Source organism: Phodopus roborovskii, unplaced genomic scaffold, assembly GCF_943737965.1.
Source record: "Phodopus roborovskii unplaced genomic scaffold, PHOROB, whole genome shotgun sequence".
NCBI lineage: Eukaryota > Metazoa > Chordata > Mammalia > Rodentia > Cricetidae > Phodopus > Phodopus roborovskii.
The window spans coordinates 804,453-932,403 of NW_026126483.1; the positions used below are offsets into that span (position 1 = coordinate 804,453).

Here is a 127,951-nt window from a genome sequence, read left to right on the forward strand (position 1 = left end):
GTTCTCCATGTCCACAAATGTTAAACTGTTTACCGTCCTTGGTTGCATCTTAATCTGGTATCCCTACTAACCTTCGATAGTATTGCCTGACCATGCCCTGTTTGTAGATCCTCCCACTCCAGCTGACTTCACAATCAAGACACACGACAAAGAAAACAACATCCATGCCCACGGCCTGCACTATATAGGTATACCTATATAGGTAGGCCTATATAGTTACCTGCTAAGAGGACCTATCTCTCTCTTGAGATAGCACTAAAGAGTCTCTAACATAATTTTATAATCCATTTAATTTCCCAACATTCTTAATAAGAATACAGAGTGAAATCAGATACATAATTGTATCATCTACCCCCAACAACTACTATACTCGGTGTGTATGTGACTTAATGGTCTGAAACATTTGATAGTAAAATTCAGACATGAAACTTTATCCCTGGATATTTCAACATGTAACTCCCAAGAATAAGGGAATTTTTCTTATAATTTCCATTCATAACAAAACAAAATAAGGTTAAAAAAATAATATACTATCCAATTCACATGTTTTCTGTTAAAATATGACTACCGTTAACTCGAACTATACCTCATATACCATTTTTTTTTTTTAAAGACAATGTCTTATAAAGCTAGGGCTGCGAATGAGGTAGCCATTTTGTTAAAATTCACTTTGAACAGCTGATCCTCCCGCCTTCACCTCCCAAATTCTAGAATTATAGACATACAACTCCATGACCCCAATAGACATTGCTTGAGATGTATGCTAGCCTAGTGCTCTCAGACTCTACCCCCACTTCTTTTAATGACAAAACAATTTTTAGAAGCAAACAATTGTCAAATAGAACATTCCCACATTCTCATGGATACCAGTGTCTGCTCCTGGATCTTTAACGGGATAGTCAACAAAATAATTGAAGAAATCTTTCCCAATCTGAAGAAGGACATGCCACTGAAAGTACTAGAAATAGTACACCAAACAGACCGGACCTAAAAAAAAGTTCCCTAGCTACTTAATTCTCAAAACAACTAACATACAGAATAAAGAAAAAATATTATTTACTGTAAACAACGGATTGAGAAAGGTGAGGATCTGTATTGTGTTTGATTGCTGCAGGGTTTTCTGTGTAGCTCTGGCTTGGCTTGTCTCCCAAATACTGCACTTAAAGGCTTGTGTCACCACTCCCAACGAGGATCTCTAGTTCTAGTGATTTAGGTTAGTGTTTAGTGCTGCTAAATTACATCAGGACGAAAATCAACAAAAGTTACATTCGATTGTCTTAGTGACATGTGTAGAGTTGCTCTACATGCCCAGTATACTGTCCTAAAGATTTATTCTAGCAGGGCGTTGATGACACACGCCACTAATCACAGCAGTGGGGAGGAAGAATCAGGAAGATCAGAGTTCAAGGACAGCATGGTCTAAAAAGTTCCAGGACAGGATCAAAGAGAGACTGTATCTAAATTAGAAAACTTATTTTAGAACTGCCATGGGATGAGAAAGTAAGGGTTAGCATTATAGATTTTATAAAGGATGGAGAATGGTGTTACTAAAGAAAAAAACATTTTAAAAAATAAGAAAATGTTATAGCTAAAAGGTTAAGCATTTTTGACTCCTTTGTTAATAAAGAAGTGCAGTAGTGCCTACTGTGAAGGATTTAATGCATAGCACTGAGATTAAGATTAAAACTTTATGGAACTAACTAACAAAGATGAAAACACTGAAAACTTATCTCCAAAACGTAACAATTATGTTTACCAGCCCTTTACATAGAATCGTGGATGTGGCTCTGAAAAGAGCCTTTGTATTTCTTCACAACTTTACAATCGACAGACATAAATTATGCTCTCTCTCCACGAATGCGGCGGGCAAGCTGGATGTCCTTGGGCATGATGGTGACTCGCTTGGCGTGGATAGCGCATAGGTTGGTGTCCTCAAACAGACCAACCAGGTAGGCCTCGCTGGCCTCCTGCAGAGCCATGACGGCAGAGCTCTGGAAGCGCAGGTCGGTCTTAAAGTCCTGTGCGATTTCGCGCACCAGCCGCTGGAACGGCAGCTTGCGGATCAGCAGCTCGGTGGATTTCTGGTAGCGCCGGATCTCGCGCAGCGCCACGGTGCCGGGCCGGTAGCGGTGGGGCTTCTTCACGCCGCCGGTGGCCGGGGCGCTCTTGCGAGCAGCCTTGGTGGCCAGCTGTTTGCGCGGAGCCTTGCCGCCGGTGGACTTGCGAGCTGTCTGCTTCGTACGAGCCATACCTGCAGTTGACAAAAGCGAGACAGAAGCTTGTGGGTTCCAATTTATAACAGCAAGGTCTTCCTGATTGGTGGGAATCTTCAAACGCCGCGCCATGACTGATGTATGCGGAAGTAATAGGTCATTGGATAACAGACCTCAATTTCAAAATACGTAGCCTCTGGTTCTTTGTTCTTTGTTATTCCCTTAGATACATTGTTGATTCTTTGTTCCCTGTTATTTTCTTAGATACATTGTTGCCACTAAGTAGCTAAATTGTTAATTTTGCTTACTAACAAATTGGAGACTATTGAGATTTTGACGACCCGTGAGTAATTCTGGTTGAACTTATTAGCCAAGCTGGGTTTTGTACTATGCTTTATATTGTATTTGCAGGAAGGAAAGGAGGCATGGTCCTCTCAGAACCAAATATTGCCTAACAGACATGCACCAACACACTCAATTTTGTTCATCTTTTAAGGAATTCACCAGTTTTATGATTACCATAGCCTCAAAAGCTAATTAAGAATGCATCGTCAAAAAAATCTAATTTCCAGAAACTTTGTCGGAGGTTCATTAAAATTGCACTATTGTTGCAAAATGGAAGTTTCTTTGTTTCTTGAGAAGAAAAAACACCTGCCTACTTAAAACGGAATTTCCAATAATTAGGAATTCTAGAAGCATTAGAGGAATAATTTTTGATATCTCCCCTCGGGGGTCTTCATAGACTTCGAAACAGGAACCAAACTATGTGAAGCTAGAATTTCTATCCAGCTTTTTGCCTAGGGGACAGAATTCATGGATACTACTGGCAAAATCATTTTCTTTAACATTTAAAAAGAAAAAGACTTTGCCTTTACTGTGATGTCAACGAGGTTTTCTACAAGCTTTGTTTAATTTGGGTATAAAGCGTCTGTTGTTACCCTTAGCCAATCAGAAACAAAAGAGGTTCATACTTCATTTGCATAGACAGCCTGGGACAATAGTCCTCTTGTCTTTCCAAGCGTACGTCACTCTAATCGCTAGATAAAATGCTTGCTTTGATTGGACAGTTAGTGAATGACGTTTGCAGACGCTCCAGGAAAGACTGACACAGACAGCAGAGACAGCAGAAAACGTTGTCAGAACTCTTTCTCTGATGTTTTTCTAATCTTTCTCTTTAGTTATTATGCCTGAACCCGCGAAGTCTGCTCCTGCCCCAAAGAAGGGCTCCAAGAAAGCCGTGACTAAGGCGCAGAAGAAGGACGGCAAGAAGCGCAAGCGCAGCCGCAAGGAGAGCTACTCGGTGTACGTGTACAAGGTGCTGAAGCAGGTGCACCCCGACACGGGCATCTCCTCCAAGGCCATGGGCATCATGAACTCGTTCGTCAACGACATCTTCGAGCGCATCGCGGGCGAGGCTTCCCGCCTGGCGCATTACAACAAGCGCTCGACCATCACGTCCCGGGAGATCCAGACGGCCGTGCGCCTGCTGCTGCCCGGGGAGCTGGCCAAGCACGCCGTGTCCGAGGGCACCAAGGCCGTCACTAAGTACACCAGCTCCAAGTGAGTGCGATGGCCTCACTCTTAACTCAAAGGCTCTTTTCATAGCCATCATGTCTTCATTTAAGAGTTGTAATGTTATGTTCTTTAAACAAAGCAATGAAATAGCATAGGTTCTTGGCTGTTTTTTCAGCTTCCATACAGCAAAGTTTTCCTTCAGAGTCACTGGTTTAGACTTAAAAGCAAACCTTCAAAACTAAAACATGGTTGTGAACATAACAAGCCCAGTGACCACGTGGATGGCTTCTATGAAGTTTCAGCACCTCAAATAATGAAAAGCACGGAGGAGGGTTGGGCACATAGGTGTACACACTCTTTTTAGTCCCAGCATTTTGCAGAGGTGGGCTGGCTGACAGCAAGGTATTTCAATCGCAGACCATTCTGTGACATTGCTACTTCCAGGCTAGCCTAGAATGCCTAAGTCAATACCTTGGGTGAATACATTGCGGGGGAGGGGAGCGCCTAAGGATTTCTTGGTGGGTAAAATTGGAGAAACTGAATTGGTAAACAGATACCACACATAAAGTCTGGGGGGGGGGGGGAAAGTTGCAGTTACAAGCCATAAAAGCCAGGCTTACCCGAAAGAAATATTTGCACGCTTGTAACTAATTCCGTGACAAGGGACAGAGCCTTAGTACATTTGGCAAAGATAGTGTGGTATTTTAAAACCTATCGAAATGGGAAGAAATTACAGCTTTTTTCTGTAAAGGTGGGTGGCTCTAAGAAGAGCCTTTAAAACGTGGTTCAGACAGAATGCCTTATGCCCTCTCTCCACGGATGCGGCGGGCAAGCTGGATGTCCTTGGGCATGATGGTGACTCGCTTGGCGTGGATAGCGCATAGGTTGGTGTCCTCAAACAAACCAACCAGGTAGGCCTCGCAGGCCTCCTGCAGAGCCATGACGGCAGAGCTCTGGAAGCGCAGGTCGGTCTTGAAGTCCTGTGCGATTTCGCGCACCAGCCGCTGGAACGGCAGCTTGCGGATCAGCAGCTCGGTGGATTTCTGGTAGCGCCGGATCTCGCGCAGCGCCACGGTGCCGGGCCGGTAGCGGTGGGGCTTCTTCACGCCGCCGGTGGCCGGGGCGCTCTTGCGAGCAGCCTTGGTGGCCAGTTGTTTGCGCGGGGCCTTGCCGCCGGTGGACTTGCGAGCCGTCTGCTTGGTACGAGCCATAACAGCAATGGAACTATGAAATCCAACAAGTTTGCTCAAGGGACGCCTTTATGTAGGTTTGAGGCGTGGACGCGCAAACACACGTACCAGCTTGGATTCCCCGCCTCCCCCCAGAGACACAGCCTGATAGGGTTATGCACTTTACAAAACTCCCGCGCAATAGTACTATTGGCTGAAGATTTCAGGCGTTGATTGGTTAACTCATGCATACTGATGGGATGAATTGCTATGCAAGACATTTCTTTTAGCCTGGCATACCAGAGCTTTTTTGAATTTATGACTCCATGCTTGACTTATGTACAACCTCTTGCAAAACTAGAGTACAAAAGATTCCGAGTGTAAAATGTCATGACACTCTAGATATCAAAAATCATTATGGAGAACATATTCTTCACCCTGCCTGGGTTTTATTTTTCCCTTCTAGTCCCCGGAATGCGGTGTTCTAGCACCATGCATAAGGGTTCCTGGAGAGTTTGTGATGGGATATCTATCACCAGTAAACAGTGTAGCAAGGAAGTAATGTGAACAACACATGTCAACTAGCCTCTGAATTCTGCCTTGTCACTTTGGGTAAAGCTTTAAACTAACAAATACCATAATACCCTATGGGTGGGTATTAACGTTTGCCATGCTGGCCGTTGTTCAGCCACCTTCTTTTCCTATTTTTTAAGACGCTAAATTGGATAAAGCACTAAATGAGCGAAAATATGTGACGTATACTAGCATGTATATATATATATATACATATATATATACATATATATATATATATGGCTTGTCTTTCACACGAGACACTTAAAAACCAAAATCAATCCCTCCAGTGAGTTATGAGATCTTCTCTTTGTCCTCTTAATTTGATTAACAGAATCAATCTATTCTGCCTGGAGTCAATTCATAAGTATATGCACACCTTATTTGTTCTTACTACCTTGCCTTATTTTCAAATTCCAAAGTCTCTTAAAATAATTCCTTCCCTAAAATTCTTAAGAATTGCAGCTCACGGTACTTTTACTCATGTATGCACACATCAGACTAAAACTGCAGATTTTGCAACTGATGCGGGTAAAGTCACAATTTCATTGAGGAAGTTAGAACAATTTTGGGACTTGATTGTTAAAACACTCGACATTTTTAGTTCCTAGTCCTAGAATCTAACCAAACAGATTTGACTGTGACTCCCCTGTAGCATGCAGCACTTTACGGAAATGAGTGGGTGGCTCTGAAAAGAGCCTTTGTTTTTATAGTGAAGGCAGAGTAGCCTTATTTCCCCTTGGCCTTGTGGTGGCTCTCGGTCTTCTTGGGCAGCAGCACGGCCTGGATGTTGGGCAGGACGCCGCCCTGCGCGATCGTCACGCGGCCAAGCAGCTTGTTAAGCTCCTCGTCGTTACGGATGGCCAGCTGCAGGTGGCGCGGTATGATGCGCGTCTTCTTGTTGTCGCGGGCAGCGTTGCCGGCCAGCTCCAGGATTTCGGCAGTCAGGTACTCCAGCACGGCCGCAAGGTACACCGGGGCGCCAGCGCCTACCCGCTCCGAGTAATTACCCTTGCGGAGGAGGCGGTGAACGCGGCCCACGGGGAACTGCAGGCCGGCACGGGAGGATCGGGTCTTGGCCTTGGCGCGAGCCTTGCCACCCTGCTTGCCACGTCCAGACATATTGTGAAAGTATCTGAGACACAGCTAAGGGTAGACTAAAAGGATCACAGAAGCGAATTTATAAGCATCTTCTGGCGCGAAAACAGAGGGAGTTCATTGGCTATACGTACTGCTTCACCTAAACCAATGGTAACGTGGATTTGAAATATTCTTGCTTTGATTGGACAGTTACTGCATGACGTTTGCAGACTCTCTAGCGAGGACAGCCACAGCTTTGTTTAAAAGCAGAGAGCGCACAAGACCTTAAAGCCTCTCTGTCTTGTTCTTTTGCATTTTGTTTGTGCCTTTGTCTATCATGCCTGAACCCGCGAAGTCTGCTCCTGCCCCAAAGAAGGGCTCCAAGAAAGCCGTGACTAAGGCGCAGAAGAAGGACGGCAAGAAGCGCAAGCGCAGCCGCAAGGAGAGCTACTCGGTGTACGTGTACAAGGTGCTGAAGCAGGTGCACCCCGACACGGGCATCTCCTCCAAGGCCATGGGTATCATGAATTCGTTTGTCAACGACATCTTCGAACGCATCGCGGGCGAGGCTTCCCGCCTGGCGCATTACAACAAGCGCTCGACCATCACGTCCCGGGAGATCCAGACTGCCGTGCGCCTGCTGCTGCCCGGGGAGCTGGCCAAGCACGCCGTGTCCGAAGGCACCAAGGCCGTCACTAAGTACACCAGCTCCAAGTGAGTCGCTGACATCACTCTTGACCCAAAGGCTCTTTTCAGAGCCACTCATTTATTCGTTAAAAGGAACTGTAATTCCAGATGTGTGTTCTATGAGTGCATTTTGTTGGTGTAAGCAGAATGCAGTGTTTGGCTAGAACATGCTTTTCATTTGGTCACTAGTGGCTTATTCAAGTTTAAATCCATTCTTGCAGTTTCTATCCATACCTTGCACTTTAAACAAACATCTGGTATATTTATATTGTATTAAGCTTCCTAAAGCGGTGGTTACTTTCATGTGCAATCAGGTAATTGTTTTCATATAAACTAAAATTAATCACAAGTCTCCTTGTGTACATGAGCCACCATTGCCTGGCCTTATTTTTTTTTTTTTTTTTTTCCCGGTCTATGGTTTTGTTTGAGACAATCTCACTATAGCTCTCCTGGATTTCACTGTAGATCAGGCTGGCCTCTTCTACCTCTCGATTGCTGGGTTTTTGAAGATGTATGCCGACATGCCCAGCCCCCAAATTTGAAATCTAAATAAAGGAGAACTGAGGCAGTCCATCTGAAGTCAGTATTTCTTATTACTTTCGTGATTTATCAGCAAGTGCCTACTAAATAAATTAATATGAATATTAAGTGGCACAATAACGTAGAGACTTGTAATCAAAATTTACCAGTTTTCAATCTTGTTACCTAACTTTAAGGACTCTTTAGAAACAATTTATTCAGAAATACTCAAACATTTAATACATTCCTCTAGACAAAGTAAGAGTTGTAAATGCTTAAAATTGTGTACTGAAGCAATTAAACCTCCTTGGAGTATTTCCTAACCCTAAATAGGAGATACATAATTGCTGTGTGGTATTCCTGAAATTAATAAAAGCAGTTGAGACTGGACAGTGAGTGCACCAAGGTAGTGGTCTATTGTGCTTCAAGCCTTGGATCTCACAGAGGAGACCTCTAACCTGTGGCTTTAATGAGGCTGTGGCCTAGCAGCTTTGCTAAACTTTGGTGGCAAAGTTCTTCAACTTGCCCTATAAAGGATGCTTTTCTAATAGTACAACTCTCTCTAGTGTTATTGGGACATCCAAGATCCTTTGTCCCTAAATATTGTCACCCCTCAACCGCCATCTCAAGCAATGTAAAGCCTTTACAGGACTCTTCCACAAACTCACTAGAGCTAACAAGAATTAATTAGGGAAAGACTAAACAAAAGGAGAAACTTGCTAGGAATAATGTCTCACCTGAACAGACTGAGGAAGATGTTAATGAATATACAAAGCACTGCTGATTTTAGCTTCAACACTCAAGCGGGTTATTTTACTTTTTATTATATGCATGTGTCCCTCAACAGAAGATTCCTCCTGGAACTGGAGATGCATGTGGTTGTTATGAGCCAGCCAACACAGGTAGAAGGCACTGATCCTCCGTGTCAGAGCCTGCTCCCAGTCAGTTGGGATACCTGAGACAGGGTACAAAGACAACAAGACAGAGTTGGTGTGAACTGTACATTCGGTGCCAAACAGCACACTGAACAACCCTGAGTTTAATTTAGAACCTGCTTATATACAGACTAGAAGCAAAGGGCAGAACAATGAGCAGCAGAGTCAGTAAGTCAGCCCTCTGCTCTGCCCTTCAATTAAAGGAGCAGACAGGCTTGCTTTCTATCTCATGAGTGGGGCTAGCAGCAATCAGCTTCATTATTTAAAATATGTTCTTTCCCATGGGCTTAATAAGAACATTATCACGGCTCTCAAGGAACATAAAATAAGCAAGCTTGAGTATAAATGATTTATAAGTCAGAATAGACTCCAGATGGAAACTGAGACACTTAGGGGATCCCACATCTCTGCAAGAGCAGTATACGCTCTTCATTACCACTGACATATCTCTAGCCCCAACCTTCAATACTTTTTATATTGACATTTTTTCCACTTTTGAAAAAAAAAAAATCAAAGCTAGAAATATACACGTGTAAGGGTAGGCCTTAAACCTGCAAAACCGTACATAGGAAAGTGGTTACTTTTCATAACCTTGGCCACTGACCAAACCAATGTCCTCCACAAACTAAGTCGTTGTACTAGCCTTACTAGTTTCCTTATCACTGTTTTTTCCATCTATATTCATTGTATTAAAATATAAATTACATATTGCCTGTTCTCAGCTCAAACCCCAGCCACCTCCCCCACCTCAATGAGAGTAAAACCCAAAGTAGTTCCAATATCCCACAAAAGCACCCAAGAACCACTCACCACTCACTTGCATGTGGGCTGCAGACTGACTGCTGCCCAGGCTTTCCTAGATGATGTAGCAAGAAGCCTCCTTCACTTCCACATTGTCATCCCCCCCCCCACCCCCAGGTCATCACCTTATTACTAAAGCTTTCTATAACCATGTCACCTAAATAAGTATTACCTCCTGCTGACACTAACCATGCCTTTTCCTGCTTCAGTAATGAGCATTACACTTAGCACTGAACTACTTGATTTGTCTACATTCCCACACTCAATGGACACAAAGTCAAGGAATACTTAAGAATATTTTGTCCTGGGCTAGAGAAAATGCTCAGATGTTGAGAGCACTGGCTGCTCTTGCAGAGGACTGAGGATCCATTCCCAACACCACATGGTGATTCACAACTGTCTTGAACCTCAGTGTCCCAGAGAGATCTGAAACCTTCTGGCCTCCTTGTGCCCATGGTGCACAAACATACATTTAAATTATTCATACCTATAATCCCCAGAGCACAGAACAGTGGCTGACTCCTAGTGTGCTCAAATTTAAAAAAAAAAAAAAAAGCCTCGAATACTTTTCTTCTTCCTCAAACACGTTTGTTTGTTTTTCATTTACCCACAGAAACCTTTGAGAGCTGGGCCGTGGTGGCACAGGCCTTTTATCCCAGCACTCAGGATTAAAGGCAAAGGCAGGCGGTAGAGGTAGGCTGATCTCTGAACTCGAGGCCAGTCTAGTCTAGTGATTCCCGGGACAACCAGGGTTACACAAAGAAACTGACCCAAAAAAGAAAAACCAAAAATATAATAACTAATAAAAATTAAACTGAGAAACAAAGAGACAGCCAGAAGGTTCAGCGAGTAAAATAACGATTGCTACAGAAGCCAAAGCCTGTTAAACTGAGTTGCATCATGAGGGGCGGGGGAGTGTTAAAAATCAAATTCCATTGTTGTGTTTATTTCAGGGGTTACAAGTTACTTCCTGGCACCTTTCCTGTTGTTTTAAAACAAGGTGTCAGGACAAATTGTTCGGTGTACAGTACTCTCAAATCTTAGCACTCCAAGCTAAAAGCAGATTCCTGAAGTTACAAACATGGGCAACATTGAAAATAGCAATGTGCTTATAGCCCCTTAGGTTGTTTATTCATAAGTCCAAAGTTGAGATGTTTGCATAAACAGTATGAAACCACCCAGTTTCATATTGTATCTAATGCCCAACTTTAAAATCCTTCCTGTAAACTAACACCAACCCTCCACCTTAGATGTGCCAAAAGCAGCCAAAAGCCGCCTCCTGCAGACTCCGAGCATAAAACTAGAGCCATCTACAAACAGGACGCTTAATACCAGGTAATGCGCATTACCGTTTCTGTGTATGTACACTTCTTGAGCCTTCAAGGTAGCAAACCTTATAAAAAAGGGTTAACATATAGATGTAGGTCGCATTACAAGGTTTTTTTTTTTTTAAACACTGGTAAAACGAGAGTTGAGGAAAGGGGATAAAGAAATGGCAGCCCTCTTACTGAAAAACGTGGGCGGCCCTGAAAAGGGCCTTTGGGTTTTCTTGCAAGCCGGGACACCAAGAACTCAGCCGCCGAAGCCGTAGAGCGTGCGGCCCTGGCGCTTGAGCGCGTAGACCACGTCCATGGCAGTGACGGTCTTGCGCTTGGCGTGCTCCGTGTAGGTGACCGCGTCGCGGATCACGTTCTCCAGGAACACCTTCAGCACCCCGCGGGTCTCCTCGTAGATGAGGCCGGAGATGCGCTTGACTCCGCCACGGCGAGCCAGGCGGCGGATGGCGGGCTTGGTGATGCCCTGGATGTTGTCGCGGAGGACCTTGCGGTGGCGCTTGGCGCCTCCCTTACCAAGGCCTTTGCCTCCTTTGCCGCGACCAGACATGGCTAAGCAGTACGATGACTACACCTCAATAGCGGGAGAGGTGCAAGCACTTCCCTTATATGCAGAGTGTTCGGACCTAATTGAAGACTGAAAGCTCGAGAGCATCCGCCCCGCCCCTACTAGGGCCCTGGCTGGTGACGTCACCAACGCTTGTGGCTCCTGTGCTGGGTCCTTTGTCCCAAAATAGGATTTCCCGGCCATTTTAAGTAGTTCAGACTAAAGAATCTCTTTAATGATTCACATTCGCCACTTGCTACGTATTAGGGCGACAGCAGACTTTTGGTCATTCAGACTATCAGAACTGCTGATACGGGTTGCGTGTGAGTCCACTTCCCATAGTTTTATCCTGCAGTTAATGACCAATCACTGGAGAGAACATAGCACCATTCCCTCCACGATCTCGACCTCAAGACAAACCTGACCCCAAGGTCTTGCTTCCCGCAGGTAAATGCGTGGCTGGTCACTAAGACTGTTACTACGTGCCGTGCTGAGGACCGTGTCTGTATTGTCTTGTTTCTCCATTATCTAAAATTCGTGATTCTCGTTTAGTTACCTGTCTTTCTCATCGTCGACTCACTATTATGTTAATGTTTGCTGCTATAGTCCGAATCTTGCTTTCTCTTTGGTTAGGGAGCGATATTATTCCCAACAAGTAGCTTCCTTTGGGTAGACAAAGTTACAAAATGACTTCCTACCATGTATAAAATGGACATAGGACAGCAACTACAATCCACGTTAAGAATATTATTAGCTCTACTGGTCTTGTCGAGCAGAGTGGCGCAGCGGAAGCGTGCTGGGCCCATAACCCAGAGGTCGATGGATCGAAACCATCCTCTGCTATCCAAGTTTTACTATTTTTCCACTCCGAGTACTTTAGGTTCTTTTCACAATAGTCAAATGACACCTGCGAAAATAAACCGGAATTTTTTTCACAGACGCTCAAGTGGTAACTAATGTGTTTTCTTAATAACAAACCAGATTTATTCTGATTGTTTTGCCTTATAACGCCTAAAATCGCTAATCAAAAGCATATATACAAGGGGGAGAACAGTTCAATTTCTTTCATTACATAGTTTATAAGACCTTACTTGCCAATATTCTTTGCGATTACTACAGTGTTAATCTTGACACCAATGGGTAGTGTTTTGAGAAGTGTGGAGTTAGGGAAGTGTGTCGGGGGTGGGGGTCTTTTATTTGAAGTCTGACTGAGAAAACCATATCTGCTGCCAGCCCTGTGTCTTTAATCACCTCCTTCCTGACAAGTCCTTTGCGAAGCTATAGCTATTTTCTACGCTTATTTCCCAAGCTATGAATTCACTGTCTCATATTTCTCTCCCAGGAAGGATTCCTGCCTAAATTTTTTATGTCCGATGCCGTCATGGCCTCTCTTTCATTACACTGTGAGTGATGGGGATTTTTATTTCTTCTCAGTGGGGGATAACGGTCAAAATCAGCCCTTGAGAATAATTGACAAAGCCACCAAGCACCTAGTAGCCTTTTTTTCTTGCAACAGACATTAAAAATAATAATTTAAAAAAAAAAAAAAGAAGAGGACTACTTAGGCGATATTGACATACATCTTTAATCCCAGCACTCAGGAGGCACAGGCAGGTGGATGTCTGAGTTCCCAGGCCAGCCCCATTTACAGAGCCGGTACACAGAGAAACGCTGTCTCAAAGTCTTGTACTAGCTCAGTGTACACTCTTAAAGATTATAGCAAAGATTACAAAGACTGCCACAAAGGTGACCAACCAGAGAAGGCTTTCTTGTCCTCTCCTCCTTGGTGGCAGACACTCTTGTCTCCAGCTGAGAGCTACATTAGTATCCGTCTTTGCTATCTAGTAAATAAAGCCACTTGAACAGGAGTCAGTTTTGTTACCTTGAGCTGGTTCCCTGGTGACCACATGTTCACAGGTCATATCTGTGTTAAATGTGCTACCAGCATGGGTCATAGTTACTCCCTGCTTCAGGAATGTAGCCAGGAGCCATGTACACATTCTGGGATTTCACTTTTCAGGGTGTGATCAAGGATCACCACCATAGCAATTATCCACAGCACCAAGTAGAAATCGCACAGAGCAGTTCGGCACTGGTAGCTTTGCCTTAGAATTACAGAGTTTGTGCCCCCTCCCTGGGAATAGGCCATAGACTCAATCCAGTTATAATGAAAAGATTAATTGATCAGCTACTAAGCAGGATGGACAATCTCTGAGCCAAATTTGAGATTACCATAAAGGAGGGTCCTGGGGAAGAGTTTTAAATGGGGAAAACCACAAGAAGACCTTCCATATCTATGCAACCAACTAAAAACTGTTCAGTTTTACTAAGTGAAGTGGTTAAGGAAACACTATTTGGGTATCTGTGTACACAAGTTACAGAACGAAAACAAGCAGTCATATAATTAAAAAAAAAAATAGATCATCACAGCTGTACGTCTTTTGGGTAGGATTCATTGAGTCGTGGTTACTGGAAACTTATCTTCCAGGGACTGGAGTCAGAGACAAATGGTGAGTGAGTACCAAGATGGATACCTAGCATAAAATGGAGTTTCTGTAGTCACCACACCGACATTATAGACCAGAAAAGAAAAGGATGGATTTTGATGAGAAACTTGAGTAAGTGCTTGCAAGACAGAAAAATAAATAAATAAATAAATACATAAATAACATTCTGGGCAAAGAAATAAACAGAAGGACACATGAGAGTGAAACCTTTCTACCTATAATAATTCAGTGTGGAAGAATATGGAGATGAGGGAGGGGGTTCTGAAAAGAGAAGTAGCTCTCAGCTCAGTTCTTCAGCCACTGGAAATGGGATGAAATATTAGAACAGAGGACACCTAGTACAGGCTGAATGGTATTGCTTCCACATGTATGTCTGGTGCTGTCTATATTCAACTAAGTAAGACTGACCCTCTTAAATTAGTCATCTCTACTTTAACATTCCGTACACAAACTTAGCAAACCAGATCTTCAACACAAGCACACAAACACACACACACACCATCCTCCCAAATGTTCCTCCAACCTACTCAACACAAATTTGGAGGGTGGTTGTTTGTTTGTTTTGCAGGTTTTTTCTTAATTAAAATGTACTTATATCATTTCCCCCCTCCCTCTCCACCCAACTCCTCCCATATACATCCTGTCGATCCCTACGAAATTCATGACCTCTTTCATTATTATTGTTATTATCATTACATATATAAACATGTACATAAATACCTGATAAGTCCGTTTAGTTAACACAAACTTTGTTGTAACCTCAGATATAAAAGTCTTGAAGAGGGATAAGACTTCCATCAACCATTCTCACCATTTCAAGCACCCATTTCCCATGGTAGTTAAGGCACAGACTGCACTTGCCATTTGAACACCTAAGCAGTTTTTCAAGCAATCTCCAACTCCAGGAAGAAACAAAACAACATTCTGTTGTGGGGTCCACCAGAGAAGACTGCTCATGTGTGAGTTTAAACCAATAGGAAGTTCGTTTGTTTTTGTTTTTGTTTTTGTTTTTGTTTTTAAGACAGCCAGGGAATACAGTGTGGGTTCTGGATCCCAGTGTCGCCCCAAGCCTCCTCAAGATGGGTTTTTAAGCACAAAAACTCATGTCCTGGGTTGACATACTCCGGTTAACTAGAACAGTTAGCCAGAAGCAGAACTATAAAGACTTTCCCAGAACTAAGGACTTTGATAGGTTAGATCTTTTTTTTTTTTTTTTTCATTTTGGCAGGTGGTGCTGTCTCCCTGCTGAATTTTACAGACTGAATGGCCCTTCAACCTTGAAGTAGTCAGCTGTGCTAAGGTCTCGGGCCCTGTTACAATTCCACAGTCAGCTTTTACAGAACTGAAGAAAGTGTCTGTGTGAACTAAGCTCACCTGAAAAATGATTGTGAGACTCCAGAACAAATATGTGTGTAGAGAATTCATATTTCTATTTCATTCTTGTTGTTTTCCAGATGTTATTCTACTGACAGGAAAGAAAGGCTACATAAAAGGCCTCATTTCTGCACTCCAGTAACTGTGTAGCAATCATGAAAGTATCATAAACTCTATGAATGGTTCTTCTCTAAAATGATTTTAATGCCTTTTTTGAGTCATGACTTAACTGTAAAAAATGCTAATAGTCGATTTTTTTTTTCTACTTCTCTTCTTAGTGAAAGCTAACTTAAAAAAATAATGGCGTTGTACCTCTCATGACACCAGAGGCTTCCAATAAAACTATTAATTTTTTTCTTTTTTAAGTGAACAAGTATGTATCTTGAAAAGTGCTGTAACAAAAGTGATAATAAATAAATAAATAAATAAATAAATAAATAAATAAATAAGCAAAAATACCAGAAGGTGGGGGAGGGTAGCAGACGCGTGGTGTGAGTTTGTACATGGTGGGTGAGTGCAAAGGAGAGCGAGCAGTGAAGCGGTTTTGAGTACACGCAAACGACTTTTCTCTCCGTAAACCAGCCATGTATTGCTGGTCTCATCATTTCCTGAATCCGACCCTGAGAGCCCAAAAAATCCACAGAAATCCGCGGTGTGGACCGAATTGCCTTGCATGATGCGCCTCCAGAGCTCAGCAGAAAGTTGATTTTACTTCCTAAGTCTTATGGGAACAACTCAGGGCCGTGACCACGTGGCCTAATGGATAAGGCGTCTGACTTCGGATCAGAAGATTGAGGGTTCGAATCCCTTCGTGGTTAGTGAGGCGCTTCGTTTTCTTTCTGAATTCTACAAATTGTAATATCTGGTCAAAACAAAATTTAAAAAAAAAATCCTCCCCGCCCCCTGCATTCTGTTTTCGAAACTTCCTTCCTCCTGTCGAAGTGGAAAAGAAAGACGTTTTTTATGACCTTAAAACAGTGCTTCTCAACCTTCCTAATGCTGTGTTGACGCCACCACCCCATATAATTATTTCGTTGCTACTTCATAACTGTAATGTCGCTACTGTTATGAATCGTAACGTAGATATCTGATATAAACCCTGTCAACGCAGTTGACCACCTATGGGGGTCGTGACACACAAGCTGAGAACAGCTGCAAAGAACTGGGCTCTACACGGACAAAATCTGAAATGAATCAAGTATCTTGGGCTGTCAGATTCTCCCAGTTTTACGTTGTGGGCCTCTGGGCCTCACTTTTGCAGTGTTAAATTATCCTGAATAATCCCCACCCCTGCTTTTTTTGTTGTCTCAGAAATAGGGAGAGTTTCAAGCAGACATTCAGGCCTGCCGCATCATGCCTAGCAGTGAAAGACCCCCACTATGCATATTTCCTGTTTAAGCTGCTCTTGCTAACTTGCCAAGGTCAAGTTATGGGAAAGTACAGGAGGCAACCAGATGTTCCTCTCATCTGACGCCAACCAGATATATGTGGTCTGCAGCTTGGACCAAAAGCAAGGTCAGCAGGACGATATCTGGGAACAGAAGGTCCTGGGAGCATTCTATCCAGACCACCAGAATGCTGAGATAGTCATAACTGAATTCTTTGTGCCCAACCCGAATAAACAACTCTGTCCTTGGTTAACCACAATCGCTTTATTTAGATGGACCAATGAAATCCCTATAACCATGCTTCTGCTTCTGTAAGCCTGCTTCTTGCCACCCCAACCCTATATAAACTGCAAATGCTTTAACCAGGCAAGCTCTTTCAGTCTCCCGAAAGACTGAAGCGTCCACAGGTACCTGTGTGAGCAATAAACAGCCTCTTGCGCTTGCATCCAGTGGTCTGGTCTCGTCTCTTAGGGCAAGGGCCTCTCCCTGACAGACTCCGAACTCTTGGAGCCTTTCAGCAGAAATGGGGATTCTGATCCAAGAATATAAAAACATGCCTGAATCAAATTATTTCCCATTTCTTTCCTTTCTAACGCATAGGCATCAAAGAATACAGAAAAAAAAAAAAAAAAAATGCCTGTTCCACCCAGGAAGGCTGAAAAAGTAGAGCGATCTTGGACACCTGAGCCTTCAGTGGTCACTAGACATTAGAAATGTGTCACAAATTTAGAAAGTAAACTATTTACACCCTTTGATAAACATGTAAGATGTGCTGCTTTAAAGTGGGGGTAAAAACAAACAAACAAAGAGCCTGGAGCTCTTTAGAGGTGGATGGTAGAAAGGGGAAGGGGGAAAGAAGGGAGGGCAGCAAGAGGGAAGGAGGGATGTGAGAAAACAAAGTGAGGGGTTGAAAAGGAAGGAGGAACAACAGCATGGCAGTCAAGCCATGATAATACCCAAGTAAAATGGGAACACTAATAAATAGTTAAATATCCTGAACAACCTCCGGCCCCTGTCTGCATGGGGACCACTCCTTCCCCCACCAACAGCCTCAATCGTACTTTATCTGCTCACCTATGTAAATGTGACTAGGGTATCCAAGAATAGCTACTGAATTGACTGACTCCCCATGACATTCTGCCTTCTTCGTGGTAATCAACCAGTAAATTCCCATGTGCCTGCTGGGGGCACGTCTCTGTTGGCCTTCTGCCAGAGACAATCAATAGTTTCATTTTTATATGTATTTTATTGCTAAGAGGAAAATGATTAGATCAGGTCAAGTTGACTAAAAAGTCAGAGAACAGGTAACTCAGTGGTATTAATTAGCCCCTACTTAGATAAACAGGCCCTGGCTTCCATCCGCCGCACCACATGCCTTGCTGTTTATCCAAGAGAGTTGAAAACTGCTGCTCACAGAAACTTGCACATGAATATCCAAACTGTAAATCTGCTGCCAGGTGTTTGCGGGCCCTGGGCGTCATTCTCACCATTCCCAAAGCCAATCAATACTTCAGCGCAGCCACTTGAGGACACTAGAGAGCCACCAAATCCATATCCACAACCAACAATTTTGAACTTTTTTCTTTCTTTCTTTCTTCCTTCCTTCCTTCCTCCCTTTCTTTCTTTTTCCTTGCCACTTCAGGGTCTTGTCCTCGCTAAGCAAGTGCTCTTGAACATTGAAACAGGGGGCTGCCTTCCATGTAACACTTTCCTTTGATCCACTACTACACCAAACCAAGCACGGGTGGGTTAAACATTGGAACAATTTTCACAAAACTCAGCTGTAAGAGTTTTTTTTTTTTTTCAATTTACCATCTTTTAACATTGTTGTATTTTCTTTTATTTGGGGAACATACTGAACTAAAAGACAATCTTCTTTAAAGATAAATGGGAAAATATATAAAATATTTACTGACTAGCTTTATCAGCCTTTTTGTTTTAGTTTTCTATTAAGTTTGTATGCCTGTACATTTTTCTACCATAAATTTTAATGGCCTGATAGTTTTCTACTTGTGGATAGAATTGTGTGAGAGAGAAAGACCAATCTCTTATCCATTATGTTACTAATAGTTATGGTTATAAGCAGTACTGCATTACATATTCCTACAGCCAATAAATATTTGCATATTGCAATGACCAGCACATTTTAGGGATTGACCTAACTGGATCCATTATGGGGAGAAAAAACAATGGACATGCATACAGAAAAGCTACACTCCGATGAAGACGCACCAACAGCAATCAGGAAGTTCCATGGATTTGTTGTATTCAACTGAACAAGGAGTCAGGTTTATCTGGTTAAGAGCTCTCTATAGGGAAGCAGTCTTAGTCTATAAACATCCAGGAGAAGGAAGGGGTAGTTGTTAGTTCCTTCAGTGCAGTGGTACTAGCTAAAGGGCAGTCCTTTGTTAACACTAGTATTTGGACCAGGAAAAGGTTTTGCCATTCCTATGGATCTGTGGTGTTGGGGTCTTTAACACAGCCATATACTTGTCAATGACACATTCACTCAGAATTTCATCTGATCTACACCACTTGTCCTGTATCCTTTATAGACAAACCATAGAAGCAGGCCCCTGAGTATGCTTTACTTCATGTGTCCCGCTGTCACTCTTGATAGGTTTTTTGGTTTGGTTTTTGTTTTGTTTTGTTTTGAGACAGGGTTTCTCTGTGTAGACCTGTCTGCCTTGGGACTTGTATTATCTCTGTGAGTTTTAAGGCCAGGCTGGTCTATAATGTGAGTTCCAGGACCAGGCTGGCCTTGGAACTCACAGAGATTCACCTGCCTTTGCCACCCAAATGCTGGGATTTAAGGCGTGAGCTGCCACCAGTGTGGAATAATTTATTTCTAATCTTTATTATGGCTTTGCTTTTGTATAAAGTCTCCTTTAGTCTAAAGAGTGAAACCTTCTAAATAAAATGAAATAAGCAGTGCAATCTCTATATTTAAAAGGATATGTAATGTCAAGGCTAGCTTGGGACTCAAGGTGATCCTCCTGCCTCACCCTCCCCAGTGCTGGGATTATGAGGGCTAGCTATGAAGCCAAGTGCTAAACTTCTGAGGAAAATTGACAATGGCCTTGTGGAAAAAAACATTTCTAGTTTATATTCACTCCAAGAGTTAAATTCACTTTTGAGCAGGCAAATGCCAAACTCATATCTACTTTCAGAAATAATTTAGGATTTTGGCATTTCTCTCAGTAGTAAAGCACTTACCCATCATTGAATGAAGCACAGAGCCCAATACCCAGCAATACCAAAAGAAAGAAAATGAGAAACAAATGATTCAGACATGGTTCGTTGTATATATTGAATGCTATGTCCTGACTCTGTAAGCACTCAAAAGTGTCCACTTAGGAGCAGAAGTGCTTGTGTGGATCTTCAGAGCCCAAATTCAGATATTCAGTCCTCTACTGAAAGGCTAATGGCTGCTGCTATTGCTCAGGCTATATTCGGTTATTGCTTTAAGAATCCAAGCACAAACATGGAGTTGTAGCAAGCAAGGTTTATTAGAAATGAAAGCAGGTACAGTCCTAAAGGCACAAATGGACCATCACAAAGGGATGGGGGAGTGGTGGCCTACAGGGCCTGAGGTCTAAGGGTTTTACCTACCTCGTCCACTCTATTCTCTAAATCAACCCTTCTTAGATAAGTTGAAACATCTTCTACTTGTTTCCTCAAAATCAGTTTGTTCCTGTTCCTTCCTTTCTTTCCCCTTCCCCCCACCTCCCTTCCTCTCCCTCTCTCTCTCTCTCTTACATAGCCTGGGCTGGCCTGGAATTGCTTATGTAGCCAAGAATGCTCTTGTACTTCGAACCACCCATCAGTACTGGGATAACAGGTATTCACTACTGTGCCTGGCTTTTCTCTTTGATTTTTTTCAATCATGATGAAAGGCTCCATGCTTTCTAACATTACAACACACTTAGGTGCCATTAAAACAAGCCATCACTCAGGTATTGCTATAAGAGTGACAACACTGGATATATTCCACCTAGAGAAAGTTTTAATCCCTTCAGTCCCCCCAATAACACATGAATGCACACACACCCACATGCAATGACTATAAGCGTTTATTTCATAAATATCCGTTGTATGTTTGATTTGTGTAAAAGGTAAAGAGAAAAGAGGCATGTTCCATCATGCCTCATTCTCTATGTAAAGTGCAGGTAGAGGCCAGGATGTAACTGCTCAGGTGTTCCTGACATCGAACTGCCTCTAGACTTGCCCCCAATCAGAACAGTCACCCCTTACGCATTCATTTCCAAAATCAACCAGGACAAAGAGAGCTCTGAAAGCCCCTGGGAACCTGACCAGTCCATTGGAACTTGTTGGAAAGACGTGTGCACTTCAGCTGATGGCTCTAAAGCAACTCTGCCTCAATGTCCGTATCTGCAAAAGAGACAAATGACAAAGAGAAAACTTTCAGAGACCATCTTGGTTAGTGGCCCCATCAATTTCGTGTTTCTATTATGGGTGGGCAATCTTTTGCTGGTAAGTGGTGGTTTTTCTGGAATGGTGTACTAAAATTAAGATGTAAGTGTAGCAAGATGGGGAGAGACTGGCTGGAATGCCTGAGAAGATCTCCAATTAAAATACTACAATGCTTTCTGTCTGAGTAAATTCAAGGCAGGGGACTATCACTGGTCAGAATCTCACAAGTTTTTGTTGTTGGTGGTGGTTGCTTGGCTTTTTTTTCTTTTTGTTTTTGCCAGAGGAGATCAGAAGCTGCCAGTAGAAGAAACCTCATGCCCAGAAACAGGGTGGGAAGGAAACCGCTCCTGAAAGGCAAAGTCAATCAGGAAACAATTGATGGTCGAGGGAGCATACATTAGCTGGTACAAACATACCTGAAGTCTCAAAAACGTGAACTTGAGCAAGACAGAATTACATGGAGACGACGGGAGAAGAGAGAAATGCGAAGAACAAGAGTTCCAGTGTCGTTTTTGAAAGAAAAACTTGCAGATTCAAAATGGACTTCTGATCTTCAGTACTAAAATCTCTAGCCCACAAATCAGCGAGAGACCTAAACGACGAGGATGGGATTCGAACCCACGCGTGCAGAGCACAATGGATTAGCAGTCCATCGCCTTAACCACTCGGCCACCTCGTCACGCCTGTTGTGAGGTACTTAAGATAGATAGTATGGTGTGTCTTCTTTTTTGATTGAGGGATGTGTTGGCGTTGTTTGGTTTGGGGGTTTGGGGTGATCTATTAGTTTTATTTGGCTTCTTAATTAGATTGTTTCAATTTCCAATCTTTATCATATCGCATATATCATTAATGAAACCAGAGCGTTTGCTGACTGTAAATAGACCCCCTTAGTTTGATAAAAGGAAAACAAGAAATAAATTTCTGTGAAGAAGTGGATCTGAACGAAGCCACAGACTATGGTGACTCTCCGTTTAATACTCAACTCCGAGGAGCCCAGGTGGGGTAGGATATGAGTGAAGAGCTGGGGTATTCAGCTAAATGATGATTGGTTCTTAATATCAGACAGTAGACTGTAGTCTTTGAAACACAGAATTGCAAGTGTGTGTGTGACAGGACTATGTTTTGTTCATTTTATAGAGAAAACGGACAAAAGTGGCCATTTGGTACTGCCATTTGTCATTTTATAGAGAAAACGGACAAAACTGGCCATTTGGTACTGCCATTTGATATGTTTCGTATTGTTATTTATTTCTACACTAAACCAAATCAGGCAAAAATCACCAGGAGCACAATTTCAGTCGGATACATTGGATTTGTTGCTCTGCAAGTAGGAAGAACACATATCATGGGGAACCTTGGAAGACTAGGCAACATGGTGGCGTAAAGGGCTCTTTATCATTTGTGTGTGGGATTTGTGATAAGGGGGAAGATACAAGAAAGGTGCTTCATTCTTCATTGAAAGTGTTCAGATACCTAATCACTAAAATTTTGTAACTGATACGCTAAGAGAAGAAATTGCTTCATTTAAAAAATAATGGTGCTTATGTATCTAAATACATTTGATTTAGAAGGTAAAATGGAGAAGTATGTAAAACCTGTGATCTCTCTTTATTAGTTGTCAAGAAATATTCCGTGACTGTTTAATCATCCATGCTTAGTCAAGAAATGAAGTTTTGGTGTTGTTTGGCCAAGTTTCTACCTCACTTCATTGAAATCAGAAAGGTCAGTGTGCTGCGAAGACAACTGTGAAGTTACATAGGTTCTCACAGCTGGGGCCTAAGGCTTGTCTTTGAACCTATGTAACTAGGCCCCAGCTGTGAGTGTCAGGCTAGGTCCTGACATCCAGGACCAATGAACAGTCAGTCACACCTGTCTCTGGACACCAGAGAATACGTTTTTTGTTTTTTGGTTTTTTTTTTTTTTTTTTATCTATACCTAAAATCATTATTCAAAAAAAAAAAAAATGTGTGTGTTTAACATGACCTAATGCAGAATAAATAGAGATGGGACTAGGGCTTCCTTTGCCCAGGAGGAAGAGGAAGTATAACGTCTTAGGCCCTATCTATTTATGCACAACAGGTATATTCCTGGTTTCGGTGAAAATTAAAAGCAAGAACACCAAAACAGACATATCCACTGAGGCTGAAAGTCCAGATGCTAGACATTATATCCTGAGTCCCTTGAATTGGATAATTACTAAAAGACGGGCAAGCACCCTTAATAGACAGCCAATCTTCTAAATAAAGTCAGCCCATGAGTATAGGTGCTTGGATGGTGTCCCAACAAGAAAAGCTCTAAGAGGCACACTGTGAAGGCCAAACCTTCCCAAGACAGAGTAAATGACACATTCACTTTGGGCAACCTCGAGGAAATGGAGAAACTGAAACTTAAAAGACGGAAGCACTTGCACCTAGGTGTGTAGATTCTGAAGGTGAACTAATGGATGATTCCGGATGTGGGACACAGGTAGGAAAGATGTGACATAGACGGGTCACATTTCAAAATCTAGCCTAATAACCGCTGTACCATATAATCCTCACACGCAGAAGCTTGTTGCTACAATTTCTTTTTTCATTCGAAAATATATTTTGAAGAGGTTCCAAACAAAATATTGGTTGTAAGAAAATACAGTTCCCTAAACAAACATATGGTTTGCATATAGTCCAGAAAGAGTGTAAGGAAATTATAGTCCAGAAGGAGTGTAAGGAAAGCAGACTCACTCATTGGAAGAAATAGGAAAATCCAGGAAGTAACTCAAAATGTGAGAGAGGTCCCACCGAGATTTGAACTCGGATCGCTGGATTCAAAGTCCAGAGTGCTAACCATTACACCATGGGGCCACACATAACACAGGAAATCCTTAATGAACTACCTAAGGTATATATAAAAATATTTTAATCACAATGAAAATTTAAATTGCATTTTTATCCATAACAAGCTTACCTCAGACAGGTTCACGTATAAAATCAAATGAAGTTCAAACAGTATTGAGTCATTTACATAGAAATTCAGTCAACTCCCAAATAAACAAGGCGTATCCCTAATCCTCATGTTTTCACAAAATTTTGCCTGATTAGGGTAACCAGAGTTTCCAAGAAGGGGGGGGATGGGGAGACATGTGGATTCTTAGTTTATCTCACATGATAAAATAGACCAGTTGTAGAAAAACAGCATTTGTTTTTGCAGCTTGGACGGGACTTTGGATGAGCTGAGAAAACATACTGAAGTTTTAACTTACGGAGGTGTGGGGTCGGTCTAAATTTGATAAGAATGTGTTGCACAGTCATTAAATTGTGAGAGAAACCGCACTAAAATTACAATCAGGTCCCACCGAGATTTGAACTCGGATCGCTGGATTCAAAGTCCAGAGTGCTAACCATTACACCATGGGGCCTAGAACGTCCCATACTGTGGCAGATTTACTCTGAGAGTGTGGAGACTGGTTTCATCTTTTCATGGTTTGAATTTGTAGTTTGTTCCTGTACTGCTAGAAAATAATTTATGAGTATAGCTGCTCCTTGGGAAATGAGAACTGTATATTTGCCAGACTTGAAACTTGCTGCACTGTAATTTATTTTTTTCTACGACAGCAATATCTGTATGCATTAGAAAGCCTGGGCATTTTCAATAGCAATAGAGTTTGGTGATTTTTGTTTGTTTTTGTTTGTTGCTGCTGTTGTTGTTTTAAATAAAATTTAGGCCAAAAAAAAAAGTTTTGAAAATTGTCTGGTATTTTGATTCAGAAGAGTGTCCTCTGAAACAATCTAGAGTCCCGCCAAACTGGCAATTTGTTTGAAATATTAATTTCAAAACTTTAAATACACTCTGGAGTAGAATAGCAGCATTGAGCGGCGTGTGCCCAAGGTCTTCTACGACCAAGGGTAAGTTAGGTGAATGAAGAAGAGGTTTTGGAGTTCAGACGAGAATCTGATTTCAAAATCAAATTTATACTAGCTTTGCGTCTTGTTAAATTCAAGAGAAGAAAATGGAATTGGAGGAGAACGCTGTTTCCAGCCACAGAAAACTGAGATAGTTCCAGTGTTTACAGAATTGGTAGGAACAGATTTTTAATACTCGTAAAGAAAACTAACGCTCGTAGTCGGCAGGATTCGAACCTGCGCGGGGAGTCCCCAATGGATTTCAAGTCCATCGCCTTAACCACTCGGCCACGACTACAAGAACATAACAGCCAGTGGGATATATTCCCAAAAGAAGTAATTCTCCTGTTGTATCAATTCTTTTGAAACAATTTTAAGTCAAAGAAATAACAGGACTAGAAGACTTTACATTGTGCTAAAAGAGACTGCGATTGAAGAGCGGCACGCAGGAATTGTAGCCTTCTGATGTGTACGGGGCGTCCTCAGGACCTACCGTGCTGAGGTTAAGGCCAAGGTGACCCTGAATCTAGGAAGCTGAACCGCAGACTCTGCCAGACGCAAAGAAATTTGTTATTTACATTTACCTGTATGACTCTTTTATCTCCAGTTCGGTGCTCAAAAGTCTATTCGGATAATGACCTGTTTTTTTTTTTCAAAACGTCTAGCAGAGGATGGTTTCGATCCATCGACCTCTGGGTTATGGGCCCAGCACGCTTCCGCTGCGCCACTCTGCTCACCGAAGGAAAGTGGGGGTGTCGTCTTTCAAGGCTTTACTGAAGACAAAAAAAATGTTATTTCCGTTTTGTTTTTTGACCATTTGTTAACTGTGGAACAAGACAACAAACGTCAGATATCTCTACACGATTGTGCTTCCCAGTTAAGAGTTCTTCCCACTGTAGTCAGAAGGAGCTCAGGAGCTCGTTAACATTTGTTTCCAGTTAGAAAACCAAAAGCATACTGAGTGTCAAATTTTTAAATATCTAGCTTTCAAAAGATTTGAGCTCGCTAAACTCAAGTTTTGGACTGTGTGTCTGTGTTCGTGTGATGACAGTTTTAACGAAACTGTCAAAAAGTCTGCACTTGCATTGGCCGGGAATCGAACCCGGGCCTCCCGCGTGGCAGGCGAGAATTCTACCACTGAACCACCAATGCAACTATACAAACTCCTCTAACTTTTATTCTTTTATATATATATCTATTCTGTCGTGTCAACCTTTAAGTACGAAATTTTTTATTACTTGAAAGAAATGGACTCTGAAAGTCTGTATGAAATTGAACGAAAGCCGACTTCGTCTGGCCCATCTGGTCTTAATCAAGTCTTCAGAATAGAGTTGTGGTGCCTTGCAAGGGTGGAAGGATATTTCTAGAAGCTGTGGTAGATTGCTTTGGAGGGGGAAAAAAAAAGAAAGAAAAGAAAAAGCAAGAAACCCAAACAACAAACTAAGAGTTTCTTACAGGCTTTCTGAAAAGGAACAGCTGGAGCTGTAACCATGTTTCTCTAAGTCCTAGATGTAATACGAGAAACATCTCGAATTTAATCAAATTACCTAACTTGTTCTTAATTAATTATCTCTGACATTTGGAATACAGAGCTGATTTCAAAGGGAGTTTAAATGGTGCTCGATTAAAAACAATTTAAAATAAAAACATTTTAAAGAAAAAAAGCATTTAAAATCAACCTGAATGAGGTGACTTACCTGCGATCCCAGCACCGAGGAGGCAGAGACAGACAAATCTCTATGAATTCCATTCCATATCCACCCCAGACCCCTGAGTCCCACACCTTAATCCACCCCTGGTTAACATAGCAGTTTTAGACTGGCCAGAGTTACGTAGTAAGAGACTGTCTGTAAATCTGGAAATCTCTGGGGAGGCGGGGCGGGGGGAATTACGGACCACGGACAAAAGAGACAGAGACAGGAGAGTCAGTTAATTTATCATTTGACTCTTGGATAGAAACCTGTTACCGGACACGTTAAACAAAATATTTTTTATAACCAGTCCCCCCAAAGGCTGAATGCAAAGCCGTCTTTCAGAGCCTTCCACCGAGATTCTGGCGGGCATTTCCAAGGGAATCTTAGAATAGAAAAGCACTTATTTGCAACATCTTGGTTCTTGAGCAAATATCTGGATAATGGAATGCTAGATTGGGAAGTAAACTCATGTTAATATGGAAAAGAAACCACCTGGGTATTTTCAATCCTCACATTCAATACCGGCTACCACAAAATGTAAAGAAAAACTTAGAAATTAAATTTATGAGAAAACCGGTAGCTAGATACTCATAGCTGTCTTACAATGAAATTAAAATACATGTAGCTGAATGTGTTTGGGGCAATCCTATAATCACATCACCTGGGGGGGTGAAGGCAGCAAATGAGGAGTTCTAGGTAAGTCTTAGCTATCAAGAAGCCCTCAGTTCAAAACTGGCCTAAATTGTATGTACAGACCCTGCCTCAAATCCTCTGTGATTAAAAATGACTACCAAGCTGGCAGGACCTGTAATCACCGAATAGGCAGGCTTCTAGGAATGTCTGCGAGAGATTATCTAGATTAGAAAGGCCTGCCCTTACTGAGGATGGAAACATTCCTTGGTTTTGGGTTCTGGACTGAATAAGGAGAAAGAAAGCTAAACGCATGAATTCACCACTTTCTGCTCTTTTATCAGCTGCTTCACCTGCCAATCATGTCTTCTTCAGCATGACGGAATGATCACTGACATCTCTGGGCTAGAATGAAGCCTTCCTCCTTGACTGCTTTTTTTCTGATGATCTATCCCAGCAATAGTTTTTGTTTGTTTGTTTTTGTTTTTAATTAAAACAAAATCTCACCTTGACTCTAAAAGACCCTCCTTCACCTTCTGGAAACTAAAACCTATTTTCTGGTCTGAATTTTTGTCTCAAACTCAAAGATCTGGCTCTTTCTGGGATTAAAGGCATGCACCACCACTGCCCAGAAACATTTTGATTTTTTTAAACACCTGAAAACTGTTTGTAATTTTTAACTGAAACATCTGTCCCTGGAGCCTAGTTACTTCAAGTAACAATGTTACTGGCTTTGCTCTGCTGATTAGTTGAGGCCTAAACCCTAGAAAAGGAGTTCATATTTGTGAATGGAAAAAAAGAAAAGAAATAAAAGGAAAGAAAGGCAAGGCTAACCAAGAGCAGGGAACAAGGTGCAGAAGCCAGGAGGCCCATATTGGACAGGGTAACCAAAATGGTTGGATTGCATAGACAAGGGCTGGTGGGGGAAGGGCAGCCCAGGCCCTGGGTTGGAGAAGTTTAGGTTATGAAACCTGTATGCAGGTCATGAGGGCCCTGTGACTGAGGGATGCAAGGAGAACTTGGCAGCCAGGCCAGAGTCAGCCTGGATATGTTAAGTAGTCACCTCAGCCATTTGTCCCAGGGTTTGAGACTTAACAGTTTGGAGATTGGACACTTCTGTAAATGTCACTTTAATTTTCCCTCAATGTGACTCACCAGTGTAAATTTGTTGTGTGTGCAATTCTGCTTTGTTTAAACTCAGTTTGGGAGGGCAGGTTTTGGGGAGGGTTGATTTTTTTTGTTAATTTTTGATTTGTTTGGTTTGTTTTTGAGTTCAGCATTTGAGTTTCATTTCCCATTCTAACTCGATTGTGAATCCAGCCTGGTCTACAGAGTGCTCTGGGACTGCCAAGGTGACACAGAGAAACCCTGTCTCAAAGACAAACAAAAAAGCCAATAAGTAAATAATGTCATGTCTTAGTTTGCAGGGGAATATATAAAATGAAAATGCTGCTTATGGTAGTCAATGCTCAATGCCTGTTACCCTGAGGCAAAAGAGTCAGAGGTTCAAATTCATCCTTCACTATACTTCAAGCTTAGTCTAGCTGGGTCCATGATACCATGTCTCAGCTTTGCCTGCCCACCTCCAAATCTAGAATCTTCATAGCCATAGGTCATGCCACCTTGATCCTCTGGCCATGAACTTCTCCAGAATGAGGAACCAATGCAAAGAGGTTCCAGCAGCTCAGCAGACGCAGGGTTCCCTCACTGACCACACCAGTCAGCCTTCCTGAGTTCTCTGGCATGGTGGCCTCAACCTTGCCTTGCCCAGCCCACTTTTAGTTAAGAATTCTGCCAAACCATGCCAACTAGTGAGGACCATCCCATCCCTATGACCCTCCTCTCTGTACTTTCCACCTTTGTCCTCCCTGCCCTCACCCAGCCACTGTCTATAAACCCTCAGCTGTCCTTGCCATATGGAGTTGAGGTCAGCTGTATGCTGCCACCTCTTTCTCTACTACAGTCACCCGAATAGAATCTATCCTGCCAGGTTTTTAAAGGTTAATTATTTGCTTGTGTGTAAGGGCACACAAATGGTCAGAAGTGTCAGGTGCTCTGGAACTGAGGTTACAGGCAGTTGTGAACTGACTGATAAGGGTGTTGGAAACTTAACTCCAGTCTTCCTAAGTGAGCACTGAGCAACAGCCACCCTCAACTGCTGAGCCATCTCTCTGGACCCCTGTCCTCCCATTTTTAACAAACGTCCAAAACAACTGCACCTTAACAACATCAGAGGAAAACAACATATGGTGGAGAGAAATTGCATTCAAGTTACAGTGAAGCCTAAGGAACTGCCAAGTTTGTTTGTTTGTTTTTAATTGTTAATCCTTAGGTGTTCTTCTGCACTGTGCTTCAAAATACAACAGCAGCAACTGAAATTCTCACTGCTCCTTTCTGAGTTAGAGAACCATTCTTTTCTGTAGTGCCATTTGCCATATACAAACCTTTATCTAGACTGCAATCTGTATGTACATCCTTCAGCCTTTCCACTCACCCCCTTGTTCTGAAATCAAGTATGTCTGATTGTTTATACCAAGCCTTGTTTTGGTGCACATTCCCTGAACCCGGGCCTGACTCCAGCATTCTGATACTCCCTTTGTCAGCCAGAGGCTGTCATCACTCTTACAGCGCTGGGTTATACCTGGGTGGAATATGGACTTATTCTTGTAAACACCATATTTTATCCTAATCACCAAGTGGATAGTGGCTCCCCCCCCACACTGTACAGCTGAAACCCTGGGTGTAATAGATTTTTCTAGGAAAATAGCATAAATTATCTGCTCAGCATTTATTTTTTTAACATAAATTATATTTTCTACTATTCAAGAAAAGACTTTATCTCACATATCTGAAAAATATAGGTAATAATTCACACAAAAAAACAGACAACTTAAAATATTGCTTAATCTCCTACCAACAGGTATATGCTGTTAGTATTAGGTAGAGTCATTAGTTGTTCACAAGAAACATTCTATGTAATCTGATTGATGGACAATGGTACCTATAAAATAATGACTTCTCACATCTTCCAAGTTTCTTTTTTAGTCTTTGTTTATTTGTTTTGTTGTTGGTTTTGATTTGAGACAGGATTTTGCAGTATAGCCATGGCTGCTCTGGAACTCACAAGTAGACAGACTGGCCAAGACCTCACAAAGATTTGCCTGCTTCTGCTTCATGTAACAACTCAGCCATTCTAAGGGTCTCAAACATGTTCTCTTAGATAGTTTTGGGTATCTCTGCAATGGCTACTGTAATGAGATATACACATCACCAACACTTGTTGCACTGACCACACCCATCGGGATGGGGACAGGTGTGGACATGACCTGGGGGAACGAGGTCTGGGGTCTGGACCCCAGCAGAATCTCTCTTGCTTCCTGGTTAGAGACAGAGAGCATCCAGAGGCATCCTTGGGACAGAACCTGCTGGCGGTCATCTGTTACTGTTGTGATTTCTCCCTGGTTTACAGAGTGAGTTCCAGGACAGCCAGGGCTACACAGAGACACTCTGTCTTTAAAAACAAAACAAAACAAATAAACAAACAAAAAAACAAGTTCATTTTATATTTGTAAAAAAGTCATGATTGTGGATAGACTACCTCAAAAAGCATAACGCAGCTGAGTAGTGGCACACACTCAAGAGACAGAGGCAGGCTCTCTGTGAGTTCAAGGCCATCCTGGTCTGCAGAGTCCCGGGACAAGCTCCAAAGCCACACAAAGAAACCCTGTCTCGAAAAAACAAACAAATACACAAGGAAAGCAAAATATTAAAACACCACAGTGGCTCCACAAATGTTCACAGGATTAACTTGTCTGATAAAACAATCTTAATTTTAAAGCAAGCATAATAGAGATACTGACTTAATTGAGCAAGAGAAAAACTCGGAAGATAACTGATTAGATTCATGTCTATATGCTTATGATTTGAACATCACAGACAGGCAGATTTTCACATGCTCCGTTTATTGTTCACACAAAGGGGGTGGGGCAATATACAGCAAATGAATCGAATAACCTGGCAATCCAGCCCTTGGTGATCTGATAATTGGAGGCAGAGTTTACCCACACCCAGCCTGGCTCCATCCTAAGGATGGAAGCCATTTTGTTATCCGGTCAGAGCAAGTTCATTTCTGTTTGTTGTAAAATTAAAGTTGATGGTGTATTAACCTGTTTCTGGGATTTGACGTGATCCCTACCCTCTAAAACATGACTCGCACTTTGAATACACCCTGAGAAGATGTTCTGCCAAATAATTTTAAACTGTTCAGCTAAGTTCCTATGAAATCAAAATTCCTCTGGAAATTCCCCCAACACCTGTAAAACCCTAGTCTTTTAGAGCTTTTTTGGTTTTGATTTTTTTTTTTTTTGCATTTTTATTTTGTTTTGTTTTGGCTATATAAACCCAAATCCCAAATCCAATAGCCCAGGGCACAGCAGGCCACCACCTCTACATCCACTGGTAGGAGAGGCAGTTAATAGAGAGGGCGCTGGTTCTACAGTTGTCTTTTCTTGGGCGCGATGAAAGCGACTAACCAGAAGCAGAGATCCTGGCGTGAGGCGCAGTCTACAGAAAGCTCTGGCGTTGCTAGTATCCTTGAATCTTGAGTTGAGGCACAGCTGAGGACTACCTCCTGCTCAGCTGCCTGGAACTTGGATTTTTATAACCTTCCAGAGTTGTCTTAGCTAGGGTTTCTATTGTTGCTAATTGGGCATGAAAAAAACATGCCCAAAAAGCTAGTTGAGGAGGAAAGTGTTTATGGGGCTTCTTCCACATTGTAGTCTATCATTGAAGGAAGTCAGGACAGGAACTCACAGAGGGCAGGAACATGGAAGCCAATGAGGGTGCTGCTTATCGGCTTGCTCCTCAAGCCTGCTTTTTTATAGACCCAGGATCACCTTTCTAGGGATGACACCACCCACAATGGGCTCAGCCTTCCCTCATGGATCAAAATGAAATGCCCTGCAGCCAGATCTTACGGAAACATTTTCTCAGTTGAGGGTCCCTCCTTTCAGATAACTCTAGCTCGTGTCAAGCTGACATATTAGCCAGCATAGAGGTTTATTCCGCCCTTGGAGACTTTTGGGTTCCCACTCCTGATTGCTGCTGCAGCCGGCTCCCAGGCCTAACTGATTACCCAGTTGCTAGCTAGCGGTCAATTCGTTCTCATGTCAGGACATTGAGCACGTGTGCTCCATCTTGTGAATCGCTACATTTACTTTTATTTTGTTCTCTACAAACAGAATAAGTAGCAAAAGCTGGAACTCGGTAAGACCAGGCAAGACAGAAGAAATCTCACCTTTTTTTTTTTTTTTTTTTTTTTTTTTTGTTTTTTTTGTTTTTGTTTTGTTTTGTTTTGTTTGCACAACCCTCATGCAACAGGTAGCTAATTAAACATGGACTCTTTTAGCCGCCCTACCTACCCTGACCAAAACACTTGACCCCGACGTGATTTGAACACGCAACCTTCTGATCTGGAGTCAGACGCGCTACCGTTGCGCCACGAGGTCACAGCTACCTGTCTTTTTTCAGGCTAATGTAAGGATCTTGAATTGACCACCTTTCCTGTGCTAAAATAATTCTTTGTTATTTTTCAAGTTTGATCCATTGTGTCTTTACAGTGCACAACTTCATTAAGGCTTCGAGTGAAAAATAACTTACGTGATTTAACCTTAACCCCCAAACGCGCTCGCTCCTTACATATGGTCTTCTCATTTGCTGAAACTTCCTACTTTTCAGGAAAATATTGGTTGTGTGAAGCTTAGATTCGCAGCAAACAGGACCAAGAAACGTCTCTTCCTCCCCTAGACCAGACTTTTAGATTTGCACTGCTCCAAAGCTTTGCAATGCCCCACGCGAAGGCAGGCCTCAAAGTAGTGGCCCCAAAACCTCGCCTCCGGATCAGAGTCCACCGACTTCCTGGCACTCATAGTGCCTACACGGCTCGTTCAGTTCACATCCATAACTCCAAGCAAAATAGCCTACTGAGACAGCCCTCAATTCCGTGGGTCTTAGAAATCAGGATCCGCAACACGGATCTATTATTGTTGCTGTTCCTGGGATTGGTGTGTGTGTGTGTGTGTGTGTGTGTGTGTGTGTGTGTGTGTGTGTGTCTTGACTTTTATGCAAGGAGCACAGGAGTGTATCCCGCAGCAAAGTAGCCGGCTGCTTGAGCTTGAGTGCCCGAGAGCCTATTACTAGGGATTTTAAGATAGGGTCTTGCCTCGAATTGGGCAGCCATCTTCCTGCCTTAGCCTACCAGATGCTGGAGTTACAAGCTGGAACCCTCCTGCAGCTGGAAATTAAGAAAAATGAAAATTTCCTGCTGCTGAATCTGAAAATGAGCCAGAAATATGTGTTTTAATCAAACCTTCAGATGAGCCACCGGGAAAAGTTTGAGGATCCCCATTGTTAATATGGATGTGTTTTTTAGTTATTTCTTTCTCTGTTTTTCATTAGTTTTCGGGAAGGGTCTTGGCTGGTCCACCCTTGCCTCAAGTTTACCAAGTACCTGAAAACTCCTGGCCTCCCCCTGCAGATCCAGTGTTGGAACTCCAGGCCTCTGACATCATGACTAATATTTTACTCCTGAAAAGCAAGAAGAAGAAAAAAAAATCTGAACAATCCCTTTGTTCCTTATTCTCAAATAAACCTCTCCATGGCAACTGTTCTTAGTTGCTTTTAGTTGCGTACACGCAGCTCTGAAAGGGCAACGATAACTGCTGATATAGTTTGACCCATTCACTTTTCCTTGCTCCTCAGCCCTCTAATATCTTCAAAGCCAATCCCCGAAGTTAGATCTGAGACTTGGTCTTCTCTCTTCACAGCTGGAATAAGTCTTAGAAAGAGTAACCAGCAAGATAGATAGATAGATAGATAAAAACTATTAAGAAGATAAACTTCTAGTTTGAGGCAGGGCTATGTAATTGAAAGACCTAAAAAGTAATGTTAATGATGGACTAACCTAGAAACCAATATCTGTTCCTTGGAATTTGCTAGCTTCCTCTCACAAGGCCCTGAGATAAGAAGAATTCACACTGCCCCTCCTTTCCTGTGAGTCAACAGGTGGTAAATAGGGTCAAGAGATAGCTGTAACTCTGGTTTGCCCAGACAAGATTAATTAACACACCTGAGGCCCTAAGGTCTGCTGACCCTAATAGCAGACCATCCGGCCTCCAAGGGTCACGTACTCAATGGACAGAGGGTCCCACCCCCCCTCCCTAAACTTGTGGGTTTGCCTTTAAAAACACCTGGGCCCAGGGGAGGGGGCTTCTCTCTAGCCTGTGTGCTGGAGGAGCCCGTTTGCGCAAACGTTTCCTGTTCATTAAAGCCTCTTGCGTTTTGCAGCAACTGGACTGGACATTGAGTTCTTGGGGTATCGACCGAACCTGGAAGATTCCTCATTCTGAGGGTCTTACATAATGAATTCTAATTATCCCAGTCTGCAGCGTGAGACCCTGTGGGGAGGATGGGAAAGAAAAAGAGGTAGGGGTGAAGAGAGAGGGGGACATAACGTCTGGGCTTCTAGGACGGATAAAGACAAATTATTAGTCACCTAGGGCTGCCATAATGAATACTGCAGGGTGCAGTATCAAACAAGAGGAATTTCTTTTTGTTTGTTTTGTTTGCGCATTGGGGGGACACGGAGGATCACCCGTAGGCCGCCTCAGCCCAGTCCAGGGTCGACAGGAAGGAAGAGGAGCGGCGAGCTGTACAAATCCCACCGCCTTCACCTGTTTCAGCCTCAAGCTGGAGTGGGGCCTTCTCAGGCCCGACCGACAGACAGTTCGGTGTTGCTGCTCCATCGGCCGTCCGGAGTATAAGATTTCTGATCTCCACTCCTGAATCTCTTCTGTAGCTCTGTTTGAATGTGGTCTGTGGAAAGAACAAGGTGGATTCTTGTCCTGGAAACACCGCTAGGTAACGGTGGGTCCAGGGTCTGAACCGCAGTGTCTCCCCTCCCTCCCTCCTTCACTCCCAGCTGTTATCCTTGCTTCCGATCGAATGATTAAAACAAACAGATAAACAAAACCCACAAAACTATTATCTACGACTGAATCAACAAATTCCTATCCGCAGCAGTTTCTGGGTGGAACGCCACGTTATTAAATGTAAACTTGTTTTACCAAAGAATTTGTGGCAACAATGCCGCAATCCCAAGTCACGAAAGGAACAGATTGTTTCCAGTAAGACTTGAGAAGCAGAGCCCTCATGTGGGACCACGTGGCCTAATGGATAAGGCGTCTGACTTCGGATCAGAAGATTGAGGGTTCGAATCCCTTCGTGGTTGTAAGACACAGTTTCTTTTTTCCATCTAAAATTTCGACACATACTAGGCCAATAGACAACTGCTTCCTGACATAAAGTTAGTACTGGCTAAGCACAAAGAAAATCAAATGCATAATCTGAATCTAAGCACCAAAGTCAAAGAGATCTAGATTTCCAGTTTAAAGAAAGTAAGAATAAAAAAAAAAAAAAAAAAAAAAAAATGCTTCCACAAGGGAAAATGAAATATCGAATGTGACATATTCTGAAATACAATTGAGTTTCACTCTTAGAAAAGTCTTTTGGTTTGTTTATTTTTGTTGTTGTTTTTCGAGACGGGGTTTCTCAGTGTAGTCTGTGTAGTCCTGGTTGTCCTGAAACTCACTCTGCAGACTACGCTGACCTCAAATTTAAGAGATCCACCTACCTCTGCCTCCCAGAGAAAAGTCTATATGAGAACAAAACAACAAAACAAAAATCTGGGAGACTTCGCCAAAGTAAGATACCGAAGTAGCCATTATCAAGCGCAAGGAACCAACTTGGACCACATCCAAACACTCAGGAGCAAGAGGCAGTGGCGTCATTACAAGTTTAAAGATCACGTGGTCTATACAAACAGTTTCAGGCAAGCAAGGACTACTGAGTTTTCACATGATCGCAGAGAGGGAGAGAAATTTAAATAAGAACCAAATATTATTAGATACTTTTAAGAGATTGCTTCATTGTCATCAGCTGGACGAGTGCATAGTGACTGTGTCAATATGTTTATGTGATTCATGTTTATATATTTGATCATATGTCACCTAATTGTTTTAGTGGTATTAAAAAATAGATGAAACTAATAATAAACAGTTACATATTGACTGCAGGTGATGATGAATATGCAGATAAATCCCTCTTTTCATCTTCTTTATATGATGAAAAACATCATAATAAAAATTCGGCTAAGTGTGAAAGACCCCCAAGAGACTCCAAGAGTTTGGAGCCTGTCAGGGGGAAGGCCCTTGCCCCCAAGAGACGAGACCAGACCACTGGATGCAAGTGCAAGAGGTTATTTATTGTTTACACAGGTACCTGTGGACGCTTCAGTCTTTCGGGGGACTGAGCGTGCTGAGGTTAAAACTCAGGCAGTTTATATAGGGTTGGGGTGGCAAGAAGCAGGCTTACAGAAGCAGAAGCATGGTTACAGGGATTTCATTGTTTCATCTAAATGTAGCAGTTGTAGTTAACCAAGGACAGTTGGTTATTCGGGTTGGGCACAAAGAATACAAAGAATTCAGTTATGACTATCTCAGCATACTGGACACTGTCCTTCTGACCTTGCTTTGGTCCAAGCTGCAGACCACAGATATCTGGTTTGCATTGGATGAGAGCAGCACCTGGTTCCCTCCTGTACTTTTCTCATAACTTGACCTTGGCAAATTAGCAAGAGCAATTTAAACAGGCAATAAGCATAGTGGGGGTCTTTCAAGTGTGATTGCCCACACCTGTAATCCCAGCCCTCAGAGGCAGGAAGATTCCAAATTGGAGGCCATTCTGGGATACATAGCAGGATCCTGTCTCAGGGGTTTTTGTTTTGTTCTGTTTGAGGTTTGAAGGTTTTTTGTTGTTTGTTTGTTTTGTTGTTGTTGCTGCTGTTTTGTTGTTGTTTGTTTGTTTGTCGTTTTTAAATGCTACTTACAAACAGGGCCCAAAGGATGAACATGTGGCTGTAAACAGACAGAGCAAGGATCAGGGTAAGGAAATGTTTGCTGCTTGAGGAAGGACAAATCTCTAGTCTCACAAGTGATCTGGGGAGGAGCAGAAAATCTTAGGTGGGGCTAAAGGTTAAAGGTCATAGCCTCCAGGGCTTTCTTTCCAGTCAGCTCTAGATGGAAATACAATCAGCTGTGTGTTTTCCCATCAAGCTGAACTAGTCCTGCAGACATAACGCACAACCCATGGTATCTCCAGTGTGTTTTCTCATTGTTGCTCCCCGCAAAGCAATCTTTCCTCTAGGCAAAGCTTTCTTCCACGGTTGCCATCCATGTTCCGTGGGATTTAACTCTAGGAAACAACTTCATCACTTCCAGGTTGGCTCAGCCTTACACATCATTCAGATCTGAGCTTAAGTATGATTCACTCTACAATTATTTATCAAAACACCACGCATGCTTCAGAGCTTAACAACAACAACAACAACAAAATGTAAATTTATAATTGAAACCTGTCTTCGTGGCATCTTGGGGTCTAGAGTGACCGTAGGGATCACACAAGACCTTTGTAGTTGGGATTTAGCATGTGTTCCTCAGCTACTAGAGACACTGCACTATTCATGTCATTTAATCTTTTAATTAGATTTATGTATTTAGTGGGGGCAGGGCGTGTCCTGCAGTGCCCTTGTGGAGACAGAGGACAACTTTCAGGAGTTGGTTCTGTCTTTCCACCACATGGACCCTAGAGATCACACTCAGGTGCTCAGACTTGATGGCAAGTCTTTATCTGCGGAGCCATCACTGCCCTATAACTGTATATGCTAAAATGTCTTCAAAGTTGTGGCCATCTTTGTTTGCATTTTTAGATGCCTTTGAGATAGGGTATTACTATATAGCTTAGGCTAACCTCTAATGATGTAGCCAAGGTTAGTCCCAAATTCAGTTACCTTACTTTAGCACACACACACACACCCCCGGGGGGGGGGGTTTATAGGTAGGCACACCTGGGAGGACGAAGCATGTGGAGGTAGAGGGTGTTGTTTGGGGGACTGAGAGAAGACAAGCAAAAAGGAATAACTAGGACACCGAAATATTCTGGAGCATAGGAAAGAGGCCGGTCGGTCGGAGAGTACTGATTTTCAATCCAACATGAAAACATGTGCAGTGGTTTTACACCTATGAATGGAACCCAGAAGTCCTTGTTTTCTCACTAATGCATGCAGACACACAGGCCATGGTAGTGAAGTTTGTGGAGTTCTGCCCTGTCACTGGGGATGTTTTTTGTACTTCTAACTGGGGATGGTTTTTGTACTTCTAATTTATTACCTGCAGAATATCAGATACCATCCCACTTCATCCTACGGGAGAAGATCCCTCATAATGAAGAGGATTTGACCATGAGTAATATTTCCTAACTTCATTCAGTATACCTGAAAATATTTCGATGGAATTTTTAAACACTAATTTTAATGGCAGCTAATGGTTATCAAACTTTTATTCTATTATCTAGCACTGAACTAACTGGTTGTAGATGTGAATATCTGGGGGAAAAAAAAAAACACCTGTGTCAGACACAAAATATGTGACATTTAAAGTTTCTGGAATGTGTGAGAAAAAAAATTGCCTACAAGTCAAAACTTGTGAGCAAACAACATTCTTTAACTTCCCATCTAAACACATCCACTTAGTTGAGTGTTCTTCAATCCCAATGATAGGCATCTAATTCAACTAATAAACCTTCAGTAAGGCCAGATGGGTAGTCAATATTTTAAAATGTAGCAAATTGAAACTATAAGACAGTACTTGTAGTCGTGGCCGAGTGGTTAAGGCGATGGACTAGAAATCCATTGGGGTCTCCCCGCGCAGGTTCGAATCCTGCCGACTACGGAAGTGGGCTTTTGTGATATCCACCACTGCTTAAAGAGAATAACTAGTCCTTTCTCTGAGATTTTGTCTGTAATGGGTATATAAATATGCTACTATTTTAAATCAAGAAATTCTTTGTTACATATATACACTCCCTGCTTGGTATTTAACAAGTAACTTTAAAATGCTTTTCTCAAGAAGAAATTTAACAAAAGTAGATTAATTTAAAGTCACCAGTAAGATTTAATTCGTTTAGCTCCGCGCCTTCTTTAGATGAAGTTAAAGAATACATACTTCTCAAGTTAATCTTCAGAGCTTCACGATAAACCCTTTACTTCCTTTTTCTCAAAAGAGAAATGCCCATGGGTGGGCCAGTGGCGCAATGGATAACGCGTCTGACTACGGATCAGAAGATTCCAGGTTCGACTCCTGGCTGGCTCGGTGGTCCCTTAGTTTTAACACAACTTTCTTCATTGGACTTATATACTTGTTTTTATATTTTAGTAACTTCGCTTTACAAAATACAGGCTATAAGTTAACTATGCCACTATTATTTTATACATGTTTTTCCTTAAGATAATGTCACTAACTTGTCTCTACTTGCAGCAGATGGCTATGACTCACACTCCAGCCTTTAAGATCTTCGACCAAATGTCATCTACAGAAATTAGTATTCTCTGTTACACCCAGAGATGTGCTCAGATGAAAAGGAATCTAAATGACTTCTTTACATACTATGTGGGTCCCTACATAACCGGTAAGGCATCTCTATCTCGGGTCTAAAAACTCATAGCAGAGGATGGTTTCGATCCATCGACCTCTGGGTTATGGGCCCAGCACGCTTCCGCTGCGCCACTCTGCTCCCGTGTGACATTCTGTAGCAAGTATTTTGCATTTATCCACTCATGAGGGTTCTGTTTGTTTGGCCTTTTTTTTAATCTTTTGTAAATTGTTACATGATACATGGTCTTTCCCAAATGCCCATGAATCAAGAACACTAAAACAACTATTGCAAATTGAAAAAGTGAGTCTGGTTGAAAGATTTTAGCTTGCAGAGCAAGGATGTAAGAAAGGAGCAGGAGAATAATTCTTGCAAGCAGAACATAGAAAATCATAAAGCATGGACATTGACATGGGAGAAGAAAACAGAAATTATGAAAACAAGAAAGTTACCATGGTGAGGGGGCTAGTGGTCATGCTAGGCTGATTCTGTTAAATAGAGCTGTTAACTGAATCATCAATCTCCTGTGAAATAACTGAAGTCTCTCCCACGTCGTGGCCCGCATCAAGGAAATGGGCACCAACCCTGGAACAGATGGTTCCAGATGAACGGTCCTGGCCGGGTCATGCCTGACCAGCGGACAGACTGGGGTCTCTCCTAGTTATTCCGTTGTTTTTCCTTTAAAGAAGAATAGGTCACACCTGGGTGATCACTCAAACATGACATTATACTTTGTACTTTGTAATTAATCACCTGGTGCCCTATGCATGTATGCCGCTTTGCACTCTTTAAAAAGGGCCTGGACCCTCTGAGGGGTGTTCAGCTTTCCCGAGATTGCTGTCACCTGAGTGCACTCGTCCAATAAACACCTCTTGCTTGTTGCATCTCCTGGTTTTGGTGTTTGTGTCGCGGGGCTCTTCCACCGGCCCATCAGGATCCCGGAATTAGGGTTCAACATAAGTTGAGAGGACTAAGTGTATAATTTCCAGTACCTACATAACTACATCAACTCATAAACATCTGGACTTCAGGTCCAAGGGATTCAACATCTTCACTTGATTTCCGTGGGCACGTGGTATTATACATACATGCAGATATTCATACACAGAAAATAATATATCTTTTTAAAAAAAGAAAGGAAAAAGAGAAGGGGAGGGAGGAAGAGAGGGCGGGAGGGAAAGAAGGAGAGAAGGGAAGAGGGGAAGAGGGAAAGGGAAGGGAAGAGGAGAAGAGGGAGAGGAAGGGAAAGGAAGGGAAGCCTAGTTCGAGGAAAGTTTGGTCTACACAGAGAGTTCCAGGGTAGCCAGGGATACGCGGAGAAATCACACACACACACACACACACACACACACACACACACACACACACACACACAAATCTTTGAGTGTCCTACCTCGTTTATAGTATCTGCTGATAGACCGAATTCCCAGTTTTAAAAGTCATCAATACAAAGTAATTAAAAATCTGAAGAAATAAACGTGCTGGTGCTCTGTTGGAGGCTCTAACGCCTTGGAAGAATAAGTACTGGCACATTTGTATTATTTAAATATGCAGATTTATTTGAGACGGGGCGCGGGGGACATGGAATCTATCGCTTACAAGTTTTAATGGTTCATTCCCAGAACTGGACGGCCTAACTGCGTTCAGGTTACCTGCCTCTAGAAATGAAATAACTCCATCCTACTTTTTGGGGGAGATGGAAAGATCGCAGTGATCCTGTGACATCTTGGTACGGAAAAGGTAACTCGAGGCGACAAGAACTTGATCACACATTCAAAGCACCTAGAAAAGCCAGTGGCTGAGATAGGAGAGGGACGCAAAGAGAGTAGCCATGTGGGGTTAAAACAGTGACACCGCGCGTAGGCGCGTAACGAAGGGACAACCTGCCTCCTTAAGAACTCACTATCGGAATCTAAACTGGGTGAAAGCAAGGAGGGAAGTTTCCTACAGCTCTTTCACATAAAGGTGCCTTGTAAAACAGATGACCCCGACGTGATTTGAACACGCAACCTTCTGATCTGGAGTCAGACGCGCTACCGTTGCGCCACGAGGTCTCCCTAGGACCCCGCATAATTACGATCTAATCAGACCTACGCAATTAGCTTCCAGAATTCTTCAGGAGGCCTTGGGACCAGTAGTAGTTTTGACAAGTTCCTTCCTCTCCTCTCTAAGGGACACTAACAGGGCAGGCTCTGAACTTTATAAAGGAGACTGTGGATTCTCGCCGGCGGCTCAGTGAAAAAGACTTCACGTGGTGTATCAACCGTGCAGCATCCACCATTCCTGCAAAGTAACAACAGCTTCTGTCTGCACGTCTGTTCCTTGTCGGACGTGGAACCTACGGGTATCAGACCCTGACCGCCTTCCAGATCCCACCTCTGTACTGGACCCGGGTAAAACAAACGCGTCTGCCTAAATCAGGCAGGGAGGGATTCCCGCACAGGCCGAGGCTGGTCAAAGGGCCTGCCAAGGAAAGCTGCAGAAGCCGAAAATTTCCTCCTTCTCTACCTCCCCCCGCCCCCCGCCCCTCGACCTCCAACCAGAAATAAATAGCGGTTCTCCGCAACAGTATCAACAAAAGAAACAAATGTTATGAGATACGGTGAAGTTTTGAATATTATTGGGTGTTGGAATACTTGGTTCCGAGTTGGTGGCATTCGTTGGGGAGATGGCGCATCCTTGCTGAAAGATGTCACCTGGAGATTTCATAGCCTTGCCCCCCCCCCCCCTTCGATTTTGCTCCTTCTGTTCTATGTTTGCTTTTTAAAATGTGACCGCTCAGCATCCAGTCCTGGCTGCCTGCTGCCCTGCTGTCCTCACCATTACGGACTCTAATCTCCTGGAACTCTCAACCAAAATAAACTTGTTCTTCTGTAAGTTGCTTTGCTCGTGGGGTTTTATCACAGCAACAGAAAAAAAATGAACAACACGGGTACTATATGTCAAGTGTGTTTCTCTGAATGTTGATGTGTCATCATACAATTACATCAAGTCTTCACAAGTCTGTGAGGTCTGTCGAAACATGAAATTGGCCATAGACAGCTAAAAGTCTCGCACTGTAATCCAGGCTGACCTTGAATTCCAATTTGCAGTAATCCTCCTGCCTCCCAAGTGCTAATATTATGTGTGTGAACCACCACATCCAGCAAAAGTTACATTTGTTTGAAAAAAAAAAAAAAGTATGTATGTGAAATTTTTACGTTGTTTCTAAAAAGGTCTCAGATGTCTACAAACTCTGTGGAAGGGCTGCACATAGCCTCTTTTTGGTTTGTTTGTTTGTTTTTCTAATCATTCATATTTTACGTTTCAAATGGTTGACCATGAATTACAAGAATGCTGCTCCATGACAAATTACATGAAATTTTATTGCCCATATATAAGGGGTTGTTTGTATGAGCATGAGTTTGTTAGAGTTTGTGTGTGTGTGTGAGTGTGTGTGTGTGTGTGTGTGTGTGTGTAGAGGTATGAAGAGGATCTAAGGTGTCATTTGTTCCTCAAGCATGGTTTACCTTATTGTGAGGCAGGGTCTCTCATTGCTGGGAGATCACTAAGTAAGCTGAGGCGGCTGGCCTTTGAACTCCAGCAATCCCCCTTTCTCCATCTCCCCAGCACTGGATTTATAAGCATGTGTCACAGAGCCTGGCTTTTGATTTGGGTTCTAAAGATCTAAATCAGGTCTTCATTCTTGCATGGCAAGAATGGTACTTTACTAACTGAACTAATCTCCCCGGCCCACACAAAAAGTTTTCTTGCCACAGTCATATCCAGGTTCATCTATAGCCACACCATACGGAAGTAGAAAATATTTAATATCTAACTCCTTTAAAAAAGAAGACTCCAGATTCCAGGCTAGAAAAAGGTGTCTTAAAGGCACACCTACCCGCTGTGTCCCAGTATCAGAAGCATCTCTCCAACCTGTTTTAGAAGCAGCAGGGCAAGGGGTTCTGGCTTTTCCAGAACTGCTGCATAGGGAGGTGTGGCAGATGAAGAGTGTGAATGAAAACCATTTGAAAATCAGCAGGACAAGAAGAGAACTCTCAACTTGATGCTTTGCTAAAACCAGTTCCCTGGGAAAGTTGTTCTCACTCTTATTTTCAAGGATGGGAAAGTGGAGGTCCAAAGAATTATGCATGAATAAGTCTTGTTAAACTTATCTCCATAGCTGCCCCTCCCACAGCTACTCTGGCCTAAGTCTCTGCACTTTGTTTTTTTTGTTTGTTTGTTTGTTTGTTTTTGGTTTTGTTTTATCTGCTCCACATATCAGTAATGCCCTCCATCTAAAATGACATTCTGTGCCACCTAAAACTTTTCTTAGTCTAGGTGTGTGTTGCATCCCTTTAATACCAGCACTTGGATGGTAGAGTGAGTCATATCTTGGCAGATTTCTTTGAGTTCAAGGCCATTCTGGTCTACATAAGTGAGTACCAGAAAATTTGGGGCTATGTAGAGTGACCCTGTCTAAACAAAATGAAATAGACAAAAAATTTTGTTAGGGCCATAGAGATTGTCAGTGGGTAGAGATGCAAGGCCTAACTAGCTGAGCTCAATCCCCAGAGCTGACAAGATGGAGGGAGAACATTATTGATGTTTAAGAAGGATCAGGAGAAACAAATAGGCCGAATAGATGTTTATTCAGGGAGAAATAACTAACAACATAGACAGATGAACACCAGCAGGTTCCTGGTCCCAAGGATGCCTCCGGATGTCCTCCTGTTCTCCTGCTGCAAGCAAGAGAGGTCTCCTCACGTCCAGCCCTGTCTCCACCCCCAATGGGCATGGTCTATGCCACAGGTGAGGATAAGGTGAATATCTCACTACAGAATGTTTTCCCACAAGTTGTTCTCTGATTTCCATGTGTTCTGTGGGACACATATATGCGTGTATGCACACAAACACACCCAAAATAAATCAATGTAAGAGAAAAAAGTTAAACTGGCATTAGATTCTTCTTCTGTTAGCCTGTTTTATAGCAGTTTAATTCTCAAGCCACTGCTGCAGCCTCCAGGTGTAGAGTACTAGGGGCTCTCTGCTCTCAGTGCTAGAGCCCTGCCCACTTGTCTGATTTACCTCTAACCCACCCATCCACCCCCCACACACACACCTCACACACACACACACTCACTCACACACACACATTCACACCCTCTCACACACCCTCACACTCACACACACACACTCCACACCCTCACACACACATACACACACTCACACACTCACTCACACACACACATTCACACCCTCTCACACACCCTCACACTCACACACACACACACACACTCCACACCCTCACACACACATACACACACTCACACACACAACCTCACACACACACAACCTCACACACACATACACACACACACACACCACTGACCACCTGTACTAGTTCATAGTCTTGAGGGAAGGTCCCATGGGATCTGTACTCTTGAGCTATGGAAATCACCACTGGACACTTAAAATATGCCCAACTCCCACTCCCAACTTTTTTCCTCCTTAATTTAATTTGAATTGCATTGTTAAAAGTAAAAATGTTTGGACTTGAAAACTGCTTTGGGAATGTCTATTTTTGAAGAAATATTCTCTCCATTTGGGGTAAAAGTAGGCAGCTATGGTCTTCATAACCACCAGCAAGGCAGGTAGCCTTCATCATGGTTTTAGGTCAAGGTCCACTCTCCCATTTAACAAATATGCACCATTAGCCTACTCGATGCCAAGCTAGGTGTACTTCATTAATAAAACAAAAATTGTTTTGTTTTGTTTTGTTTTGAGACACAGTTTCTCTGTATTGCTTTAGAACCTGTCCTGGTACTAGATCTGTAGACCAGGAAGGCCTTGAACTCACAGAGATCTGCCTGCCTCTGCCTCTTGAGTGCTGGGATTAAAGGCATGTGCCACCAATACCCGGCCATAAAACAATTTTTTAAAATAATTATTTTGAGTGTAGACATGTGTTTCTGGGTATGTGCTTGTGCACTATGTGTGTGCAGGAGACTTCAGAGGTCCTTCACTCTTCAGATTCTGATTTCTGTCTCTCACTGGATGACAGTAGGGAATTCTGAATAATATATTTTTGATTTTAATTATTTTTTATTTTTAATTATGCAATACCTTCATTCCTGAGGAGGCCAGAAGGGAGCATCAGATCCTTTGAAGCTAGCATTATGGCCTAATGAGAGCAGCCTGACATGAGTGCTGGGAACTGAACAGGAGTCCTCCAGAAGAGGAGAAAGAGTTCTCAACTGCTAAGTCATCTCTCCAGCACCATGAATAACACTTTTGCTTCTAATAACGCGATTCAAGCTTAATCAAGGAGGATGTTCTGGACTTGACCCTCTTCAAATGCTTCTTGTCTTCAACTATTTTACTCCATTCTGACTCCCCACAGAATGCTTTCCTGTGCTGCTAAATGGAAACTGAGCCGTGCCTGTGGGAATTTTCTGCTGGGATCCAGGGACAGAGTGGAATTTAGATTCTCTGTTGTGTGTTGCTATTTCTGGAAGGGATACTCAGTTCAGAGATACTTGAAGCCATTCAGGAATAAAATAGAAAGAGCCTAGGCCTCTGGGCACACATTTGAAACTTACATGCTAATATTCTAAACCTAGCCAGGCTAGTGGTGCACTGAGAAGGCAGAGGCAAGCACATCTCTTGTGAGTTCAAGGCCAACCTGGTCTACAACTAGAGCTGTCACACAGAGAAACCCTGTCTTAAAAGCAAAACTGAAACAAAAAACTTCTAATCCTAGTGCCTCAGAACAACACTTATTTTGACACAGTTCAGGGGACAGAGGAGTAGGATTCTGAAGTAGGACTATGAAACATTGATGTTCCCCATTCTGCTGGATAGCAATAAGGTTGTGATGCTGGGCCTGAGGGTAAGGACACCACGTGAGGTAAAAAGAACTGAGAATGTGCCCAGTATGACACCAGATACCAGCACACAGGGATGCTGAGGTGTATGCTGTGGTGGGAAGATGACAGTCATGGCTGGCGATTTTGCCCCATATCTTTGTCTCCTAGACGGCTGTATTATTCTGAGGGAAAGTTCTGAGGTGACTAGGCTGATGCCCTTTGACAGTGGTAAAGATTGATATTAAACAGGATGGTGAGTGGAACCAAATTAGTGTACACAATTTTGCTCCTGAGATTTTCCTTATGGAATTTAAACCATTCATAGGGTCTTTTAACTCTGCTATGAGGCTCCTACTAACAAAAAAATTCCCTTTGGGTTCTTATTTGGTGTACTTTGTTATATGGGTTGAGTTGGGTCAGCTTCCCAGACAAAGTTTTTGAACAGAGAGGTAGAAGAGGGGAAGGACATGGGGGAGGGAGGATGAGAGGCAGGGAGGGGACACCGCAGGATCAAAGAGGGAAAGAGATAACCCAATAGGAGAAAGAGAGGGTGAAACCTTGACTCATGAAAAACAACTTCTCCACTACCTCTCTTTGCAAGCCTAGCAACTTGCACAAGATTCTTCTGGCTTGGAGAAGAGGGCCGCTTGTGACTGGCTCCCTACCCCCCTTCTTCATACATATTTCAACACACAAGGACTGGGCCTCTGGACAGCAGCCACAATTCCAGGATCTCTCAAGTGGGAGGAAGAGGCCAAGAGTGGAGAGGATGAGGGAGGATACACTGGGTGAAAAGGGGGTAAAAGGAGGGAGGAAAGGAAGACCCTAGGACGGAAGGGAAGGATTGTCTCTGTGCATTCTGCCTCGTAACGGGTGACAGCTAAACACAAGAATACTATTGGTTGATGACTCATGACAGACCAATCCCGGACTCTAAACCGCTCAATGGAAATTGTGAGACTTGCATGTAGAGTGGGTTGTTGCGAGGGCTCTCACTTCGTGACTAATGGAGAGTGCAAAGTTCTTTCTTCTATAGTAGTTTGTTCTCTGGTGGCTACTGTGCCCACTGGCAGGCTGGAGAGAAGAGGCAAAGCAGGATAATCGGTATCTGAGAGTCAGAGAAGAAGAAACGCGGAGGTTAATTCTAGAAGGTAGGGAAGGGGGTGGGGATCGCTCCGAGTCCCGGCACCGGCCATAGGAGCTTGGGGGTGGAGGTGCGGTGGGCCTGGAGTGAGGGGTCGTGCAGGCTGCTGTGAGGGAAAAGCCAAATCCTTGAGTCAGGAAAGAACACCTGCGGGGAAGGCGGTCTCACCTACCTAGCTACCTGCGGGGAAGGGCGGTCTCACCTACCTACCTTTACAAGGAAGGGGAGGGGGAGAAACGGAAGGAGGCTGGAGGAGAAGAGAGGGAGAAAGGGGGAGGAGGGACTTGATGGATAATTAGGAGAAACAGCGGGAGGAGCACAAAAGGGGGAGGGGGAAGCAGAGAAGAGGAGCAAGGAAGGAAGGGGAGGAGGGGGAGAGAAGGCCAAAGAAGAGAGGAAGAGGAGGAGGGCGGGGGAGGAATATCAAATGACTGCTGAAGAAACTGGACTCTGGAAAGACAACTGAGCCTAAGACATCGGAAAACTGCCTGCATGATGTTTATGTTGTTTGTTTCATAGGATGTGTAGTGAACCCACTCATCAAGGTACAACCCTACCGGTAGGAAGAAGTCTATCCATATAAGGTACAAGTTGGAATGCTTCTGAGACCAGCACAGGGACAAGTGCAACCTACATGAGAACTGTGGGTGATTTCTCCTCTTTACTTCTAGGTTTCCTGTCCACACCTGATCTAGGTGTCTCTGTCCTGAAGACCTATGGAGCCTGCTACTTCCCTGTACTCTTGCCTGCTCGCCTCCCTTCTCTTCCTGGTCCTCAGCCTGTATGTGCTGGTCTCAGGTAAGGCAGTAGGCTTCTTGCTCCTGTCAGCCTTTTAGAAAGTGATACCAACAGTTCTCCTGACAGCCAGCCAGGTGGAGGATTACAGCTGCACTGGCTCATACTTCTATTCTGACTGCATACACTAGATTTATCCCAATTTTGCCCTGCAGAAGTGCAGCAAAAGCCTCAAAGGAGACCTGTAAATATGCCTGTAAAATTTCAAGTGGCAACATTCAAAGGAGTTAAAAGCAGATGGGGTAGATTTTAATGAAATATTTTGTTTAACTCCACATCATCAAATACTAATATTTAAATGCTCACCTTGCCGGCTGTGGTGGTGCACACCTATAAATTTGGGCAACTGAGGCAAGACTGCTAAGAGTTCAAGACCAGCCAGGGGTACATAATAAGACGATGTCTCATGAAAGGAAACAAGGGGGCTAGGAATGTGGCTCAGGTGATAGAGTGCTTGACTAACATGCACACTTATGTTTTCAACCCTGGATCTCTGGCACACTTAGGCACTGGGCTGCAGGACAAATCATTCTGAGCACTGGGTCTATAGTATGTGCTCAAGGTGACCCCAGTGTTCTGTTCATGTGAGTTCTGGTTTGTTGGTTTTATTGTGCTTTTCTCCATAGCAGGCTTGCACTTGCTATGCAACTGAGGATGAATTTGAAGGACTGGTCCTCCAGCCTCCATCTCCTAAATATTGGGATCATGGGTGTGCGTTATGCAGAACTCAGTATTTGTTCCTGAAATATTTGCAGCATCACTGGGTTGTTCCGAGAGATGCTGCTCACCAGACACAGCAACTAGCCCATGTAGGAAGGCCCTGTGGCCTTGGCAGGAACTTGTCTAAACCAGGTTGTCTAACCTTTTCAACTCTCCAGGCCACACTAGATGAGGAATTCCCAGGGCCATGTGTGAGGTGATCAAGAAGAGGTATCTTCTAGTTTCATTTCCGTTTCTGTGACAGATAACCTCACAAAAAGGCAGCACAGGAAAGAAAAGGGTTTAATTGGGTACAGATGCAGGACACAGTCCATCTCAGCAGGGGGTCAGGAAAGGGACGAAGCAGGACTGCTTGCTGGTCCACAAGGCAGTGCCTCCAACCAAGAAACTAACTCACTTCATGGCCAAAGAAGTGCGGGGTGGGCCATGGGAAAGGCTGCTGGCTGGCTGGCATCAGGCTCTTATGTAGATCAGGATCACCTGCCTAGGGAGTGGTGGGGGCACTCCTACATCAATAGACGGTACCCCATAATGTCTACAGACCAGTCTGACCTGAGCGAGTTCCCAGCTGAGGTTCTCTTCCGAGAGAATTCTAGGTTGTGCCCCATTGACAGTTACAGCTAACCAGGCCAGTGTGCAAAGCTCAGCTTGAGTGCTATGAGTGCACACATGTTTGCTTTGTATGGCATTGCGACCCAAAACTGTCACTACAAAGTTTACACTTGAGAACCATGGAATAAAAACAGACAGCAACAGAAACAAACCTCACGTAGTTTTAAGTGAGATTACCATTTTGTGTTGGGTTGAATGTGCAGATGTCCAGGGCCACAGCTTGAATACTCTTGAAACCCACTTGACTGCACTGGATATTTCATGGCTGCCATTCCTGCCTGATTGTTCTCCTTTGTTGAATAGCCCAATTTACTGTCATGGGACCAGCTGAGCCCGTCCTGGCCATGGTAGGAGAAAATACCACACTGCACTGCCACCTATCACCAGAGAGGAATGCAGAGGGCATGGAGGTGCGGTGGTTTCGGTGGCATTTCTCCCCCGCGGTGCTTGTGTACAAAGACCACCAGGAGAGAGACGAGGAGCAGATGGCAGCATATCAAGGAAGAACTACCTTCGTGAGCACAGACATCAGCAAGGGAAGAGTGGCGCTCGTTATCCACAATGTCACAGCCTATGACAATGGCATCTACTGCTGCTACTTCCAGGAAGGCAGGTCCTACGATCAGGCCTTCATGAGGCTCATGGTGGCAAGTGAGTCACCCCACACTCCTCTGTTTACTTTTTCCACTGTGACCTTTGGGGAACATTGCTTTCCTGGATTCAGAGTCATAGCTGAAGCTTTGCTATGTCTAATATTCTCTTCAGCTGAAGCCTTCCAGGATATTCTTCTGATGACATGCACTGAGTAGATGGCACTGTTTTGACTACCTCAGATGCATTCCTATCTGTAGCATGGGGACACACTATACAGATTGCCTACCTGAAGGAGTCCCTAAGAGGTAAACGCTTCTGAAGGTCGAGAGTCAGCTCTGAGGGAATACTATTCGTTATCCAAAGGCAGCAGGCTGTGTGGTTGGCACACAGCTATGGGCCATTGCCTTCTCTGGTTGGCCATGAAGGAGCCCTGAGCCAAAAAGGACAGTGTCTTAAAATAAGAAAGTTATATAAGGTTGTGGCAGCCAAACAAATTCTTGTATTCTAAAATGTCCACAAGACCAAAGCAACTGAGAAATTTTCCCTCAGAGCACAAAGTTCTAAGTTGGCCTTTCTAGGTTGGACAGAACACACCTACTTAGAAGTCAGACCATTGAAGTCTCTGGCAGAGTCAGTGAAACAGCAAGCCTTTACAGAGACAGTATACATATGTGGTCTGTGATGAACCTTGGAGCTGGAGCACAATGTGGAGTGATGGAATCCTTTGCTTCCAGCACATTTGGCACATTGGCCCTTTCTCTAACATCAACACCTTTCTTTCTACCCATCTTTTCTTCCTTCCTGATTCATCTTCCCTCTATCTTTTGGCTGTAGGAACTTGCATATTAATTACCCCTAGGTTGAGCCAGTTTGTACATCCCTTTCCTTGGCTTCTACCATTAAGAGCAGGTCACTAAGATATACTCAATGAAATCCTATTGCTTGTTTTATGATGCTAAGGATCAAACCCAAGCCCTTTCTATGCCATGCAAGCATTATACTACTGAGCTACATCCCTAGCCCAGCCACATTGTTTGTTTGTTTTTGTGACAGGGTCACACTATGTAGCCTTGGCTGTCCTGGAACTTTCTCTGTAGACCAGGCTGGCCTCAAACTCATAGAGATCTTCCTGTTTCTCCATCTCTAGTGCTGGAACTAAAGTAGCCACTCTTAGCTGAGTTCTAGTGTTCCTTCCTAGGCCTGGGCTCTAAGCCCCTCATTAAAATGAAGACCCTTGAGGATGGGAGCATCTTGCTGGAATGCACATCTGAAGGGTGGTACCCAGAGCCCAGAGCTGTGTGGAGAGACCCCTATTATGAAGCTGTGCCTGCCCTGGAGGAAGATTGTACAGCTGACAGAGGAGGTCTCTTCACAGTCACTATGACTGTGATCATTAGGGACTGCTCTGTGAGGAACATGACCTGCTCCATCAACAACAGTCTGCTCAACCAGGAGGTGGAGAGTGTGATTTTTATTCCAGGTTAGTCTTCTGCCCTCTGGAGGTATGTCTAGAAAAGATAGTCTCCTCTGCAAATAGGCTGATGTCTAGAATACTGATGGGAGACTAGAGGATGGTCTGATAAAGGATTTTTGACTCTGCAGAGCTAGAGGCTGAAGCTGAACTGAGGTCACATCCTTTGTCACAAGAAGGAAACCAATTAGTCCCAATCATATGAATGAGTAGTGATAAACAGTAATAGAACAGCGAGGAACAGTGGTTATGTTGGTTCATACCTGTAGCCCCTACACTTGGAATGACAAGACAAAACAGAATGGATCTCACAACTTAAACTTGACTACACTTGAACTTGTGGTAATCCTTCTCCTTCTCCCTCGTAGTGCTGGGGTTAGAGTATAGGCCACAACACCCAGCACATTTCAGGGTTTTAATGTATAATGAAATGGATCTCCATCCCTCAGTTGAGAAGAGACTGTATGCAGCAAGGACAGAGCAAGGAGGAAGGCATTGCAAAATCCTGGACCAGGATGCTGGGGCCTGTGAAAGGTGAAGGCTGTAGAGATTTAGCAGACTGCTTACCTCATTTCATCCATGGCAGCCCTGGGTGACCCTGAGTTTTTATCCACTGAGAAGTCAGAGGTCAACTATTGCGGTTAAATAAGGATCAGGATAAACAAATAGGCCAAATAGATGTTTATTCAGGGAGAAATAACTTACAACCTAGACAGATGAACACCAGGGAATTCCACCCGATGCTCTCCTGTCTGAGTCCCCTGTCTGAGTCCCGCCAGCAAGAGAGCTCCCCCCCCCTCTCTAACCTCCTTCCACAGGTCACTTCCACAGGTCACTTCCGCCCATCGCTCCACCCCCCAATGGGCGTGGTCAGTGCCACAGAAGGACTATCTCACTACAGTCAACCATCATCTTTCTCCCATCCTGAGAGAGAAACCCCAGGGCTGGGACTTGAGGGAGCTCTCCAGATAAACTTCCTCCAAGGAGAGCTCTTAGCCTTGGTGTCCTGTCTCTCACCACACAGCACTTCTCTGGCTCAATTTCCAGAGTTCTTCGTGCCCAGCCTTCCTCTCTGGATGGTGGCCATAGCTGTCACTCTGCCTGTACTAATGCTGATCCTCCTTACATCTGGAAGTATCTGCCTCGTCAAGAACCTCCACAGGAAAAAGTCGATTCTGTCAGCTGAAAAAGAAGTTGAATATGAAGAAAAAGAAACCACACGTAAGGAACTAGGGAAAAGAAAAAGAACTTAGAAGGTAAAAGAATAAAGTATTAAATTTCACTATTCTTCAGTTCAAGGCCAACCTTGGCTACAAGATGAGTTTAAAATCAGCCTAGGCTACATAGGACCATGGTCCCAAAGAAATGAAAAAAAAGGAGGAAAAGAAAAGAGGGGACACCACCTGTTCTGACAGGTAGAAGCTTGCACGAGACAGGGACACATACAGTCAGTGGAAGGGCTCAAAACTCTCATATTATAGTAATTATGACTTTGGATCTTTTGTTCCAATCTGTAAACTTTGCATCACATACTTACAAGCAGGACTGAGTTACTAAACAAAAGCAAACCAAAAAAGTCCCAATATTGTCCCCTCACATGGTATATATCACTTCTGGCTTCTGACAGTTCTCATGTATGGGTATTTTATTAGTTACTTTTTTCATTGTTGTGATAGTTACATCTGATAGGGGCAGACAAAATGATTCAGTTGGTAAAGGGACTTGCTTCCAAGCCTGACATCCTAGATTAAATATCTAGAACCACTCCTACAGGCTGTCCTCTGACCTCCGAACCTGCAACATAGCACACAGACACATGGACACACACACACACACACACACACACACACACACACACACACACACACACATACAAAGTAAGTGAAAATTTTGAAAAATTTTAAATTTGTGAATGAATATTTTGCCTATATGTATTATGTATACCATTGAATGTCTGATGCTCACAGAGGTCAGAAAAAGGCATTGGATGGCCTGATACTAGAGTTATGGATGTTTGTGAACCACTATGTAGGTGCTGGCTAATGGAATCTGTGTCTTCTACAAAAGCAATAAGTGTTCTTAAGCACTAAGCCATCTCTTCAGAGCCTAAGCTTTTTTTTTTTTTTTTTTTTGGATTTTGTTCTATTTTGATTTGTTTTGTTTTCCAAGACCTGGCCTCACTATGTAGCTCTGGCTGTCCTAGAAGTCACTATGTAAAACAGGCTGTAAACAAAGATCCACCTGCCTCTGCCTCTGAAGTGCTGGGATTAAAGGGGTGTGCATCCAGCTTCCTAAGCCTTTTTTTTTTTTTTTTAAGTTACATTTATTTGGAGAAAGGTACCCCACTATTGCCTGCATGTAGAAATCAGAGAACAATTTGTGAGAGTTGGTTCTTTCCTTCATGGGTCTTGGGGATTAGACTCAGACTTGGCAGTAAGTGCCCTTACCCTCTGATCCACCATGATCAAACTCATTAACCTCACTTAGAAAATCTCTCACAGACAAACCTAAGTTTGTTTCCATGGGGATTCTAAATCCTGTCCAGGTCACAATGGAGATTAACCCTGTCAGGTAGGAAAGAAGGGTTTGGTGCTGTAGCAAGAGCATCATTTAAGACAAATCCAAATACCCTCTGCTGCCTACTGAGGACACTGCTTTCTTTTTCAGGGCAACTTCAAGAAGAACTGCGTAAGTTTAAGCTTTCCTGAACTACTCTCTACAGTTTGTGTTCTGCTGGCTTAGCCATGATCTCATGACATTCACCTCTCTGTCACTTGCAGGATGGAGAAGAACCCTCTTACATGCTGGTGAGAGCCTCTGGCATTCCCTTATATCCTGAGATTTCTCTCTACTAAGGGAAGAAATTAACAAAGAACCAGGGTCCCTCGAGTGGGGAAGTAGGGGATTAAGAACGCCATAGCCCCCCCTAATGCTGGACCCTAGCTTTGTCAGCCCGGCAATTTATTTCTCACAGCCCTTCCCTTTTTCAGAAGAAGTTAATCCATGAGTAGCAGAGCTCTCCCATACAGAATAGCTCTCCCAAGAGTACTCTTGCTCTTGGATCCCGAATTAATTCGAAAGAAGACAATTCTGTCTTGGGTATTTATTATCTGGGAGACAGTTAGATCGAACAGTTGGATCCCTTGTGGCAAAAATGCAATACATTTCCTGGTGCTGATCAGGGATGTAATTACTAGGTGTCCAGAAATGCTTCCTGCTTCCAGGACGCTAATACTCTGTGAATCAGGTGAGTGAGAGAGCCCAGAGCCTCGCTACCTATTCTTCATGAGAATTATTAATTTTTTCATGTGTTGCCATCAAGCATGCAAAGGCCTTGGCCCAAGGACTTTTGCTCCTTAAGGGGAAGTTGAAAATTGTCACTATCTAGTTGAGACAATTACAAGTTGTCACAAACCATGCATATCAGGAGGATATAATTCTAACACCGTCAGCAAAGTTGACTGACTAGACAAACCATAGTGCAGACGGTTGGCAAACACTTTCTGTGCCCATAGAAGACACTACTATGAGCTTCAACCCTGCCTGAAAATATCCCCATCTTATGTTTGCTGCACACACCTTTCAGCTTGGCTTTGGGGACATTTGTTCTCCTTCTGTATCCTTCGGTGGGTACCCTATCAGTCATTTAAATCAGTTGTCAGCTGATTGAAGGAATGCCGAGACCAGTGAAGTGATCTTGTACTAGCCAGGACTCACTTAGATTCGTTAACTGGCTCATCATTAGGGAGAGTGAGAGATTAAGCCTCTCTTGTTGGCCAAAGCCAAGTTGGATGGTTTCTATTAGGAGAATCCTAGAGATCTTATATTATGGCAAACACTGGAGCAGATCTGAGAATGCTGAAAGGGGGAAGCATTCCCTTCAGCTCATTTGCTGAACTTGCTGGGTTTCTTAGAGCCCCTGTCTACTTTATAGAAGACAATCCTCCTGTGTAAGGAGTAGGGATTTTTTGCCCGCCACTGGTCTTGTTCCGCCGCTGCACCAGCCCCAATTAACACACTGAGACTATGTATTAGATATAATTCTGTTGGCCCGTTACTTGTTTCTTATCATCTAGCTCTGTCTTAAATATTAACCCATTTCTGATAATCTAATATTTCCACATGGTCTTCTTACCGGGGAGCCAGCCGGCATTCTGTTTTCTCCAGACTCTCCATGTTGACCCCTCCTTCCTCCTTCCTATTTCCTCCTTGTCTCCAGTCCCTCCTATCTTCCCTTCCTATTGGCCAACAGTGCTTTATTCATTAACCAGTATGAGAAACATATATATATATATATATATATATATATATATATATATATAGGCATCTCCCATCATCTCCTCTTTTCTGTCTAAATAAAAAGAAGGGTTTTAAGCTTAACACAGCAAAATATATAACACAACAGTTATCAAGTAAGAATCACAGTTAACAATATTTAGTCCATTAACATTTAGTAAGATTTGAAGAAAATATTCCATCATCTATTTTGTCTTGTGAGTCTAAGGTCCTATATGTACCCTATCATTGAATCCTAACTAAAGAAAACTATAACCATAACTGTCTGTCTTCAACTCCTTCAAAGACCACAGAAGGATAGTATATAAACTCTAGAAATGACAGAGACATCTGGCCTTTTTAGTCACCTGAAGTTCTTCTGTAATCTTCCATCTTTAGCCCATAGGCCATAGTGTGTCTGGCAGACTCTTCAGCAAAGCAGGAAACTTTAAACTGTCTTCTTTTATTGGCAGCTTGTCAGTCATTTTTCTCTGTGTCCTGCAGACTGTCTGGCAGACTCTTCCATGAAGCAGGAACTCTGTAGCAATGTCCATCTTGAATCAGCAGTCACTTTTCTGTGGGTCCTGCATGTCCAGTTTATACAGCATAAAGTCAAACAGTCCAGACAAGAGCAGTATCTTGTCCAAATGGCTAGTCTTGCCATATTGGAAGCAAACTCTATAACGAGTTTCTTCAATGTCCATCTTCCTTTCTGATGCAGGTGGTGTTGCCAGGAACAATTATGTCTCATTGTCAAGAAAAACCCTAAACCAATTTAAATGCCATATTCTGTAGGTCTTTGAAAGGTTTGAAGAATGCCTATCTATCTCAAACATATCTCTGCATATCTAGAAAACCTAACTCACCTAGCTATAAGTTTTGACTATTAGAGGTAACTATGTAAAATCTGTACTAAATTATACATTACATTTTTAAATGAGCTTTATTCATTAACCAGTATGAGAAACATATACAGAATGACATCTCCCATCACTCCTGTCTGCCTAGAACACAAACGAGCTTCATTATGGGCTTCCTTAGATCAACAAACAAACAAACTGCCTTCTTTGAAAAGGAATCCCACATCAGCTCCCAATACCCCATGGGGGGGGGGGGGAACCAGAGGTTGTGCATGTCCAGGAATTTGAGCTCTCAGCACTAAGCCTGAGACTTTTCCTACAGCTGATGTAGTTCTGGACCCAGATACAGCTCATCCTGAACTCTTCCTGTCAGACGACCAGAGAAGTGTAAGACGAGGTGCTTCGAGGCAGAGCGTGCCTGACAACCCTGAGAGGTTTGACTGCCGGCCATGTGTCCTGGGCCGGGAGAGCTTCTCCTCAGGAAAGCATTACTGGGAGGTGGAGGTGGAAAATGTGATGGTGTGGGCCATTGGCGTCTGTAGAGACAGTGTTGAAAGGAAAGGGGAAGCCCTGTTGGTTCCTCAGAATGGCTTCTGGACCCTGGAGATGTTTGGAAGCCAGTACAGAGCCCTGTCCTCCCCAGAGACGATCATACCTCTGAAAGAGCATCTGCACCGAGTAGCCATCTTCCTGGACTGTGAAGCTGGAGATGTTTCTTTCTACAACATGAGAGACAGGTCACACATCTACACATGTCCCCCTGTGGCCTTTGCTGGACCCCTGAGACCCTTCTTTAGGCTTGGCTCTGATGATAGTCCCCTCTTCATCTGCCCAGCATTCACAGGGGCACAGGGAGTAACAATACCTGAGGGTGGGCTGATCCTATATAGGACAAGACCAGTTTCTCAGAGCCATGTAAAGGAGCCATAGCTCTCACCTACCACCTCCACACACAATCAGGTGGAGAGCAGGCCCTATGTCCTTCAGGTCACCTCGTGCATCTTCCAGCTGCCCCCTCCCCACATATTCCAGGTCTGTGCCCCAGTTCACTCCTTCATTAGCTCATTTGCTTCTAACTATGGGCCTAGACCCAGGCTTATTGGACCACTGTCATCACATCGCTCTCTGCTGAGATGAAAGTGTGAGAAGGGAAGAGATAGAAAACTCTGAAACTTCACCATGATGCTCTGCCCATAGTGGCCAAGGCAAGGGCAATAGGGTGCATCAGGATGAAAGAAGGAGAGAACAGCAGAGGAAGGAGACAGGTCAATACAAACTGAGGCCACAGATGGAGGAAATGGAGCAGCGAGCTTGGGGTAGGCCTCATATGACAGCTGTGGAGAGATGGGAGCTAATGGTCCACAAATATCCAAAGCCAAAGGTTTTTCTAGCATGTAATAAAGATGTGTGGAGTATGTATCTGTAAGCCTACACATGGGAGGGAAGAATGAACAGTGACAGTCTGGTTTCCAGCTGGCTCAGAGGTCCCTACAGTAGACACTCAGTTCTGAGTGTTTCCTTCTCCTGAGTCCCAAAGACAGTTCCACAGCTTTTCATCACAGAAGAAATAAGCACAAGCTTCCTGCGCTACTTCCTATCCCAGCGCCTGTAACACCACCAGCACAGTCCTCGAGAATCACTACTGACTGCAGGGGCCACTTGAGCAGGGAAGTTTGACAGAAGCTGGAGAGATGGGGTCCCAGGTGAGTGGAGGGTTTGCACCCCAGCAGAAGGGAGATTTGTGCTGCTCTAAGAAGCATCATTCAGGTAGAGCAGCCTGCTAGTGGTACAGCTCTAGAGGAGGCCGGGAGGTGGGGCTTCTTCACCTCCCCAAGGCATGGGATTAAAGGAAGTATGATGCACCAGTTTGCTTGTTCTGTTGCTGGGATCACTGTGTTCAAAGGCAACTAGAGAAGAAAAGGAGTTCTTTCATCTTACACTTCCCCATTGCAGTTCATCATCATAGAATGAAAGACAGTCTTAAATCTATCCATTTAGCAAACACATGAGTGGGGAGATCAGGGAAGCAGGTTACAGCAGAGGTGGTCTCTGAGATCATGTTCTTTAAAACAAACAAACCAACAAAAGCACCAGTCAGTCAATCAAACAACTACTTGACCAAAGAAAATTCTGTTAGTCTTTCTCAGAGTGTGTGTCACCGACATGTGTTGGCACTTCCCACATCCTTTCTTCCAGATCAACTTGATGTTTGGCCAAAGAAAGACATCTACTGGCTTCTTCCTGTAAGAAACACTGTCTTAAATTAAAAGATCAAATGGTCTGAATCGCAGTCAAGCAGCAGAACTACTATAGCCAATCAAAGGCTGAATGACAAAAAGTAAAGTTAAAGAAACCCCCCTACTTGAAAAAAAGGACAGTCTGACCTGGAATTTGCTAACTTCCCCAAGAATTCACACTGCCTCTCTTTTCTGTGAGTCAGCAGATGGTAAATAGGGTTCTTAAGAAACAAAGAGATAGCTGCACCTCCGGTTTGCCCAGACAAGATTAATTAGCACACCCTGAGGCCCTAAGGTCTGTTGACCCTAACAGCAAGACCATCCAGCCTCAAAGGGTCACATACTCAAGGGACTGAGGGTCAAACCCTCTCCCTAAACTTGTGGGCTTTGCCTTTAAAAACACCTGTGCTTGGGGGATGGGGCTTCTCTCTAGCCTGCATGGTGAGGGAGCCCGTTTGCTCAAATGTTTCCTGTTCATTAAAGCCTCTTGCATGTTGCAGCAACTGGACTGGACATTGAGTTCTTGGGGGTACCGACTGAAACTGGGAGAATCCTCATTCTGAGGGTCTTACAAGGCTTCCTTCAGAACTGGTTCCCAGGCCCAAGCTGATGAAGAGCTCCAATTATGTTCTCTCTCTCTCTCTCTCTCTCTCTCTCTCTCTCTCTCTCTCTCTCTCTGTTTCTCTCTGTGTATGTGTCTGTATACCTCTGTCTCTGACTCTCACACGTGCTGCAGTACTTTCAGCTTATATATATTTAATCCCAGCAGCCACACTAGTTAGCCATAGAAGCAGGGTGATGGTGGTGCATGCCTTTAATCCCAGCACTAGAGAGGAATATAAGGCAGATGGAGACAAGAGTGCAGGGTATTCAGTCTGCGGTCACGCTGAGGACAGGGTCACCCCAGTCTTGGTGGAGGTAAGAACTCTCTAGTGGTTGGCTGCTTTGCTTTTATGATCTTCAACTTAAACCCCAATATCTGTCTCTGGGTTTTTATTGTTCATGCTACACTGAATACACTGAATAGTAGACATATTTATGCACTTTAGGATTTGGTGAAATTTTTCCTGATAGTTAACTCAATCCCCTATGCACAATAAAACTTAAAACATGACTACATCAAAACTCTTTGTAAAGTACATGTGACACCTTCAGTATGGATTGACAAGCTCAGGATAAGGGTCCAGGAAGCATCTTGTGTGGTCTCTTTGGCCACACAGATAGTGCAATGGTGACCCGGCTATTAACCATATCTCTGGATGGAAAACAAGCTATTCACCTCTCTTTGAAGGGACAACCCTGTGTGTTTAACATTCCTGGATCTCCTACGGAGTAGTACATGTGAGCACAAGGACCTCCATACCTCCCACAGGGGGGTGTGCATTCGGGGCTGGGAGGTGAGGGAGGGTATCCAATGACTGTGTGTATATATAAAGTGTATATGTATAAAGGTCTGTAGCTTGTTCCCAAGGTCCATTTCCAGAGTTCACTGTGGGCTTGGCAAAAGCCTCTACTGACTATCATATTTCAGCACCTCTGCCCCTCTTCCTTAACTTCCCCAACTTGTCGATTCCCAGGTAGTCTGCAATAACTGTCTTGCAGTCTTCCTCTGGAACATTAGTGAGAGGGGTTCTTAAAAGTATGTGTCAGTCCAAGACAATTTCAGAGGATCTAGGGAGTCAGAATTCTTCAACACTACTAAAAGCAACATTCGCATCTTTGCACATTACATGTAAGCCCAGGATTTTCTAGATGTTAAGTGACACATGATGGTAGTATCCTACCCACTGAAATATGTGCTAAAAATGCACAGGTTAAGATGCATGGGATGAGGTTATAATATGGATTATATATTTTATTCGGGGAGGAGTCACTTACACGAGAAACTAATGACCCGCAAGTTCCCACTCCAAGGATCCACTTCCAGACTGCTTTCCGTGACTCTACTGGAACCAAGAGAAAGTGAGCTGGGGTCCAGGACCCCAGATGTAGCCTTCCCCCATCACGCCCGCACCAGTGACCACAGGTATAGTCAGTGCAACAGGTGCAGGCAGAGTGGATATCTCACTACAATGTGCTTTTGTGTTCCTATGCTTAAAATCTTCCTGACTTCAATTCCTATTGTATTAAATGTTAATAGATACAACCCATATAAAAAAAAACTGTTCAGGGTCCTCAGTTATTTTCAAGAGTACAAAAAGTTTATAAGATAAAAATATTTGAAATCTTATGCTTGAAGCAACACCGTGTATAACCAGGTCTATGCCAAAAATGAAAGGTGAAGCATGTTTGGGGATTGAACGCAAGGCCTTGAACATGCTAGGCAAGTGCCTACTCCTGAGGTACTAGCCTCAAAGCTAAGGTTTTGATGCATTTCATTAATGTTTGATACTATTTCAGACCTTTATTAAGAGGTGCTTTCAGTTTACTAACTTCTTTGAAAAATAATGTAAACTTTTATTACAAATTAAAAAAAGAAGTTTTAAAAAATCTCAACTTGACTTTAACCCCAGCATTTGGGAGACAGAGGCAGGCAGATCTCAGAGTTAGAGACTAGCCTGGTCTACACAGCAAGTTCCAGTGCGAAGCCTGTACAGAGAGAATGATCTCTATCTTTAAAAAAAAAAAAAAAATTTAAAGGTGTAATTGAGAAAAACCAGGATTGAAAAATATTATTACCAGAAAGAGACATCTTTAGGTAAAAATAACAAAACCCATAATGAATAAACAATGTTGATAGTTGTAGTGCATCTGATCAACAGGCAAAAAGCAAGCACTTAAGGTCTTTGCTCCAATCTTCATTCATATCTTACTGCTGGAATTTTGTATTCATTTCTTCTGGTTGGGTGACCAAACCAGATGATGGTGGAGATGTGAATCCTGTTTACACAGGCCCACTATCCTCAGCCTCTGGATTTTTCAGCTGGTGGATTGGCTACTTTTGTCTCTTATGATTTGGGGTTCTCTGGCCTTTGCAATGGTCATTGAAAGTTTATCAACACCAACACTGAAATGGCTGCTTGACCTTGGGTCTCATCTTGATTTTCCTTGTTCTCTTAATTGCAGCCCTGGCTAGGCTGACTTTGGCCAAGAGGACCCACCCCTATAGAATCATCTTCCATCACTTCTCCCTGCATCAGAGGGCTGGAATACTGAGGCCATAGCCCATAGGGTCTTTGAATGTGGTAAGGGGAACCTGACCTGCAGCTCTCTGGGATCCCTCATTCTTTTCTCCACTGTCACTATTCTGATGATTCTATTGGTGATTTTGAAGATGATCCCTATGACTGGATAGTATCAATGATGGTTATGGTCAGCTACATTTTTACTGCCTTCTTAAACTGGAATTCCACCAGGACCTGTAATATATGCTGCCAAGCCATCTGTGGTGCCTGCATGCTGCCTTGATTCCAGTCATGATGATAATGGATTAAACCTCTGAACTATACGCTTCCACCCCAATTAAATGTTTTCCGTTATAAAACTTGCTGTGATCACAGTGTTCCTTCATAGCAATAGAAACACTAAGACACCATCCTTTTCTCCAACAACATCAAACCCAGCAGTATCTCCATCCCCTACACTGCAAGGGTACTTCCCAGGGTGATTCTTTATGGCAGCCTGTACAAATACATTTTCTTTTGTATCATCTATCTGTTCCTTACATTGAACCATTTTAGTGTTCTCAAAACCTTTGCAATGACCTTCTTATCCCCTATGGGGCACTGCTGATGTGAGGCCACCGGGTACCTAATGCACTGCGGGTGAAGTCAAACTTGGTGCCAGCCCTGAGTACTGCTGCTGGGTCTCTGTATGAATGCTAAGTGTTTTAAGCACTACTTTCAAGTTACACTTCAAAACAATAAGCATATACACAATGAAGTCTGCCCTGCTGTTGTGTTCTATCCTGAGCTCTGATGCTTGGGAGGCCTTCCTTGACAGATTTGACTTGGGGCTCACCCAGCAGGATCAGCCTTGTCTCTGGGAACACTTACAACAATCAAAGGCAAATGTTCAGCTTTAGGTGGTCAATAACATTTGGAGCAAACAATTCACCAAGAAGCTGGATAGGAAAGACTAAGGCTTGAAATATAGAGAGAAGGCTTGGAAATGGGTGTTCCTGGGGTTCTAGAAGACCATGTGCTATTGTGTTCATACTCCGAGGAGACCTGGAGGTGGCACTAAACCCTCACAGGAGATGATCACAAGGTTCTGTGCTACCTGATCCTCATAGGGTGAGGACATACTGCCCCAGCATGTCCTGTTGGTCTGGTCAATTTGAGTTCCAGAGCTCAGCAACCCCCATAGCCCAGTGGGCTCTCCACCATAGTCATATCAAAAGGCTTCTTCCAGCTGCCCAACACACACACACACACACACACACACACACACACAATTGTCATGTCTGGCTGGCTTGTCTGTATGTTCCTGAGAAAGGGAGTGAAGAATAAGGAAAGAAATAGACAAGAGACAGAAGATAGAGTTGGGAGGGCTCCCATTGAATACTGTAAAAAGCCCCAAGTTTATTATTCATACCTCTTATATACCCCAATCAAAAGGGAGGGCACAAGACTTCTTTACCATGATGCAAAGAACAAACGTAATTACCTTCCCAGTAGCCAAAAATTTTGGTCACCACACACTAAATCAACCATCCTGTAATTTGGTCTTGAGGATCAAGACATCCATAGCTATACCTTAGGCCAAGAATCCTGTTGTTTAAATCTTGAATAGGTTTGAACTCTCTGTCCTTAAGTCAAGATGAAATGTAGTTAATAACAATGGACCCCAACACACACACACACACACACCTCTACTTCACATCCCCCAGCCCAGCATCTCCCAGTAAATTGTTGGTTTAGCAATTCAGTTGGTAGTCACAGGACAGGTTGCAGCCTCCAGAATCCTAGCCAAAGAAAATGGGAAGAAAAAAAAGGGGGGGCATGCCACCCCTCCCAATGCCCATGGAAAGGCAGTAAGCCTTCTCTCACCACAGAGTCTGGTTTATTCTTGACAGCTGAGAGTCAAGAACTCCAGTACGGTTAACACTGGCAGCAAAGAATGTCTACACAGAGACCATATTTCCTTTATACAGAGATGTTAGAATGATGATAAAAAAAAAAAAAAAAAAAAAGCCCTGTGTCATGCTTAGACCTTGACATATATGACTTTTCCCAACTGTAAATCTACAATTTTCTAAGATCCTCACAAGAAACACATCTATATTAATGGACAAGCCTTTGGCTCCTTGTTCAAACCTTATATCCCATACTTTTACCTTGTCAAATGGAAATCCTATCTAAGATACCACAGGGGCCACCTATAACTTCATTTATCAAAGAGAGAGAGAGAGAGAGAAAAGGAGAGAAAAAACAAATTTCTTAGCAACTCTTGAGATGTAACTTGAGAGCCACTAAAATCATTTTATGTGGCTACTGGTAACACGTGTAAATGTAAATCTCTCTTGAGATCCCCACATTCACATTTGGGTGTGTCTTTTCCTTTCCCTGGGTGCCTCTCTTTCTATTATCCCCTGCACTTAACTCTATACTAAAGGCTCAGCCGTAAAAGGCACTCACCACTAAGGCTGACAACTTAGTTCAGTCCCTGGGACCCATATGAAGGAGAGAACTAATTCCTGAAAGTTGTCCTCTAACCTCTATATGCATATGCTCCTACAGCCATCTGGCCCACCCATCAATCAACCAATCAGTCAATCAAAGCCACACCCATCAATCAATCAATCAAAATAAAAGAAATGTAATAAACAAAAATTTAAATCTACGTTAAAAATCTCTTCCTAAGAAACTCCATTCTCCTTCAAGTTGGTTCATTCCTTTCTGTCATGAAACCAAGAATCCCATCTTTATTTGAGTATCTGAAAAATACTGTATCTCCAGTCTGGGCCCCACTGACAAACCCTAGTTGGGCAGGTGGTGGACCTTGGGCAACAGGCGGTCAGTCTCCCAGCACCCACCCCAAACTTGGCTCCCAACTCTGAGTTCTCAGATACAGTAAACTCTTGACATCTGAAGCCAAAAGGAAGTTCCCCTGGATTTCTAAGAACGAAGCTGGGACATAGAGCATGTTCATGATGCATTAATAAGCAGACACTCCCAGGAGGGAACAGTTGTTTCATTGTGAGTCTTATGCACACATTCCCAGAAATGCATCTTTAATGTACTCAGCTGGTGTTCACATACTTAACTGACTTGATAATTGATTTTTAAGCTTGCTCACTTTCCAGAGAAATTAAGAAGGGTGCTTGGAAAAGTCTGAGTCCTCCCTGTCCCCGTTTTTCTACAAACAAGCCTTTTATCAACCCCACTGTTGCCAGAGAAGTAGAACACACATGCTATGTGCCTTCACTGCATGTGGAGGCAGAGCTTCACCCTGCCAAGATCTCTAAGCCTCAGGACAAACAAACAAGCAAACAAACAAACAAAAGCCTGACAGCATTTTGCAGATAAGGACAGAAAGGAAAGAGATAGTAATAATTGTTTATGAAGTTTTAGGTTACAACTCTCTCTTGAAAGTTGACCACAACATTAGCTGACCCATTTCTCCCTCCCCTAGGTTACTTGCGATTGGTAAATAGGAACATTATTTCAGAATCGTATTGTCAAAATGCCATAAGGATACCTAGTGTGTGTTAATTGTGTAAATGAGCCATGAAGGACAGTGGCAAACCAGTTAAGAGCACAGAACTTGCTTGGCACTTGCTCAGTCTAGTCCTTCCTCATGGTTCAGTTTAACTGCAGTTGGCTGCTTCTTCATCACCTGATGATTCTGAACAAGAGTAAGACAAAACAAACAAACAAACAAACAAACAAACAAACAAACCTACAGAAGCCATATAACTGTGCTCAGCATCAGGAGGCCTTGAGTTCAATCTCCAACATACTAGCAGCCTTGAAAGGTGGAAGCAGGAGGATCGCTCCAAGATTATACTCAGCTGTATAATGTGCTTGGTCCAGCTTGGGTTATAAGATCCAGCCCTCCCATCTCCATTAAAAAAAAAAAAAAAAAAGGTCATATTTGTTTGCTTCTAGGAGAAGTTGCAGAAGTGACTTTTGAGGGAGGAAGAGGAATTAATCATGCAGGCAAGAAGTGGCAGGCTGCTCTGGAAGAGTGAAGATAAGCACTGTTATCTGGGGTGGGGTTTGAGTAGCCACTCCAATTCCAAGTCCTGCTTTCTGGGGGACAGCAGGAAGAGTGTTGAAAAAAGAGAAAGGCTGATGCTTTTCTGTAGGCTTACCAGCAGCACACGAATCTACTGATATCTTAATTATTGCCTGTTACCCCTCAGTCAGCATCCCTCTGGCCACTTAGGCGGCCACTTGGAGGAGCTTCCAGGCCCACAGCCCGGGCTCTGCCACAACCTCCGTATGTAGGTTTAAATTAATTCTCTACAGTTCTGTTTATCAATAAGACTCAGAAGTCAAAGGCTGGGTTGACAATCTGCCTAGCTCAGAGAGGCTGAGCAGCCACCAGCTGACCTTGCCTTTTGCCCAGAGACACATCTGTTCACTTGTTCCAGAACCAAGAGAGCTCAGACTCTAGTCCCCACCCTTTCCTTCCTGTGTCTTTTCTATCCACATTGCTGGGCTTCTCTATGACCAATTCTGGTCAGCTAGTCACTGGATCCACCCCCCTGATTCAAGGTATAACTTTATTGGGCAGTCTCAGGAGTATCAGAGTTCTATCAAAATATCCCACAACAAAAGACCTTTCCTTTTCTCCAACCTTTTGACACTGAGATATCTTTATCATCTACACAGCTCACACTGGAAGGAAAAAACACACAAAATAATCTCATATCAATTTGTGTTGGGCCACCACTGCCTGGCAGTAATATTTTTTTAAAGATTTATTTTTATTGTTTTTAATTGTGTGTGCATGTGTATGCCCAAGTGTGGGTTTGTGCACAGGAGTACAGATGCTCAAGGGGTCCAAAGAGGATATTGGAGCTCTGGGAGCTAGAGTTACAGATGGTCATGGGCCACTCAACACAGGTCCTTACAGAAGCAGTTCATGTTAACTGCTGAAACATCTATCCAGCCCAACAGATAATATCTTTATCCTCCAATCTGCTAAGCCAGCATGCAACATTTAAATGTGTTGTATAAATCATTTTAAAACACAACTGATGAGGCAAGAATTCAGATAACATACATATCCTATATATACATGTCCTATAGATATGAACAAGATGACTGTGTCATTTCTGATTGACAATCAGACATACAGGGATTGTTGACTTCTAAGTCCTCTTGCCAGTTCCTAACATGCAGAGAATTTTAAGCAAAAAGTAGTGTAACTTGATTTGTCCTTGGGAACAACCCACATCCTGGCAGTCCAGTAGGCCAACTGGGGTAGCTAGCCTTGAACTTAATCATAATAATTAAAAGAAAAATAAAACTGAGAAGGAATTTTGTTAAAAAACATAAAGCAGTTATTTTAAAAATTGTTTTTAATTTATTTTTAATTTATGTATATGCCCATATGTCAGTCATGTGTGTGGGGGTATCCCAAGAGGCCCCGGGAACTTTAGTCACAGTTGTATCAGGTAGGTGCTGGGAACTGAACCTGGGCCCTCTGCAAGAGCAGCCAGTGTTATTAACTGCTGAGACATCTCCCGACTCCAAGTATAATACATTTATTAACTTTAATTTTTAAAATACCCACACAGACCAATAAGAATCACGAAGCCCTGTCCAGAGAAGACAGCAATTGGACTGGACAACGAGAAATGACCAGCCTTTGCTATCATAGAAAGGCTTGATAATAATAGTAATAACAATCTAATAAATCTCACATTTCCATAGGCTCTAGTCCATCCTGTATCCTGGGAATCTGAGTCACAAAATACTTGTCCTTCGAGCCGGATTCGAACCAGCGACCTAAGGATGGCCAGAATGAACTATCTACAGTCCTCCGCTCTACCAACTGAGCTATCGAAGGATAGCATATGCAAGTTCTAATAACGTTTCAAATACCTTAGGTGGCTCGAAATCTGCATTTGTGAATAGTTTTAAACTTTTGATCTTTCTGCTTCCACTTGGGATCAGTATGAGCCATCTTGCCTGATTTTAAACTCAGGTCTTCGTGCATGCTAAGTAGGCACTCTACCACATGCCAAGAGCATTATTTATAATAGAAAAAAAAAAAAACACCAAACATCCCACAATCTTGGCAGTTAAATACTTTTTTAAGCAATGCTTTGAATCATTCAGGAAAACTTACTGATCATCTCTATGATGTACACGAATATAAAATAAGTAACAGAACAATAAATGTCAGCTGTGATTAATTGATGTATTCATGGTCAGTTTGCTTATAAAATTGTTTTCCTTCATTTTCCCATTTTTTTTCCTGTAATAAATGGAAATTCAAAACAAAATAAGGAATTGCTGATGTCATGCGTAACTTTGGCAGGGGGAAGCTGTGCAGTTGTACCACTTTGAAGGTGGGTATCCAGTGGAGTGCTGCCACCGGCACAGCAACTCCTGAGAATGTCTGGAATAAAAAAAAAATCAACGATAGAGCTTTGGAGTCATTGTGGCCTCAACCCTGTAATTATTCACAAATGTAATGCCAAAGCAATGTACTTTAGGGGCTCCTATTCTTTTATCTGCTTTGCTTCAATTACTCTTCCAAATGCGTCCTTACTCAGTATAATTCAAACAAGGTATTACTAGTACTAGTCTTTTTCTACAAACAAACAACGACAACAAAACCCCACAACCATAAAAGACACAAAAAACTCAATTCTCTTCTGTTTTGTTCAAACAGCTCTTGCAAGCCTCCATCTTTCTATGTAGCCCAGGCTGGCCTGAAACTTACAATGATCCTCCTGCCTCCTGAGTCCTGAACTTACTTGGGCGAGTTACCACACTGGGATTAATGTCATTTTCAATGTAAAATGAACTGAAGATACAGAGGTAAATTTACTGGCAGATGACCTCATGTCTCATTTTAGTTACTCGGGATTTCTGTCTTTTTGTCCCTAGTTCCTATAACAGTCCAGCTCTTCAATTGCATATACTGTTTTCTTAGAGATGAATCCGAATCACCAGACCACCAATCAATCCATAGTTCAGCTCTTTGGAGAACTTTTTTTTTTTTCCTTAGCAAATACACTTGGCCACCTAGGGGCAGGCTTCCTTAACAGCACACAACCTCCTTCTGCTGGCTCTAACTTAGGCCCTGGGGCCATAAGCGACTTTTTCCCTTGGTCACTCTAGTTCGTGCTCCTTTTTTCCTCCGTGGCCATCGAAGGCGGTAGGTGCTTTGCTCTCAGCTCAGCGAGGCACAGAATAACATTGCTCTTTGTCCATGTTCTTTGTGCTAGACATTCTGTTCCTCAAGCTCTTAAGGTCTGCCACTCTCTTCTCTCTAGACCAGGTAGGACTGCATGTAGCTCACTATGGAACTCAGAGATCCTAGGGTGCTGGGCTTACGGATGTGAAACACCACTTGCCATTTTTAACTCTCTCCTCTATTTCATGTTATCAATCTCTACCCCCATGTCGTTATCTGTATTAAGATAGCTCAATTCTACTCAATACGATTTTATTTCATTTCTTCTTTTTCTCCTCTTCCTCCTCCTTATTCTTGTAAATGCAGAGATTCCAACATTTCTTTATTTATCTGCTGCTGTGCTTCAGAGCTCCCTTCTGGGGACCACTGACGGCTGTAGGATGGGTTTGCTGTTTTCGTGCACGCCTGACCAGACTTAGAGAAGGGTGTGCATGGGCTGACACCATGCCGGGGAGATACAGAGCCCTCCAGGTTGGAAAGAACTGGTGGAGAGTATGGCGCTTGCCGAGCCAATAGTTACCCCCTGACCATTTAACTCCCAGCCTGAAGCTCCTGGTGACTCCGGCAGCAGCCCGTTGCCCCAGAAAGGTTGGAGATGGCAGTTTCCCCCAACCCCTGCCTCTTGGCTTGTCTCCTTACCCTCCTGGTCCTGCAGCTGCCCAGGCTGGATTCAGGTATGTCTCTGTTCTAGCCATCTCTTTCTTGCAAGGTTGGAAGGTACTTAAAATGTCAGGGAGCCAGTTTGTCTTCAAGTGGGGACCTCCACCAGACTTGAGCGGATCAAAGTAAATGCACCCGGGTGGTAGTGCGTGCCTGCAGTCCCCCAGCACTAAGAAGACAGAAATAGATCTTTCTGGATTCAAAAACAGTCTGGTCTGCATAAGGAGAGCCAGGCCAGCTGGGGTTACATAGGGAGATCCTAGTATTTTTTTTCTTTAAACCAAAGGAATTGGAACTCTGGGTGTGGCGATCACCTGCAAAGCTAGTTGAGAGTTGAGGGCAAGAGAATCAAGGCCGCACAGTGAGCTGCATGCAAGCCAGTTTGGGATTTGTGAGACACAGTCTGAAACGCTTGAGCTCTCTTAACCAGAAGCCTGTTCTGTAGTCCTCCATCTCATCCCATCGTCTCATCTGACCCTATTTGTTCTGGCAGCTCCCTTCGATGTAATCGCAGCTCAGGAGCCAGTGCTGGCCCTAGTGGGCTCAGATGTGGAGCTGACCTGTCTCTTCTCCACAAACGCGAGCGCGGAGCACGTGGAGGAGCTGCGGTGGTTTCGACAGACTAGGTCGCCAGCGGTGCTTCTTTATCAGGCTGGCCAGGAGCAGGAGGGCGAGCAGATGACCGAGTACCGCGGGAGGGTGACGTTAGTGACCGATGGGCTCCCGGATGGCCACGCTACTCTACGGATCCGAGGTGTCAGGATCTCGGACCAGGGGGAGTACCGGTGCTCTTTCAAAGATAATGGCAATTCCGAGGAGGCCGCTGCGCATCTCAAAGTGGCTGGTGGGTACACAGTGGGCTGCGTCGCCAAGTCACTTGGCGCCGACGGTCACTTGAACCACCGGGTTCATTCTCCAAATCACTTTGAGGCTGAAGAAGGGAGGCCGGCACAAAGTGGAAAATGAATGGGAAGAGTCTCAGCTAAGGGGGTGGGGAGGGGTGCAGAGCGAGACGGGGTTCCTGAGGATACCTCATTTTAATTATCTTCCGCACTTTCTCCTCTACATTTCCTCCTCCGAGAAATATGTAGCATTCTTAATTTAGTTTTTGAGACAATATCTGCTATATAGCTCTGGCAGTCCCCCCCCCCCCGCTTCTACTTTTACAGTGCTGGGATTACAGGTGTGCACCACCGCTTCTGGCTATTACATTCTTTTACAAAGTACACCATAATTCACTGGATCACTTCCCAGAACTGGTTTAAATTGTGCATGTGTTCAGGTTTATGTAAGGCTGTGGTGAGAGTCTCAGATGCTCTGAGCAGCTTCGTGTATTAGTGCCTAAGGATTGATTGACACCCTAGCCTTATAGAGTGCGGTGCATTTCTAATGTTCTTTATCCACCCCCCCAAAAGGTTTTGCTTTCACTCATATTCTCTCTCCTTCTTCTCCTCCCTTCTCTCCCTCCCTCCCCCGCTCCCGAGATGACAAGGAAATACCTGAGTTCCGACTCCCTTGCATGCTAGAGATCAGAGTCAAACAAACCGTCCACTCCATATTTCCAGTGAAACCAGTAAGCTATGTCCAAAAACGAAATAGCTTATTATTAATCACTTATTATCTAAGAAGTACAAAGTACTTTGTCAATGGTGGAAACATTATATACTTTCAAAGGAATTCTACTATGCCTTAGGTTGACATGTGTAATTACACATACATTGCCTTCCTTGACTTATTGTTTGTTCACTTATTTAAATTACTACCTTCGAGGGAAGCAGCTTAAGAACGCTTTAAAGGCCTTTTTAGTCAAGTGCCAGAATCATCCTGCTCAAAAGGGAAACATTCCCACACCGGGAGTCGAACCCGGGCCGCCTGGGTGAAAACCAGGAATCCTAACCGCTAGACCATGTGGGAGATGTTGTACTTGCTTTCTTCTTGTCTCCTCCTCCTAAGTACACGATTATGGACATGTGTATGTACACCATACTTTCTCTAGGTGCTGGAAAGCGAAAGTACTTTTACAAACTTAACTCTTTCCCCAACCCAAAAGTACGTTGCCATGGTTTGCCATATTTAATGCACCACATATAACTCTCATGCCATTTTAGGGAAGTGCATCTTAAAAATTGTTTACATATATAACCGTGTGTGTGTGTGTGTGTGTGTGTGTGTGTGTGTGTGTGTGTTTAAACTGGATGAAATAACAGCCTATGTAATTCTAGCAATTGCGAGGTGAAAACAGTAAGATTAGGACTTCAAATCCGTTACACAAAATCCAGTCTCAAATAAAGAAAATCCACCCAGATATTTGATGACATAAAACTATACTTAGCGGGTCATTGTTGGTGTCCGCCTTTAATCCTAGTTTTGGGAGGATCTCGGAGTTCGAGGCCAACCTGGTTTACAAAGAAAAATGAGTTCTAGGGCAGAGAGAAGCCCTGTCTGGAAAAACAAACAACAAATCACAAAACAAAACGAAGCCGGATGATGGAGGAGCAGGGAGGCAGAGGTAGGAGGATCTCTAGAGTTCAGGACCAGCCTGGTCTACAGAGTGAGTTCCAGAACATCTAGGGCTATGCAGAGAAACCCTGTCTCTAAAAATAACACACACAAAAAGTTGTGTTATTACCTTTTATGGGTGCTAACACTTTTAAGTGATGGCCATTTTCATTAAACGAATTTACATTTTCATACACACTGGTTTGGAATATGGATAGTTGTAGAGGTGGTGATTAATGAGGATTCTCTGCAGGAGAGAGGGGAGCAGGAGACAGGGATAAAGGGGAAGAGGGGGGAAGGAAAAAAATTAGACTAAACAGATGGGGAAAGTAGCTTTATGTCTACTTTGTTGTTGCTGAATTTTTCTTGTTGTTTTGTGACAGAATCTTACTATGTAGCTTTGGCATGCAGACCAGGCTGGCCTAGAACTCATAGAGATCCACCTGCTTCTTCCTCTTCAATACTGAGATTAAAAGGCCTGCGTCATCACACACACTGCTGCTTTTTGAGATATGGTCTTAAATTCATGTAGCAGAGGCTGGCTTTGAACTCGTGATCCTTCTCCCTTCACCTTCTGAGGGCTGGGATTATAATTGTGTGTCCCCAAACCTGGTCCTATGTTGATTTTTGTTAGGGCATAATTGTGTGAAGAAAGATGAGGTTGAAACTATTTAAGAAAATCCCTGAGTCAGCATCCTAGGTAAAAGAAAGTTAAATTATCAACTACAAACCTCAAAGGGGGGGGGGGACCTTCAAAGCCTGTTCTCAAAACTATAGTGTTTTGGAGGTGGGTGGTAGTAGCTCCCACCTTTAATCCCAGCACTCGGGAGACAGAGGCAGGTGGAACTCTGAGTTTGAGGCCAAAATGGTCTGTAGAGTGAGTTCCAGGACAGCCAAGGCTATACAGAGAAACCCTGTCTTGAATATGTATGTCTGTGTATGTATGTATGTATGTATATGTATGCATATACATATATACACATACATATATAGTGTTTGGGGGACTAGAGGTATGGTTGGTAGAGTTCTTGCTCAGCATGCACAAAGCCCTGGGTGGGATCTCCAGCACAGTATGAAAATTGTGGTGGCATCTGCTTGTAATACCAGCACTTGGGAGGCAAGAGCATCAGAAGTTCAAGGTTATCTTCAGCAGCATAATGAGTTTGAGGTCAGCCTGGGCTACATAAGACTGTCTAAAAAGGAGAATACTTTTATATCCAATCCTAAAATTTCTAAAAATAGCTGTCTCATTCCCTCAAATCATGAAATGTACTTCTAACTACAGAGCTCTTTCTTGACTCTGGAACTCCTAAACCACCTCTTAGCCATTGTACATGCTGCTCCTGATGGTTGGACAATTACCCTTTGTCTATCCATCAGACTTTTGCTCACACTCATGTGGAAGGGCTTGATCCCAATATTTTTATTTTCATTGATACTTGAAATTATTTTTATTGGTTCTTCAGTCTTTACACAGAAGGACTAGAGGAATCACATCTATTCCTTGTCCACTTTTGCCTCCTCTGTCTTTCTCAAACTAAGATTATCATGCTCCCAGGAAAGTACCCATTGAATGATGAAGGTTGGCTTCTTTCTCCATAGCTCTGGGCTCTGATCCTCACATCAGTATGGAAGTTAAAGAGAATGGACAGATCCAACTGGAATGCACCTCCTCAGGCTGGTTCCCAGAACCGAAAGTGCAGTGGAGAACTCCCTCGGGGGACAGACTTCCATTCACTGCAGAGTCCAGGAATGATGACGAGGAAGGCCTGTTCACTGTGGCAGCTTCAGTGATCATCACAGACAACTCCATAAAGAATGTGTCCTGTAGCATCCAGAATTTCCTCCTCGGCCAGGAGAAGGAAGTAGAGATCTCTATACCAGGTCAGTGGAACGAATATTGGACTGCCATGTTGACAAGAGACTCGGGACAATATGACCTGGGGTCCTGCTCAGAAGGGACTTCAAGGCAGAGCTGTCTGCATCTTCCCTCATAGCTCTTGCCTGTTGACCTGAGGAGAGCCCTCTCAACTTCATTAGAATAACAATACCGAAGGTTTGAACTATATCTCAGTGAGGGAGAGCTTGTAGCATCCGTGAGGTACTAGGTTCTGGAACTGCATACAACCCCATCCCATGCCAATCTCATAACAATTCCAGAGCTTAATTTTAGGATAAATGGGTGAGTCAGAGAAACTTTTTCCCTGGGGGCCTTCTTGACTGGACCTGTCTTCTTCAGTAGAGACTAAATTACTTCTCTGATTTGACTGTGGCCTCCGTGAACCTCACCTCTCTTCCTCATCCCACACCCGAGAGCCATATAAGCTGCCAAGTTCCTTCAGGAAGCAAGCTCTCTCATCGTTCCCTAGTTATTACCTCTGGTTTAGCAGGAATCATTCCTTGTTTATTGGCCAACAAGTCTTATTCTGTCATGCATGTGGTCATTCTTCCTTTACCTCCACCACCTCAGCAGTAGTTAACAAGGGGTTTCTGTAACACCAAGGGGCCCATTAGATTTGTATTTCATGTGTTCTGGCCTAGATGACTCTTGAATACTTGCTTTTGCCAGAATCAAATCTTTTGGAAGAACTTAGCATGAAGGAGCAATTCTTGCTGTGGGAGGTGGAAGGCTTCCCGATCTCTATCCTCCTTTGATACCAGGGGAGAAACTGAAATTCATAAGTTTCCCAAACAATGTCCTTCTTGTTATATTTTTTTTTTTGTTTTGTTTGTTGTTTTTTGTTTAGCTCCCTTTATGCCAAGGCTAATTCCTTGGATAGTAGCTGTGGCTATCATCATATTGGCCTTAGGATTTCTCACCATTGGGTCCATATTTTTCACTTGGAGACTATACAAGGAAAGATCCAGAGGGCAGAAGAGTGAGTTTGGCTCAAAAGGTAAGTCACAGTACCCACAAGGGTTTCTTGTCACAGCTTCCAGGGGAGGTGGGATTCGGGCCTGTTCAGATGACTTCCAACAGGAAAATGTTGGACTTTAGAATTCTGAAGTTGGAAGGAGTTATAAGCCTTCTAAAATACAGGTACCTATCATGAAGGAAATTTGAGTGACGTAGGCAGAGTCAAAATCACCTGTCATTGTTATTTTCTACCTTATGTCCTCTCACAACCTGGCTGCAGGCCCTCTGGCCAATTCTAACCCTGTTTCCCAGGAAGAATCTTATGATTGAGATCTAGTCCTAAACCAGGAGGAACTTCCAGGCTATCTCTTAGAAACATTCTGTTTTTGCTGGCAGCGTTTCTGTTCCTGGTTTGCTGGCAGTGTCTTTGTCACTGGGTCACCATGGATTAAATAGTGTTTTTATGTGTCTCTCATTCTTCCTCCTTCAGCTTGCCTATTTGGGGGGGGGCAACAAAAAACAAAAAACACTGAAATAAGTTTGTTTGTTTTCCAGAGAGACTTCTGGAGGAACTCAGTAAGTTATCTTCTAGTTTTGGACCCACAAGATTTTGTCCTTCCCATCTTTTAGGGCACCACTGACAATCTCACTTTTTTTTCACACTGCAGGGTGTAAAAAGACCGAATTGCATGAAGGTCAGTGGTTCTGAGCTCTTCCTTGCCTTTGAAACCCAACCTCCCGAGTCAAAGACCTGTGGGGCTTGAACACAAGAAACATAAATATCCTTTTTAGTGGCAGGATAGGAAAGGGAGAAGGTGACAGTTGCAGAGTAAATTCCAGGACAGATAAGAGACACACAGAGAAACCCTGTCTCAAAAAATAGAAAAGAAACAGAATAATAAAAGAGTCAAGATGGAGAGTCTGGAGAAGGTAAAACCGCCAGCCGCCTCTCTCTGGTAAGACCACGTGGAAATAAATAGAAATGGGCTAATAATTAAGACAGAGCTAGCGGATAAGAAACAAGTAACCGGGCCAACAGCATTGTATCAAATACAGAGTCTCTGTGTATTATTTGGGGCTGGCATGGCAGTGGGACAAGACCAGGCAGCGGACGAAAAACCATACTCCTTACAGAGAGTGAATGGCCTCAGCACTTTCTGTGAGGCCTCCAACGGACCACAGAAGATGACTAACAGAAAACTCCTTTGACAATATCCCATTAGGTACTCAGCTGCCAGTGAGAGGTGGGTCTGGAGATGAGGACAGTGAGTGGCCAGACAGCTCTCCTACTACAGGCATTCATCAGCTCCTACAACTCTGCTCCATGTATTCAGGAAGGGGATAGGCCAAGTACCATCATACATTTGCTGATGCTCTTTCTCTCTCTTTGCCTCCAGTTAACGTGACTCTAGATCCAGACACAGCACACCCCCACCTCTTTCTGTATGAGGATTCAAAATCAGTGCGCCTGGAAGACTCGCGTCAGATCTTGCCTGATAGACCAGAGAGATTTGACTCCTGGCCCTGTGTGTTAGGCCGAGAGACCTTCACTTCAGGGAGACATTACTGGGAGGTGGAGGTGGGAGATAGAACTGACTGGGCCATTGGTGTGTGTAGGGAGAATGTGGCGAAGAAAGGATTTGACCCCATGACTCCTGATAATGGGTTCTGGGCTGTGGAGTTATATGGAAATGGGTACTGGGCCCTCACCCCACTCCGGACCCCTCTCCGGTTAGCAGCACCTCCTCGCCGGGTTGGGGTTTTTCTGGACTATGAATCAGGAGACATTTCCTTCTACAACATGAGTGATGGCACTCTTATCTACACTTTCCCTAGCGCCTCTTTCTCGGGCCCTCTCCGTCCCTTCTTTTGCCTGTGGTCCTGTGGTAAAAAGCCTCTGACCATCTGTCCAACTGCCAATGGACCTGAGAAAATCACCGTCATTGCTAATGTCCAGGACACCATTCCCTTGTCGCCACTGAGGGAAGGCTCTGCTTCTGGAGAAACAGATACTCTCCATTCTAAACTGATACCTTTCTCACCTAGCCCAGTGGTACCTTAATGAACATTCCAGCTCCATGAGTTTCCTTTCCTGTGACTACTCTCTCACACTCCGGAGCTTCAGTTGCTAGCTTCCTGCAGTCCAGTTTCTTTCTGGTCGTGGTGATTAATTCACCTTGGGAAGGTGGTATGCTGCTCCTAGAGAAAGCAGGGAGAGAGGCTTTCCTAATTTGTTTCTGTATCAATACTGGGGAGATTGAGAGGTGATTCCTAAACTATTTCTAATGCCCATATCCCTTCAGATCAGAGCCTACATAGAAAGACTCGGCACAATCCCTTAAGAGACCTAGAGACAACTAGGTTGTCATGAAATTGTGGTAGCAACATTTGGAATAGGGGATGTGGAACGACAGATTTAGTTCGGCAAGGGGAAAACCAAACCAAACCAGGAAGCTGGGAAAGGGAGATCTTAGGCTAAAAATCCCATAAAGAAATTTGGGAAAGACATGACAGAAGCAAACGAAGGAACTTGGTCCAACTAGGTACACTTGTCCTGTCCCTAGGGGTTTTCAGGACTATATCTCAAAATATTTTTATTAATTAAATTTTTAAAAACTTCATATCTGTATTATATAATGCACTCTAATTACTATCACACTTCTCTATTCTGTCTTATTTCCCTCCCCTCCTTTTATCAATACCTGCTGCTTGCTTCAAACGACACACTGAGTTTAACCAGAGCTATCCACACTGAGTTTAACCAGAGCTATCCAGGGAACACAGATTTGGAGCTGTCCACTGAAGTTTGGTGGGCTTAAGAGGACAGGTATAGCAGAATACAATGATTCCCCCCTCTTCCCACAATCTATCAGTATCTAATAATAAATAGTTCAGCTGGGACGGGTAGGGCCCCTAGCGTGGCTAACTGTTGCCAGAGCCAGTTTTGTGCAGTTCAGGAAACTACAGTGCCAAAAGGGAGCATTTCCCTGCCATTCTCACTATCCTCCGGCTCTTAAGCTTTTGTGTCCTCTCTTTCAGGATGTGTCTTGAACAGTGTATCTTAAATTTTCTAAATCATGATCTATGGGATAGAGGAGACTGGCCCTGCTTGTTTGGAAGTAGAACTGTGAGCAAGCCAGGCAGGGACAGAGAGGAGTGGGGAAGGGCAGGGCTAGAGACCCAGACAGGGTTATGCTAGAGGAGAAAACTTCAAACAAACTTGCCAGGTCATATACGAGTGCGTCAGGCCCCGCTCTTCTTTATGTGTCCTCTTTTTCCATCTCCTGAAAGTCAGTCCAACCTTACTTTATTGACTCCACTAGGGTGTGTGTGTGTGTGTGTGTGTGTGTGTGTGTGTGTGTGTGTGTAGACAGAGGTTTACTATGTAGCTCAGACTGATCTTGTTTTCCTGATCCTCTTGCCCTCACCTTCCAAGTGCTGGAATTACAGCCATGTCTACCATGCCTAGCAAATCCAACAGTTTTGTTTCAGCCTGCTGAGATAACATCGTTATTTTTTGTCTGTCTCAGCTGCGTGTTCCCTCAGCCTTCATTGCTGTCCAACCACTTCACAGGCACCTTCAGTTCCCTTCTACTGCCATTCTTTTCCACACTGTGCTGTTGCTTAGTGTAGCCTACTCAGTCTTCCTGAATTCTGTTTTGCGTTAGGATCCCCGGTGTTGCACCATGACGCTGCTCAACACAGCTGGGCAGTTTGTTTCCATTTGTGTCTGCTCCTGTGTCCTCCTATTGGTTTGGGATTTGTTTTGCCGATGGCCTGTGCGTGCATCCAAACGCTTCCATTTCTAATGTATTTCTAATGGGTTTTGTCAAACAAACAAACAAACAAACAAACAAACAAATAAAGTCTGATTGCTGAAGGCGGCCTCTGGACTTCCCTTTGTTTATCCCTGTAAGAAGGACTGGATTAAAGTGAAACAGGACTGAAAGCTGCCCGGGGACCACTGCCTGCTGATGTGTGTGACCCCAGGCCTGGGCCGGCAAGAGAGCTTCACCAGGACAGGGATAGCAGCTACTCACAGGGATCAGGTTGCATTCAAAAAGATCACAGCACTGAAAGCTCCCTGCTCTCAGCCTGGTTTCATTTCCATCCCAGTAAGGCACTTGTGTTGGTGAGTAACCCTCATGACTTCCTCAGAAGAACCAAGAGGGTACAGCTCCCAGCAATCTTTTGTTCCATATCTAGTACCACCCCCAATATATCACTGACAATTAAATCTCTGACACATGAAAATTGGGGGACACATTCAGACCATCACAGGCTTTTTCCTCTATCACCTCACAGCAACTTTCTTCTCTTTCTTTTCCTCCACCAGCCGTCCTCTGTAGCTTCTCTCTTACTGTACTCCTGGAAAGTATATTTTATCTTTGCTTTAAAAGAATGAATTTTAGTTGAGCACTGTGACACATATGTGTACTCCCAGAACTCAGAAGATAGAGGCAAGAGAATTGTCACATTTGAAGGCAGTCTGGACTACATAGTCAGTTCAGAGGTCAGCGTAGGCTATATAGCAACACACTATCTCAATCAATAAATACATAAATAAATGTGTCCATTTGTATTCAAATTTTACTTGTAAAAATTCACAGAAAACATAGTTTAATGCTTTGAAGAGGGGGCTGGAGAGAGGGCTCGGTGGTTGAGAGCACTCACTGCTCTTCCAGAGGACCTAGGTTCAATTCCCAGCATCCATGTGGCAGCTGGAAACTGTTTTTAACTCCAGTTCCAGGGGATCTGACACTTTCACATCAATACACATAAAATAAATTTAAATAAACTATTTTAAAAAGTGCATTGGAGGGCTGGTGAGATGATTTACCAGATAAAGACACTTGCTTGCCAAAACATCCCAGGGACCCACCTGGTGGGATGGATTGTCCTCTGATACCCACTTTGTATAAGAACACATTCACCCATATACATACACAGTACACTATACATATGAATAAATGTAGTTTAAAATGTTAAAAGCCTAGGAAAGGTAGACAATTACATTACTGTGTTTAATGTAGGATGTATATTCTAATATGTATTTGTAAAATCTCACACTGAATAAATCTCACACCAAATATATGAAACTGTATCTCTAAGATTAGAAAGAAAAGGGGTCTCGGAATTGGGCCCGGTGGAACACACTTGCAATATCAGCACTCTGGAGACTGAGTTGGGAGGGCCACAAATTCAGTGACAACTTGACCTACATAATAAGTTTTAAGGCCCTATCAAAAGGAGGTGGGTGAAGAAAAGATCTCTCAGATCCCAATCAGCTCTGCCTCTACTTCCCTTTGTATTCAAGGAAAGTGGTCTGAGGGTGTACTAAACAGTCTTAGGGGACTTTGTGTGCTGACTCAGGGTGCTGCAGTTTTAGTCTCTTAGCCTCTTTACATCACACCATGACTGAGTGATGAAGAGGGTTAGTCACCAACAAAGTCACCTTATTTTTACAGTAACAGCAGCCTTTAAAAAGAACCAAACTAAATTGGAAGTGGTAGTGTACATCTATACTTCCAGCACTTGGGAGGTAGAGGCAGGAAGATCAAGAGTTCAACAACATCCTCAGCTACTCGTGTAGTTTAAATCCAGCCTGAGCTTATGAGACCTTGCCTCAGAACAAAACACAAGCATAATTTGGATCAGAGTCTGGTTCCATACTGTCTTGAACGTTGTTAGGAATGTGGCTATACCCTCATCCTTAAAATAAAGATTCAGGCTTTCACTAAAACTTAACCCTGAAAAACCATGCTCTCAAATCTGAATGCTTTAGTTCTTCAGGTAATGAGGGTCCCTTAAAAACTCAGTCACACGCCAGGGTGACATCGAGCGTTCCTGTCAATAATAATAATTTTAAAATGCTGTCATTAGGTGACACTCCCAGACAAAACATTCTGATTTAATTGGTCAGGAGAACATTGTTATCCTAGAGGGTTACCAAAAGCATTACCTATGAGCTTTCCCTACTTTCTGTTACTATTGGGGGAGTCTCTCTAAGAATTACAGAAATACTATTTTTTATTTAAGCCATGGCTCTCACAATCGTGTGGAGGGCTTGTAAAACCCACAATATAGCGCATTTATCACCTCAACTTGTCTAAAATTCACAGGTCAGGGTTATATATATTTATGGTGTACAAAAATGTTCTGATATATGGAACGTTGTGGAAAAGCTGAATGAAGTTACAAACCTGTTTGTTACCTCACATACTTCTGTTGTGAGAACCTTTAAAATCTTTCAGCAACTGTCAAGTATGTGACACATTGTTATTAATCGTATTCTTGTTTTTAAACAGCAAGATTTCTGATTTAGTAGGTCTGGGTGCGGCTGAACACCGGCATATACTTGGATATCTGGAGCTGGACATTTTACTCAAAGTGTAAGTGATTAAGCAGTGGTTTGTCAATGACATTTAAACACTAGAAGCTGTCCAAAAATAAGGGGGGGGGGGAAGGAATAGAGAAAAAGCAGTTTCTGAACTAGACACGATAATTCAAGCCTGTAGTTCCAGCGCTCCAGAAGCTGAGGCCGGATTGGACTACAGAAGACTCTTAAATCTCAAAAACTAAAACCAGGGGTGGTGGTAGAGTTGGGTGGCGCAGTTTCCAAAGGCGCCAGGGCCAGAACGGCCTTTCAGCTTCTAGGGATCCCATCCAGGCTGACAGTACAGACATAGGTCGTCCCTGGCCTTGATCTGCGTTTGGAAAATCCGCTATTGTCGAGGATCGCTATAAAGTGTATTAGTAGGTTTAGAAGAGGAAAGATTGCTGGTTTTCGGTTTTGTTTTGTCTCTCAGCCCCTGAGGACCCGCAGCAGACCACGCTGCAGACAGCCCAGCGGTTGATTGTTGTCGCAGTTTATCTAACTACAACAAATACTACACTTCATAACTGAAACATTTTCAAACCTGCAGTGAAGGAGAGCAGAACGTGACAAATGGCAATTTGGAAAAGATAGAAACAAAAGCTGGCACCCTCCGTCTCCAGTGAGTCAGGATGGCCGAGCGGTCTAAGGCGCTGCGTTCAGGTCGCAGTCTCCCCTGGAGGCGTGGGTTCGAATCCCACTCCTGACAGCTTACTGTTTTCACAATTTCTTCATATTTAATTTCGTTTTGCTTTGCCCTTCCCTTCTTTAGTAAGTATATATATATAGTTTTTTTCTCTCTTACTCTATCTTGCAAGATAGCCTTTGAGCTTTCTATTAGTTCCGCCATATAAAAATGGTTACACACGTGCTCTGTTTCTGCAGTAAGCCTGGTGCAGATGAGGCAAGAGACCGCGGTGTGCCGGAACTAAGGGGTATTTTTTACTTTTAGGAAGAAGAAAGGGGTTTGTGGGCAGACAGAAAAAAATCTAATGAATCAGAGAATTTCCCTTCTTACAGTCATTGCCGCTTACAATACAGTGGGTGCTGTCCCTCAGAGTAGCTGGTTCTCTGCTTCCACAAAAGCAAACAGCCAGGTATGTGGAATTTTCTGTGCTACATGCTGGGAGCTGGATCTTGGGAAGTGAGTAGGGGATTGTCAGCTACAACAGTGAGCTTGAAGAGAGCACTCAGCTAAGAGTGAAAGCACATTTTTTTCCCTTTCTTTTTTTCAGACGTCTCAGTTTCTTCACACTGCAGAATTTTGGGGAAGACTCCCCATTCCTAAGTCTTCTTCAGGTCTCTGTGTTTCAGGTTTTGCAGTTCTTGCAGAGTTTTGTTTGTTTTCTGTCTGCATTTCCTGGTAATTTTTGTGTTTTTATTGGGGTGTGGCAGGGGAGTAGTACGTGGGACAAAATTATAGGAACACTAGGAAATAGATTTGTCCTTAAAGAAATAATTTTAGCTTTAGAGCCCACTTGTCAATTTGCATAAATACTTTCGTGAAGTGCGTGTAGTAAGTACATAAAGATGATTTTGGTGTTAGACTTGAACAAACCAGAACACCGGGGGGAAAAGCCACAAAAAGGCCCCGCTGGGATTCGAACCCAGGATCTCCTGTTTACTAGACAGGCGCTTTAACCAGCTAAGCCACGGAGCCGGCACGCGTCTCCGGCTTCAAATCAACAAAGAAAAGGAATGAACCTTGCTTTTGTTGTGTAGTTTCAGACTTCTTATTGACGATGGTCCACGCAGTTTTTCGAATCTTAAAAATAGTCTCGGCTCCTCGTCAAAGAACAAAGAAACCGCTCAGCTGCAAGAAGACTGAGTCCTGGTACGGGTGGGTTGGGAGAAGCACGGGTGCAGGCTGGATGCGCAGGAAGGAAGCTACCTCGAAATGTAAGACCTCTGCCCCTCATCAACACGAAGATCAAAGTACCACCCAGGCATTAATGAAACGCGAGTAGGCGGGGCGTTCAAAGTGGTGTGTGTGTGTTACACTTATGTTCCCAGACGCCAAATGCTCCATGCAACAAGCACGCTTTTTTATTTTATGATTTTTAAGTTAAGCTGATATTTAAGATTTTGATCATCCTTTCATTGTCCCCACCTTCTCCCACCCCCTTGTAAATTTAGGTTTTATCTACCTTCTTTGCTCTAAAATTAAAGAAAAGAATTCCAGATACCAGCCTTAAAAATTTAAGTCTTCATAATCAACAGCCTGTTCTTGGAAAGGCGTAAAGGAGAGACCGGTGTTCAACAGCTTTGGAAGGAAAGCCTTCTTATGGTTGCCCAAAGGGTGTTGTTTGACAAAAGGCCGAGTAAAGACATTTTTTTTCTGTATTGTTCCCGGAGCTATGTGTTTGTGCCTGCTTCCAATCTACTCAGTTCTCTGTTCAAATAAATTCACCCTTGAAGTATAATTCGAACAGTTTACAAACTTGTCATCATTGTGAAAGTAACTTCACAAATGATTGTAGTGATACATTATTTATGATTTATTAAAGCAAAGCAGCTGGCCACTGGCCTCTTACCTCTACCTCAGGCTGAATGGGCTGATCCTGTCTGCAACAGCTCTCTCTCACCAAGCCTCAGACTGTACCCTCTCCTCGGTGTGGCTGGAGAATGAATGCCTCTCTGAGACCTTGTTTCTGTTTTATATGCTTCCTTAATGCTGGGATTAAAGGTGTGAACTATATTTCTCTTTTAGACTGATTCACTATTATGTAGATCTGGGTGGCCTTGGATCTGTCTACCTCTTAATCCTGAGTCCTAGGATTAAAGGTGTGTACCACCACCTCCTAGTTTCTGGCTGCTGGGATTAAAGGTGTGTGTCTGGCTTCTATGGCTTGTGGCTGACTTTGTTTTCTGAATCCTCGGGCATGCTTTAATCATAAGTAATATTTCACCACAAATGATACCTGCAGTTACAGCTGGTTGGATTTCAGGATACATATTGTCCCAGGGACGATGCTAAATTCAACATTTCAATATTTTAAACTGTGTTAATAGTTGAAGGATTTGTCACACTGTAAAACAGGCAGCCATTGGACGACAAAGGTGAGTCACAGTGAAAGTCTGTGAGTGCTTACTTTCATTAGGGTCTTACTTTCATTAGATGATTTATGAACACGAACTCTATTTCTGAATCTATGGACTTGGTGAAATAAGCACCTGTTTCCTTCATGGTATTTTTAAATGTCTTATTGTGTGTATGTGTGTGCTTGCTTGAATGCTGGTGCCTGAGGAATTAAATCCCCTGGAGCTGGAGCTCCAGGCAGTTGTGAGCTGCCTACCTTGGGGATTGAACTAAATTCCTTTGAGAGAGCAGTACTCACTCTTAACTGCTGAGTCATCTTTCCAAGCCCCAATTTTTAATCTTACCATTAGCCATCATGTTGTTAATGGTGAGTTCAAAGGCTCAGTCATACGATATAGCTTTAACCAAAATGTGGCAGATGCCAGATGACTAAAATGTGTTTGGTTTGGTTTGGTTTGTATTTTTCCTTTGACTGAAGCTGGTGACATTTGCATGGAATTTCTAAGAAGTCAAGAAATTGTTGAGCGGGGGCTGGAGAGGTTGCTCAATGGTTAAGAGCACTTCCAGAGGTCCTGATTTCAATTCCCAGCAACTACATGGTGGCTCACAACCATCTATAATGAGATCTGGTGCCTTCTTCTGGCATGCAGGCATATATATGGACAGAACAACGTATACATAAATAAATATTAAAAAAAAAGAAATTGTTGAGCCTGGAATTCCTGGAAGATAACAAAACTTTGGTTAACCCTTTACAGACATGTGTGAATTGGGCTCATATTATAATCTTAGCATTTGGGAAGTGAAGACAGGAGGGTGAGAGGTTCAAAGTCATCTTCAGCTACAGAGAACATGAGGTTGGTTTTGCAACATAGGAGATCCTGTCTCAAAAAAATCAAAACGAACAACCAAGCAACAGAAATACGGGAGTGGATGTTATTTTCCTGCAGCCTCCACTATGGACTAGGGAGGCAGGTTCATAGAAACTTCATAATTACTCTGCTCCATACATGTGAGACTGGAGACAAGACAGAGCCTTGTGTAACATACTGTTCACATTAAAGAAAAGAAGACAGGGGGTGAGGGAGAGGGGGGGAACAGCTTCCCTTATGCCTTGGAGCAAAACCAAAGGACAGTACATTGAGACACAGAGGGAAAGAGCTCATCACAGCGGTAACTTGTCATGGTGGGTTCACAAAGAGGCCAGGCTACTCAGTAGACAGGCTGCAGAAGTGTTAATCCTACAGTCATGGAAGGCAGTCAATAATGTACTCTTCTAGATTTGCTTTCTCTGCCTAATACAGTCACTGACTGGAAACTGGAACTCTCTCTCTCTCTCTTTCTCACACACACACACACACACACACACACACACACACACACACACACGTCCCAAATAAGTTTCACCCAAATAATAAGGTAAAACAATACCTTGCTGTGGACATGGTTCAGTAAATTGAGGTAGTCAGGAAAGGCCTTGAAATTTTGCAAAATGAAGGGAGTTTTTATAGGTTAAAAACAAGAAGACAGGACATGTGCACAGATCATCCAGCCACCTGGGTTAAAGCCATTCTGGACACATAGAATGTCTGGCCTGATAGCTTTCAGAGATGCCCTAGGATCTAGCCCCACCCCAGAGTGTGATGGGATTAAGTAGGACCTGGAGACACTGAACTTTGCTTCATTACTGAAAATCCAAGCATACAAATGTAGATGCTTTGCTTGTTTGTTTGTTTGTTTGTTTGGAGACAGAGTCTCAGGTAGAAAGATGGTTGCTAAGTAAGGATGGGGAGATGACCTTAACCCTGACTCTCTTGTCTCCACCTCTTCAGTGTTGCCAAGTGTAACCATGTGCTCCTGTGACTTGGTGTTGGTGACTCATTTCAACATAGTTGGTTTCTTTTTGAAATATTTTCTTTTCTTTTTTTTTTCTTTCATATATAATAACATCACTCTGAGATGGAGTAAAAAAAGCACCAAATTACTTTAGGGGTCTGTGCCCAAAACCTGTTGAGAAACAGCCCTATTTTTTTTTTTTTTTTTTTTTTAGGAGAGTTGAGTAATTAAGTAAGAGAGTTAATGCTTAGGTGTAAAAAACAGTTACGTGCATTATGAGTTGTTGAAACTGTATGAACCAAAACTAGTTTTCCAGTCTCAACATGTATAGTCTCAACACCAAGCAATTCAATTCTGTTTAACAGTCCTTGGTTTATTTACAGTGCATTAATAGAGAAGCCTTTTCAAAAACATAGAAAGATTGAAACACATCTATGAAAATTATCTTTGCTTAGAAAGACTGTCCAAATATATACCAGAATTGACAGTTCCTGGAAAGGCAGCATGCTGAGACCTGCAGACTGCCTATTGCCATCTTGTTTGGTAAATATTTAGAGGTCAGTGGCATCAGGGCACGCTATGATCCACTTTCCTTCCGTGTTGTGTTATTTTTCCCTCCATATCCATCACAGTTTGATTTAGAGCTTTACTGCCTGTGTCAGAACTATCATATTGTTTTCTAGAGGGCACGGGAGGATCCGTTTTCTTCCCTATTTTATCTACCGTGCATTCAGCAGTATTGATTGATTGAATGAATGCAAGCGTAAATAGAAAAGCGACATGGGGACACCTATCACCACCGTTCTTTTTTTGTGTTTTGGGTTTTTTTTTTTTTTTTTTTTTTGTGGGGGGGCCAGAAACGAATCTAGAAGGGAATAAAGATAGTAGGTTTCTGAACGAAACCGAAACCCGGAGGGCAATGTGATGTCTACCTGAGAACACGTATCTAGTTGCCTGCCCCACCCAAGTAACTACGTGTGCAGGGCCAGTGGCGCAATGGATAACGCGTCTGACTACGGATCAGAAGATTCCAGGTTCGACTCCTGGCTGGCTCGGGATGCATAGTGTTTTTTCTTTTTCTTGACTTCAAGGAAATTTAATGAAGAAAATCCATACATTTCTAATACTGGAACAAAACAATAAGTAAGATCACACTGAGACCACTTTTTTATTGTTGTTTCTCGGAGTCCTTTTTCCCTCTGTAACCCAATCTGTTTGAATTCGTAATAAGCCTCCTGCTGTGCACAGCCTCGCCCAAATTCCGCGTCTGACAATGGAGTGGCGCCACCAGCGTGTCTGCGCAGCCGTGATCCCCAGGCCGGGCTGCCTTGCCGCTCCAGTTTGGCAGTAGGATGATTTTAAGTAGTCTCTTAAGACATTAACTTTTGTTCAGAGCAATTCATCTTAATAACACGGGCAATTTGATGGGATCAGAGTAGTTTCTATTTTATTGTTTCCCATTCGGTCGTTGAAGAAAATGACTTTGTTTTCCGGGCCGGAGATCTTGGTTTCTCGACACCGTGGATGCCTGGGGCCACAGAAGCGAATCACAGAGAACCAACACCGCAGGGTGACAATATCTTCTTAGCTGGTTTCCGTAGTGTAGTGGTTATCACGTTCGCCTCACACGCGAAAGGTCCCCGGTTCGAAACCGGGCGGAAACAGTGGTGCTCGCTCATTTTGCAAAATTAATCCTAAGTACTTTTCCCCCCATCATCTCCTTCGGTCCCAGCATGCAGCTTGTAGCTGTTTCCCTGTAAGATCCTGCTTCCCTCATCAGCCAAGACCTTCCAGGGAGTCAGGGCTTGGCGTACACACCAGCTGCCGGAAGCGCAGCCCAGGCCCCTTCCGGTCCCCTCGGCGGACTCCGGTGAGCGTGTGGCGGCCTCCTCCCTTCCCTGGCGGGGACAGGGAAAGAAGCCGCGGCGTTTCCACAGATGAATGCCCTCTCGGCGTTTCCACAGATGCTCTTTTGACAGCAGAATCTGGAAAAGGCCGTCGCAGGCCCGAGCCCGGGAGGAAGGACGGAGAAGCGCGCGCCCAGGGAGCGTTGGCCGCCGTACCCCCTGCCCCGGGCTCTCCCGCGCCCCACCCTGCGGGTTCCGGGCCCGTGGGACTCTGAAGGACCCCAGTCTAAGGACGGAAGTCACACTCCTCAAAAAACCTTCCAGCACATGTCCCTCATGTATCACCTGCATGTGTTCACTGTAGAGGAAAATATCATTGCTTTTTATTTCACTGTTTCTGTCAGTTAATATAAACTTCTTTTTATTCCCCCTCCCCGGTGAAAAAAATGCAAATTTTCTTAGATTATAAAGTAATCCAACGCACTGTGGTAATTTATGCTTTTAATCCCAGCACTGGAAAAGCAGAGGCAGGAGGATCATCTTTGATGCTCCCTGAGCTACCGAGTGAGACACTCTCAAAAGAAGGATAAAGCTCATATTCTTACTTCTTCCCTGTAACTGCTGAGAGGGAGGGAAATACTCTTGTATATTATAAAATAGTATGAAATTAGCCATTTGAATGGGAATGTATCTCTTACTTAGCATGGCTCAGGGGAGACTAAGTTAAATTGGCGGTGGTGGTGCATGCCTCTAATCCCAGCCCATGGAAGGCAGAGGCAGGCAGGTTTCTTGTGAATTTCAGGCCAGCCTGCTCTACAAAGCAAATTCCAGGACAGCCACGACTTACACAGAGATACCGTGTCGTGAAAAAAGAAAGTTAAATTGAGAACTTGGAGGAGAAAAGCCCAAGTTAATGTAAGTAGTTTGAATGTTCTTGAAATAGTCATCTTAACAACAACAAAATAATTGTTAGACCAATGATTTTAAAAGTGGTTGAAAAGTCTTAGTAAAATACCCATCCAGATAATTTATTGCTTTTGTCATACCTGTAAAAGTCAGTGTTGTATTCTTTTCCCCGCCTGTGTGGTTCTAAAGATCATAAAATCACATGTAAGAATTATCTGCTAGGCAATAACTACTTTTTCCTCAACATGTATGAGTATTTCTAATAATTTTATATTTTATTATTAATCAAATAGTTCCTAAACTACATGTTTTATATTGCTAGAAAGCTTTAGAGAAGATTTAAGTCACAGAAAATTTAAACAAAAAGTTCCTATATATAACTTTCTTCCCCCTAAAGCCGCTTTTTGTTTTGTTGTTTTGTTTTCTGAGACACTTTGTAGCCTATCCCAGCCTCTCCAGTGCTGGGTTAAAGTGTGCAAAGTGCCTCCATGCACTTAAGTTTTAATTTTTTTTTTTTTTTTTTTTTTTCGTGGTTTTTCGAGTCCGGTTTCTCTGTTTAACAGACCTGGCTGTTCTAGCATCTGCTTTGTAGAACTGATGGATCCACCTGCCCCTGCCTCCTTTGAGTGCTGGGATTAAAGGCGTGCACCACCGCTGCCGGGCCTGGTTCTAATTCTTAGTGGTTGTATTTATTTGTATGATTGTGTGCATACCTGCATAGGGCTTCAAATGCTGCATAGCTGAAGTTACAGGAACCAAACCCAGGTTCTCTGGAAGAGCCATCTGTGTAGCCTCTAAAGTCCAGGGTTGACTGGAGGACTTACTCGGTGTGTGATGCAGCTGCAGTTAAAGCATTTCACTGAGTAGTCATTGACATTCAAATCTGTTCGTCCTTCCTCCCCTCCCTCGCTTCCTCCCCTCCCCCTCTCTCCCTTCCTTTGTGATGGCCTTGAACCCAGGATCTTTTGAGATCATTGGGCCAGTGCTCTACCACATAGATACACCTTCAGCCCTCAAATTGTATCTCTTAACATCATTATGTGATGTGAGCTCTTGTCCTTCTTATCCTTCCTTATTGACAGAAATGAAAAAGAGGTTTTTATTCCTCTGGCCCTGGTCAAGTGCTTGTGTATTTGTCACCTCTATTTGTAAAGTCACACTTTTTTTTTTTTTTTTTTTTTTTTTTTTTGGTAGGATGAGGGACATGTGCCAGGGCAATTGTGAAAATCGAAGTTACTTCTCTCTTCCTACTGTGGGCTTCAGGGATTCAACTCCCCTTTATCAGGCTAAGCAGCAAGTGCCTTTACCCAGTAAGCCATCTTACCAGACTGGTTCCTTCTTCCTTTTTTAAAAGTAGCTTTTTTACCCATTCCTTTTGGTCACATTCTTTTGCCATACCTGAAAATGACCTCTTCTATCTCTGGTAATTCTCATTTTTCTTATATAATTGTTTTTTCTTACTGTGTCCAAATTTACATTTTCAAAATGTTTTATTCTACAAGAATTGTTAACACCTGAAAATATTTTAATATTTATTTTACTTCACACATATGAGCAAGTAGTACTTCCCTCTTGTTAAACTGCTATGACTTCTCGAGCAAAGGATAAATTATTCTGTGTAATATATGGCAAATATACAAGTGATATGTCTCCCCACTACCATTCAATAAGAACACCATTCCCACCTTATAGCTTATTTTTGACCTCATCTCCATATTTTCTCCAACTGTAAAAATCGATTACTGTTCCAATTTGTCTATTTATCTTTGTCTTTATCTTACTTTCCTTTTGAGGCAAGGTCTTACCACATAGGTCTCCTTGGCCTCTGTGGACTCACTCTGTGGATCTCTTCTTGAAGTCACTGAGATCAACTTTCTCTGTCTCTGGATTGTTGGACTTAAAAGCATTGACCACCACAGCAAGATGGCTTTATTCTTTTTTAAAGTCTAAATTTGTCATCTTTCACATCATGTAAATAGGTTCATGTTGTCTGTATTCCTCTGCAGCTTGCTGGTTTTGCTGAGCATTATGTTGGTACTTATGTTTTTTTTTTTTTTGTTTTGTTTTTTGTTTTTTTGCATGTAGCTGCTACCTATTTATTTCTGCTGCTGCTTAGAATTGTCTTGCTCACATATTACTAAAATATATTTGTATTTTCTATTAAAAGACATTTAGATAAGTTCTAACTTTTAAAAGTGGTAAATAATACTATCATTAATCCTGTCTGTCTACAATTTTCAACTTTTCTGTAGGGATAACTTCAAGAATTATTGCTTTATACAATGCAACATTATTTTCCAAATACATACTAACTTCACACACATATCCTCCATCAGTGTGTATAAAGGCATCTGCCACCACCACCTGGACTGAGAGAATTGGGAGGCAGAATATTTTATTTTCTTTGTATTTTACTTGATACCCACAAGTCACTAGCTTTAGTATAATTTTATTTTTAAAGTGTTAAACGTGGTGTTGATTCCTTTGTGATGTATGTGCTTTTCGCCTAGTTAAAGAACTCTTCCCAGGAGTGGGGGTGAGAAAGAAGCATCCATGACTGGCAAGTTACCTGCCGAGTACTATTCCCACCACGAGTAAGAGAAAAGCTAAAGGCAGTCAGGAATGATAAAGGAGTCAGAGCCACAGGTCGGAGAGAGAGAGAGAGAGAGAGAGAGAGAGAGAGAGAGAGAGAGAGAGAGGCCCCAGAAAAGAAAAGGAGACCACCAGAGGGAAAAGGGGAAGCGCAGATTCTGGCCATGGCTGGAACAATTCTGCAAGAACTCAGGATGCTTCTATAGTTCAGTCCCAGGAAGAGGATGCCACTAGGGATGCCAAGTAAAATGCTGTTAGTGCCCCTGATGTTGGCAATAATTATTTTTAAAGATCAAGTTTGGCTTTTTTTCTTCTTAAATTGTAGAATTTTATTTCTTTTTAAAGTTACATTGTTAGTACATAGGGTACTTGATTTTTATGAGGGGTGGGGCGATGCAGGGATACTGATGAGTGTATCTCAGAAGCTGAACTGAAATGAGGGAAATGGGATTTTCTTGGGTTTTTTTTTTTTTTTTTTTTTTTTTTTCAGATTACTGGTTTCCAAGAAAGGTTGTTTGATATTCACTCTTGAGGACGTTTGGTGGAGAATTATTATAGAACAGGAACAGCAGAGGCATGACTGCCTCAAGTAACAATAATTGGCTTTTCTATGGCATCATGATGCTGCCACTCAAAAGAACAAAGATTCCTGCTTTGTTTTTTCAGTCACCCTGTTCTCACCAAAGCAAACTATAAAGCAGAAAGCAAGGCCAAACCACTGGTTGGGTGTGGCCTTCAAAGGCTTGCCTCTCAGGATCAGCTTCTGCCAGCTAGGCCCTACCTGAAGGTCCCACAGCTTCCCCCTAATATAGCACAGCCAGTTTGTGCAAATGTTCAAAACATGAGCTTACAGAGGCCATTCCGGATTCAAACCATAACACTAGAAGTTTGGGTTTTAGCTGATAGTTGATTTTAACTTTTGTGACCAACAACCTTCTCATCTGTATACTTTGGTTTCTACAGACTGGCGTGTATGTATCTGTGTTGTGCTTCTTTTCATTTCTCATGGTTGTAATTTTTTTCTTTCTAATGCTAGTCATGTGCATGAAGGATCACCAGTAAAGGAGTTATCACCTCTGTGTTCTTGAAGCTTCTATGTTCTAGATTGGGAGAAGCTAGGGTGCTTAGGGAAGTACACTGTGAGGAGATGAGGTTTGAACAGTCTTTTGAGTATAGTGGAGAGGTGAGATAGAGTCTTGGGTACCCAAGGCTAGCCTTGAATTTTTAAAAAATATATTTTCTTGAACATACTATTATTTTTATGTGTATGGGTGTTTTGCCCATGCATCTTCATGTGTAGTACCCACGGAGAACAGAAAAAACATTGTATTCACTGGAACTGAAGTTACAGATGGTTGTAAGCGAGCATGGGGGAACCAGAACGGAAATCTGTATCCTCGACTGCTGGGTCCTCTCTCAAGCCCCAAAGGCTTGAACTCTTCTTCCTCTGCTTCCACCTCCCAAGCTCTGGTGATCACTGAGCCAAGATAAGGAAATTAAAACACACACACACGCACTATGAATCAGAGGATGATAATGCAATAGAGAAATTAGGTTGTGATAGATATATTAGATGAGGAGGAACAAGGAGCCAGGAATATTGGAGATGGAGTGAAGAGGAGGGTATTGTAATTGTTTAGATTACAGAGAGAGGACCAGAGAGGGAAAGAGGTAGAAGACTATTATTATTTCTTAAAAGTAATAAGTTGCTATTAGAACTTTGACCAAAGAAATAACACAACGTAAGGCAGTGGGTGTGTTTATGTGAGTACATGACCATGACCATGTAAACAGCTGTCCTAAGAATCTAGCAAGTCAATGATGACTTGAACCTTTTAGGGGACAATAGAGAGAAATCAATTAGAAGTGCAGTTAAAGAGTTCACACTACACAGTAGGACACCAAGCTTGGATAGCTTGTTAACCTCAGGTGTAGCCAGAATATATTTCCCCAAATTCATATATGTGAAATTGCAGTGGTAAAAGTTGCAAGCCTGATGACTTGAATTTTATTCCAGGAACCTTTGGGAAAGGAAAGGAGCAACTCCTAAAATTTGGTTTCTGACCTTTACATGCACACTGTGGCATAGTTGAACACATGCTCACACATATAATCTATAACAATAATAAAATAATTTGAAACATGGCCACATAAAATTTACATTTAATGCCTATATTTAAATCTAATTCCTAATATACAACTACTGGGAGGTTGTACTAGGAAATGTTCAGGTCCTGTGGGCTCTGCCCTCTGTCTCTGAGACAGAATTCATCAAACAGAATCTTGCTTTCTGTTATAATACTACATTGCATTAATGCTACCACAGCAGGATTAAATTCTTGCCCTGCTCTTCCTGCTGTGGTAACAATGCTCTCCCTGACAGGTGCAGTGCTCCATCTACCACCCTAGAATCAGAGGACTCTCAGGTGATACCAGATCTACTGGCATCTGGTCCTAAACTTTTTAGACCATAACTGTAAGAAATAAATTTCTGTTCTTTATAAATTATCTCATCTGTGGTATTCTCTTATAGCCCAAAATAGAATAAGACACTCTCAATTTCAATGTCCTTAGTAGTAAAGCAAGAAATAATTACTGTACAAGGTTTCTCAAGGAATTAGAATACAGAAATAGTAGTAAACTGGGTGTGGTGGTGCACACTTTCAGTCTCAGCACTTGGGAGGCAGAGCCAGGCCGATCTCTGTAAATTCAAGATCCACACTATGAGTTCCAGGACAGTCAGGGCTATAGAGTGAAGCCCTATCTCAATAAACAAATAAATAAATGAAAAGAAAGGAAATCGCCTTTTCCCCCAAATTAGTATCTTGATGCACTAAGTTCCTTAGAGAATTTGGGGGAAAAAATGCATTTATTAGAACGTAGTCACTATTGTAAAATGGAAAAAAAAATGATTTTATAAACCTGCAAAACCTGAGAGCCAGGCTATGCCACATGAGTCTAGAACTAGAGGTATAAGTATTAAAAATGAAATATGTAATTTAAACAGTGAAAAGCTAGAGGGGACATGGTGTTCTGCCACCTTTCTCTTTGCCTGCCCCTACTCCATTTTCTTCACTAAACAACAAACCTTAGGTGTTTCCTCGTCGCTTGACCAAAAGCACCAAAGAAACAGACTTTTTTCTCAGAGCTCAGTGACTGGGACAATTGACCCAACAGGAGTGTTTTCTGTGGGCTTGTATTGCAGAGACTCTAACATCGCACATAGAGGATGTAAGGGAGGGCCTCCCGGAGTGGTATCGGTGAAAGAAATAAATAGCAGCTGGTCAGTCTAGTGGTTAAAAGTCTGCTAAGATTGATACCACACGCAATGATGTAGCCAATAGTCAATAAACTGTTTTGAACAGAAAATAATTAAAGCAAAACAAGTTATATTAGAAGTGTTTATTGTTTTTCAAACACTAAGCATGACCCCGACTGACAACCACCTGTGAACACATCCCCTGACATTAAGGTTAAAAGAATTCAAACTATCAGTAGTGGGAGGGAGGGTGGTGGTGGGGCATGGGAGGATGGGAAAGAGGAAAGGAGGGAGGGAGGGGAAACTGGGATCGATAAGTAAAATTAATAAATAAATAAATAAAAGGAATTCGAACTAGCTGAACTACTGGGACTCAGTTGTTAATCCTTAATTTGAGCTATAATCCTTGTAGCTCCTTAGGTGAAACTCACAAGCCCTAGCTGTGAAACATATCTTTGTGTTTATTTTTTATTTATCAAAACTCTGTGTAAGCTACCATCATTATTATCAAATTAGACATTACAACCTAAAGGAGACTGGCCCATCAGAGGATTCCCTTCTGGCAGCCTGATACCTGGAACATCAATTGCAACTTAGTGCTCCTTTGACATGGCCAAGGGCAACTCATGATGAAAGTTCTACAGGATTTTCTCATGAAAAACAGTGCCTGGCAATCATGTTAGCTGTTCAGTTTTTTTCTTACTTAAAAGAAGTCATGTAATATGCTTTATTGTTTTTCTGTGATCAAAAGTGTCAATAAAAACTGTGTGTAGCAAAAAGTTATTAGTTTATATTAATTATGCATTATAATGTTTCATAATGACATTGCATACATGTATATAGTATAGTTTGATGATCACTTCCCTCCCTTACCTTCTATTATCTCCCCCCTTGTAATAATTCCCTTTTCCCCAGCTAGCCATATCCAGCCCCCCCATCTTCAGGTTGCATGTGTATTTGTGCATGTGTGTGTAAGAGTTTCATCAGGGTTGGTTACAGGAGAATGAATGAGAGTTGCTTGTAGGAGAACGTCATTTTATCCCACTGAAGACAATGTTCCCTTCAGCAACTCAGCTGTTGAGCTGTGTATAAATCTTCAGGAAGGGTGGGCTGTTACTGCTTTTCTTCCATCTATGTAGGCATGCTTCTCTCTTTCTCTCCTGGTGACTATAATGGAGTTATTCTCATGAAAAATTGATAGGTTGTAAGATTAGACCTGACTGCAGTGCTGGAACTTTCTCTGCACATTTCATGCTACTCTGCCTTTCCATGGGAAATACTAAGTACAGGAGACATGGTGAGAGAAGTAGTCAAGTACCACTCAATGCTGTATGTCCGTTCAGTCACAGCTCATATGGTAGGCGCTAGGAGCTGTGTTGGGCAGGTCCATGGGTCCACTGAATGGAGAGCTCCCACAAAGCCACTGCATCTCGCTTGCATTCCAGAGTGTTAGCACCTAGGATTTGAACTACCTTTTGTGACTGTTCAGCTCATTCCTGTGGACAGTTGGACATAGCCCCTAAAATAGCACAGAACACACACTCCGGTTCAAAGTTAGGAGGTGAGTCTGGGAGAAGCTTCCCCAAGTAAGATATCCTTTTCAAGAGCAATTCTTGGTGTACTCACAGAACACTTAGAGCTCTGATTTTGTGCCAAGACTACTACTCACTCTGTAGACCAGGCTGGCCTCCAATTCACAGAGATACACCTGCCTCTGCCCTCAGAGTGCTGGGATTAAAGGCATATGCCACCATCCAGCTAATAATCATTTTTTAAAAAGAAGCAAAAGGAGTGCAGGAAGTCCATGGTCTTAGGCAAATCCAGTTCCACAAAAACTTTTTTTCCACATGGAATTTAAGATTTTATCCATGTTGCTTTGAAATTTTTAGGAAATATAATGATATTTGGACTTCATAGAAACTTTGTGTTGGCCCTTGAACGGTGGAATTCAGAGGGGAAGCATGGGAAGTGAAGATTTCCTAACAGTAAAATAGACTGCTTTATTCTGGCTAATAAATCAGAGCTGTCAAGGAGGAGTCAGAATATTTGCCCACTTAGATAAAGACAGAATGAAATAATGTTTAAGAGCATGGCTGCTTTTACAGAGGATGTAGATTCTGCATCTACATGGTGACTCACAATTGTCTGAAGCTCTAGTTCTAGAGGACCCACGCCCTCTTCTGGCTTTCTCTGGCACCAGGCACTCAGGAAGTGCACAGACATACATTTAGGCAAAACACTCATCCATATAAAATGTTAAAAATTAGGTAATAATAATAATAAATAAATAAAATAATAAAAATAAACCTATCCCTTGGGAAGCAGAGTCAGGCAGATCTCTGTAGGTTGAAGGCCAGCCTGGTCTACTGTTGGGGATCATCATTCTCACTACCTTAGGCCTCTGAGATAATGAGCACACAGGTTTACAGGTCAAGAGAATGGTAAAAAAATCAATAATATATCTGTAGTTTTATCCATTGCCACTAGTATATGAACTGTTTGCCTCGGGGAGCTGAGGATGATGAACGTTATATTATACTTTACCATATATACTCTGTGTGTGTGTGTGTGTGTGTGTGTCGAATTATGTTAATTGAGACCTAACAACACCCACATTCTATTCCTAGACTTTTCCTAGAATAATATTCAAAATCCCCTTCAAACTTTTGCTGAAGCTTGTAAAGGAGCAACTGAATTGTCTTGGGTTACACTCTTTGATTGTGAAACGAGAAGTGAAAGCAACTGTTTATTTAATAATGCTTGACTTTAGCTGGTTTTGAAAAATGGAAAAGAAGTTTTTAAACGAAGGCTCTCTCCTTTACCTCCTCGTATTTCTAGGTGGTTCTTTTGGGAAGGTAGTTAAGTGATGAGTATCCATTGGCTAAAAGGTATCCTTTACTTGAAAAGCCGGTGACTATTATTTCTCTAATCATTTCGAGATTTTTGACAATTAAAAAAAAAAAAAAACAAACAACAACAACAAAAAAAAAAAACCTGTTTTGGAGGAAAAAGTGATTTCAAAATTGGGGCAAGTCTTAAGGCTCACATAAGGGCAGCTGGGGATGTAGCTCAGTGGTAGAGCGCATGCTTCGCATGTATGAGGCCCCGGGTTCGATCCCCGGCATCTCCATTTCGGTTTTGCCCCTCCTGAAGGGATACTTACATTTTGTAATGTCAAATTATTACATATTTTTATATTACGTCCTGCACTACATTTATTTTGTCCACTATTATTTTTTAACTACAGCTAATAAATAGAGCCAGGGGCATAGGATTGCTTTAAGGTATTTTAATATCAATTTATCTGAAACAAATGGATCCAAGAACGTAGAAAACACCCTATGCATCATGACAGAAGCGAAGCATTCTGGAAAACAGACCGTTTTCCAGAATGAATGGTTATTTGTGTTGCACGGCTGGCCTTTAGGGCAGAAGTAATATTGCCTTGAAAACAAAAACTAGGCGATGTCGCTAATCCAGTATTTCATAGCGCAAAAAAAACAAAAACCAAAAATCTGTATAGGCCTGAGGAAACGGAAAATGTCCAGATCCTTGAGAGCAAATTCAATTGCTGGAATAAACAACGTATTTTTTTTTTCAGCAGAATCAGAGGGGAAAGAATTAGATTAAAGTTGTTATGGTAATTTTGGGGCACTGGTAGCACAACCGGCCGGTTAGCTCAGTTGGTTAGAGCGTGGTGCTAATAACGCCAAGGTCGCGGGTTCGATCCCCCGTACGGGCCAGGGCCGTTTATTTTATCGCTTCACTCGGTCTTCCACCAACCATGTGATCACTGCATTGAACTTTTCAGAGAGAAAACAAATTGTCCAAGGAATAACTTTTACCGGACGACCTCGCGGTCAGTGCTTTGCAACGAATCTATCTCACTTCGGTGAAGTGTAAGAGACTCGTTTTCCTTAGCGAGACTGTTCATAGCGTTCAAGACCGGAGGAACAGACACCACCTAGAGTGATCTGCAGGCAGAATTTGGGGTAGGAAGCCAAGCCTCTAGAGAAACTTTTCTTTTATTTAACTTTTGATTTCATAGATGAGAAAATGTTAAGCCCTTTCCAGAGTCGGCGTTAGCCTTCAGAGCGTTGACTGGAGTTAGAGAAGCCAGGCGCCCGTCCCTCCGCTCTGTTCGTCATTTCTTTACAGGACTCAGTTTCCTGTGATCTTCTTTCAGGGTCCCAGTCCTATTACCCTCTGTGTTCCCCGGACAGCTGACTTTTCCGTTTATCCGTGAACTCCTGGCCGCTGTTTATCTCTTCACCTGCCGCGTTATCTTCCGAGGGAAAATGCCCCACATTAAGTCCTGAGGTTCAGACGGGTTTGGGGGCCGTGCAAGAGGGTTTCCCATCCGCCTCCCACCGACACAAGTGCTCAATTTCAGGATTGCTCAGAAATGGGCCCTTTTGGGTTTCGCTTCCAGATAACCACTAAATAAACCTGAGGAAAAGAACAAACACCACGGTTGTTTCTCTTACAAGGGTATGTCAAGAGGTGTTTATACAGTTCTTAGAGATTTACCGAAGAAACGTCCAGAAAAGTCAAGTAGCCTGGCTTATCAGGAAAAAAAGAACAAACAAAACAAAACACTACCGAAGTTAAAGGCACGGTAAATCACGTTCATTAAACATTAATCAATAAATGTTAAAAAGTTTGTTCAATAATTTAGAAAACAAAGAGAAGTTTGATGTGCGGGGCTCGTTGGTCTAGGGGTATGATTCTCGCTTAGGGTGCGAGAGGTCCCGGGTTCAAATCCCGGACGAGCCCTTCTCCTTTTATGTCACTGAATTCTGAAAGTTTAAATTTAGTTTTACTCTTAATGGTGGCAACGTGGAGTCGCTTGTGCAACTAGTTTTTCTATGCACTCCGTTCTGGATTGTATCTGGGAATCTCTTCTAATTAAAAGAAGTTGTTTTTAGATTTGACTTTCACTTTTTTCTCCAGTGTGTCTCAGTCTCTCTAGGCCAGCACGCCCCGCGCCATCCAAAGGGGTTCTGAATTCTGCAAAAGCGATACAGCTGCATAGTGCGGTGACGCCCAATTGGAATTGATTTTTCTTCAAGTTACAGGTTCTGAAAATAGTTTCTGCTTGATCGTAATGAAGTAATAAATTACATGGTAATCCTACATGAAAAACACAACTGCCACAAGTTAAAAGTCTGCGCCCAACGTGGGGCTCGAACCCACGACCCTGAGATTAAGAGTCTCATGCTCTACCGACTGAGCTAGCCGGGCGCTTGTGACTCAAGCTGCTACACTTTTGTAGAAGAATACGTATCTTTCCCCCCATTTCTTAAGGTACAAATTACGATTTTAGATTTTATCTTGTGGTTTATATTACTTTTCTAGGTAAAATTAAACTCTAATAATAAAAATTTCGCAGCCAATTATTATGCTATATTCCACTTTACGTTTTCCTTTTCTCATCTACTGTTGTCCATCTTTTCTTTCCTAGTTTTCCTCTTCCTTTCTGTTTCTCTATCTTTCTATCTTGAGCTCCCTTTCTTCTTCTTACTTCTTTCTTCCCCTTTTCTCTTCTTTTTCCTACCCTCTGTTTTTCCTTGATAAACCACAAACGTTTCCTGGATCGCTAGTGTTTTTCCAGAGCTCCAGACCTTGTTGCTATCTTGGCCCTGAGCACAGTCCTGGAGGAGCTCAGTTCCAAAGGCATCATCCAGGACCCTTCTCTTTGTGATCCCCTGATGCTTTCTGCTGGGTTTCCCATCACCTGCCAAGTCTCCCGGCTACCTTGCTCTTTGTGTTAAGAACAGACTTGAGGGGACAATAATACCTAGTGTTGACAGGAGGTAAATCATCTGATCACATGTCTGTCGGGAAGGCTGAGTCGGCCGGATTGCCTGTCAATTTCATAAGTTCATAGCAAGAACTAGAACTATGTGGTTTATTGCAATTTTCAAAACTGGAAAGATCAAATTCATATCCAAAGTTGGCTAGCATGTAATCAAAGCAAAGGGGCTTAGAGGGTAACAGTTACATCATTTCGAAAATCCAATTAACACTCAGCACCTCATTAAACCTGCCAGGAAGGAGGCCATCGAGATTGTACTGCCAAAACACCCACCTCTGAGTGCCCAGTCACCCTTCCCACCCTCTCCCACCCAAGCCTTTCTTTTTCCTTTAACTAAGAACCTGAATATTAATATCTTCATTTGACACAGCATGTCAATCCATATTCTAGCTATTCCATAGAACAAACATAAAACAAAAAACAATTCAAATGCTGCCTATTCAGAAAGGCAGCTCCCTAGGTCTGGCAAACACAACCAAATCTAGTAAACTATGAGGATGGGTTCCCTAGATTTGGTAATGTTGCTGGAACGTACACAGTGAAACTGGGAATCAAACATTAACAGTAGATTTAACCTACAGTGATCGGAGCCATAGGGTCTTTCAAATCAATCGACGAATGTAATTAGATGATTTCAGGTGGTTTAAATAAAAAGATTGATTTTTTTCCTAGTGGGAGACAAGAAAATTCATGCTCAAAGCTCTGGCTGTTTTGGGTTGCAGCACAAGCTCTCTGGCAGGGCCTTTTGGGGACACAGTTCTATTAGATCTGGCCTGAAGTCTTCTTAGCCTATCTTAGTTTTAATTCCTTCCTCTAAATGCAGCTACACTGAAGGTTAAGGCTTCACGCTATGCATTTCACGCAGAAACAGTTCAGTTCCTATAGAAGACAGCCAACCAAGCAAAACAACCTGTGACATTTAGTCAGTCACTCCTGAGCATAGCCTGATGTGTATCAGGTGGCACGTGGATGTTTTCTTATGTTCAGTCAATGTGATTGAATGGACTTTTAAAAATCTCATGCGATCTTTCCTCGTGAGAGATCATCTACAAGCAGGTGCATGCTCTTTGGTGAGAGAGTGCCAGGACATAACCAAACCAGGAAGCAGTCATCGAAGGGGCCATCTGCAAGACCGTGTAGGTATAGGAATACTTTTGAATTTAGCAAGGCTCTGGATGAAGGACACAAGCTGAGACAATCTCTATGAACACCTGGGCCTGTTCAGGGATGGTGTTTGATCTATCCGCAGGCAAGTGCATGCTTTAAAACACCTAAGCACTCTGAGAGACACAAAGGATACAGGGGTTCAGGGACTAAGTACAGTTTGCGACTGGGTCTTAGGTGAAGGGAACAGGAAATCCTTCATTTTATCCCATTGCATCCTCTCCACCCCTTCCATTCCCCCCCCCCCTTTTTTTTTCCCAACCTCTCCTCTCATATGGTTTGTCTGTTTACACAGGCTCTCTAAACTCTTTACCTGGACCGGGATGGGCCTGAATTCGCTGAGATCTCCCTGATACTGGGATTGCAGGCGTACTCAACTCCATCCAGATCAGTCTTGTTGCAACTAGAGGTAGATACGTTTCAAATCTTGCTGATAAATGGGGCACAAACTGGCCTTTTAAATTCACCGTAATAAAGGTTGGTCATCGCAAAGTACACAATAGTTTTGTTTCTTGTTTTTCAAACTCCTGTTTTCTTCTGGGGCCAAGGCACCAAGTTGCAGAAATCTTGTTCCAAAGAGGCTGGATCTTAAAAAAAGAAGGAGGAGGAGACGGAGGATGAGCAGCAGCAGAAGAAGGAGGAGAAGAGGGAGGAGAAGGAAGAAAGAAGAAGGAGGAGGAGGAGGAGAAGGGTAAAAATAGTGAATAAATAAAAAGTAAAGGCAGCTCTTACACGATTGACACAGGCTGTAACCTCTCGCAGAGATGGCATCACCAGTGGGAAGGTAAGTACACGTGGCTCCTTCGATAGCTCAGTTGGTAGAGCGGAGGACTGTAGTTGGGCCTTCTAGGTATCCTTAGGTCGCTGGTTCGAATCCGGCTCGAAGGAACTCGAACTTTTAGCTATTTTTGCTGCCGCACCCTGCGTGGCATTTTCAATATTTGAATCTGCCTAACTCTATTCTCGATGTGCTATGAGATGTATGTACTTTCGAAAAATCGTTCTCTGTAATGATTTTTGATGCAAGCAGGCTTCGACTTCATAGATCATAGAATCCCACCCCTGAAGGTCCTTGTGCCTTGAGAAAAGAGACCAGGAACGACGTGGCCTGGCTGGGAGGGTCTGAAGCCGGAGTGTGCCCTCCACGCCTGGGAATGGATCCCTCGGGTAATCGGTGGGGCACGCGCGCCCCTCCAGTGGCCTGAGAGTTCTCAGCAGCTGGACCTCAGGCTCAAACACCTCAGCCCTCATTTTCAGTGCCTCGGGCCGCAAGGGAAATCTGTTCAGGATTTTTGGCTTAATTATGCTACGGTGGTTTGATGTCGGTTTTTCTTTTCCAAGGGGCTGGGAAAATCTGGAATATATCAGAATCACCTGGAGGTAATTTAAAACCTTGGAGGTGCTAATTGCAAAAGGTATGCGGACGATTGTAATGAGCTACAAGGGCTTTTAAAACACTGCTAGGCGCTGCCGGTTTATCACCCAAGAATCTCAGGCCAGCCCGGGCAATAAAATTTGTCTTAAAAACAAACAAAGCAAAAGGCACTGCCAGAAAATAAATGGCAATTTTAAGAGAGAAATGCTAAAGGAGATTAGTTCAAAAAAGACCTCAGTATCAGTAGAACGTTTTTGCTAATTTTGTACTAATCCCATCGAATTACATTATTCCTACTCTCAAAAATGTGATCTCGGATACAAAAATGTGATTCTCAGTTACACTGTGGAAGAGTGTCAGAGATTAATATCAAGTGATTGACAAAGATTTTGGATCAATATACCGAAGTTGTACAAGGGTTTTGTGCTTTTGCGATATCTTGTACCTTCTATCCCAGGGGTCAGAACTTTTATTCTCTTAGCAAATTATTTTTAATTTTTGTTGTAAATCATAAAGATCTTAAATTAACATGAAAAACCACGAGGCCGGGCTAGTTGCAGGCCTGCTTGAACTGGCAGCTCCGGGATGCCTTGTGTTTTAAAAGTGTGTTGGGGCAAAAGAAAAATAGTCTAATTTTTCTTTTCAAAGATTATGTTTGGGCCTTCGGATACAAAATTTATTAGATAGCCCTGACTAGACTTCTCTGCAAGGAACAGTAAGTTGTAACTTAGAGGGAGTTCTAAATTTCTTTCAATATCTTGGACAGTATTCTGGGATATTCTAGAACGGGTAATAACCCCAGGGTGAACGGAAGCAAATAAGCAAACAACCTTATCCAAACACACCTATGCTCGACCTACACTTCCCTCATCTTACTATCCAAGGGGAGCGCGTTTACTTGCAGCTGTAAGAACTTGATAGGAGGCACCAACATGGCAACTCACAATTGTCTGTAACTCCAGTGCCAGGGGACCCGACACTCTTGGAAAACACCAGTGCATATAACGTAAAAATAAACTTAAAAAAGCAAACCTAGAAATGTGAAAACAAAAACAAAACAAACAAGCAAACACCAAAACCCAAAAAACAAACAAACAAACAAAAAAGCAAAAAAAAAAAAAAAGAACTTCATATGAAAACGAGAAATAGGTGAATAAAAAAGATTAACTATTGGAAGTGTAGGCGTGCAAGTTCCTTTGAAAGTAACAAAACTCCAGCTCTCCAAGTCGTGAGAGAAATCTCTAAGAACTCAGCCATTTTCTATAGAAAAGCTTGTGACAACAATTATGCTTTTTCCGGGTTGCTGAGGGAACCCGCGAACGTAAGAAGCGCCTTTTGAATGAAGTCTGGTGTCTCTAGTAGGCTGCTCTTGCAAGGTATTATGGGAAAAGAATGACCCCCCCCCAAGAAAAATTGAGAATGCGGGCATCGATCCCGCTACCTCTCGCATGCTAAGCGACCGCTCTACCATTTGAGCTAATTCCCCACCTGGTGTCATGTGGCTGCTGCCTTGCTCCCCCTTTGATATCTAGATTTAACTCACTACCAGCAGTTTCGATCCACCAAGTAGAGGTTTTGTTTGCTTGTTTTTTTTTTTTTTTTTTTTTGTGGGTTTAATGTTTGCTTTTAAAAGCCCAATGAAATCTGGACAAATGACAAAACTGAAATGGAGAAGGTGAGATATCGTATTCAAGAGAGTTTTTTTCTGGCTGGGTGTGGTGTTCCGTAATCCCAGAGCTTCAAGGAAGGAGGAGTCCTGAGTGAGGCAGGATAATTGCCCCTCTTGAGGCTAGTTTGGGTTACAAAACAAAATGAAGCTCAGAGGTTGTGGTTTGGTAGTCGCGGGACAGCCCCGGGTGACTTCCACCCTGTGCATTAGACACAGCACCGCCTGTTCTGCGCAGGTCACAGGGATGCGGACAGGGGTCCGGGACTCGCAGATCGCTGAAACATCAGTGCTGGGATTGGTAAGAAGTTAATTCCAGAAGCCTGTGTATAGACACCAGATGCCAGGTGGAAATTAAGCTTTCAACGGAGAAAAACACTCTAGTTCTCCCGCCGTCGAGGCTGGGCTTTGGCTCACTCCTGTGTCCTCATCAATCCTCAAACCCTCTAACTTCTAAGACTGTGTCCAGACATCGATCGACTCTTCCGTCCCTACGGTTCAAAACAAACAAACAACAAACAACAGCAAAAAACAAAGGGCTGACCTTAAGAAGCGAGCCCTTTGTTTTTTGTTTTTGTTTTCTTTTTTCAAATCACTGTCGGAGGTCACATAGCCAAGAGTGCGTCTGTATTGGTTAATCCTTTAGTTAATCCCTTTTGGTTTCTTTAGGCACGATTTCAAGGATTTTCAAAATTAGTGTTCCAAAGTAAATGCTGAAAAGCTGATAACTTGAGGTAGCCCTCAATGACCTTAAATTCACTGTGTTGTCGAAGATGATCCTTAAATCGTGATCTTCCTGCCTTCTTTCAGGAATATTTCACCACCTTCGGCTAGAAGTGCATACATATACGGGTTCAGACTAGAGAAGTCTTTGTAGAAAGAGAAAAGAAGTAATTGCTTTTTCATTCTGAGTGCCCCTTTTGGTGAACTTTCCGGAGAGTTCACCAAAAGAGACTTCCTCTTGTGAGCTTAAGGTTTATTTTTAAAATTCAATAAAATCGGAGCAAGATATTAAAAATCTAAAGGGAGAAAAGGCACGACATATTTAAGTCAGTGATTCTAGAGCCAGTTGTGACTGAATTGGAGGCCTGCGTGGGCTACTTCATGAATACCAGGCCAGTTGGAGCTAGAAAACCAGATCCTTTAAATATGAATAAATAAATAAATAAATAAGCAAATAGGAAAAGAAAAAAGAAACACACTCATCCTAAAACCTGATCCATGTCTCTCTGAGCTGTTCAAAGTGCACACAACACACAGGCCTTTTCAGAGCCCTAGACCCCAACACAGGCCTTTCCTGGCTCTTTATACCAACCTTAACTTTTGCTTGTTCATTATAGTCAGTGTTGACACAAAGAGAATGACTTTCAGCGAAAGGAAGCTCCCCCACATAAAAGATTTTAAATCTCAGATACTAACCCTTGCATTCCTATTTTGCTGAACTATCATTCCTCTCTTAGACACAGTCAGAAGGTGAGCCCATTCAGAAGGCATAGATCCACATGCTGGCATGACTACACTCAAGGTATGAGATCTTCAGCAGGAACAAAGCTTGGGCTTCTAGTAACACTGGATGGGGGGTTAACTTTCCAAACTGTCAGTTTCCAGGGGTACTGGAATATTTTACAACTCACACTGAAGTTTTGACAGTTGTTAAATGGTGCCACTTCCCGACTTTCAGGAAGAAATGCCAAGCTACGAAAGTGACCAAAAGTCATTGCTGTCCACAACCCACAACTGTCTTCCTCAGTTGTTTTGAATTTAATGCAACCGTATCATTTATCTAGCAAAACTCGACAGACCTAAGAGAAACAGGGCAGCACAGAACAAATCAGACAGGAAGGGCAGGGTACAGTGATATATATCCAGGATATATACCCATGAAACTATCAGTCTCACTATATAAAATATGTCAAATGTCTGAAGGGGATTACTTTAAAAAGTTACACCTTTAACATAACAAAATCGAGATCATATAGTATTACCAAGGAAAGGTGTAATATCTCCTTCGATAGCTCAGTTGGTAGAGCGGAGGACTGTAGTGGTGCTCCCTCATCTTTGAGGTATCCTTAGGTCGCTGGTTCGAATCCGGCTCGAAGGACGAGTGTTTTGAAGGAAACGTACATGTAATTCCTCAACAACTCTCCTGAAACGTATAAAGGTTAAGATATAATAATCTGTCCCACCTTCTGCGCTTTGCTCTTTAGACCCACCAGAAGTGCAGAGTGTCAAAGGTCTCCTAACCACAAGTCTTCACCTTTTGCCAGGAATGAGGACATAGGTGACAGACTGTGGTGGTCTCCTGTGGTTCGGCATCATCGGTCTCGACGCAAAAAGAATTTTATGAGTCCATAGTAAGCCTTCCCAAAAGCAAAACGTCACGAACCATTTCCCAGGTAAAGCCATCAAGTTCAGCGTGTCCCCAACACACCCTGCCCACCTCTGACAGTTCTGCGAACACAAACCTGGAAATGTGCAGTCCTCTCACTGGGGGCGGTAAAGGTTCGAGTGAGCGAAGACGACTAAAGGAGTCTTTCAAAATGACAGGTGATGGATGGAGTTTCACGCTGGAATCCCAGCAACTGGAGAGGTTGGAGCACGAGAATCTAGACACAGCTCGTAAAAATCTGAAGTATTTGTTTTTGCTGTTGATGTCTGCGCTTTGGTTTTTCTTTCTCAGAGGCTTTCTGGTACACCTGGCTGCTCCAGCTCCTTGCAGCCTTCCCTCACTCCCCACCTTCTCTCCTAGCCGAAAACTCTCTGGAACCATCGATGTTGCTGTAGGAGCGTGCAGACCTCCAGAAGCTGCCCACTCAGCCCCCAGCTCAGCCCACTCTACCTGCAAAAGATGCAGCAGCTTCAGTAGACGAGCGGAGGATCCCCATGAGAATGGTCTTGAAGGTCTCTTCAGAAAGTAGGGTAACCCTCAGGAAATTCCTTCTGGAACAAATATTCTCTTTTTTCCGCCAGCCCCGGCACGTTTGTCTTCAAAAGCTCTGGGGCTAGAACAGGAATCGAAGTGCAAGAATTCTTCACTTTAATTTTAATGTGATGATCTTTCAGTTAAAGTACTAGAAATATTTCCATAAACGTTACTTGCTCTCTTTACCTTTTATAACTAATACACTTTAAAATCTGTAAATCCCCACAAATCAATAAAAGCTTCCTAGATGGCTTCCTATGTTTTTCCCACGGTACTCATTGTTCTGTCTTAGGCACCAGAAAACTGAGTGGCACCGTAGGTGGTCGCTAGCTACATAACAGCATGCTTAAACATGCAATGATTAAAATGTATCACCTTTGAGGTATATGTTATGTTTTGTTTATTTGTTCCAGTATAATTGTTCAATATAACATGGGCCACTCCATTCCTAAACACATGCAGTTTTTGTCAACTTTATACAAGCTAGTCATCTGGAAAAAAGGGACTTCAGTTTTGAAAATGTCTCTGTCAGATTGGGCTGTACCCCTTAAAAGACTTTCCTGGCGGTTGTCTGCTTTTTAAACTTAATCACAAAGAAAACCACCAGCTATTTTTTATTTCATAAATCAACAAGCTGTTGACGCCTCCCTTCGATAGCCAGTTGGTAGAGCGGAGGACTGTAGGTGAATTTCTCTGGGTATCCTTAGGTCGCTGGTTCGAATCCGGCTCGAAGGAGGAACATTTTGGTTTGTTCCAATTAACAAAAGATAGTATAAAATACCAATATTTATTAAATCAATGGTCTGAAGAACTTTAGAAGTTCAGACCTACAATTTAAATGATGGTCTTTTAGAGATAAACATAAAAGAAAAATTTTCATACATGTCATAATTCATATATTCCATAAAAAATATCCCTGGATGACTTATTTTCCCCAATGGTACTCATTTTTCTTAGTATCAGGAAGCTGAATGCACCACAGGTGCTTGTTAGTCAACATGACAGCATTCTTATAAATGGAATGGGTAAAATTACTTTTTGAGTGTATGTGTAATGTTTCATTTACTTGCTCCACTACAATTGTGCAAACTAGTATGTTCACCCTTTTCTAGATCCATGATAAAGGCATCTCATGCATTTGTATTTTCCTTTGTCCAGAAAGGAGAATCATGCGCTTCTCTGGTGAAAGGGGCCTATGTTATCACTGTGGTGCTAAGGAGACTGGGAGAGTACAGCGGGGAACGTCAATAAAAGAGAATGGATGGTTCCGGTCTGTAAGGATTCAGTGCATGAACATTCCTAGGAGCATTATCGGGGGGGGGGGGGAATCTATATGAAACACTTATACATTAAAAAGCACACATCTCAAGCATGTTCTTAATTACCTGTTGTGTGATCACTTGCTAATTTACTTTTAAAATATCCTCAAAAACATTTCCTAAAAACATCAATTTTTTAGATGAATCAGAGGAATTGCAACAAATCCATCAGCTATTTTATAAGCCTTAAAGAAAACAACATTGTCTTCCTTCGATAGCTCAGTTGGTAGAGCGGAGGACTGTAGGTTGACATAGTGATCCTTAGGTCGCTGGTTCGAATCCGGCTCGAAGGAGAGGCACTTTTGAAACAATTTCACCAGCCTAGCTAGACTTCCAAGATTTTTTAAGAACCCTGTGGCAACCAACGTCATGTGAATATATACAATTATCAAAGTTGGGGTGAAATAAGCAAACATAATTCACAATCAAGTGCTGTTCAAGTTCAAAGAAACCAAGCAAGGTTTTCTTCAAGTTTCGGGAAGAAGTTTCTTTTCGAAATTCAGGAGTGTCTACAATGGGCTAAACCACGATTTTGCATGTTCATTCATTGGCTAGTCAACGATTCTTCACGATCCTTTACTATATCCATATTTTTAAAGTTAATTAAATTTTAAAAGTCTCTTGTAGCCCAGGCTGGTCTCCACCCCTCCCAAGAACTGATGATTACATGGTTGCCACCACTCGCAGTTGACTTGGTACTTAACGTGTATTTCCCTAACAATCCCAAGCACACACAAAATAGAGAAATAACGTCAGGTGTTGCCATTTAGCTACAGCGTTGAGACACCCTGGCATCGTCTTCACGTGTGTTCCTCCTCCAGCTCTCAATGTTTTGTAGTAACTCCAGCGTCGCCACTGCTGTTAAAAATTAAAAGCAGGGCTCTGTTCACCCCACACCCGAAAAGAAGCAGAGGTAGCCAACAGAAAGCCCTCTCCAGTGAAAGCAGCAAAACAAACTCACGATAAATCCAGGCTTAATTATTAGCCTTCAGATGCACCCGAGCTTTACAAATAACACCCGGGGCCTGACGACTGTTGTCCCGGATTCTGTCTTCTATAATTTTCGTGGCGATGGAGGATAAGAAATTATGTGGGGCCTCGGCGAGAGAACACTTAAAGCCTGGGCGGGCTCCTCCGCAAAGCAGGATACTGGTGGTTCACGAATTGCAGCAGCATCACTGGAGCCTCACCCGCTGGCCTCAGCAGTCTGGGGCACAGAGCTGCGCCGGTGCATGGCCCCGGCGCCGCAGGGCAGGTCCCATAGCAACACCTGCCGGCCACTTAGCGGCGCCGGCGACCAGCTGGTATGAGGACGGCGCCCCCTGGCGGCAGTGCCGAGGCTGAGCAGGCTACTGATCGAAGCGTGGCCAGAGAGCAGAACTGAGTGTTGCTACCCCACACCCTTCGCTCATCAGCTAGGAATAGAAATAGATTCGAGCACAACAGTAGGCAGAGAAAGTTCTTTAAATAATACTTTTAAAGATTTAAATACTCTGCCGGGCAGTGGTGGCGCACGCCCTTAATCCCAGCACTTGGGAAGCAGAGGCCGGCGGATCTCTGTGAGTTGGAGACCAACTTGGTCTACAGAGCTAGTTCCAGGGCAGGCTCCAAAGCAATACAGATAAACCCTGTCTGGAAAAACAAAACAAACAAACAAAAAAATAAATAAATATTCTCAGTTTATAATCACTAGAGGCGCGTTTAAAATTTAAAAGTACAACCAATTAAAGTTCCAAAATTACATGTGCAAATGTATAAACTGCTTCAAAAACTTTAACTTTAAAATGTTTAAAATTCAGTTGAAATTTCAAATAACCAAAAATTCAAAGCTCTGACTGAAATTTACCAACTGAACTCATAAAGCTTTTAAAAGAGGGGTTCTCCTCCCTCAGCCGCATTCGCACCATCGTCCTGGAATAAAATACTGTTTTGGTCTCCACAACATAAACTTTCCCAACAAGTTCTCCAAAAACCCCGCGAGACGCACCAGGACACGTATTTGGTGCATGCAGGCAGAAACATTCATATACATTAAAAAAACAATTAAAAAAAATAAGAATATTCCCCCAGAGCTCGCCTGAGGTCACGGTTGCACCTGGCGGAGGCGTTTCACAGGAACCTGTGGCTCCGCCTTAGTCCAGAGTCGCTCCTTTGGCCTCGCCCCGCCCCGCCCCGCCCCGCCCCGCCCCGCCCCAAACCCGGACTCTACCTCTGAACGTCCATTCTCGTTTGCATTGACTGCTCCGCTCCCCAGCAACTGACCACGCCACCTTTTATTGGTCTTCACGGGATTGTCCCATCCCCCACGCCACAAAACAACACACAGGAATTACGTCATAGGCCACCTTTAGTCCCTTTCCTCTTAGATCGGCTCGCAGGATATGCGTCATCGGGTGGCGACGGGTTTACGGCTGTCGTGCTCCCCATATCCGCCATCATGAAAGCCGCGGAGTTGGTGGGAGAGCAAAAGGCGCCGATGGAGGAGAGCGGCAGGAAGAGGCAGAGCTGGATGCAGAGGCGGCGGAGGAGCAGGAAGAGTCCGAGGAGGCGGCCTGCAACAGCAGCAAGAAGAAGAAGGTAGTGCCGGGAATTGTGTACTTGGGACACGTCCCGCCGCGATTCCGTCCCTTGCACGCCCGCAACCTGCCCAGCGCCTACGGCGAAGTGGGACGCGTGTTCTTCCAGGCCGAGGGTAAGCCCCCGCGATGACTTATTGCAGGCTGAGTACGGGTGAGGCGTGGGTTGTTGGCTTTTGGAAGGTTCCGACTCCCTACTGGCTGTTAAATTTGTGGCATTGATGTCTCTTGGAAGGCTGGGGCGGGGTAGGAGAATGGAGAGGGTGGGCGGATAGAGGCAGTAATAAGGCCCGAAAGATAGCCCTGATTTTCAGATAATCCCTGAAACAGCGTGTGATAGCCTCCGTCAGCCTCTTCCACCTCTTGACAAACACAGTTTGGAAACGGAGGTGGGAACTGGTGCGGCTATTGGTGTTCAGGGAGCTGTCATTTGAAGACAGGAATGAGTTAAGGAAAGAGTCTGCACCTTACAGGTAGTCCTTTTCCATCCACAGCTGTGAACTAACACCCGAGCTAACAGGTTTGAACTTCTGGCCAAATAGAGTGTGTCTCAGTGGATGCTTGACCAGGATGTTCCGTTGTTTTTGGCCCACAGACCGCTTGTGAGACGCAAAAGAAGGGCAGCGGCGGCCGCAGGAGGAAAGGCGGCTAAATACAGCAAGGACTATACAGAAGGCTGGGTGGATTCCGTGACAAGCGCATAGCCAAGCGAGTGGCAGCCAGTCTACATAACACGCCCATGGGTGCCCGCAGGCGCAGTCCCTTCCGTTATGACCTGTGGAACCTCAAGGTGAGGTTCTGCGTTTCTCTGCCACACTTTGATTACTCCCTCCAGCCCTAGCCCAGGCACATTGTCCCTCTTGCTAACTCCTAACAGCTCCCAGTTTCTTCTCCCGCTCTGGCTTTCCTGTCTTGACCTTTTCCTATTTTCTGGTCCACAGTATTTGCATCGTTTTACATGGTCCCACCTCAGCGAACACCTTGCCTTTGAGCGCCAGGTACGAAGGCAGCGCCTAAGAGCAGAGGTTTCCCAAGCAAAGCAGAGACTGACTTCTATCTTCAAAGTGTAGAACGGGGACAACGCTTCCTTGCAGCTGATGGGGATGCTACTCGCCCTAATAGCTCCTGGACATTTGCACAACGTCCCACAGAGCAGGAGTTGAGGGCCCGGAAGGCAGCACGGGCAGGAGGGCGGGAACGAGCTCGCCTGGCTCACGCCCAGGACCAGGCCAAATCCAACAGAGGGCTCCTTGCCAGGATCTTTGGAGCCCCTCCACCTGCAGAGAGCAAGGAAGAACCATAACCAGCAAGGGACTCCTGGTGGAAAAGAAGCTGCTTGTAGTTACCAGCTCCCTCTTCTTCTGGTCTGCCTCCCGCAGAGTGTAACCGAGTGTCAGTCCAGGCAGATGTTTTCATGTTTTCTCTCTATTCCACAGATCAAGAGTTTGGTAAAAGACTTTTTTTTCCCCCTGGGCCTCTTTTACCCACCATGATCAAATCCTGTTAGGCTCCCTGCTGAGAACTTAGGCTTACTATCCAAGATGATTACTGCTGGAGGAGCCAATTGTATTTTGTTTGACTTCTGGTTGCCTGCCTCTCTCAGTGTGCTCCTAACGGTTTCTGGCTCCAGGAGTGGATTTCCCTTCTACTAGAGCAGCAATGACACACCCATGTGGTCTATGATGTTCATCCACTGGGGGGAGAATTAACAGGAATTGGGTTAGTGGCCCAATTTGAAGTTTTTGTTTGAAAATAAAAAGAATTGTTATACACGTTTTAGTTTTCAGGTGGGAATCATTGAGCTTCAGTTTCTTTTGAAGCAAGATTACTACTCAGTTATTGTAGCAGATATGTTCCCAGTGCTCCTCATACCTTTTTCAAGTGTCCAGGCTAGCCTTGAGGTTATTCTGTAAGTTGCTCAAGTAAGCCCTGAACTTTGAAATCCTGTCTCAGCCTCCCAAATAACTGGGATTATAGGTTTGTGTCAGCCAACCTAGTTTCAATGTTCTTAAATAAATAAACAAGTAATTTCTTTGTTCAATAAATTTCTTATCTTGAAAAGATGTGTACAAGCTGTCATGAACCCTGTCTCTTAAAATACTCATTTTGGTTCATGTCTTACGTACAAAAGTTGCATGTGTGTTAAGAAATTTGCTACTAGATCTAAGGCAAAAAAAAAAGACTTTGCCAGTGTATAAGCTCTTCATGGATCCATTCCACCTGCCTTTGCAGTCACTGTTCCGTATCTCCATTCCCCTTCCCTCAGTCCATCCCTCACTGTGGTTCTATCACATATACTACCTTCTTCACAAATTCTGAAGTTCTTTTCCAATAGCCTGACACCCTGGCCCCTCATTCCCTCCCCTACAAGCTCAGGTGCTTCTTTGAGATCAAGTCAAACAGCATGTCAGCTGTCTGCCCCACCTAAAATGGGTGCTCTGTGGGGTTGATATTTGCTTCTCCGGTGTTATCAGGAATGAAGATCGAACTTTATCTTTGACTCCTTATGGTTTCAGTTTGTTTGGCAATAAAAATTCACTAACTCTTTGAGTTACTGTGAGGAGAGATTTTATAAAAATCCTAAATAATATGCTCTGGACTTTACCCATGATGTTTACTTTGACAACCAATTTGGGAACTATCATCTATTTGTGACAATGATAAGGAGTGGCAGAAAGTTCTTTCTCTAAAGAGTCATATAACTAATAAAAAGGAGAGTTAATCTTCATCTGGGTCTTGTAACGAGTATGGTTTTTCTGCCTGCCGCTTGGTCTTGTCCTGTCGCTGCGCCAGCCCCAAATAACACACAGAGACTCTGTATTTTATACAATGCTGTTGGCCCTGTTACTTGTTTCCTATCGGCTAGCTCTGCCTTAATTATTAACCCATTTCTGCTGATCTACGTATTTCTTACCAGGAGCCGGGCATACTGCTTTCTTCAGACTCTCCATCTTGATTCCTCCTTACTACTTCCTCTCCTCCTTGTCTCCTAGTCCCTCCTATCTTCCTTTCCTATTGGCCAACAGTGCTTTATTTATTAACCAGTATGAGAAACATATACAGAATGACATCTCCCATCATGGGTCTCTGTTTAAACATACTTTTTCCACATTAAGCTCTTCTACAGGAACAATGGTAAGAACAGAGAGTAAAAGGTTCTGCTGTAGGACTGAGCCAAGTAATGAAACACTGACAAAACCAAGTGTTAGTGGGGCTTTGTCAATGTAATCTCAGTACTTGGGAGACAAGTGCAGGCAGGTCTCTGTGAGATCAATGCCAACCTAGCCTACATGATGAGATCCAGGACAGCCAGGCATATTGTCTCAAAAAACAAGAAGAAAGAACCAGATATTACTGGAAATGCTTCAAAAATAAGATTGGGAAGCAATAAGTATTTTCTATTTTGTAGATAAATTTCTGACTTCCAGGGCTGGGTATTTAGGGCCCCTACCCTGTGCTGTGGTGGAAAGTAGAGCCTGTTACCTCAACTGACTTAAAAACTGCAGTGTGGAGTCATGTGCATTGTGCCCCAGCTGAATCTCAGCTGGCTATACAGGATATGGACTGGCTTGCTTTTGCTTCTATGATGGCTTTCCCTGGAAATTAGTTATAACCTGATGTGTGATAAATGTAAGGAATAGTGCTTTCACTTTTTAAATGATCTTTTAAAATAAATTATTTTTATTTCATGTGTATTGGTGTTTTGCCTGCATGTATGTCTGTGTAAGGGTGTTCTGTCCCTTGGAACTGGAGTTCATTGCCGCAGACTGCTCAGCAGACCACTGGTCTGTGGGGAGACTTAACTCAGATACTTAGGTCAGGAGGAATTGGCGCGACAGACAGTCAAATGCAAGAGAGGTTTGCTACTGCGCGAATCTTTACTTCAGAGCATCAGAATATATACAATCATTTTAAGGAACAAAGTCTTTTGCAGAGTCCAAAAGATTACAGTCTTCAGAAATCTTAGTGCTGAGACAATGGGAACATGAGAACATTAGACTAGACTACACAGGAAGAGAAAATTCTATTTTATGCCTGTCAGTGGTCAGCTCACCAGACATCTAGTTTTTGCTAGTTTTGATATTTATGATGCAGCCCTGCATCTCTACCTAAGTCCTGACTTATAATTTTTAGTATTTCTTCCTAGGTTCTGGGGGTGGCCAAAAATATTATATTTAAGATGATGATGACAAGGAATTTCCCGATTATTTCCAAATATCAAAAACTTATATACTTGGCACCTCAGTTGCTATTGCTGTTCAGAGAGGGCACACCATGGTGCTTGAGCTCTCCTGATTTTTCCCAGATAGATAATGTATTGAACTTAACTCGATTTCCATTCACCATCACATCTAAATAGGTCCTTTATCATAAACACCTGTCCAAGGGAGTGGAGCATCTGTGGGACTGTAAATGTATGGGCCTCTATATCTGGGAGGCTGTCACCAGGAATCCTTAGTCAATATTTCTAGGGAATTGTTTATTTGCCTGTCTGTTAATCCCTTTTCTGTAAATCCTCCGTTTCTAATTGCACTTTGTCTTTACTTTTAGTTTCTCTCTCTTATTTCTAAATTTTCCTTCTATTCCTAACTCAAGTTTTTGCACAACATCTATAATCTTCCCAAATGATTCATTAAAACTTTGAAACAATTGTAACAGCAACTGCTGCAGGTTATGATTCCAAAGACTATAGAAAAACATAGATCTATGCACTCACGAACCCAACACCCAAGCCAAGCTGATTAAAGACCTTTTTCTGGGATCATGCCAGGGACCACCAGGAGGGCTAACCACACGGGGCGTGAACCTCGGGACAGGCAGCCACAAGCTCTTTATGCTCCATGCTGCACTGTCTCCACTGGAGCGAGTGTGGCAGTTTATAATCAGTTACGGGCTGCCATGTGGGTACTGGAAATTGAATACTGGGCTCTGAGGGACAGCTCATGCTCTTAACGGCTGAGCCATCTCTCCAGCCCCTTAGATTGATATTTGAAATCTAAGGCTACCTTCATGTATGTCTGTGCACAGAAGGAATTACATCCCCTGGTGCTGACAGTTGTGAATCGCCATGTGAATGTTGGGAACCCAGGTCCTCTGGAAGAGCAATCGGTGCTCTTAACCGAAGAGCCATCTCTCCAACATCAAGTACTAGCACCCTAGTTTTGATAAGGGGGATATGATATGATAGGATAAGGGCATAGCACCAATGCTTGATTACATCATCAATTACCAAAACTTCCCATTCTTCCAGCAAAAAAGTGATTTTATTCCAGTCCTTCCTGTCCTCACAGACATATGCACAGCTCCAAAGATGTTATTTGATTAATTAATCTTAGGATTTCCTCTGGTTGTAGTTGGATGAGGTGTGCAATCAGATCTACACAGCGATAGAAGGGAAATGCACTCAGCATGTAATTGTTCTCCAGATGTGCAAGTGAGAGGTCTGTTGCTTTTCCTCTGGACTTTGTCAAGAGCTGGTGAGGGTTAGAGGAACTTCGGTAGCACAAGAGTGTGAGGCCGGTGTTGGGGATGACAGCAGAGACATTATGTATGTCTGAGTAATAGAGGGTGCAGACATCTATGAATGTTGGGAACCTAGGTCCTCAGCAGCAGAGAATGACATAAGAAGGGCTGGTGGGACAAATAGGCAGCGGCCCTGGCTATGGACCAAAAAAATTCTTCCTATGGCTTGGATGAGGCCAGTTGAGAGCACTTGTCTATCAAGAACACGTCCCTGGTTTAAAATGTTCCCTTGCCGGTGAGTTGGGGGCTTTGGATCTGACCATTATAATCTACTCAGGTCAAGAAAATCTTCAGAAAGCGTCTTTCTGAAAAGTTCCTCAAAAGCTCGGTTATAACTTTTTTAGGTCACCACCACTTAGGAGGTGTGCGGGGAGGTGCAAAAGGTTGCCCAAGGAGAAGATAAGAACCTGCCACTGGTCCACCAGCAGCAGCTGCTTTACCACCCCACTTTACAAGGAGAGCGTCCATCTAAGGACTCAGGCTCTGTTTTAAACCCTCCGGGAATGGACACTAAAACAGCGACGCATCCTGCCCAATTTTCTTTGATAAACAACTGTAGTCCACATTGGAACAAGTTACCTCGGCCTCATAACCAGTAGGCAACTGGAATGCACCTGGTCAGACCTAGTTGCAGCCCAACTGCGGCAAGTAATCGTCCCTTCTCGCCGCAAGGGGGCAATGTAGGTTGTGTTTGGGCCCAGTGATTGGGGCTGAGGTCTCTGGCAAGATGAGCTGTGCTTTTCCCTGATCTCTTCACCAAGGCCCCGTGGGTCCGGAACCCTACCCTACTCTGCAAGCGCCACGTCTGCAATCTGGGTTCCCACAGCTGGAAGGACTCTGGATTTGTACTTAGGGAGGGTTCCACACCTTGAGAGGATCACCAATGTACGGGAGACCGGCTCCCCCCCAGTACTCACAGGACATGCCCAGACCAAATTCTCAGCACAAAGGAGGTTTATTACCCGAGGGTCAAGCAGGGGTGGGGATAGGGTGGGGTTGCAAAGGCAGCAATGCAGCAGCAGCAGCAGCAGCAAATGCAAGGAGAAAAGCAAGAGAGCAGGAGCAGATTTTTCTGCAGGAGTGAGTTTTTATGAGAAAAGGGGCGAGTCTGTGCCAGCATGAGCTGGAAAATCCTGGTTGGTCATATTAGCCAAATAATGAATTTTGATTGTTAGACGTTGGTATTTTTGTCTCAGGAATGAGTCAGTGGCCAAATATGGGAATGGGTCTTGGGGGCTAGCTTTAGAATGGAACAGTTTTTAGCAAGGGAGAGGAAGAGGTAAAGGGAGAAAAGATGCCTGCAATTTGCTGAGTTCAGGCCTGTGTTTGGCATGCTGGAGCCTGCTTGGGCTCCTTCAACCAAGGCACATACAGGCCAGAAAAGGAAGCTGGAGTTTGGACCCCCTGAGCAGGTCTCTCTTCCGGCTGTTTTGTGACCTTGTAGGGCGGGATAGCTCAAGATTTATTTTTGTTTTTTCAATTGGGAAGACTTTTAGATTATTTTTTTTATTGAATGTTTCTGTGTGATGTAGTTCTTTGTACTACAATAATGTATTTTATTATTTAAAAAAGGCATCTTAACAGTTTGAATTACATATTATGAAGAGTGTTGGGAGTGTGTTAAAATGTCAGAATTTTGAATATTTTGATGATACCTGCAATATGTTGTCCTGAATCTCAAAAAGTAGCATGCCAGGAATCTATCTGAAAATTCTGGAGAAACTTTGTTTTTGTAATTCTAAATTGTATCGGTGTTGGTGAATAAACCTACCGTGTGTGTGTGTGTGTGTGTGTGTGTGTGTGTGTGTAGGGGTAGAGTGGGGGGGCATAGTCAGGTAAAAGTAAGATTGGAAGAGGAAATGTGCTCCTGTGGTAGAGATTCTGAGATCAGTGCCATTGCTTGGAGCTGTCTACTCCCACCTTCTACCAGCCCTGGTGTGGCTGGTCCAGGGGCAAAGATCTATGAATTGACACTCTTGTTCTCTAATGTGTTCAGACACATTGGTACCAGGTCTTCTGTTAGCATTATGCCTCCACTGTCTTAGAATTGCTATAGTTAAACATGGCCTGACCTGTTGAAAGGAGGCAGGTGAGCCTCCAAAATCCTTCCATCTTTGGATCTCTAAAGCAACATGATGGATGTTGAGCAATAGCCCTGCATTTAATTCCGTAGTCCTCATATCCATTAGGACGACTCCTAATATAATCTCCTCCTCCTTTTAGCCTGAGACTTCAGCCATTGTGAAACTGTAGTGAGAACCGACGTCACCACCTGCCTGGGGATGACTCATGACAAAATGCAACTTACCCTGTGATGTCTCTCTCTAGGACACAGTTTCAGGGACACTCTTCTGCCCTTGAACAATTTCTGTGGCTACTGCTTGTAGACCTCAGAAGCTGACTGAAGATGGCATTATCCCTTCATCAAGACAACCATGTTTAACAAATGTGGAAAGGGGAAATTATCATCCCACTCCCTGCCCTGCCCCTCCCCTCCCAGCCCCTCTGCTCTTGCCCTGCTCCTAACCCCCTCCCCTCCCAGCCTCCCCTGCTCTATGCACAGCCCAATGTCCTGCCCTCACCCCATCTCTCAGTCTACCTGCATTCAGTTTTGCAAGAGGAAACAATGTTGATTCTCCTGAAATGTGAACTGACCTCAGGGGTTACCCTCAAGTCTTCTGGGGGTGGGGCAAGGGTGTTTCAAGGTGTTTCCATTGATTTAGATTCACTTTCTTCTCTGTGAAGTAAAGTATGTAAACACATTAAAATCAAATTCATAGTGAAGACCCACACGAGGAACTTCTAGTAGGAAAAGCTTAACCACTCTCTATCAAATGGGAGGGGAAATTGTTGCAATCAAGTTAAAAAGCTTAGTGGGAACAAGCATTCTGTTTTTAATTTTATTTGGTTGTTTCACTTATTCTTTTGTTTGTAGAGATACATGGTATATTCCCATGACTATCCTGAGCTGGCTACCAGACCTGGCTGGCCTTTATATACCACAGTTCTGTATGTCAATTAACCCATTTATTTTATAGAATAACTTGTGTTCTACTCTCAAACTGGAAATAGACACAATTAAGACTTTTTCTTCTTAACATTTTTTGAGACATGGTTTCACTATGCAGCTCTGGCTGACTAGGATCTCACCATGTAGACCAGGCTGACCTTAAGCTCACAGAGCTCCATCCCCCCTTCACCCTGACTCCTCTAAGTATGTCTTGCTATCCCAGTGTTGAGATGAAAGTCATGTACCACCACACCAGACCCAATTAAGATCTCTATTACTTATTTCATAGTTTTATTTATTTGTTTATTTTTATTTATTTTTGGGCAGGGTCTCACTACAGGGAATCTGGCTGACCTCAATTTTCAGATTTTCCTGCCTCAGCCACTTCTCGGAACACAGATCTGGCTGCTACAATAGGGGAAGTTGATGAGGGAGGCCAGCCTCTTTTTCTTGGTCTTGTCAATAAAAAGAATTTAGAGAGAGACAGGGAGTCTAGCAAGCAAAAGTGTCCACCTACAAAGCTCAAGTACATGCTCTGTAGAAGAATGGCAACCTCGGTGGGGACTGAGGAATCCAAAACACAGTGAAACAGACAAATTCAGGTAGGCTTTAGCATTAGCACAGAGACTAGCAGCATTTCTAAACACTAGCAACAAAACAACCTGAGAGAGTGTCAAAAGTTCCAATTACAGTAGCTACAAAATAAAAACAACACAATTATCCAGCTATGGAAGCATTTGAAATGATATGAAAGTAGAAAAAAATGATAGAAGTTTCAGTTAAAAAAAAACAACAACAAAACTAGATTCATCATACTATCTGACTCAACAATATATTCTACAAAGTTCTAGTGACAAAAAACACTATGGTACTGACATTAAAAACATATGCGTGGACCAATGAGATGAATAGAGAACCCAGAAATAAGTCTTATAAATGCTAGTCAGTCCATTCTTCAAAAGGTTGTCAAGCCCCGGTTGGGGAAGGGATTATTCGTGTTTGCAATCCCAGCACTCAGGAGTCTGAGGATGGAGGATTGACAGGAGGTTCAGACAAGTTTTGCCTCTACACAGTGAGTTCTAGGCAAGCTTCTTACGTATGGTAGAATCATTTCCAAGGAAAAACAAAACCTAAAAGAGAATAAAAATCCCAGAGCACAAATAGAAGAATGCTCTCTCCAATGCACAGTATAGGGATAACTGGATATCTGCATGCATAAGAATGAAACTGAATACATCTCACACATCAGGTGCAAATACCAAGTGCATTGAAGACTTTAATATAAGACTTGAGACCTAAAACTATCAGGAGAAGGTAGCAGGGAAAGCATAATGGCCTGAGTCTGGCTGTAATTTGGATGCAGTTTTAAAAGCACAGACTACCAACGTGCAAAGACAGAAACCCAAGCTTCTAGAGCCTGAAACACAAACTTCTGCACAGACTGGAAACAGCCAGCAGAGCCTCTTGTGCCACAGATGGGAAACGTTTGCTGGGACAATCACACATCACATGAGGGTTTGCTGCTACTCCAGCACCACAGCTAGAAAATAAATAGCCTGACAAATGGAGCCAATCGGAAATAGGCATTTTTCAGAGAAGACACATGGACAAACTGATCTATGAAAAATGTGTCCCGGGAATGGAGACTCAAAGCCCTATGAGGTATCCTACCAGAAAGAAGAAAAGAGCTGGTGTTGGTGGGGTGTGGAGAAAAGAAGATGCTTGCTTAGTTTTGATGGGATGTAAATTATCACAGCCATTAAAGGCACTGGCAGAAAATTCCTTTAGAAATTCAGCAATTGATTGATGCACATTGCATGGACTCACGATTGCTCTGAGAAACTTGGTTTCTCCGCATTCACAGCAGGGTTATCCCTAACAACAAGATAGGGAATCAAGCTACTCCCCTTCAGTGGACAGATGAAAACACAGCGGACTCACATAGAACGAAGCTACTCGGCCTTTCATAAAGCGGCTCTGTCACCTTCAACACCTGGAATGAAACCGAGGTCATGGTAAGAACCAGCCACCGGGGACAAGTTCCACAGGACTTCACTTATAGCGTGGAATCCGAGTGCTCGGCTGTCAGCAAGGTCACCAAGAGCGAGGTCACCAACGGCTGGGGATGGAGGAGGTCAGTCACCTTAGCTACTTTGCTTTAACCCATGATATAAGTCTATACAACAAATATTATCATTTCAAAACAAGTTTTGAAACTAGGAAACCGAGGCTAATAGAGGTTTCTAGTGTAGTGGTTGACACAATTGCTGGACACACGAAAGGTTCCCGGTTCCCCAGTTCGAAACAGGGTTGTTTTGTTTGTTTTTGTTTTTTCTTTTTTTCCACTTTCTCCTTGTTTTCAGACTTTCAGCTCAGTCCACTCCCTACATTTTGTAGCAGTTAGGACATAAGAATCTCGGCTCTTTGTTTCTGGCTTTGACTGTCTTGTTTTCCTGGGAATTAGATACACGGGGTGAGCTTCTGAGGACCGGTTTGATACAATAGCCACACAAAAACTTCCAAAAAAAACCACGTAGTGTCGGGGGATTAGCTCAAATGGTAGAGTGCTCGCTTAGCATGCGAGAGGTAGTGGGATCGATGCCACATCCTCCAGTTGTCAATTATGCTACCTCCTACTGAAAAATCTGGAAATGCAACTCCACTACATTGAGGAGTAAATTTCACCAATCGTACACTGTCCTGTATAAACTTAAGCACACCCTTGAGTTTCTCCCACACACATCGTTATTCTGTGCTAAATTTTAGCAAATGTTTTTAAGCGCCCCTATTTGTTCCTCCACTCTCCAGACATTGAGTCAGAACCTCTGCTTGCCACCACCATTAGGATTTCCCATTAACCCACCTTAACCCACGCCGTCCTGTGAGACTTCCTGCCGGCCTCTCTGGAATCTTTTTCCCCGGTCTATTTGCCCACCTCGATTTCCCCATTTCTAAGCTCTGGGATGGGGGTATGGCGAGGGGGGAGGGCGCGACTTTCCTTTAACTGATTAACGCATTGCTTTGTGACGTTTTGCATCACCTGTCCGCTCTCTCAAAAGCTCTCCAGCCTGGACAACATTCCTCCAGCGTCTCCGGGTGATCAGGCTCTTCCGTTTTCCTTTCCTTTCCTCCGCTCACACACGCGCGATTCCCCTGCGATTCACGGTGCGTCTCCATGCGGAAATTCACCCGCGCTTCACTCGCTAGAGCTCTCTGCCCCTGGCGCACTGCCCAAGCCACCTCGGGCCATATCGCCTCTCCACACGGCTTTTACCTTCAGCTTGGTTGCATTCTCTGCGGTTCTCTCTGCTCGTGTGATCTTTAACCCCGGATGAGACTTAGCAAGAGGTGAAGTGTCTTGCATTGTAAAGTGACATTAGAGACACTAGGGCAGGCTTCCGTAGTGTAGTGGTTATCACGCTCGCCTCACACGCGAGAGGTCCCCGGTTCGAAACCGGGCGGGAACAGTGGTGTCTCATTTTTCAAGACTCTGAAGTTCTCAGATTTTCATTAGAGCCCACACCCGAGGTACTCCTGGAGGTAGTCTCCCCAAGACTGTTATCATCGAGTGTTATTTGATACTATCAAACATCCTTTATACACTATAATGCAATGGTGATGTTTTTGTCTTTCAATTTATTTGTGGGTGGATTATGTTTATTGATGTACATATATTGAACTATCTCTGAGTCTCTGGGATGAAGCCTTTTTAATCATGGTAGAAAAACATTTCATGTGTTCTGGATCTTGTTCGCAAGTATTTTATTGAAAATTTTTGCATCTATAAGTGATATTGGCCCTTAATTTTTGTTGGGTCTTGTGTGGTTTTGCATCAGGGCCTTACATATCTGGCCTTTCATATTTGTTTTGTTTTGCTTGATTGGGGACTTCTATTTTTCTAGAGGTTAGGTATATGTCTAAATTGATTTTGATTTAACTTTGATAGGTCATATATACCAAGAAATTCATCCATTGCCTGTAAGCTTTAATTTGGTGAAATACATGAAATACATGTGAAGTATGTCCTATGAGTCTCTGAATTTCCCCAGAGTCCACTGTAATGTCCCCTTTTCATCTCTACTTTTGTTAATACGGATCTTCTCCTGAATATTATTTAATTTAGCTAAAAGTTTGTCAATCATATTGATTTTCTCAGAACTAACTAATTTCATTGATTCTTTAAACTGTTTGTTTCTATTTCACTGATTTCACCCTGGAGTTTCATTACTTCTTGCCATCTACCTTGCTGGGGTGCTATTCCTTCTGTCATTGTCTAGAGCTTCCAGTGCAACACTGTGTCACTGAGTTACTATTATGAGATCTCTCCGTCTTTTGATGTAGTCATTTAGTGCTATGAAGTTACCTCTTAGAACTGCCTTCCTGTGTCTAACAGGCATGGAGTGTGGTGCTTTATTTTCATTCAATTTTTAAATAATTTATTTTCTCCATTTTTCATTCAGTGAGTTAGGTTATTCAGTTTCCATCACTTTGTATACTTTCTGTTGCTGTTGACATCCAGCTTTAATTCATGGTGATCAGGTAGGGAGAGTTTTCAGTTTTCTTATATCTGGGAGAACTTGCTTTGTGTCCTGGTATGTGGTCAGTGTTGGAGCAAGTCCCATGAGTTGCTGAAAAGAAAATGTGCTCTTTAGTGTTCTGGCTGGCATGTTCTGTAGATGTCTGCCAGGTCCATTTGACTTATGATGTTATTTAATCCCAGCATTTCTGTGGCTTCTATCTGGATGACATGTCTATTGAAAGTGGGGGAGTTGAAGACATCCATTATCACTGTGTGTGAATAAATATGTGATTTTAGCTGTGTAGTATTTGGATGGGGTGTACCCTTGTGTTTTGCGCATAACTGTTTATAATTTCAACATCTTCTTGGTGGGTTATTCCTTTAAAGACTATGTAGTGTCCTTCCCTATCTCTTCTGGACAGTTTTGGTTAGTGGTCTATTTTGTTTGATATTAAAGTAAGTACACATTCTTGCTTCTTGGGCCCATGTGCTTGGAATTCATTTTTCCATTCTTTTATCCTGAGGGGATGTATATCCTTGATATTGAGGTTTGTTTCCTGAAAGTAGAAAGATGAATTCTATTTTCTAATCTAACATGTCACTATTATCAATGAGCAATGTTATTGATTCCTATTTTTTTTTTTTTTTTTTTTTTTGGTTAGGATGTGACACACACCCCCCAATATTACCCACCCACCCACCCCCTTTTGATGAACTGTTCTTAGATTATTTTTTCCTTGTGTCTTTTTGGATGTGGCTAATCTCCCCAGACTGAAGTTTTTCTTTTGTTTTGTGTAGAACTGGATTAGTAGGTAGAGATCACTTAAATTTGTATTTCTGTCCCCACTGATTGTGGTTGATAGTTTTGCTAGGTGCAGTATCATGGACTGGCATCTGTAGTCCCTCTGAGTTATGGAACTTCTGTCTGTGGCCCTACTGGCTTTCATAGTGTCTACTGAGGAGTCAGGTTGTATCTGCAGTGGGACACATGCTAATGTGGATCTTCTCCCTTGTTTGTTATTTAATTTGGCTAAAAGGTTGTCAATCATGTTGGTTTCCTCAAAGAACTAAATCATTTATTCTTTGAACTGTGGACAGAAGTTTCTGTCCCACCCTGTCCTCAGTCATCAATCCCAAATAAATACATAGAGTGCTTATGTAAGGAGTAAGGTTTTTTCCACCCGCTGCAGGTCTTAGACCCCACCGCCGCCAGCCCCAATTAACACACCTAGACTCTGTATTTGATATAATGTTGTTGGCCAGGTACTAGTTTCTTATTGGCTCTGTCTTAATTATTAACCCATTTCTGTTAATCTACATATTTCCACATGGTCTCACCGGAGAGCCGGCTGGCTTCTGCTTTCTCCAAACTCTCCATCTTGACTCCTCCTTACTACTTCCTTCTTCTCCTTGTCTCCTAGTCCTGCCTATCTTGCTTTCCTATTGGCCAACAGTGCTTATTCAGTAACCAGTATGAGAAACATATTTACAGACTGACATCTGCCATCAGGTTTATATAATTTTTATGAACTATTTGGCTCTGCTTGCTCAGGCTTCTTATTGGCTAGCTCTCTTAATTATGAACCCATTTCTACCTGCCCATGGTCTGGCTTACTGTTGATGCCAGGTTCTTTTGCTTTTCAGCAGCTACATGGCATCTCCCTGACACTCACCCACTATGTTTCTCTGACTCGCTTGATTTCCCACATGACAATAACTTGCCTGTTCACTATTGGTCGAAACAATTGTATTCATCAACCAATAAGAGAAACATGTATTCACATCATACAGAAGGACATTCATCATCACCTTTTTAAGACTGACCTTTTCCCTTAAAATTTTTAATATTGTTTCTTTGTTCTGTATACGTAGTGTTTTGATTATTATTTGTACTTTCTTTTCTGGTCCTGTCCATTCGGCGTTCTGTATTCTTGTATTTGGAGACATCTTTAGATGGGGAAATTTTCTTCTATGATTTAGTTAAAAGTAGGACAAACATGGTACTCATTTATAAGTAGATAGCTGTGAAGTAAATAGATAATCATACTGCAATGCATAGATCCAGAGATGCTATGCATTGGTGAGTCAAAGGGGCATGGATAGATCTCCTAGGAAGTGGAAAGAGAATACCCGAGCTGGGTTGACAGGAATGAACAGGTAGTGGTGAGTATGGAGGAAAGAGTTCTGGGTGGGGAACTATTGGAATTCCAATGCATTTCAGCGCAAGGTACAACCCTAGTGCAATGGGAACTTCCAAGTATCTATGAGGGTGACCTGGTGAAAAACTCGGGTGAGAGAGATACCGAGACTAAACAGGCCATCTTCTGTAACCAGGTAAGGATTCTAATGGAGGGATTGGGATATCACCCCACCCCAGCCACAAAACCTTCACACATGGTGCTGGGAAAGGAGCTGAGAGTTCTACTTCTAGATCCACAGGCCGTAGAAAGAGGAGACTTGAGCCACTGTGCCTGGATTGAGCTTCT

The 127,951-nt window shown here is 43.1% G+C and overlaps 7 protein-coding genes, 30 non-coding genes and 2 pseudogenes across 37 annotated transcripts; 21 read left to right on the forward strand and 18 right to left on the reverse strand.

The window, feature by feature from the left end:
* Positions 1–1,831: 1,831 nt before the first annotated feature.
* LOC127229485 (histone H3-like) lies at positions 1,832–4,939 on the reverse strand. The gene is made up of 2 exons (XM_051194593.1): positions 4,676–4,939; positions 1,832–2,042 (listed from the first exon to the last, which is right to left on the reverse strand). Exons 1-2 carry the CDS (start codon positions 4,937–4,939, stop codon positions 1,839–1,841), a joined length of 468 nt encoding a protein of 155 aa, XP_051050550.1. The 3' UTR covers positions 1,832–1,838.
* On the forward strand, positions 3,397–3,792 carry LOC127229473 (histone H2B type 1-C/E/F/G/I). The gene has a single exon (XM_051194581.1). It carries the CDS (start codon positions 3,397–3,399, stop codon positions 3,775–3,777), a length of 381 nt encoding a protein of 126 aa, XP_051050538.1. The 3' UTR covers positions 3,778–3,792.
* A 1,252-nt stretch (positions 4,940–6,191) lies between the features above and the next one.
* LOC127229469 (histone H2A type 1-B) lies at positions 6,192–6,592 on the reverse strand. The gene has a single exon (XM_051194575.1). The coding sequence runs from the start codon at positions 6,590–6,592 to the stop codon at positions 6,200–6,202; it is 393 nt and encodes a 130-aa protein (XP_051050532.1). The 3' UTR covers positions 6,192–6,199.
* A 295-nt stretch (positions 6,593–6,887) lies between these two features.
* On the forward strand, positions 6,888–7,268 carry LOC127229476 (histone H2B type 1-C/E/F/G/I). The gene has a single exon (XM_051194584.1). It carries the CDS (start codon positions 6,888–6,890, stop codon positions 7,266–7,268), a length of 381 nt encoding a protein of 126 aa, XP_051050541.1.
* A 1,316-nt stretch (positions 7,269–8,584) lies between these two features.
* LOC127229494 (histone H4) lies at positions 8,585–11,376 on the reverse strand. The gene is made up of 2 exons (XM_051194601.1): positions 11,001–11,376; positions 8,585–8,711 (listed from the first exon to the last, which is right to left on the reverse strand). The coding sequence occupies exon 1, from the start codon at positions 11,374–11,376 to the stop codon at positions 11,065–11,067; it is 312 nt and encodes a 103-aa protein (XP_051050558.1). The 3' UTR covers positions 8,585–8,711; positions 11,001–11,064.
* Positions 11,377–12,144: 768 nt separating this feature from the next.
* Positions 12,145–12,216, forward strand: Trnam-cau (transfer RNA methionine (anticodon CAU)). The gene has a single exon. It is a non-coding gene; the product is annotated as a tRNA-Met (tRNA).
* A 3,783-nt stretch (positions 12,217–15,999) lies between these two features.
* Trnar-ucg (transfer RNA arginine (anticodon UCG)) lies at positions 16,000–16,072 on the forward strand. Its single transcript has one exon. It is a non-coding gene; the product is annotated as a tRNA-Arg (tRNA).
* Positions 16,073–21,673: 5,601 nt separating this feature from the next.
* On the reverse strand, positions 21,674–21,755 carry Trnas-gcu (transfer RNA serine (anticodon GCU)). The gene has a single exon. It is a non-coding gene; the product is annotated as a tRNA-Ser (tRNA).
* A 2,089-nt stretch (positions 21,756–23,844) lies between these two features.
* Positions 23,845–23,916, reverse strand: Trnaq-uug (transfer RNA glutamine (anticodon UUG)). The gene has a single exon. It is a non-coding gene; the product is annotated as a tRNA-Gln (tRNA).
* Positions 23,917–24,398: 482 nt separating this feature from the next.
* Positions 24,399–24,470, reverse strand: Trnaq-uug (transfer RNA glutamine (anticodon UUG)). The gene has a single exon. It is a non-coding gene; the product is annotated as a tRNA-Gln (tRNA).
* A 700-nt stretch (positions 24,471–25,170) lies between these two features.
* Positions 25,171–25,252, reverse strand: Trnas-uga (transfer RNA serine (anticodon UGA)). Its single transcript has one exon. It is a non-coding gene; the product is annotated as a tRNA-Ser (tRNA).
* Positions 25,253–25,616: 364 nt separating this feature from the next.
* Trnam-cau (transfer RNA methionine (anticodon CAU)) lies at positions 25,617–25,688 on the reverse strand. The gene has a single exon. It is a non-coding gene; the product is annotated as a tRNA-Met (tRNA).
* Positions 25,689–26,035: 347 nt separating this feature from the next.
* Positions 26,036–26,106, reverse strand: Trnag-gcc (transfer RNA glycine (anticodon GCC)). The gene has a single exon. It is a non-coding gene; the product is annotated as a tRNA-Gly (tRNA).
* Positions 26,107–32,713: 6,607 nt separating this feature from the next.
* On the reverse strand, positions 32,714–32,785 carry Trnaw-cca (transfer RNA tryptophan (anticodon CCA)). The gene has a single exon. It is a non-coding gene; the product is annotated as a tRNA-Trp (tRNA).
* Positions 32,786–35,492: 2,707 nt separating this feature from the next.
* Positions 35,493–35,565, forward strand: Trnar-ucg (transfer RNA arginine (anticodon UCG)). The gene has a single exon. It is a non-coding gene; the product is annotated as a tRNA-Arg (tRNA).
* Positions 35,566–39,039: 3,474 nt separating this feature from the next.
* On the forward strand, positions 39,040–39,121 carry Trnas-aga (transfer RNA serine (anticodon AGA)). Its single transcript has one exon. It is a non-coding gene; the product is annotated as a tRNA-Ser (tRNA).
* Positions 39,122–39,468: 347 nt separating this feature from the next.
* Positions 39,469–39,541, forward strand: Trnar-acg (transfer RNA arginine (anticodon ACG)). Its single transcript has one exon. It is a non-coding gene; the product is annotated as a tRNA-Arg (tRNA).
* A 349-nt stretch (positions 39,542–39,890) lies between these two features.
* Trnam-cau (transfer RNA methionine (anticodon CAU)) lies at positions 39,891–39,962 on the reverse strand. The gene has a single exon. It is a non-coding gene; the product is annotated as a tRNA-Met (tRNA).
* A 1,841-nt stretch (positions 39,963–41,803) lies between these two features.
* Positions 41,804–41,875, reverse strand: Trnaw-cca (transfer RNA tryptophan (anticodon CCA)). The gene has a single exon. It is a non-coding gene; the product is annotated as a tRNA-Trp (tRNA).
* An 8,379-nt stretch (positions 41,876–50,254) lies between these two features.
* Positions 50,255–58,072, forward strand: LOC127229496 (butyrophilin subfamily 2 member A2). Its single transcript, XM_051194602.1, has 6 exons — positions 50,255–50,591; positions 51,733–52,014; positions 53,053–53,226; positions 54,673–54,693; positions 54,786–54,812; positions 57,463–58,072. Exons 1-6 carry the CDS (start codon positions 50,258–50,260, stop codon positions 58,068–58,070), a joined length of 1,446 nt encoding a protein of 481 aa, XP_051050559.1. The 5' UTR covers positions 50,255–50,257; the 3' UTR covers positions 58,071–58,072.
* A 4,361-nt stretch (positions 58,073–62,433) lies between these two features.
* On the reverse strand, positions 62,434–63,622 carry LOC127229488 (Y-box-binding protein 1-like; annotated as a pseudogene).
* A 4,630-nt stretch (positions 63,623–68,252) lies between these two features.
* Trnay-gua (transfer RNA tyrosine (anticodon GUA)) lies at positions 68,253–68,341 on the reverse strand. Its single transcript is given in 2 exon segments — positions 68,253–68,288; positions 68,305–68,341. It is a non-coding gene; the product is annotated as a tRNA-Tyr (tRNA).
* A 457-nt stretch (positions 68,342–68,798) lies between these two features.
* Positions 68,799–77,785, forward strand: LOC127229489 (butyrophilin subfamily 1 member A1). Its single transcript, XM_051194596.1, has 8 exons — positions 68,799–68,846; positions 69,625–69,661; positions 70,854–71,204; positions 74,462–74,743; positions 75,607–75,756; positions 76,272–76,292; positions 76,385–76,411; positions 77,114–77,785. The coding sequence occupies exons 1-8, from the start codon at positions 68,799–68,801 to the stop codon at positions 77,776–77,778; spliced, it is 1,581 nt and encodes a 526-aa protein (XP_051050553.1). The 3' UTR covers positions 77,779–77,785.
* Trnae-uuc (transfer RNA glutamic acid (anticodon UUC)) lies at positions 72,203–72,274 on the reverse strand. Its single transcript has one exon. It is a non-coding gene; the product is annotated as a tRNA-Glu (tRNA).
* A 4,933-nt stretch (positions 77,786–82,718) lies between the features above and the next one.
* Trnal-cag (transfer RNA leucine (anticodon CAG)) lies at positions 82,719–82,801 on the forward strand. The gene has a single exon. It is a non-coding gene; the product is annotated as a tRNA-Leu (tRNA).
* An 877-nt stretch (positions 82,802–83,678) lies between these two features.
* Positions 83,679–83,752, reverse strand: Trnat-agu (transfer RNA threonine (anticodon AGU)). The gene has a single exon. It is a non-coding gene; the product is annotated as a tRNA-Thr (tRNA).
* Positions 83,753–87,950: 4,198 nt separating this feature from the next.
* Positions 87,951–88,023, forward strand: Trnar-acg (transfer RNA arginine (anticodon ACG)). The gene has a single exon. It is a non-coding gene; the product is annotated as a tRNA-Arg (tRNA).
* A 536-nt stretch (positions 88,024–88,559) lies between these two features.
* Trnav-cac (transfer RNA valine (anticodon CAC)) lies at positions 88,560–88,632 on the forward strand. Its single transcript has one exon. It is a non-coding gene; the product is annotated as a tRNA-Val (tRNA).
* A 9,998-nt stretch (positions 88,633–98,630) lies between these two features.
* On the forward strand, positions 98,631–98,702 carry Trnaa-cgc (transfer RNA alanine (anticodon CGC)). The gene has a single exon. It is a non-coding gene; the product is annotated as a tRNA-Ala (tRNA).
* Positions 98,703–99,240: 538 nt separating this feature from the next.
* Trnai-aau (transfer RNA isoleucine (anticodon AAU)) lies at positions 99,241–99,315 on the forward strand. The gene has a single exon. It is a non-coding gene; the product is annotated as a tRNA-Ile (tRNA).
* A 961-nt stretch (positions 99,316–100,276) lies between these two features.
* Trnap-agg (transfer RNA proline (anticodon AGG)) lies at positions 100,277–100,348 on the forward strand. Its single transcript has one exon. It is a non-coding gene; the product is annotated as a tRNA-Pro (tRNA).
* A 395-nt stretch (positions 100,349–100,743) lies between these two features.
* Positions 100,744–100,816, reverse strand: Trnak-cuu (transfer RNA lysine (anticodon CUU)). Its single transcript has one exon. It is a non-coding gene; the product is annotated as a tRNA-Lys (tRNA).
* Positions 100,817–103,354: 2,538 nt separating this feature from the next.
* Trnay-gua (transfer RNA tyrosine (anticodon GUA)) lies at positions 103,355–103,442 on the forward strand. Its single transcript is given in 2 exon segments — positions 103,355–103,391; positions 103,407–103,442. It is a non-coding gene; the product is annotated as a tRNA-Tyr (tRNA).
* Positions 103,443–107,600: 4,158 nt separating this feature from the next.
* Positions 107,601–107,696, forward strand: Trnay-gua (transfer RNA tyrosine (anticodon GUA)). The gene is made up of 2 exons: positions 107,601–107,637; positions 107,661–107,696. It is a non-coding gene; the product is annotated as a tRNA-Tyr (tRNA).
* Positions 107,697–108,516: 820 nt separating this feature from the next.
* On the reverse strand, positions 108,517–108,637 carry LOC127229499 (small nucleolar RNA SNORD22). The gene has a single exon (XR_007835143.1). It is a non-coding gene; the product is annotated as a small nucleolar RNA SNORD22 (small nucleolar RNA).
* A 528-nt stretch (positions 108,638–109,165) lies between these two features.
* Trnay-gua (transfer RNA tyrosine (anticodon GUA)) lies at positions 109,166–109,253 on the forward strand. The gene is given in 2 exon segments: positions 109,166–109,201; positions 109,218–109,253. It is a non-coding gene; the product is annotated as a tRNA-Tyr (tRNA).
* Positions 109,254–110,045: 792 nt separating this feature from the next.
* Positions 110,046–110,130, forward strand: Trnay-gua (transfer RNA tyrosine (anticodon GUA)). The gene is given in 2 exon segments: positions 110,046–110,082; positions 110,095–110,130. It is a non-coding gene; the product is annotated as a tRNA-Tyr (tRNA).
* A 2,088-nt stretch (positions 110,131–112,218) lies between these two features.
* On the forward strand, positions 112,219–113,735 carry LOC127229497 (activator of basal transcription 1-like; annotated as a pseudogene).
* A 10,605-nt stretch (positions 113,736–124,340) lies between these two features.
* Trnav-cac (transfer RNA valine (anticodon CAC)) lies at positions 124,341–124,413 on the forward strand. Its single transcript has one exon. It is a non-coding gene; the product is annotated as a tRNA-Val (tRNA).
* Positions 124,414–127,951: the final 3,538 nt, after the last annotated feature.

What these genes read in the sequence shown, in the direction of transcription:
- LOC127229469 (XM_051194575.1), bottom strand. Translation starts at nt 6,592, where the DNA reads ATGTCTGGACGTGGCAAGCAGGGTGGCAAGGCTCGCGCCAAGGCCAAG.
- LOC127229494 (XM_051194601.1), bottom strand. Translation starts at nt 11,376, where the DNA reads ATGTCTGGTCGCGGCAAAGGAGGCAAAGGCCTTGGTAAGGGAGGCGCC.
- LOC127229485 (XM_051194593.1), bottom strand. Translation starts at nt 4,939, where the DNA reads ATGGCTCGTACCAAGCAGACGGCTCGCAAGTCCACCGGCGGCAAGGCC. An exon ending in ACCTGCGCTTCCAGAGCTCT is followed by an intron (nt 2,043 to 4,675) that starts GCCGTCATGGCT and finishes CTGCCGTTCCAG; the next exon opens with CGGCTGGTGCGCGAAATCGC.
- LOC127229489 (XM_051194596.1), top strand. Translation starts at nt 68,799, where the DNA reads ATGCGTAACTTTGGCAGGGGGAAGCTGTGCAGTTGTACCACTTTGAAG. An exon ending in TGCGCATCTCAAAGTGGCTG is followed by an intron (nt 71,205 to 74,461) that starts GTGGGTACACAG and finishes CTTTCTCCATAG; the next exon opens with CTCTGGGCTCTGATCCTCAC. An exon ending in AAAGACCGAATTGCATGAAG is followed by an intron (nt 76,412 to 77,113) that starts GTCAGTGGTTCT and finishes CTTTGCCTCCAG; the next exon opens with TTAACGTGACTCTAGATCCA.
- LOC127229473 (XM_051194581.1), top strand. Translation starts at nt 3,397, where the DNA reads ATGCCTGAACCCGCGAAGTCTGCTCCTGCCCCAAAGAAGGGCTCCAAG.
- LOC127229496 (XM_051194602.1), top strand. Translation starts at nt 50,258, where the DNA reads ATGGGACCAGCTGAGCCCGTCCTGGCCATGGTAGGAGAAAATACCACA. An exon ending in GAGTGTGATTTTTATTCCAG is followed by an intron (nt 52,015 to 53,052) that starts GTTAGTCTTCTG and finishes CTCAATTTCCAG; the next exon opens with AGTTCTTCGTGCCCAGCCTT. An exon ending in GCAACTTCAAGAAGAACTGC is followed by an intron (nt 54,694 to 54,785) that starts GTAAGTTTAAGC and finishes TGTCACTTGCAG; the next exon opens with GATGGAGAAGAACCCTCTTA.
- LOC127229476 (XM_051194584.1), top strand. Translation starts at nt 6,888, where the DNA reads ATGCCTGAACCCGCGAAGTCTGCTCCTGCCCCAAAGAAGGGCTCCAAG.